We start from the raw sequence: 102,603 nt of genomic DNA on the forward strand, positions 1-102,603 counted from the left end.
CCAGTTTTCTGTACCTATTTTATTCTCATTCAAATATTAAATGCATAAAATAATAAACTATCTTTTGGAATATCTTTTTTAATAATGAAAACAGTCATTAGTGCAGAAACCGGTTGTTAAATTATTTTAATTCCACCACTGGGAACATGCCCCCAAATCCACTCCTCTAGAAGGCTAGAAAATGAGAGAATCCCCTCTTTGGACTAGGAACTACATTACCCAGAATGCTCATTTCCAGGTGGGTATTACTGTAGAAACTACTTTACCCAGTATGCTAATTTCCAGGGAAGTACTACTGTAGGAACTACATTGCCCAGAATGCTCATTTCCGTGTGGGCAGTACTGGAGGGCGGGGCTTCTGTGGCCTTAACGGCGGCATTTCCTCTTCTCAGTGGAGTCTCACTGGGTTAGGAACTACCATTGATGGTACGATTGGACGCAAAAGGCAAAAAAGTGGAGTTCCCGCGGCAGCTGTAAGGCTCCCTGACGATACCCGGGTGACCCACGCCGGGGCGGGACAGCGACCGCGGTGCCGGGGCCGCATCTTCGCTCGCCGCTCCCACCCCGCCCCGCCCGCGGAGTGCGATGGCGGCGGCCACGCTAAGGCGCCCGGCTGAGGTGAGCGCGTACCCCTGGCCCTCACAGCCTCACCCTCCCCCAACCCGGGGCCCCGGTGCGGGGGCCGGTCACGTCCTGCAGCCCAAGCCCGGGCGTTCCGGACCGTGAGACGCTCGTGGGTGGTATACGGGGTGACGGGGCTGGGAGAAGTGACAGGCTGAGGGGCCGCGAACCCGGGAGACACCCGGAAGACTGCGATTCCTCTTCTGTCTGCATGAACCAGTCTGAGGTGCAGCCACGTCTTCACTGAGAGGCTGAGGATTGTACCTCATTCTGAGAGTCCTTGGAGCCATGGAAGGTTGTGAACAGAGAGGGTCACCACCTGCGTTATGAGGGAGTTTTTTGTGTGTGTGTGTGTTTTTGTATTTTTCTGAAGTTGGAAACAGGGAGGCAGTCAGACAGACTCCCGCATGCGCCCGACCAGGATCCACCGGGCACGCCCACCGGGGGGCGATGCTCTACCCATCCAGGGCGTCGCTATGTTGCGACCAGAGCCATTCTAGGCCTGAGGCAGAGGTCACAGAGCCATCCTCAGAGCCTGGGCCAACTTTGCTCCAGTGGAGCCTTGGCTGCGGGAGGGGAAGTGAGAGACAGAGAGGAAGGAGAGGGGGAGGGGTGGAGAAGCAGATGGTCGCTTCTCCTGTGTGCCCTGGCCGGAATGGAACCTGGGACTCCTGCACGCCAGGATGACGCTCTACCACTGAGCAAACCGGCCAGGGCTTTGCGTTATGAGTTTATTAACTGTTTACATCCTGCTGAGAGAGAGAAAACAGAGTGGAATGGGGGGATGAGGACAGCGAGGCCCAGGGAGTGGCATCCTTGTGTAAGGTCACAGAGCCAGTCAGAGGCAGCACTGAGATCTGAGTCACAGAGGAGGTCACCAGACTTCAGGGATGGGTGGGGATAAAAAGAACCTGCTTACCTGAAGTGAAAGTGTGAAGTTGGAAAAAGTCACTCTTTTCTTGCTAAACTATTTAGTTAGTTATAATTAATTTATAGCTGGGTTTATTAGGTAGGTCACGATGTAAAATGAAAGTAATTGGGAGTCAATTGAATAGGCAGAGACACTCATACTAAGCCAAATAACAGATTTTAATTTACTCAAAGTTAAGATATGTGGCCCGCTAAGTATAGGTTCTCACTTCCCTGGGGTCCCAAACAAACTTGATTGGAAAGGCAGAGCGCTTTGTGGCAGTTTCCAAATGATTGTGCCAAATGATTGGTCCATGTGGTGTCTGTGTTGGAGTCTCAGGCAACCGACTTGATCTTCACCCTCGCTACTTATATCTGGTTTGGCCACGGCTCACGTCATTGAGTTACATTATCACACTTCAAACATAAATCACATATGGGCTTGATAAGGTTGACAGATACAATTATCAGAAAAGGCAGAAACTAGAGTTGTGGCCATGGAGGTACAAAGAAATGTTTAATTATTGTTATTTCCTCCTGTTTTTTTACTTATTTATATAGAAAAATATACTCTTTTTCTATAGTGAGAGAGGAAGCAAGAGAGATGACAAGGTTCAACTCATTATTGTAGCACTTATTTGTTCATTGATCACTTCTTATAGGTATGCCTTGGCTGGAAGGCACCAATAGAGCCAGTGACCCCTTGCTCAAGCCAGCAAACTGGGGCTCAAGCCAATGCTCTTGGGCTTTAACCCAGTGACCATGGAATTGTGTCAATAATACCATGCTCAAGCCAGGATCCTGCGCTCAAGTTAGCCTGTGCTCAAGCCAGATGAAGCTGGTGCTCAAGCTGTCCACACCCAGGACCTAGCATCTCTGGTTGATGACAGTCTATCCATTGTGCCACCACCAGTCAGGCTATTGGTTCATTTTTTTTTTTAATTTTTTTATTTTTATTTTATTTATTTTTTTATTTTTATTTTTTTCTTTACAGGGACAGAGAGAGAGAGTCAGAGAGAGGGATAGGTAGGGACAGACAGGAACGGAGAGAGATGAGAAGCATCAATCATCAGTTTTTTGTTGCAACACCTTAGTTGTTCATTGATTGCTTCCTCATATGTGCCTTGACCGCGGGCCTTCAGCAGACCAAGTAACCCCTTGCTTGAGCCAGCGACCTTGGGTCTAAGCTGGTGAGCATTTTTTTTTTTTTTTTTTTGTATTTTTATGAAGCTGGAAACGGGGAGAGACAGTCAGACAGACTCCTGCATGCACCCGACCGGGATCCATCCGGCATGCCCACCAGGGGCGACGCTCTGCCCACCAGGGGGCGATGCTCTGCCCCTCCAGGGTGTCGCTGTGTTGCGACCAGAGCCACTCTAGCACCTGGGGCAGAGGCCAAGGAGCCATCCCCAGCACCCGGGCCATCTCTGCTCCAATGGAGCCTTGGCTGCGGGAGGAGAAGAGAGAGACAGAGAGGAAGGAGGGGGTGGGGGTGGAGAAGCAAATGGACACTTCTCCTATGTGCCCTGGCCGGGAATCGAACCCGGGTCCCCCACACGCCAGGCCGACGCTCTACCGCTGAGCCAACCGGCCAGGGCCAGCATTTTTTATTTTGCTGAAGCCAGATAAACCCGCGCTCAAGCTGGCAACCTCGGGGTCTCGAACCTGGGTCTTTCCGCATCCCAGTCCAATGCTCTATCCACTGTGCCACCACCTGGTCAGGCTATTGGTTCATTTTTAAAGAAGGACCTGGTAGAGTTTCAGATTTGCAGCTCTGGGTGAAAAAAAGGAGAAGTTTAGGAGAACCCAAGGGTTCTTGATTTTAGCAGCCAGAACTTTTGAGGATGCATCACCTGGACTGGGGAAGTTAATTTAATTTTCTTTGTGAATATTACAAGATTTTTTTATTTTTATTTTTTGGTTAGCAGTTAAAAAAATTTTAAAGAACAGTGAATAGATGACTGCCTCCCCGTTTCCAACTTCAGAAAGAAAATAAAAAAGAACAGTGAGTGGAGACATCAAGTTGGTAGCTGAACACATAGGCCTGATTATTTGGGGAGTGTTCCATGATAAAGACACAGAAAAGTGGTAGCTCTTTGGTGCACTAGGGTAGTGTTGTGGGTGACTGGGGGGCTACAGCAGAGTGAGTGACCCCTTGCTCAAGCCAGCGACCTTGGACTTCAAGCCAGGGACCTTTGGGCTCAAGGCGGTGACCATAGGGTTTCCCACCTGGGTGCACTTTGTCCCAGGTGGACACTCAATCCACTGCGCTACTGCCAGGTCAGGCACATGGGTAAGATTTCTATGTAGTATGATTGTGGCTTCTCAGAGAGACTGTTCTGGATTCACTTGTATTAATTCTGGCAGGTTGGTGTGACCTTTGAGGATGTTGCCCTGTACTTCTCCAGAGAAGAATGGTGCCTCCTTGATGAGGCTCAGAGATGCCTGTACCTGGAAGTGATGCTGGAGAACTTTGCACTTATATCCTCACTGGGTAAGACCCTGACTCCTGGCGCACTCTTTGAGCATGCCTGCGCCCCTTTTACTCAAGCTTGTACTCTGCTTCTTGTATTTTAAGCTCTAAGAGACCAAATGAGACTTACATCCAGGAGTGAATGGAAAAGAGCAGCTGGACTTGGGGTCACCTTGATTCTTTTTCCAGGGACCTTCACTTTTGCCTCACTGTCTCAAGCTTTAATAAACTTACTCTCAAAAAAAAAAACAAGCCTGACAAGTGTTGGCACAGTGGATAGAGAGTCAGACTGGGATGCAGAGGACCCATGTTCCAAACTTCGAGGTCACCAGCTTGAGCTTAGGTGAATTGCTTGTGTGTGGGGTCACTGGATTGACTCCAAGGTTGCTGGCTTGAGTAAAAGGTCACTGGCTCAGCTGGAGCCCCCCCCCCCCCCCCCATCAAGACTCATCTGAAAAGGCAATCAATAAACAAGCAAAGTCTGCAACTATGAGTCGATGCTTCTTATCTCTCTTTTTTCCTGTCTATTTCTGTCTCTCTGTCTTGGTGTGTCTCCCTACTTAAAATTTTTTTTATTTTTCTATATGTAGCTTGGTAAGCTTTTAGTTTTTTTTTTGTTTTTGTTTTTTTTTTTTTTTTTTTTTTTTTTACAGAGACAGAGAGTCAGAGAGAGGGATAGACAGGGACAGACAGACAGGAACGGAGAGATGAGAAGCATCAATCATTAGTTTTTCGTTGCACATTGCAACACCTTAATTGTTCATTGATTGTCTTCTCATACATGCCTTGACCACTGGCCCTCAGCAGACCGAGTAACCCCTTGCTTGAGCCAGTGACCCTGGGCTCAAGCTGGTGAGCTTTTTGCTCAAACCAGATGAGCCCTCGCTCAAGCTGACGACCTTGGGGTCTCGAACCTGGGTCTTCCGCATCCCAGTCTGATGCTCTATCCACTGCGCCACCGCCCAGTCAGGCTGTAGCTTGGTAAGCTTTTAAAAATACTTATTTTGAAGTCCTTTTTTTTGTGACAAAGAGAGAAGGACAGACAGGGACAGACAGACAAAAAGGAAGAGAGATGCAAAGCATCAGTTCTTCATTGTAGCTCATTTGTCTCCATAGTTGTTCATTGATTGCTTTTTCATATACTATGCCTTGACCAGGGAGCTGCAGCAGAGAACGTGACCCCTTGCTGAAGCCAGAGACCTTGGGCTCAAGCCTGCAACCGTGCACTTAAGCTGGTGAGCCCACACTCAGGCCAGTGAGCTCGCAATCAAGCCAGCAACATCAGGGTTTCAAACTTGGGTGCTCTGTGTCACAGGCCAATGCTCTATCCACTTCACTGCGTGTTCAGGCACCCTGCCTCTATTCCTTGTGTTTTATCTTATACTTGTATATTTGTGTTGTTATTGAGATCTTTAACCTTTGCTGACCATTGAGTTCAAGGAGTTTATAAGAGTCTAACTCACTTGTCTTGAAAATAATCCTATAGAATAGTGCCTAGCTGTGACAGATAGACATTTGTGGTGAGGTTACTCTCTTCTTACAAAGTCAACATGCATTTCACCAGAGTTTTTTGTTTTTGTTGTTCAGTTTGCTGCTGTGGAACAAAAGATGTGGAGGAAGTTACTGAAGAGAACATTTCTCTAATAGTGTCACAGGCAAAGAATCCTAATATAGATTTGTCTTCCCAGAAGAGTCACCCATGTGAAAGTTGTGGAGCAGTCATGAGAGACATTTTCCTCTTGGTTGATCAGGGAACACAGAACTGCCACAAATTGTTGGGGTTTGGGGTATGTTTAAAACAGTTTTATTTCAGTTCTGAGTATGTCCAGAACGAGGTTCAGGACATGGAAAAGAAGCCTTTCATAAAAGGTGTGCACAGCATCTCACTTCTGAAGGGCTGCAATTTTGATGTGTCCCTGAAACCTTTTACTTGTTGGGAGGTTGGGCAGAACTTCCTTACCAGCTCCGGACATCTTCAACAGCCAGATACTCACACCAGGGACAGGTCAAATGAAATGTCTACATCTTGGGTGACTTCTCAAAGAAAAAACTACTACAACAGTAAAGAGTGTGAGAAAGCCACTGGGTACAACGCAACACTTTTTCAGGACCATGGTGTCCATCATATAAGAGAAGATTTTTTGTATCATAAATATAAAAAATATTTTACAACAATCTCTGGCCTTCATTATCATCAGAACCTTCACACTGGACAGAGGCTTTATGAGTGTAGTGAATGTGCAAAATCCTTTATCAGGAAATCTAATCTTCATCGTCATCAGCAAGTTCACACAGGAGAAAGGCCTTATGGATGCAGTGAATGTGGGAAATCCTTTTTTAGGAACTGTGACCTTCGTATTCATCAGACATTTCACACTGGAGAAAGGCCTTATGAGTGCAGTGAATGTGGGAAATCCTTTCTCAGGAAATTTGACCTTCGTATTCATCAGAGAGTTCACACAGGAGAAAGGCCTTTTGAGTGCAGAGAATGTGGGAAAACTTTTACCTCTAATGCTGCCCTTCATACTCATGGTAGAGTTCACTCTGGAAGAAGGCCTTATAAGTGCAATGAATGTGGGAAATCCTTTTTCAGGAACTATGACCTTCATAGTCATCAGAGAGTTCACACAGAAGAAAGGCCATATGGGTGCAGTGAATGTGGGAAGTTTTTTAAGGGGAAACAAGACCTTCGTTGTCATCAGAGAGTTCACAGTGGAGAAAGGCCTCACAAGTGCAGTGAGTGTGGGAAATCTTTTATCAGGCCCTCTCACCTTTCTTCTCATCAGCGCATTCACAAAGAAAAAGGGCCTCATCTGTGCAGTGAATGTGGGAAATCTTTTATGTCTCACACTGGTCTTCTTCATCATCGTAGAATTCACATTGTAGAAAGGCCTTATGGATGCAGTGAATGTGGGAAAACTTTTATCTCTATCACTGGTCTTTATTGTCATAAGAAAACTCACAATGGAGTGAGGCCGCATGGGTGCAGTACATGTGGGAAATCTTATTTCTACAAGTCTGATCTGTCTAAGCACATGAGAGTTCATATTGGAGGACATTCTTAGATGGGTAGGAAATTATAGGGTTGTTTGTTTTTTTTAGTAACTGAGGTCCCATTTTTATGAATGAAATGTCATACATTTTAACATTAATGGTAGGGAGATTCTTCAGTTTTAGTTATGTGGGAAACATGTATGTCTTGTTTATGTTAATTTTCTAACCTTCCTAGGGTTCTTGCCAGATTTATGTCCTTGCAGATTCCAGTGTCGAGCTCTTTCACATATACTACCACCTAAGAGATCGCCACACTTTACATCAGTCACCATCTTACTGTCTATGAGGAAGCTGACCGTCCTTCGATTTGCTGGAGGAAATTGGAAGCAGTCTAAGCCCTGTGAGATCTGCATTTGCATCACTCTAGTTGGGGTGTGGATCTACACAGTGTTGACCGCAAGGCACATCATGCGAGTTCAGATGGCAGCTTGCAGAAGGACTGCTTTGCAGGGACCTATTTTCCCTAGATAACTTGTGATGAATATTTCCAGAATCAGTGTCACCTTTGCAAGAACTGCCAGGTCCATGTCTCTTTGGTTTTTGAAATAATGAAGGCATTTTTGTTCAAGTTTTCTTTAATCTTGGATTAAATGCAGTAAGAAGCCAATAACTTTTACAGTGGTCTCCAGCTTTCTTTGCCTCTGAAAGAATAATCTGGTGCTGAAATTGACTCAAGTTTTTGCTGAATTTTCGTTGCTGCCCACATCCTCCTAGGAAAGAGTGCAGGGCTGGCTGGTCCTCACGTGAAGTCTGGATGGTATGAGGTTTAGGTGACTCATTACTTTGAAGAAGGAGCAAGTGAGACAACCTCAAGAGCTTCTGGGGGTAGCATGAGTTACTACGTTATCACCTGGTATGTCACTACTTTTGAAGGGAATCACTTTTGAAAGTCCTGCAATGTACCATGTGTGTTAATGTCTGGAATTCCATGGGTGATGGTCAGTGGCTGTTAGAACATTGGGGAAAACACAGTTGTTAGAGAATCAGTGATGTAATGCAGATTGGAGGAGACTTTAGCTAGCAAGGTGAAAATTTCCTGTTTTGTTTTTTTTTACATTTTTTTCTTTTTATTCATTTTAGAGAGGGGGAGGAGAGAGAGAGAGTAGGGGGGAGGAGCAGGAAGCATCAACTCCCATATGTACCTTGACCAGGCAAGCCCAGGGTTTTGAACCGGCAACCTCAGCATTCTAGGTCGAAGCTTTATCCACTGCGCCACCACAGGTCAGGCTAAAAATTTCCTGTTTTAAACATTAATCCAGACTGTTTCTGTGAAGAAGACTGCAAGTTCAGTTTGTACACAAATCTAAGGATCTCCAGGCATGAGCAGCCCACGGCCATGCTAGTCAAGATGTGGACGATACAGGGGAAAGTTCAGTGTGTTCTGTGGCTCGCTAAATTCGAATCCGTGACCAAGTGCAACATGAGTATCAGCGCGTTTATAACAAAGCGCCACCACATAGGAATAACATTACTCAGTGGGATAAGCAGTTGAAGGAAACCGGCAGTTTGGTGGAGAAACCCTGTTCTGGTAGGCCATCAGTCAGTAACGAGTCTGTAGAAGCTATACGGGATAGCTACCTAAGGAGCCCTAAAATATCTGTGCATGAGCCCACATCGAACTGCACTGAATAGGTATGAAACTAGGAGAGTTTCCTTTTATTTGGTGCAGATTTCACATTTCTATCGTCTTGTTGCTTTCCTGTGAACGGTCAAAAGTGCACCATGGCTTTACAGACACACTGTAGTCATTCTTCTGTTTCCATTTATGTTGTATAAATATTTAAGGCTTGATGTTATATTAGTTACTCATCTTATTTTGGCTGATAAATATTTTGTCTTTGATTATATCACCACTCGTTTATCCATTCATTTGTTCATGATATTTGTTTGTTTCTTTGGTTGTTTCTTATTTTGGACTATTGAAAATAAAGCTGGTACAAAAATTTGTAATTCCTTCTGTCAATGTGTATTTCATTTACCTTTTTCTGTACATCAGTGTATAGTCTCGGTAGTCGGCTAGGTCAATATTTAAAGTAAAGCAATTAGCAAATTATCTAAACTGATTGTACCTTTTTGCGTATTTTTAACAGTATGGAAGGATTCAATTCTTGCACATCTAGAATATATTTGGTTTAGTCACTTCTTTATTTAAACGTTTTACAATAAACTTGTAGATAAGTTGGTTAGAGCATCATCCCGAAGTACAGAGGTTTTTGGTTTGATCACCAGTCAGGGCACATACAGGAACAGGTTGATGTTCCTGTCTGTCTCTCACACTAAATTTACTTTAAAATAAACTTGTGAGGCCCTGGCCGGTTGGCTCAGCGGTAGAGCATCGGCCTGGCGTGCGGGGGACACGGGTTCTATTCCTGGCCAGGGCACATAGGAGAAGCGCCCATTTGCTTCTCCACCCCCCCCCTCCTTCCTCTCTGTCTCTCTCTTCCCCTCTCGCAGCCAAGGCTCCATTGGAGCAAAGATGGCCCAGGCGCTGGGGATGGCTCCTTGGCCTCTGCCCCAGGTGCTAGAGTGGCTCTGGTCTCGGCAGAGCGTCGCCCCAGAGGGGCAGAGCATCGCCCCCTGGTGGGCAGAGCCTCGCCCCTGGTGCGTGTGCCGGGTGGATCCCGGTCGGGCGCATGCGGGAGTCTGTCTGTCTCTCCCCGTTTCCAGCTTCAGAAAAATACAAAAAAAAAAAAAATACAAAAAATAAAATAAACTTCTGAGTTGTTTTCGTCCATGAAAACTTGAGGAAAATATAATGAGCTGAAAAATATATAGGTAGCTATAAGCAGAAAAATTTAGAAAAGTGGTCGGAAAGCCATGGCAACATGTTTCATTGCTCAACATTTACTAATTACCTTCTTCAGAGGATCACCTAGGTTTATGTTATACATCAGTGAATAAAGAAATGTGTTCAGCCTAGACTGTGGTGGTGCAGTGGCTAGACACTGACCTGAAACACTGAGTTTGCAGGTTCAAAACCCTGGCCTTCCCTTGTCAAGGCCTATACAACAAGCAAGCAATGAACCACTAAAGAGAAGCAACTATGAACTGATAACTTCTTGCTACCCCATTTCTCCTCTCTCTGTAAAATTAATAAAATCTTTTAAAATATAAGGAACCACAAATATATATAACCATAAATATATATAGCAACCATAAATGTATATTTACATATAGCATAAATCTATATATATAGCAAAGATAATATATATATATAAATCACACACTCATGTATGTGTGTATATATGATCATATATACCATAAAAATATATATCTATGGACCAAAACCCATAAATATATATTATATATATATATCAAAGAAATGTGTTTGCTAGCAGGCTCATTCAAAGTCAGATGAGCCCAAGCCCAAGCTGGCAACCTCGGTGTTTTGAACCTGGATTCTCAGCATCCTAATATGATGCTCTATTCACTGTGCCACTGCTTGGTCAGGCCACTCAGATCAATTTATGAGTCAGTCTGGAGTTCTTCATAAGATCTACAATTTTTTTTTAATTGTGCCGATTTCATTTTGCTGTGATGAAGATGGTTGACGACACTGGCTCTCCTTCCAGCCATTAAGAAGTTAAAGCCAGCCCTGGCCGGTTGGCTCAGTGGTAGAGCATCGGCCTGGCATGCAGGAGTCCCGGGTTCAATTCCCCGCCAGGGCACATAGGAGAAGTACCCATCTGCTTCTCCACCCCTCCCCCCTCTCCTTCCTCTCTGTCTCTCTCTTCCCCTCCCGCAGCCGAGGCTCCATTGGAGCAAAAGATGGCCCAGGCGCTGGGGATGGCTTCTTGGCCTCTGCCCCAGGCGCTAGAGTGGCTCTGGTCGCGACAGAGCGACGCCCCAGATGGGCAGAGCATCGCCCCCTGGTGGGCGTGCCGGGTGGATCCCGGTCGGGCGCATGCGGGAGTCTATCTGACTGCCTCCCGTTTCCAGCTTCAGAAAAATACAAAAAAAAAAAAAAAGTTAAAGCCAGCCTGACCAGGTGGTGGCACAGTGGATAGAGCATCGGACTGGGATGTGGAAGACCCAGGTTTGAGACCCCGACGTCGCCAGCTTGAGTGTGGGGTCATCTGGTTTGAGCAAAAATTCACCAGCTTGGACCCAAGGTTGCTGGCTCAAGCAAGGGGTTACTTGGTCTGCTGAAGGCCTGTGGTCAAGGCACATATGAGAAAGAAATCAATGAATAACTAAGGTGTCGCAATGCGCAATGAAAATCTAATGATCGATGCTTCTTAGCTCTCCATTCCTGTCTGTCTGTCCCTGTCTATCCCTCACTCTGACTCTCTCTGTCTCTGTAAAAAAAAAAAAAAGAAGTTAAAGCCAAAACTCAGTGGCTGAGTAATATGGTTCTCTTTGAAGATCTGGGAAACTACCAATTGATATATATATGAATTTACCAGAACTTCCACTGCCCTTTTGTTATTCCACCTGGCTGCCTGACCTCACCCTCACTTACTGGATAATCGCACCTAGGAGAAGAGTTCCAGGAAGCCAAAACCGTAAAGGGGAACATACCGGAACTTCTGACTCAGTACCCCCTCAGGCTCTCCCAAACCCTATAAAATTTGCCCCTAGTCTGTAACCGGTGCCCTTCTCCCCAGAGAAGTGCCCAGCAGGGTTCCTTTCTTCCTTTCAATAAAGCCTGTTACTTTGGTCTTTTCGGACTCCCATAGATTACAACACCAATGAACTGGAAAACCAGTTACTCCTATCATTCAGGTATTCTTATTGTCCATGTTTATATCACCATGTTTATTTAATGATCCAAAAATGTAATATTTTTTTGTATTCCCTATACAGCGTGAATACAGAAAAATAAAAAAGGCACCAGGTTATATTCTTGGACAGTATCTGAAAACTGCCTCCTTTCTCCCTTGCTGTTTCTACCTCACCCCTGTCAGAAAAATTTGGATTGGTGTCGAATCTCTAGAGCTCTTTTTATTTCTTTTTTTTTTTAAGAGATTGGAGTAACCTGTGGTGGTGCAGTGGATAAAGTGTTGACCTGGAATGCTGAGGTTGCCAGTTCAAATCCCTGAGTTTGCCTGGTGAAGGCACATATGCGAGTGTATGCTTCCTGCTTCTCTCTACTTTACCTCCCCTCTCTGTCTCTCTTTCTCTCTCTCTCTCCTCAGTAAAATAAATAAATAAAAATTAAAAAGAAAAAGATTGGAGAGAGAGAAAGGCGGAGCAGGGAAAGGAGGGAGTAGTATCAACTCCTAGTTGCCTCTCAGTCGGTGCCTTGACCAAGCAAGACCAGAGTTTTGAGCCTGACCTGTGGTGGCGCAGAGGAATAAAGCGTCCAACTGGAACACTGAGGTTGCCGGTTCGAAACCCTGGGCTTGCCTGGTCAAGGCACATGTGGGAGTTGATGCTTCCTGACCCTCCCTCTTCCCTTCTCTCTCTCTCTCTCTCTCTCTCTCTCTCTCTCTCTCTCTCTCCTGAAAATTGAATACTTAAAAAAAAAAAAAAAATAAAACTGTTCTTAAGACCAGAGTTTTGAACCGGTGACCTTAGCATTCCAGGTGAACTTTGAAAGCTCTTCTAAGTGTTACTGATTTTGCATTTCAGCACAGGGATCAGACCTGAGCAAGCCCTGTGAGCTGTCTGGGACTTTAGAACTTTTTTTTTTTTTTTTGTACTTTTCTGAAGCTGGAAACGGGGAGAGACAGTCAGACAGACTCCCGCATGCGCCCGACCGGGATCCACCCGGCACGCCCACCAGGGGGCGACGCTCTGCCCACCAGGGGGAGATGCTCTGCCCCTCCCGGGCGTCACTCTGTCGCGACCAGAGCCACTCTAGCGCCTGGGGCAGAGGCCAAGGAGCCATCCCCAGCACCCGGGCCATCTTTGCTCCAATGAAGCCTTGGCTGTGGGAGGGGAAGAGAGAGACAGAGAGGAAGGAGAGGGGGAGGGGTGGAGAAGCAGATGGGCGCCTCTCCTGTGTGCCCTGGCTGGGAATCGAACCCGGACTTCTGCACGCCAGGCCGACGCTCTACCACCGAGCCAACCGGCCAGGGCCTGTTTTTTTTTTTTTTTTTAGCAAGAGATAGAGTCAGTGAGACAGAGAGAGGGAGAGATAGGGATAGACAGACAGAAAGGGAGAGAGATGAGAAGCACCTGTCTCCATTGCATCACCTTAGTTGTTCATTGATTGCTTTCTTGAATGTCTCTTGACCAGGAGGGTCCAGCAGATCAAGTGACCCCTTGCTCAATCCAGTGACGTTTGGCTTAAAGCCAGTAACCTGCAGTCATGTCTATGATCCCACACTCAAAGTGGCAACCCCCATACTCAAGCTGGGGAGACCACACTGAAGCCAGTGACCTCAGCGTTTTGAACCTGAGTCTTCAGCATCCCTGGCTGAACCTCTATCCATTGTGATACTGCCTGGTAAAGATATGCCGTCATTTCTTGATTGTTACAGGTACCCTAACCAAGGATCAGATCTGCAACTTTGGCCCAGGCCGTTTGGCTAAGTGGTAGAGTGTTGGCCTGACATGTCAATGTCCTGGGTTTGATTCCTGGCCAGGGCATACAGAAAAAGTGCCCATCTGCTTCTCCACTCCTTCTTTTCTTGCTTCTCTCTCTCTCTCTCTCTCTCTCTCTCTCTCCTAACCTCCTGCAGCTGTGGCTCAATTGGAGCAAGTTGGCCCCAGGCACTGAGGATGGCTCCATGGCTGCTGCCTCAGGTGCTAAAAAATGGCTCCGGTCTCAACAGAGCAAGGGCCCCAGATGGGCAGAGCATTGCCCCCTGGAGGGCTTGCCCGGTGGATCCTGGTTGGGGCACATGCGAGAGTCTGTCTCTGCGTCCCCTCCTCTCACTAAAAAAAGAAAAATGACTACAACTTTGATGTATCCGGATGACATTAATAACTCAGCTTCCCAGCCAAGGCTGATTTATAGTGTTAAAAACAAAATTCTTCAGCGGTAGAGCGTCGGCCTGGTGTGCAAGAGTTCCAGGTTCGATTCCCGGCCAGGGCACACAGGAGAAGCACCCATCTGCTTCTCTACCCCTCCCCCTCTCCTTCCTCTCTGTCTCTCTCTTCCCCTCCTGCAGCTGAGGCTCCATTGGAGCAAAGATGGCCCGGGCGCTGGGGATGGCTCCTTGGCCTCTGCCTCAGGCACTAGAATGGCTCTGGATGCAACAGAGTGACGCCCCAGAGGGGCAGAACATTGCTCCCTGGTGGGCATGCCGGGTGGATCCCGGTCGGGCGCATGCGGGAGTCTGTCTGACTGCCTCCCCGTTTCCAGCTTCGGAAAAATGAAAAAAATATATAAATAAATAAATTTAAAAAAATTCAGCCTGACCAGGTGGTGGCGTATTGGATAGAGCGCCGGATTGGGATGCGGAGAACTCAGGTTCGAGACCCCAAGGTCGCCAGCTTGAGCACGGGCTCATCTGGTTTGAGCAAGGCTCACCAGCTTGAGTCCAAGGTCACTGGCTCGAGCAAGGGGTCACTTGGTCTGCAGTACCCCCCTGGTCAAGGCACATATGAGAAATCAATCAATGAACTAAGGAGCCACAATGAAGAATTGATGTTTCTCATCTCTCTCCCTTCCTGTCTGTCCTTCTCTCTGACTCTCTCTGTCTCTGCCACACACACACACACACACACACACACACACACACACACACAAATAAATAAATATTCAACTGAATAAATTTAAAGATTTAACTGGCTTTAAGTAATTCATGAATTGGGCAGCATTGCATCTAGATACTTGCAGGGTGCTGAGAGTTGTAAAAAAATGTAAAATTCTTTTTAAATTTTGGAAAGGGGTGGGATTATTTTAGGCAAAGTCACCTTCCCTTAAGTTGGAGGTCTTATCTGAAGGGTCCTATAGGAAGCACAGTGTGGCCAGGAGACTATTAGCTAAAGAAAAGACAAGATATTTTTGAGCCAGGACACCTTGTTTTCAGTAGAAAAGGCCTAGAAGGGTTCTCATGATTCAGATTGCCTCTTCTTAGGGAATGAAGAGTTTTCATGAGACATATCACTTTACTGGTATTTGACCAGAAATGGTCACACAGATTGATTATATTTCTGGCCTGGCCTGTGGTGGTCCAGTGGATAAAAGCATCAAGCTGGAAGGCTGAGGTCACCGGTTCAAATCCCTGAGCCTGCCTGAGCAAGGCACATGAGAGAAGCAACTACATGTTGATACTTCCCACTCCTACCCCTTTCCTGCCTTTCTCTCTCTACTCTAAAATCAATAAATACAATCTTTAAAAAACTAGATTATGTTTCTGGGAGAAGTCAAAACTGCAATTATATTAGGTGTTAAACTAGGTTTGGTATCATGCACTTTCAGTACGATTGATCCTATTTTGGGGCCTGTGGTTTTCTGATCAACAATAGCCTGTTCTGGCCTGACCTGTGGTAATGCAGTGGATAAATCATGACCTGGAATGCTGAGGTCACCGGTTCAAAACCCTGGGCTTGCCTGGTCAAGGCACTATGAGAGTTGATGCTTCCTGCTCCTCCCCCTTGTTCTATCTCTTTCTTCTTTCTCTCTCCTCTCTATTTCTCTAATAAAAATGAATTTTAAAAACTCTTTAAAAATTATTAAAAAAACAATAACCTGTTTTGAACCACAGGTAACCCCCCTGGGTTTGCAACTGGCCTCTGAAGTGGGGGTTGCAGTCTTGTGGGACTCAGCCCTCACTCTATCTTCAGGTAGTTTAAGAATTGAGTTTTTTGCTTGACCTGTGATGGGGCAGTGGATAAAGCATCAACCTGGAACGTTGAGGTCGCTGGTTCAAAACCCTGGGCTTGCCTGGTCAAGGCACATACGAGAGTTAATGCTTCTAGCTCCTTCTCCTACCCTTCTCTCGACCTCTATCCCCCACTCTCTAAAATGAATAAATAAAATTAAAAAAATAAAAGCATTGAGTTTTTGCTGCAACTAGCAAGGCCCTTCCCTAGAGGTAGGAGCATCACTTCTTTTTTTTTTTTTTAATGGTATCATAGTCCAAAGACCTTTTCTTTTTTATTTATTTATTCATTTTGAGAGAGAGAGAGAAAGAGAGAGAGAAAGAAAGAAAGGGGAAGAGCTGGAAGCATCAACTCCCATATGTGTCCCGACCAGGCAAACCCAGGGTTTCCAATTGGTGACCTTAGCAAGCCAGGTTGAGGCTTTTATCTACTGTGCCACCACAGGTCAGACAGAAGCATCACTTCTTTACAGCAGTGGTCCCCAACCGTTTTTGGGCCACAGACCAGTTTAATGTCAGAAAATATTTTCATGGACCGGCCTTTAGGGTGGGACAGATAAATGCACAAAATAAAATTATGCGACCGGCGTAAAAACTGTGGTATTTTTAATTTTTTTTTGTGTGTGTACTTTTCTGAAGCTGGAAACGCGGAGGCAGTCAGACAGACTCCCGCATGCGCCCCACTGGGATCCACCCTGCACGCCCACCAGGGGCGATGCTCTGCCCATCCGGGGCGTCGCTCTGTCGCGACCAGAGCCACTCTAGCGCCTGGGGCAGAGGCTAAGGAGCCATCCCCAGCGCCCGGGCCAACTTTGCTCCAATGGAGCCTCCGCTGCGATAGGGGAAGAGAGAGACAGAGAGGAAGGAGAGGGGGAGGGGTGGAGAAGCAGATGGGCGCCTTCCTGTGTGCCCTGGCCAGGAATCGAACCCGGGACTTCCGCACGCCAGGCAGACGCTCTACCACTGAGCCAACCGGCCAGGGCCAAAACTGTGGTATTTTTATTTTTTTTATTTTTTTATTTTATTTTTTTTACTGTGGTATTTTTAAATATAATTGTCGAACTTACGAGACAAGCGTCAAGTGTGAGTCTTAGACGGATGTAACAGAGGGAATCTGGTCATTTTTAAAAATAAAATATCGTTCGGACTTAAATATAAATATAACGGAAATAACCTAAGTTATTTATTCTTTCTCTGCGGACTGGTACCGCTCCGCTGCCCGGGGGTTGGGGACCACTGCTTTACGGGATCACTCCAGCGCCAAGCATTCTAAGTGGCTGGGGAAGAACTCCCCCCTCTCAGGCCTGCGGAGTGCTGGGAACTCCATTACGCAGAAGACAATGCGGAGTCAAGCCAATGACAGAACAGAATGAGAGGTTTCCGGAAGATTTCATTCTTTCCGAAGGGGGAGTGCAGGACTGCAGGACTTCCGTTGTCCTCCTCCTGGCGGCGGCCATTCTTGCTGCTTGTGCGAGTCCATTCTGGCCTTGGGAACGCTGTGTTGTTATTTTCAGGTGACCAAAGAAGGCTGGCAGGAGCGGCGAGCCCAGCCGCACCGACTGGATTGGGAGGCTCAGCGACGCCGATCGGAGGGCCCCGCGCCAGGGCCGAGTCAGGCACCGCCGTGCCGGCAGCTCCCGCCCTCAGACTCCAATGGCGGCGGCTGCTCTGAGGCGTCCGGCTGAGGTGAGCGCGTCCCCCGGGCCCTCACCGCCTCACCCCTCCGAACCCGGAGCCCCGGGGGGTACAGGGGGGTGCGGGGGTCGGTCACATCCTGCAGCCCAAGGGGGACACAGCGAGCACAACATGGATTGGAAAGCGGTTCCGGGCATCGGGAATTCAGTGGTGTTTCTGGGAGGCACGTAGGGAGCGTGGAGGCGGCCTTCAGAGCAGCGGCTCCCCAAAGGCGCAAATTGCCGGGGTACCAGCGCCCGGCGAGTAAAGGGTCCAGGTCCGAGTGAGAACGATGCAGAAGAAGAAAAAAAACTCAGAAGTCACGGGACCAGGAGGCCTCTGCAAGCTAAGGGCAAGCCAGCGCTACAGCAGAAACCCCGGTTTGCTCTATTACCGTATTTCCCCCCGAAAAATAAGACCGTTTCTTATATTAATTTTTGCTCAAGACGGGCTAGGTCTGATTTTGCGGGGGGGGGGGAGGGCTTATTTTTCCATGAACAAGAATTCACATTGATGGTTGAACCAAAAGAATAAAAAATCAACATGTATTCATATCATCACAAACATCAGCATAACCAGCCAAGCTCTGAATTCCTTCAAGAATTTCTTGTGACTCTATTTCCATGTACAACCATCTACCTGTGTTTCCCCGAAAATAATACAGGGTCTTACATTAATTTTTGCTCCTAAAAACGCGCCAGGTCTTATTTTCAGAGGGAGGCCTTATATTTCTAAGCTTGAAAAAAATTGGTACTAGGTCTTATTTTCAAGGGATGTCTTATTTTCGGGGAAACGGTATATAATACAGAGCTGTATGCAAAGTAAGGAAGTCTCCCATACAAAGTCACACATCTGAGGCATAAACAGGAATGTCCCCCACCATGCATAACTGAAATCAGCCAACATCAGAACAAACAAAGGGTGAGAGGAAGGGCCTCTAATTTGCTCTAGCAACTTAAAATAATCAGAGGTTTTGGAGATGGGACAAGTCAAAACATTCAGCTTCACGGGCAACATGAGGTGTAGGGAAGAGCTTAGCTTTTAGCAACTTAAGCAAGTGAGGTGGGGTGATGAGCAGCAAGGACCCTGTCAGCTCACTGCCAGTCCCCCACACTCTGTCCCTCACAAATCCAAACTGCAGCCTCCCACGTGTAACTGCAATTGCAAGTGGGACTAAAGTGTTAAGAGAGGTACAATATACTGCATGATGAGCATATTAACGGGACTAGAAAGCCCGGCGGTCATACGAAATGACCGCTGTTCTAGATATTATAAATTGTAATTAAAATGATTTGTGTAAAGATGTCTGCTAATTCAAACTGAATTACCCAGGGCAGGCGGCGAGGACGCTTTGCTTACTGCCCCACGGGGTTTCCCCCTTCTACTTGCTTAATTGCTTAAAGTAGAGTGCAATGAAGGAAACCGCTGGTGGTACATTTCTTAAGAGCCACCGCTAGCTCAATAAATAAAGGTGATTTAAATAATAAAATGTTAATTCACATGTCAAAGATCTCTTTGTATACAACATTTCTTGTGTAGATCTTTCCATCATTTTTAAGCTCGCCTTGCAGAGGATCATCAATTATTTTTAATTTTACGTCCGTTCTTTCATGAACTCTTGAACAGGCAACATAAAGTTGACCGTGTCCAAATGTAGGCTCAGGTAAAAAAATGCCAACACGCTTAAGCGTTTGGCCCTGAAACTTATTGATGGTCATAGCAAAGGCAAGTTTTACAGGAAATTGACTACGTCTCAATTGAAACGGCAACCCTGTTTGAGATGGAGCCAAATCAATTCTTGGAATGACATGTATTTCACCTTTAGAGGAGCCAAAGACTTAGCTATTATGACATTATTTTTCAATTGGAGAACCTCTAGTCTTGTACCATTGCAAAAACCCCTTCTGGTGTTAAGATTTCTTAACAGCATAATAATTGCTCCCATCTTTAACCTCAATTTGTGAGGTGGCATGCCAGAAGGCGAGACTATTTGAATGCCGTGGCAACTTCACCCCATTGGCTAGTACAGTTACGCAAGCAACCAATAAGCTATTGGTGACAAACAGACACTTAAGCCGCATATAGTAAAGAAGTGTGAGTTACAGCCCCAGGGCCCTTGTGTTGGGGACACAGGGAGTCCACCTTTCGCTGTGTCCTGTCACAATCTAGAGACGCAAGGGAATTCATGACAGGATAGATGGAACCCTGCAGGCCCGGACCAGAATTCTGTTACCTCCCTGTGCCTTCCTGCCTGTTGTTGCTGAGGGCTGAATATAATGACTAAAGGGACCCTGAGGATAGGATGGGCATCAGTGACATCCAGCTATGGAATGCCCAAGGCGAGGAGCATTGGAGGAGAATGAGTGGAGGGGGGTAGATGTGTGGGAGATGGATTGTGGTTTTTCAGAGGCAGGATGTTCATGGCTTTCTCCATCTCATCATCACAGGTCAGTGTGACCTTTGACGACATTGCCATTTACTTCTCCTGGGAGGAATGGAGGCTTCTTGATGAGGCTCAAAGACGTCTGTACCTCCATGTGATGCTGGAGAACTTTGCACTCATATCCTCTCTGGGTAAGACTCACATCCTCAGTGGTGATTTGGACTAGACTCCTGTGTTTCCCTGAAAAGAAGACGTGTCTTGTATTAATTTTGCTCCTGAAGACGCACTAGGTATTATTTTCAGGAGATGTCTTATTTTCCATGAACAAGAAATTCACATTTATTGTTGAACAAATAATCAACATTTATTAATACACTGTAGTCGTATCATCACAGACATCAGCATAACCGGCCAAACTCAAAATTCCATCAAGAATTTCTTGTGAGTCTATTTCCATGTACAACCATCTACCTTGTTTTCCTGAAAATAAGACAGTGTCTTATATTAATTTTCGCTCCTAAAGACGCACAGGTCTTATTTTCAGGGGAGGCCTTGTATTTCTAAGCTTGAAAAAAATTGCACTAGGTCTTATTTTCGGGGAAGTGGTATTTTCTCAACCCTGACCACTCTCTCTCAGTCCTCAGGTGAAGACCGCAGGGCACTGCTTACTTCAGTTTTCTGGGTAGTTGCTGTGTTGCTAGGGCTGCTTTGTTTGCACTGCCCTCTTCGGTCCCCTGCAGGCCCAATACTGAACCCTTTTAGGGAAGGATTCAAGGTCAGTAGTATTGCGTTGCGCTTAATGGATGCACCATGCTTGCCCTCATTGTCTGGGTTAATGTGTCCAGATCCATATCACGTCTGTATCCCAAGATTGGACCCCTTTTAGCTTTATTTCCTCCAGCCTACTTGTGTTGGAGTTGCACATGTTGTCATGGTCCTTATTTATCTGAACCATGGGTTTTTCTTTAACACAATTCTGCTCAGTTTATAGTGTTTAGATCTGTTTTCCTTTTTTTTTTCTCTTGTGGAGATAAGAACTTGTATAAAAGTGTGCAGTATGGTGATATATATATATGTATATATGTATATAGTGAAATAATTGCCACAGTGAAGTTAATTAAATATCTATCACCAAATAAAGTTACCATGTATTTTTTATGCTAAGAATGCTTAAGAACTAGTACTCTCAGTAAATTTCAAGCATATATCATTTATCAACTATAGTCACCATGCCTTTTATTTACATCCTCAAACCCCAGTCATCTTTTTTTTTTTTTTTAAGATTTCATTTTTATTCATTTTAGAGAGGGGAGAGAGAGAAGGGCAGGAGGAGCAGGAAGCATCAAATTATACCTTGACCAGGCAAGTCCAGGGTCTTGAACTGGCAACCTCAGCATTCCAGGTCAATGCTTTACCCACTGCGCAACCACAGGTCAGGCAGACCTCACTCATCTTATAAAGGAACATTTGTACGTTTTGATCAACATGGTTTTATTTTCCCTCATGCCCCAGATTTCTGTAATTTTGCCCTTTTTTTTTATTGCGACCATAGTGTACAAGGGTTCTGTTTTATCCACATCGACAACACTTACCTCTGCTGTTTTGATGGTAGCCATTCTTACCAAGTGAGAGGTGATGTCATTGTAGTTTTTTTTCTCCCCATTGATTTGAGAGAGAGAAGCATCAACTCATTGTTCCATTTAGTTGTGCACTCATTGGTTGCTTTTCCTATGTGCCAAGAGTGGGAATTAAACCCATGACCTGGGTGCACTGGGATGACACTTTAACCACAGAGACACTCAGCAAGTGCCTCATTGTAGTTTTTTAAATATGTGTTTCTAAAGTAGCATATAATCAAATTTTTAACAGTTGCAACTTTTTGAATTAGAAATTCAGAATGGCCTGACCAAGGCAGTGGTGCTGTGGTGCAGAGGTCCCCAAACTTCTTACACAGGGGGCTAGTTCACTGTCCCTCAGACCGTTGGAGGGCCGCCACATACAGTGCTTCTCTCACTCTGACCACCGGTGAAAGAGGTGCCCCTTCCGGAAGTGTGGCGGGGGGCGGATAAATGGCCTCAGGGGGCCGCAGTTTGGGGATGCCTGGGATAGAGCGCTGGACTAGGATGCTGAGGACCCAGGTTCAAAATGTCGAGGTTGCCTGACCAGGTGGTGGCGCAGTGGATAGAGCGTCGGACTGGGATGCGGAAGGACCCAGGTTCGAGACCCCAAGGTCACCAGCTTGAGCGCGGGCTCATCTGGCTTGAGCAAAGAGCTCACCAGCTTGGACCCAAGGTCGCTGGCTCCAGCAGGGGGTTACTCAGTCTGCTGAAGGCCCGCGGTCAAGGCACATGTGAGAAAGCAATCAATGAACAACTAAGAAGTCGCAACGCGCAACGAGAAACTGATGATTGATGCTTCTCTTCTCTCTCCGTTCCTGTCTGTCTGTCCCTGTCTATCTCTGCCTCTGTAAAAAATAAATAAAGAAAGAAAGAAAGAAAGCAACTACTCTAAGTTGATGCTTCCTGTTTAAAAAAAAAAATGTCGAGGTTGCAGGCTTGAGCATGGGCTCAATCCAGCTTGAGTGCAGGGTTGCCAGCTTGAGCAAGGGGTCACTCACTCAGCTGTAGCCCCCCCATTCAAGGCACATATGAGAAAGCAATCAGCCTGACCACGTGGTGGCGCAGTGGATAGAGCTTCGGATTGGGATGCTGAGGACCCAGGTTTGAGACCACGAGGTCGCCAGCTTGAGCATGGGCTCATCTAGTTTGAGCAAAAGCTCACCAGCTTGGACCCAAGGTCACTGGCTTCAGCAAGGGGTTACTCAGTCTGCTGAAGCCCCACGGTCAAGGCACAAATGAGAAAGCAATCAATGAACAACTAAGGTGTTACAATGCGCAACGAAAAACTAATGATTGATGCTTCTCATCTCTCCGTTCCTGTTTGTCTGTCCCTGTCTATCCCTCTCTCTGACTCTCTCTCTGTTTCTGTAAAAAAAAAAAAAAGAAAGAAAAGAAAGCAATCAATGAACAACTAATATGCTGCAATGAAAAATTGATGCTTCTCATTTCTCTCCCTATCTCTCTCTCTCACGCTCGCGCACGGACGTACTAAAAGAAAAAAAGAAATTCAGAATATTTTGTAATGTAATTGTTCACATTGAGTTTATTTATGTTTTACATTTTTAATTGGGTTTATTAGGTGACACTGGTTTACAAAATTGTACAGGTTTCAGGTACACAATTACATAACGCATCATCTGTACACTGTGTTGTGTGTTCACCGCCACGTCATCAGCCTCCATCACCAGTTGTCCCCTGTACCTGCTTTACCTTGTGCCACCCCTTCTCCCCACCAGCAATCACCTCCGTTTTCAATGTACATGAGTTTTTTCTGCCCTGCCACCTCCCCTTCTCTTTTTTTTGCTCAGTCCCTCCACACTCCTCACGCAATCCCACCCCAGCTATCAGCCTCCTCTCTCTGAGTCTGTCTTTATTTTGATTGTTAGCTCATTTGTTTTTTGGGTTTTTTTGTTAACAGAGACAGAGAGGGACAGATAGGAAGGGAGAGATATGAGAAGCATCAGTTCTTCGTTGAGGCACCGTAGTTGTTCATACGTGCCTTGACCGGGGGGCTACAGCAGAGCGAGTGACCCCTTGCTCAAACCAGATGAGTCCGCACTCAAGCTGGAGACCTTAGGGTTTCAAACCTAGGTCCTCCACATCCCAGTCCGACGTTCTATCCAGTGCACCACGCTTGGTCATGCAATTTATATTTTTGATTGATTGATTGATTGATTGATATTTGAGAGACAGAGGGATGGGGAGAAACATTGATGTTCTACTAGGTTGTGCATTCATTGGCTGCTTTTTTCTATGTGCCCTAACTCAGACTGAACTTGCAAACTTGGTCTGTTGGGACAACACTCCAACCGAATGAGCTGCCCACCCAGGGCCTATGGTTTAAGATATTTACCCTTTATGAGTTAGCCCTTACAAGCATTTTCTCACTTTTCACTTTGTTGATTATTTTCTTTTCTGTGCAGAAACTTTTTAGTTTGATGTAGCCCAGGTTATTTATTTTATTTATTTTTTGTTCTTCCTTTTTTAATTGATTTTAGAGAGAGGAGAGGGAGAGAGAAAGAGAAAGAAGTGGAATGAGAAGCTTCAACTCATAGTTGCTTTTTGTATGTACCTTGACCAGGTGAGCCTGGGGTTTTGAACCAACAACCTCAGCATTCCAGGTTGACGCTTTATCCGTTGTACCACCACAGGCCAGGCAGAAATGTCTTTTTCTTTAAACTTTTGGAAGACTTTAAAAAGGATTGACAATCATTTTTTTTATTTATTTATTTATTTTTGACAGAGTCAGAGAGGGATAGATAGGGGCAGACAGAAAGGGAGAGAGATAAATGAGAAGCATCAATTCTTTGTTGCGGCACCTTAGTTGTTCATTGATTGCTTTCTCATATGTGCCTTGACCAGGGGGCTACAGCAGACCGAGTGACTTCTTGTTCAAGCCAGCGACCTTGGGCTTAAGCTGGTGAGCCTTGCTCAAACCAGATGAGCCTGCGCTCAAGCTGGTAACCTCAAGGATATGAACCTGGGTCCTCCGTGTCCCAGTCCGTCGCTCTATCCACTGCTCCACTGCCTGGTCAGGTGGATTGACAGTCATTTTAAAAATGTTAATAGAACTCACTAGTGAATCTATCTGGTCATGATCCTTTTCTTAGGAGATTTTATTTTTATACTTGTTTAATTTTCTTTCTTGTCGTTGGTCTATTCAGATTTTCTGTTTCTTCATGATTGAGTATTGATTGGTTGTAGGTTTCTATGAATTTATTTTTTTTTTATTTATTTTTTAAGTTCTCTTTTTTTAACATTTTATTTAATGACTTTAGAGAGAAGAGAGAGAGAGAGAGAGAGAGAAGGGGGAGGAGCAGAAAGCATCAACTCCCATATGTGCCTTGATCAGGCAAGTCCAGGGTTTTGAAACAGTGACCTCAGAGTTTCAGGTTGATGCTTTATCCACTGCGCCACCACAGATCAGGCTCTACGAATTTATTTGTGTCTTCTGAGGTAGCTGATTTCTTGACCTGTCTGATTTGATGGTAGTCTTCTGAGATCCTTTATGTTTGTGTTTTTCAATTGTAATTTCTCTTTTATTTCTGAGTTGATTTATTTGAGTCTTCCCTCTATTCTAAATTAACTCAGCTAAAGCTTTGTCAATTTTTTTTTGTCTTTGAAAATCAGCTCTTAGGCCCTGGCCAGCTGGGTCAGTGGTAGAGCATTGGCCTGGCTTGTTGATGTCCCCGATTTGATGCCTGGTCAGGGCACACAGAAGAAGTGACCATCTGCTTCTCCATTACTCCTTTTTCTCTCTCTCCCCGCTCGTTCTCTCCCCTCTCTCAACAATGGCTCAATTGGTTGTAGGGCATTGGCCCTGGGTACTGAGGATGGCTTCATGGAACCTCTGCCTCAGGTGCTAAAAGTAGCTCGGTAGTGAGCATGGCCCCCAATGCGCAGAGCATTGGTACCAGACGGGGGTTACCATGTGAATCCCAGTCAGGGCACATGTAGGAGTCTGTCTCTCTATCTTCCCTCCTCTTGCTTGGAAAAGAACAAAAGTACACCCAGCTCTTGGACTTGATCTTACTGTTTTTCTACTTTCTATTTTACTTATTCTTTTTTTTTTTTTTTTTTTAATTTTATTTTATTTATTTATTTATTTATTTTTTACAGAGAGAGTGAGTCAGAGAGAGAGAGAGACAGGGACAGACAGACAGGAACGGAGAGAGATGAGAAGCATCAATCATTAGTTTTTCATTGCGCGTTGCAACACCTTAGTTGTTCATTGATTGCTTTCTCATATGTGCCTTGACCGTGGGGCTTCAGCAGACCAAGTAACCCCTTGCTCGAGCCAGCAACCTTGGGTTCAAGCTGGTGGGCTTTTGCTCAAACCAGATGAGTCTGTGCTCAAGCTGGTGAGCTCAGGGTCTCGAACCTGGGTCATCCGCATCCCAGTCCGACGCTCTATCCACTGCGCCACCGCCTGGTCAGGCTTTTTTTTTTTTTTTTTTTTTTTTTTAGACAGGTGCTGATGCATCCCTGCAGTCAGGTTGTTCTTGGCCTTGAGTGAGAGTAAGAACTGCAAGTCTGAGCATGGTGGGAGTGAGCAGAAGGTAGGGAAGGGACATGGTAGAGTCATTTAGCTCCCGCCTGTGATGTTAACTTTTGATGTACACCAGCCGGAGGGGAAGAGGCCTTTCAACTATAGCAAGAACTTGGCCGGAGGTAAAAGTGCAGGATTGATAATATACTTTTTCTTTCTTTTTTAAATTATTCCATTGCTTCTGAGAGAGAGAAATGAAGGGAAAGAGGAGGTAAGAAATAGAGATCAGCCCTGGCCGGTTGGCTCAGTGGTAGAGCATCGGCCTGGTGTGCGGAAGTCCCGGGTTCGATTCCTGGCCAGGGCACACAGGAGAAGTGCCCATCTGCTTCTCCACCCCTCCCCCTCTCCTTCCTCTCTGTTTCTTCCCCTCCCGCAGCCAAAGCTCCATTGGAGCAAAGATGGCCCAGGCGCTGGGGATGGCTCCATGGCCTCTGCCTCAGGCGCTAGGGTGGCTCTGGTCGCAACAGAGCGACGCCCCCTGGTGGGCGTGCCAGATGGATCCCGGTCAGGCACATGCGGGGAGTCTGTCTGACTGCCTCCACGTTTCCAGCTTCAGAAAAATACAAAAAACAAACAAACAAACAAACAAAAACCAAAAAAAAGAAATAGAGATCAAAAGAAACATCAACTTGTTGTTGTCACTTAATTGTTCCCTTTAGTGGTGTAGTCACTGATTGCTTCTGGTGTGTGCCAGGAGTCCAACCCATGGGCCATGGGTGCTGGATTGACACTTTATACACTGAACCGCCTGGCTATGGCTAATTATATACTTTAGTTTTTTATAGAATACATGAGTTTGATAACTAAATTAGTAACATTGTTATAAAAGTAGCAAACTGGCCCTGGCTGGTTGTCTCAGTGGTAGAGTGTCGGCCTGGCGTGCAGGAATCCCGGGTTCGATTCCCGGCCAGGGCACACAGGAGAAGTGCCCATCTGCTTCTCCACCCCCCCTTCCTCTCTGTCTCTCTCTTCCCCTCCCTCAGCCAAGGCTCCATTGGAGCAAAAAGATGGCCCCGGGCGCTGGGGATGGCTCCTTGGCCTCTGCCCCAGGCGACAGAGTGACACCCCGGATGGGCAGAGCATCGCCCCCTGGTGGGCGTGCTGGGTGGATCCTGGTCAGGCGCATGTGGGAGTCTGTCTGACTGCCTCCCTGTTTCCAGCTTCAGAAAAATAAATAAATAAATAAATAAAAGTAGCAAACTGGCCCTGGCTGGCTGTCTCAGTGGTAGAGTGTCGGCGGGGCGTGTGGATGTTCTAGATTTGATTTCCCTCTCGGGACACAGGAGAAGCAACCATCTGCTTCTCTGCTGCACCCACTCCCCCCTTCTCTCTCTCTCTCTCTCTCTCTTTCTCTATTCACCTCCCACAGCCATGGCTAAATTGGTTCAAAGTGCATTGGTCATAGGCACTGAGGACGGCTCTATGGAGCCTGCACCTCAGGTACTAAAAGTAGCTTGGTTGCCAAGTAATGGTCTAAGATGGGCAGAGTGTTGTCCTCTGGGGGCTTGCCAGGTGAATCCCGGTGGGGGCACATGTAGGAGTCTGTCTCTCTGTCTCCCTTCTCACTTAAAAAACAAAAAAAAACCAAAAAACTAGATTGTTAGTAGCCCTTGCCAGGTAGCTCAGTTGATTAGAACATTGTTTCAAAGTGCAGGGGTTGCCAGGGGTGCCCCTGTCAGGGCATATACAAGAATCAACTAATGGCCTGACCTGTGGTGGCGCAGTGGATAAAGCGTCGACCTGGAAATGCTGAGGTCGCCGGTTCAAAACCCTGGGCTTGCCTGGTCAAGGCACATATGGGAGTTGATGCTTCCAGCTCCTCCCCCCTTCTCTCTCTCTGTCTTTCCTCTCTCTCTGTCTCTCCCTCTCCTCTCTAAAATGAATAAATTAAAATAAAATAAAATAAAAAAAGAAATTAGAACCATCTTTTAAAAAAAAAAAAAAAAAAGAATCAACTAATGAGGCCCTGCCTGGTTGGCTCAGTGGTAAAGCGTCAGCCCTGTAGAAGTCCTGGGTTCAATTCCTGGTTAGGGCACACAGGAGAATTGGCCATCTGCAGAGCATCGCCCCCTGGTGGGCTTGTGGAGTAGATCCCGGTTGGGTGCCTGTGGGAGTCTGTCTGCCTGCCTCCCTGCTTCTCACTTCAGAAAAATACAAAACAAAAATCAACCAATGAATGCATAAATAAGTGGAAGAACAATTCAGTGTTTCTTTCTCTCCCCACCCCCTCCCTCTCTTTCTCTAAAATCAGTAAGTTAAAAAACAACAAAACTGGATTGTTAGTATATTGTGGGTTTTTTTAACTTTTTTTTTTTTTTTTTTTACAGAGACAGAGAGAGAGTCAGAGAGAGGGATAGATAGGGACAGACAGACAGGAACGGAGAGAGATGAGAAGCATCAATCATCAGTTTTTCGTTGCGACACCTTAGTTGTTCATTGATTGCTTTCTCATATGTGCCTTGATCATGGGCCTTCAGCAGACTGAGTAACCCCTTGCTCAAACCAGCGACCTTGGGTCCAAGCTGGTGAGCTTTTTGCTCAAAACAGATGAGCTCGCGCTCAAGCTGGGGACCTGGGCATCTCAAACCTGGGTCCTCTGCATTCCAGTCCGATGCTCTATCCACTTTGCCACCACCTGGTCAGGCTAGTATATTGTTATATAGCTCCATTTTATGGCCAGGCCCAGTCAGACTAATATCAATAATACAGTGCATTTGTTGCCAGTTACACACTTTCATTTCAGCTTGGACAACTCACTGTACCATTTCCTGTAGGGTAGGGCAAGTGATGACATATTCCCTCATCTTTTGTTAATCTGAGGAAGTGTCCTTCTTTTATTTATGAAGGACAGCTTTGCTAGTAAAGTATTTTGGCTTTCTTTGGGGGGGGGGGTTCTCTTTTTTCTTTTCTTTTTTTTTTTTTTTTTTTTTTTTGTATTTTTCCAAAGTTAGAAGCTAGAAGCAGGAAGGCAGTCAGACAGACTCCCACATGAGCCTGACTGTGATCCACCCGGCATGCCCACCAGGGGCGATGCTCTGCCCCATCTGGGGTATTATTCCATTGCAACCGAAGCCATTCTAGTGCCTGAGGCGGAGGCCATGGAGTCATCCCCAGCGCCCGGGCCAACTTTGCTCCAATGAAGCCTTGGCTGCGGGAGGCGAAGAGACAGAGAGAGACAGAGAGGAAGAGGGAGAGGGGGAAGAGTAGAGAAGCAGATGGGGACTTCTCCTCTGTGCCTGGCCGGGAGTTGAACCCGGGACTTCTACACACCGGGCTGACGCTCTACCACTGAGCCAGCCAGCCAGCCAGAGGTGGCTTGCAGTTTTCTTTCAGCATTTATTTTATTTTATTTTGTTTTGTTTTTATTTATTTTATTTTTTCAGAGAGAGGGACTGATAGGAACAGACAGACCAGAAGGGAGAGAGATGAGAAACATCAATTCTTCATTGCGGTTCCTTCGTTATCCATTGATTGATTTCTCATATGTGCCTTGACCAGGGGCTACAGCAGACCGAGTGACCCCTTGCTTGAGCCAGCGACCTTGGGCTCAAGCTGGTGAGCCTTGTTCAAAGTTGATGAGCCTGTGTTCAAGCTGGCGACTTCGGGGTCTCGAACCTGGGTCCTCTGCATCCCAGTCCAACGCTCTACCACTGCGCCACTGCCTGGTCAGGCTCTTTCAGCATTTAGAACATGCCATCACACACTTCCCTGGTGTGTAATGTTGCAGCTAAGAAAACCACTCATGCCCATATCACCCTGTATGAATTTCTTTTATTGTTTTTAACATTTCTAGAAATCATCTTTATTTCTTACTGACTTTATTATTTTGATGTTTATCTTGGTTTTAGAGAGAGTGAGGGAGAGACTAGAGTGAGAGAGAGAGACAGGAACATCGATTTTTTCCTGTACGTGCCCTGATGGGAGTGGGGAGGAGAACTTGAGAGAGCTTTCTGTACCTTCCTCTCTCTCCTCTTTCTCAACTTCTCATAATGGAAATATTATTGTTTCATGATAACTCATAATTCATGTAGGCTTTCCTTACTCTCCTCGGTTTTTTTGTCTTTTTTTTTTTTTTGTATTTTTCTAAAGTTGGAAACCGGGAGGCAGTCAGACAGACTCCCACATGCGCCCAACCGGGATCCACCCTGCATGCCCACCAGGGAGCGATGCTCTGCCCATCTGGGGCATTGCTCTGTTGCAACCAGAGCCATTCTAGCGCCTGAGGCAGAGGCCATAGAGCCACCCCCAGCGCCCGGGCCACCTTTGCTCCAATGGAGCCCTGGATGCGGGAGGGGAAGAGAGAGACAGAGAGGAAGGAGAGGGGGAGGGGTGGAGAAGCAGGTGGACGCTTCTCCTGTGTGCCCTGACCGGAAATCAAACCCAGGACTCCTGCACGCCAGGCTGACGTTCTACCAATGAGCCAACAGCCAGGGCCCAGTTTTTTTGTCTTTTTTTCCTTCTTTGCATGATTTTAAGACTACTTTTATTTTTAGACTAGTTCTTTTGATTGATCAAGTTAACTGTTAATGCTTTCTATTGCATTATTTTATTTCAGCACAGTATTTTCTATTTAATTTCTTTAAGATTTGATTCATTTTTAGAGAGTGGAGATAGAGGAAGGGAGAGAAGGAGAGAGGGAGAGAGAGAGAGAGAGAAGGGGGAAAGAGCAGGAAGCATCAACTCCCATTTATTGCCTTGACCAGGCAAGCCCAGGGTTTCGAACCAGCAGTCTCAGCGTTCCAGGGCAATGCTTTATGCACTGCGCCACCACAGGTCAGGCTCTGTTTATATATTATTTTACTGTTTCTCTGCTGAAAATGTTATTTTGGCCTGACTAGGTGGGGGCACAGTGGATAGCGTGTTGGCCTGTGACATGGAGGACCCAGTTTCAAAATCCCAAAATCTCCGGCTTGAGTGCGGGCTCACCAGCTTGAGCATGGTTCATAGACATGACCCAAAGATTGCTGGATTGAGCCCAAGGTCACTCAGTTGAGTAAAGGGTCACTGGCCCAGCTGGAGCCCCCCAGTAAAGGCACATATGAGAAAGCCATTAATAAACAAGTAAAGCCTGACCTGTGGTGGTGCAGTGGATAAAGCGTCAACCTGGAAACGCTGAGGTCGCTGGTTCAAAACCCTGGGCTTGCCTGGTCAAGGCACATATGGGAGTTGATGCTTCCTGCTCCTCCCCCCTTCTCCCTCTCTCTCTCTCTCTCTCTCTCTGTCCCCTCTCTATAATGAATAAATAAAATCTTAAAAAAATAAAATAAAATAAACAAGTAAAGTGCTGCACCTACTTTATGCTTCTCATCTCTCTCCCTTCCTGTCTCTCCCTGTCGCTTAAAAAAATGTTATTTTGTATGTATATTTTACTTTATACAATGGTCTGGGTTTTTTTTTTTTGTTTGTTTTTTACAATGGTCTGGGGTTTTTTTTTTTCTTTTTTTTTTTTTAATATTTTTCTGAAGCTAGAAACGGGGAGAGACAGTCAGACAGACTCCCACATGCGCCCGACCGGGATCCACCCGGCACGCCCACCAGGGGGCGACGCTCTGCCCCTCCGGGGCGTCGCTCTGCCGTGACCAGAGCCACTCTAGCGCCTGGGGCAGAGGCCAAGGAGCCATCCCCAGCGCCCGGGCCATCTTTGCTCCAATGGAGCCTTGGCTGCGGGAGGGGAAGAGAGAGACGGAGAGGAAGGAGAGGGGGAGGGGTGGAGAAGCAGATGGACGTTTCTCCTGTGTGCCCTGGCCGGGAATCGAACCCGGGACTTCTGCACGCCAGGCCGATGCTCTACCACCGAGCCAACCGGCCAGGGCACAATGGTCTGTTTTTTATGTAGCTTGCTGAGCTTTTTTAATTTTTTTTATTTTGAAGTCTTTCTTTGTGACAGACAGAGAGAGGGACAGATAGGGACAGACAGACAGGAAGGGAGAGAGATGAGAAGCATCAATTCTTAGCTGCAGCTCCTTATTTGTTAATTGATTGCTTTCTCATCTGTGCCTTGACTGGGGGGCTACAGCAGACCGAGTGACCCCTTGTTCAGATCAGATGAGCCCACACTCAAGCTGGTGACCTCAGGGTTTCAAACCTGGGTGCTCTGCATCCCAGTCCAACGCTCTATCCACTGCGCCACCGCCTGGTCAGGCCAGATCTTAGTTTTTTGAAGTGCTTGACAAATTATTGTGTTCCTTTGGTCTAGGGGATGTCATGTTTCCTTATTTATTTATTCATTGTAGTCATCTTTATGTACATTTCACAGAGCAGAACGTCTTCCACACTTTATAGAAAGGTTTTGATGAGGAATGTCTTCACCTGTGTGTGGGTGTCACCGTGCTGTCTTGGTGGGGTGTTGCTGCAGTTCTGACTACAAGAAGGCCCAGTAACTTAGTGCCTGCAGCTCTCTGTAACCTGAGGGCAAGGGTAGTGAAACAGCAGGGGTCTTCAACAGCTAAGGCTTTGGGTGTTCACAGTAGGAGAGAAGGTTGTTGGGAACCTTTTGATTTTGTTCTCTCATGGGAATTGTTTTGTCTGTGTTTTCTTCTGATGCCAAGTGCGGGGCACCCCGGTAGTGATGGTGGCATTAGTGTCTGATTTTCAGGCACCCATGCAGCAAGTGTGAATCTGGATTGTAGGATGAGAAGAGACTCAGAGCAATGGCAGTTGTAGGGTTTTAGATACTGAATAGCCCCCAGTGCCACTGGCTTTGCTGTGTGAGTTGCAGTCACACACTGATCGGTGATAAAGCCTCTCTGGCCAGAGCACAGATACACACGCATCGTATTTCTGGAGTCTGAGGAGCCCTTCAGAAGGGCTGTCGTCACTTTGGGGCCTGTGACATGGGCATTTATGACAGCCACGGAGTCCGGTTATCCAGTAGGGGCATTCAGGGAACAGTTGTGAATCAGGGTGTATGGGTGTGGCTTCCCTGCTCCTGGAATGGAGCAAGAGCTCCTTGTTGGGTGGGGGGCAACTAACCTGCTATTGTCTGACAGGTCTCTGGTGGGAGTGGCTGCTGGTTTCCTGAGTGTGAGAGCTGCTAGTACCCTCTGTGGAACAGGCAGTTGGGGTCTGTGCCTATAGACATTTGGCCTCTTAATGCGGTGCAAACTGTGAAGGTACTCAGCTGTAGTGGGAGCTGTTGAGGACCTCTGTGGCCAAAGCCTTCTGGGGTCCTCTGCAGAACAGGACATTGGGAATGTTAGACCACCTTTGGCTGGTACACCAGGCTCCTGCCCTTTTCCTTTCCTCCCTTCCCCGAGTGTCTTCACTAAGCTGATGTCCTCGACCTTGTGGTTATTCCCCATTTTATGCTCCCCTGTGTTGTGGTTGTATCTTAACTGTACTCTGGAGTCCTCCAAAGGTCAATGTTTTTTTGTTTTGTTTTGTTTTGTTTAGTGAGAGGACAGGGAGGCAGAGACAGACTCCTCCTGCATGGGCCTCTACCAGGATCCACTCAGCAAGTCCACTAGGGGGCAATGCTCTGCCCATTTGAGGCCCTTGCTATGTTGCAACCAGAGCCATTTTTTTTTTGTTTGTTTGTTTGTTTTATTTATTCATTTTAGAGAAGAGAGGGAGAGACAGAGAGAGAGAGAGAGGAGAGACAGAGAGAGAGAAGGGGGGAGGAGCAGGAAGCATCAACTCCCATATGTGCCTTGACCAGGCAAGCCCAGGGTTTCGAACCAGCGACCTCAGCATTTCCAGGTCGACGCTTTATCCTACTGCTCCACCACAGGTCAGGCCAGAGCCATTTTTTAGTGCCTGAGGCGGCAGCCTTGGAGCCATCCTCAGTGCCTGGGGCCAGCTCGCTCCAATCAAGCCATGACTGCAGGAGGAGAGGAGAAGAGAGAGAGAAGCAAGAGGAGGTGGGTTGGAGAAGTAGATGGGCTCTTCCCCTGTGTGCCTTGACTGGGAATCAAACCCAGGATATCCACACACCAGGCTGATGCTCTACTACTGAGCCAACTGACCAGTGCCAACGTCAATGTTTTTTTTATAGATAGTTGTCTTACTATTTTGTTGTTGGTGATGAAGGCTGATTTCCTTCACCATCATGCTGACATTACTCGCTTAGATCTTTTTCCAGGGTCTGTTGTATGCTGAGTTGCTCTAAGAGAGACCTGGACATGCACTTGTTCTGTTTTTTTCTTGTGTCATCCTTATTCTATGTAGTTGCTCATCCAGGACTTTTGAGTAAGAGCCCTTTTTGTATGTATCACAAGGTAGATATCTCTCCAGCCATGGCGAAGTGAGCTCACGGGGGTCTGGTCTTAGTGAATGACAGCTATGGAAATTGGGCCATCAAGGCCTTATTTAGGTCATAGAGGAACCATCTTTGTTCAACCAGAATTTTTGTGTCATTACCAGTAGCCACACCCATTTCTATTCTTTATTTCCCAGCCTTTGCAGTTTGTTGACTTGTTTATTCTACTACTCATCATTTCTACTGTGGTTTCTAGCCTAGGGATATTTTCATGTCCCTTGACTCCACATCTCATTCATTTTCTCACTTCTTCCTGAAATACTGTTTACGGTTGGCCCTTATAAGTTCTGCTGTGAGATGTTCACTAATCCTTATGTTGACCTTTTACCGGAACCGATTTTTTTTTTGTTTGTTTTAGTGAGAGAGACAGGAAGGAAGGGAGAGAGATGAGAACAATCAAGTCTTCATTGCAGCACCTTTGTTGTTCATTGATTGCTTTCTCAATGAGCCTTGACTGGGGGCTACAGCAGAGCAAGTGACCCCTTGTTCAACCCAGTGACCTTGAGCTCAAGCTGGTGACCATGAGGAGGAACTAATATCTTATAATTAGATATCAGTGGGCTTGCATGCATGTTTCTATCCAGCCTCACAACAACAACAGGAAAGGCTGTAGAGGAAGCTGTTGACAGAGGAAATGAATTGTGTGTCCTGCTTCTTCTCTTCCTTGTATCATGCCCTGACCATGTATCCTTCCCCCTTCCACCATTTTATGACCTAAGAAGCCTAGTAATACACAAATCAATCAGTCCTTCAACTGAATTTTCTTATCTTTTCTTTTTCTTTTTTTTTTTTTTTTTGAGAGAAGAGAGAGCAGGTGAGAAGTATCAACTCATAGTTTCTTTCACTTTATTTATCTATGTATTTATAAGTGAGAGGAGGGGAGATGGTGAGACAGACTCTTGCATGAACCTTGACTGGGATCCACCCAGCAACTCCCACCTGGGTATGATGCTTAGATCAACTGAGCTATTTTTTGCGCCTGAGGCTGACATGCTCAGACCAACCAAACTATCCTCAATTCCTGGGGCTGTCGCTCAAACCCATCTAGCCACTGACTATGGGAGGGAAGAGGAATAGAAGGGGGAAAGAAAGACGGAGAGAAGCAGATGGTTGCTTCGCTTGTATGCTTTGACCAAAAATTGAACCCGGGACATCCATATGCCAGGTGGATACTCCATCCACTGAGCCAACCTGCCAGGGCCTGCTTTCCCTTTAGTTGTGCATTGATGCTTCTCATATGTGCCTTGACCAGGGCCATGCCAGTGTCGTCTTCTTTAAGCCAGTGACCCAACACTGGTGAACCTATCCTCAGAGCAGGGAACCTCAGGGTTTCGAACCAGTGACCACAGCATTCTGGGTCTACACTTTATGCATTGCACCACCACCAGTCAGGCCTGAATTTTCTTGTTTTGAAAAGCATTTTAGCCCTGGCCACTTAGCTCAGCAGTAGAGCGTTGGCCCAGTGTGTGGAAGTCCCGGGTTCAATTCCCAGCCAGGGCACACAGCGCCCATCTACTTCTCCACCCTTCCCCCTCTCTTTTTTCTCTGTCTCTCTCTTCCCCTCCCACAGCCAAGGCTCCACTGGAGCAAAGTTGGCCCTGGCCCTGAGGATGGCTCCATGGCCTCTGCCTCAGGCACTAGAATGGCTCCGGTTGCAGTGGAGCAACAGCCCCAGATGGGCAGAGCATCACCCCTTGGTGGGCATGCGGGTAGATCCCAGTCGGGCGCACATAGAAATCTGTCTGACTACCTCCCTGCTTCTAACTTCAGGGGGAGAAAAAAAGAAAAAAAAAATACATTTTATGTATTTAGGCATACATCTGACTTGTGTATATTTATGATGGGCTTAGCCCCTTTCTATAGTCAACCTGTAATTTATTGACATTTGTTTGCTTTCAGGTTGCTGCTGTAGAGCAGACAATGTGGCACAACTCACTGAACAGAACATTTTTGTAAGAGTGTCACAGGCAAGAAATTCCAAGGCAGCTTCCTATTCACGGAAGAGCCACCCTTGTGAAAATTGCGAGCCAGTCTTGAGAAACATTTTCCACTTAGTTGAGCAACAGGGCACAAAACACAGCCAGAAACTGCTGAAGTGTGGAGCGTGTGCAAAGCGATTTTATTTCAGCACAAATTCTCACAAGCAACAGGTGCAGCACATTGGAGAGAAACCCTTCACAAGTCGTGTGGACAGGGCCTCATGTGTGAAGAGCTGTCGAATCCAAATGTCTCGGAAGACCTTTACCTTTGGGGAGGTTAAGAAGGACTTTGTGGCCAGCCTGGGACATCAGCAGCAACAGGACACTCCTAAAGTGAAGGAACCAAACAAAGACACCCAGTGGGAAGTAACTTTACAAAGCAGAAAGGGTCATGACCCTTTGAGGGAATGCGAGAAAGCCTTGAGTCCTCAACACCTACCGGCTCAGGATCAGGATGTACAGACTGGCAGACAGCGTTTAGTGTGCAGTGAATGTGGGAAAACGTTCAGGTACAAATCTTCATTTGTGACGCACTGCCGAGCCCACACCGGAAAAATGGTTCGTGTGTGTGGTGAAAATGGAATATCCTTTAGTAGAAAATCAGCTGCTGTTCAGCATCGAAAAATTCATACAGGAGCAAAGCCGTTCAAGTGCAGCAAATGTGGGAAATCCTTAAACCACAAATCTGTCCTCATTCATCCCCGGGGGTGGCACAAAGGAGAAAACAGTTATGTGTGCGGTGACTGTGCACCATCTTTTAGTCCCAGCTCAGTATTCATTCGATATCAGAGGGTTCAAACTGGAGAAAAGCCTTATAAGTGTAATGACTGTGCAAAATCTTTTACCTCTGTCGCTGCCCTCAGTTATCATCAGAGCTCTCACACAGGGGAAAGGCCTTATGGATGCAGTGATTGTGGGAAATCTTTTATCTCTAAGTCCGACCTTCGTTACCATCAGAGAGTTCATTCTGGAGAAAGGCCTTATGAGTGCAGTGAGTGTGGGAAGTCTTTCATCACTCGGACTGCCCTTCGCTATCACCAGAGAGTTCACAGTGGAGAAAGACCCTATGAATGTACTGAATGCGGGAAGTCCTTTACTCGAAGAAATAACCTTCTTATACACCTGAGAGTTCACTCAGGTTACAGGCCTTATGAGTGCAATGAATGTGGGAAATCTTTTACCTTTAGCTCCAGCCTCCGTTATCATCATAGAGTTCACACTGGAGAAAGGCCTTATGATTGCAGTGAGTGTGGGAAATCTTTTAACAATAGGTGGACACTTGTCCGACACCAGAGAATTCACACAGGAGAAAAGCCTTATGTGTGTAGTAAATGTGGTAAATCTTTTACGTGCAGCTCCACTCTGCAGTATCATGAGCGAGGCCACCTTGGAGAAAGGCCTTATGAGTGCAGTGAATGTGGTAGATCTTTTACTACTAGTTCTGCCCTCCGTTATCATCAGAGTGTTCACACAGGAGAAAGGCCCTATGAATGCAATGAATGTGGGAAGTCTTTTATTTCTAGATCTGACTTCCAGTATCATCAGAAAACTCATTCAGGAGAAAGGCCTTATGAGTGTAGGGAATGTGGGAAATCCTTTATTCGAAGAAATAACCTCATTTTACACCAGAGAGTTCACACAGGTGAGCGGCCGTATGAGTGTAGTGAATGTGGAAAATCTTTTAACAATAAGTCAACACTCATTCAACACCGGAGAGTTCACACAGGAGAAAAACCTTATGTGTGCAGTGAATGTGGAAAATCCTTTACCTCTAGCTCCACGCTCTGTTATCATCTGAGAACTCATGCAGGAAAAAGGCCTTATGAGTGCAGTGAATGTGGCAAATCTTTTACGTCTAGTTCCACCCTCAATTACCATCAGAGAGTTCATACAGGAGAAAGGCCTTATAAGTGCGGTGAATGTGGGAAATCATTTGCCTTTAGCTCCAGCCTTCGTTATCATCACAGAGTACACACTGGAGAAAGGCCTTATGAGTGCAGAGAATGTGGGAAAACCTTTAAGGATAGATCACAGTTCACTAAACACCAGAGAGGTCACACTGGAGAGAGGCCTTACGAGTGTAGTGAATGTGGGAAATCATTTAGCCACAAATCTTCCCTCTCAATACACCAGAGAATTCATAATAGAGAAAGGTCTTATAAATGTAGTGAGTGTGGTAAATCTTTTACCTCTACCTCTGGCCTTGGATATCATCGGAGACTTCATAGGGGAGAAAGGCCTTATCAGTGTATTGACTGTGGGAAATCTTTTACCAGTAGCTCCATACTGGTTCGGCACCAGAGAGTTCACACTGGAGAAAGGCCTTATGAGTGCAGTGACTGTGGGAAAACTTTTGCCAGTAGCGACACTCTCTCTTATCATCGGAGAGTTCATACAGGGAAAAAGCCTTACAAGTGCAGTCAGTGTGGAAAATCTTTTGCCTCTGGTTCCACCCTTCGTTACCATCACAGAGTTCACACAGGAGAGAGGCCTTATGAGTGCAGTGACTGTGGGAAGTCTTTTATCTGTAGTTCCAAACTTCGTTATCATCAGCGAGTTCACACTGGTGAAAGGCCTTATGAGTGCAATGAATGTGGAAAGTCATTTAGGGATAGTTCCCAATTCAGTCAACACCGGAGGGGTCACACTGGCGAAAGGCCTTATGAGTGTGGTGAATGTGGGAAATTTTTTATGCGAAAATCTACCCTCTCTCAACATCAGAGAGTTCACACTAAAGAAAATCCTTAGATGTGCAGGGAATGTGCAATTTTCTGTTCAGTGTAACAACACTGGAGGAAATTCTGAGGAGCCATCTATCTGATTTTAAACTCATATATCTGAATATGCACAGTGGGGAGAGCCCCCATAAGATTTCATCACTGTGGGAAGCGTGTATAAGTATGTTGCACTTTTGATTTGTCCAGGGTTCCTTCTAGGTATGGTGCTGCTAGTTTCTGTGGCTAAAGTCCTTTCACTAGTCCCACCTGGCAGGTCCACAGATTTTGCAACAGTCAGTACCCTAATGTGCTCAGGAAAGCTGACCTCTGGTCTCATTTACACTCCTTACAAAAATTAGAGGATATTTTAAAATGAATATGAAGCGATAAAATATCCCCTTATTGTTGTGAGCAGTAGACATTGTAGTTAACTAAGAATAACCCGAGTCCTTAGAGGAGGATCAGCTTTCCCTTGATGACTTATTTGAATATGAACCTTTCTAGTGTTGGCCCAGAGAATATCAGGATTTCGTTTACCTTGCAAAGAAATGACTACCTGTTCCAGGGATGTGTGGCTCTCACATGAGACTTGTGATGAGTTTTTCCAGTTCATGAACTTGAGAAGTGCCCACTGCACATTGCTCTTGGCTTGTACAATAATCGAGGCCTTACTCTTTTAATTCCCCTTTCATCTTGGTTCTTTTCACTGTATGGAGTAGTTTATAAACTGATTTAGACTCTACAAGCTAGAAGAGGTGAACAACTGTTTAGGGGGTCTCAAACTTTCTCTACTTGTTGAAATACTGTATGATGGCAGGAGGTAACTTGCCAGATTTGATCAACTTGCATTACTCTCCATAGCCTTTCTGGTCCTTATTTGAATGCTACATGGTTTAGGAGTCTGACCCTGAGGAGGAGGTAGGTGTGAGGACCTCAGGTACTTAACGACAGTAGCATGTTTTTGGTGTTTTTTTTTTAACCCAAAGCAAAATATTACAAATTATACCAGCACTGTCAAGGGGCTATCGTTCTTAGGTCTATAAAAATTCCTGTGCCCTATGGTCACTAGTTGAAAGACTGGATCCAGGGAGAACCAAACCATAGATGGTTCAGAAACACTGGCCTAATAGGGATTGGAGGAGACTGCAGGCAACTAGGTGAATGTGCTTCTAAACATGCATCCAGAAACACTTCTGTGGCAGTGACTGCATGATCAGTGTACACAGATCTCAGGACCTGCAGGCATGTTTATCTTGTGTAGCTGACATCATTGTCAAAATAAAAATAATTGAAAGGTTTTGTGTGTTCCCATAGCCTGTCAATGATGTCCCTCTCTAAGCTGTTATTACAGCAGAACAGGAAAGGGAGGGGGAGCTGTAGTCCAGGGATTTGGCTCGACCCAGGAAGCATTCCTGTTTACTCAGAGGGGAAATGTTTGTTACTCAGCATACTTGCTGCCTTTGAGGTAATACACCAAAAAGCATGAGGAGAGAGAGACCATGGATTCAGTGTAGGGTGGTCAAACCTATTTTTTCTAAAAATGTTGGGATTTAAAGGTTTTTAAAACTTCACTATCCGTTTACATGTACTATCTGCATATATTTCAAGTGTACAATTTAATAAAGTTTCACATAGGTATGAACCTATGAAACCATCATCATATTCCTCATAATAACCACATCTGTCCTTTGCCAGTTTCCGCTGAAGCTGGACCAACCTCACTAGTACAGAAGAGCTTGTAGACCAATATAGCTTATTTTCTGAGAAGTGTGGGGAATCTTTAAGTTTTTATTTTGAACAATTTTTAAAGCTTTAGTAAGGTATAAGTTTCTCAATGTGTAAGAACCTGTGAACAAATAAACGTGAGCATTGTCCCACTATTCCAAGGTTGCAGGTTCAATCTTCAATCAGGACACACAAAAATCAACAAATGAATGCTTAAGTAAATGGGACAATAGTCAATGTCTCTGTAAAAATCAATTAGCCTGACCAGGCGCTGGCACAGTGGATAGTGTCAGACTGGGACGGGGAGGATCCAAATTCAAAACCCCGGGGTCGCTGGCTTCAGTGCAGGCTCATCTGGTTTGAGCAAGGCTCAACAGCTTGGGCCCAAGGTTGCTGGCTTGAGCAAGGGATCACTGCTGTAGCTCCCTGGGTCAAAGCACATGAAAAAGCAATGAACAACCGAGGTGCCCCAATGGTGATGCTTTGTGTCTCTCCATCCTTATCTGTCCCTATCTGTTCCTCTCTCTGTCTCTAACACACACACAACAATGAGCAAAGCCCTTCTCTGGCAGTAGAAACTACCTCGCAGGAATACTCCCATAGTGAACGTTCTACGAGGCCAGGATAAAGAACTTCTCTACGTGGCTACAAGGCTGGGAGCTACATTACCCAGAAAAACGTGCGGAAGGTTCAGCCAATGATAGATAAAGAGAAAAGCATTTTCGTGGGATTTCATGGTCTAGGGGCGGGACTTCCGCCGTTTGCAGTCTGAATTCTGGACGGAGGAGTCACGGTCTGTGGCACTCAGTTGCAGTTCTGAGGCTCGGCCACGCTGCCCGGGTGACAAGCGCCGTAGTCAGGACAGCGACTACTGTGCTTTGGGTTCCCTCTGTCACCCTCCCGCCCCGCCCGCAGAGTCCGATGGCCGCGGCCGCGCTGAGGCGCCCCGCTGAGGTGAGCGCATCCACGGGGCCCTCACCGCCTCACCCCTTCGACACAGAGCCCGGGAGTGGGGGCCGGTCACGTCCTGCAGCCCAGGCCCCGGCATCCCGGACCGTTAGGCAGTTGGAGTGGAGAAAAGAGGGTTGTGACCTCGGTTCTGGAGTTTGGCGAGGGAAGAAATAAGAGCCGTAGAACTCGAGAGCGAGCGAAAGTGTATTATTCAGCGAGCCAAGTGCAAATCGAAGAAAATCATTTAGCAAGCAGCCCAAACGGCGGGCCAGGGTGTTGGCATGCGCTCTTTTTTTGTGTGTGTGTGATGTGAGGCTAACTACTTTTTTTTTTTTTAAGTAAGAGGAAATGAGATAGCCGATGCTTGATGCTCAGACCAACCGAGCTATCCTCAGCGCCTGGGGCTGAGCTGGTTGCAGGATGGGAAGATGGAGAGAAATGGGAGAGGATGGGGAGAGAGAAGCAGATGGTTTCTTCTCTTCTGTGCCCTCACGGGAATCGAACCTGGGAGGTACATATGCCAGGCCCAGCTTTAGCCACTGAGCCATCTACTCTATCCACAGGACCTAACTACTACCTCTTCAGGCACTACTACCTTTTTTTTCTTTTTTTGTGGCAGAGACAGAGTCAAGAGAGAGGGACAGACAGGGACAGGCAGGCAGGAAGGGAGAGAGATGAGAAACATTAATTCTTTGTTGTGGCTCCTTAGTTGTTCATTGCTTTCTCATATGTGCCTTGACAGGGGGGTGGGGGTTAGCAGACTGAGTGATGCCTTGCTTGAGCCAGTGACCCTGGGCTCAAGCTGGTGAGCCTTGCTCAAACGAGATGAGCCTGCACTCAAGCTAGCGACCTTGGGGTCTCGAACCTGGGTCCTCCACATCCCAGTCCGTTGCTCTATCCACTGCACCACCGCCTGGTCAGGCACACTACTACCTTTTTAGAGCTATCTTATCAGCACCTGCCCTTGTATGGGAGTTGTATTAAGTTTTTCGTGAGCCCCTTGTTCCTTCTCTAAAGGAACTTCTATACTCTCTAACTGGCTTCATGCTATGGAAGGAAAGGTCAGAGGATTCGAACCTCATATCTAGTGACATGATGGGGAGGTACGTTCACCTTGGGGGCAAAAACCTACCTGTGAAACCAGTCTTTTTAGCGTTGCCTGTTGCTAGGTAACTGGAGACTTTCCACCCTGGTGACATTTCATACTAGCCTATTGTTCCTGCTCTTTTTATACCTGGAAAACTGCATACTCTATCAAGGGAACAGCAAGTGCATTGCAGCAATAGAATATCAAGAGTATCTTTAACAGCTGTAAAGCATTGGCCCCGGCGTGTGGAAGTCCCAGGTTCAATTCCCAGCCAGGGCACACAGGAGAAGCGCCCATCTGCTTCTCCACCCTTCCCCTTCTCCTTCTTCTCTGTCTCTCTCTTTCCCTTTCACTGCCAAGCCTCCATTGGAGCAAAGTTGGCCCAGGCGCTGAGGACAGCTGCATGGCCTCTGCCTCAGGCGCTAGAATGGCTCAGTTTGCAGGAAAGCAATGCCCCAATGGGCGGAGCATTGCCCCCTGGTGGGCATGCCCGGTGGATCCCTGTCTGGCACATGCAGGAGTCTGTCTGTCTGCCTACCCCCTTCTCTCTTCGGAAAAAATACAAAAAGAAAAAGTATCTTGGCCCTGGCTGGTTGGCACAGTGGTAGAACGTCGGCCTGGCGTGCAGGAGTCCCAGGTTCGATTCCCAGCCAGGGCACATAGGAGAAGCGCCCATCTGCTTCTCCACCCCCTCCCCCTCTCCTTCCTCTCTGTCTCTCTCTTCCCCTCCCGCAGCCGAGGCTCCATTGGAGCAAAAGATGGCCCGGGCACTGGGGATGGCTCCTTGGCCTCTGCCTCAGGCGCTAGAGTGGCTCTGGTCGTGACAGAGTGACACCCCAGATGGGCAGAGCATCGCCCCCGGTGGGCGTGCCGGGTGAATCCCGGTCAGGCGCATGCGGGAGTCTGTCTGACTGCCTCCCCGTTTCCAGCTTCAGAAAAATACAAAAAAAAAAAAAAAAAAAAAGTATCTTTAAGTCGCCTGTGGTTCTAGGTGATGAATATTAAAGATCAGAGGGTAGCAAAGAGGTTATTTTATTATTATTATTTTTACAGAGACAGTCAGAGAGAGGGATAGACAGGGACAGACAGACAGGAACAGAGAGATGAGAAGCATCAATCATTAGTTTTTCATTGCCCGTTGCAACACCTTAGTTGTTCATTGATTGCTTTCTCATATGTTCCTTGACTGCGGGCCTTCAGCAGACCGAGTAGCCCCTTGCTGGAGCCAGCAACCTTGGGCTCAAGCTGGTGAACCTTTGCTCAAACCAGATGAGCCCGTGCTCAAGCTAGCAACCTCAGGGTCTCGAACCTGGGTCTTCCGCATCCCAGTCCGACGCTCTATCCACTGTGCCACTGCCTGGTCAGGCAAGCAAAGAGGTTATTAAAGTGCATTCGGAGCTTTCCCTGTCTGTGGGATCCATCATAGGGAATAATGTTGTTCTGGATCCTCCTTGAATTTGTTAAGCACTGTCAGGATGCTATGTGTCAAAGACATAGGTTATTCAAAAGAGATCTCTGTAATGTGGCACAGAGAGGTTAACAGGTCTCTGGGAATGTAACTCTGGGACTGAGGATTTTAGAGAGATAGCGTGAACAGTACGGTGTGGATATATATGGATGTAGTGAGGACTGATGGCCCCAAGCCCTGGCGTGGGGACCAGATAAACAGGAGCCCATCTTTGGCTGAGCCTAACAGTTATAGTCTGAGACACTTCAAGGGAATTGCTTTACAGGAGGGATGGGGTCCTACAGGCCTGGCCCACAGCTTGGAAGGTATCTATGCGTCCCCATGGCCTGTTGCTGAGGGGCTGTGAGGTCCCCTGTTGCATCAGGAGACCCTGTGAGGAGTGAGCAGACATCACTCCTAGGCCTGGTATCTCCTCTGAGCTGGGGAGCTCTGGAGGAAGCTGAGCTATGGGAAGATGTGTGAGGTGATGGACTGTGGGGTTCTCAGAAAGAGAATTTATGATTTCCTCTGTCACCATCTTGACAGGATAATGTGAATTTTGAGGATGTTGCCCTGTACTTCTCCCGGGAGGATTAAAGTCTCCTTGATGAAGCTCAGAGACACATGTACCACGATGTGATGCTGGACAACTTTTGTACTTATATCCTCTGTGGGTAAGATTCTCACAGTCTCACCAGTGACTTGGATTAGGCTCAGTCCTGCCTCATTCTTTTTTCTTGAGAAGGTGATCTGTCCTCACATGTGGTCCGTAGGCACTGCTTTCTTTTTTTTTTTTTTTTCTTTTTTGTATTTTTCCAAAGTTAGAAGCAGGGAGGCAGTCAGACAGACTCCCGCATGTGCCCAACTGGGTCCACCCAGCAAACCCACCAAGGGGCGATGTCTGCCCATCTGGGGCGTTGCTCCATTGCGGCTGGAGCCATTCTAGCGCCTGAGGTGGAGGCCATGGAGCCATCCTCAGTGCCCAGGCCAACTTTACTCCAATGGAGCCTTGGCTGCAGAAGGGGAAGAGAGAGAGACAGAGAGGAAGGAGAGGGGGAAGGGTGGAGAAGAAGGTGGGCGCTTCTCTTGTGTGCCCTGGCCAGGAATCAAACGTGGGACCTCCACACACCGGGCCAATGCTCTACCACTGAGCCAACCGGCCAGGGCTTAGGCACTGCTTTTTTTCTCTGGCTTTCTGTTTTTCTAGGGCTGGGGGGGGGGGGGGTTTGCTCTGCCTTCTTCTCTGCTGCAGGCCCAATAACTGCTGCACTGAACTCTTGTGGTTTAGGATTGCAGTGAGCCTAATGCATTTCCCCATGCTTTCCCCCTTCCTGCCAGGTCAGTGTTTCCAGGTCCATAGTACTTCATTTAGTCCCTTCCCTTAGCTGACATTTCCCAGGCATTGTCATTGTCACTACTTTCCTGAACTGTGGGCTATTTCTCAAGACTCTTTTGCATGATTTGTAGAATTTAGTTTAGATTTTTTCTCTTTTTTTTGTTTTTGTTTTAATACTGCTGGTCTAGAATATGGTATATATTTCCAGTGTACAATGTAATAATCCGATGTATGTATATATTGTGAAATAATTGCTATAATCTAGTTAATTAACACTTCCATCACTTGATATAATTAATTTTTTTTCCTTTTGGTAATAGTACATAAGATATACTCTCCCAATAACTTCTTTTATTTTTTTAAGACTTTATTTATTGGTTTTACAGAGAGCAGGGAGCAAGAAGTATCGACCCATAGTTGCTTCACTTTAGTTGTTCATTGCTTGCTTGTCATATGTGCTTTGACTGGGCAAGACCAGGGCCTCGAACCAGTGATCTCAGTGTCCCAGGTTGACGCTCTATCCACTGTGCCACCACAGGTGAGGCTCCCAATAACTTTTAAATGTAACATACAGCATTATTAACTATAGTTACCATATTTTACGTTAGATCCTCAGAACTTAATTATCTATTTTTTCTTTAATATTTCTTTTAAATTTATTGATTCTAGAGAGAGGAGAGAGAGAAGGAAGGGGGGCGGCAGTAGGAGAGGAAACATCAACTCAGAGTAGTTGTTTCTCATATGTGCCTTGACCAGGCAAGCCTGGGGTTTCAAACAGACGACCTCAGCATTCCAGATCGATGCTTTATTCACTTTTTCATCATTGCCACTGTGCTGACTAATCCATTCTACTATTTTGTCATTTTTACCCTGACTTCTATTTCATAGAGAACCTCCACGTCTCTAGACTTCATATCTCACACATTTCTCTCATCTCTTCCTCTATTGCTCTGCAACATTGGTCCACATGTGACATGTGATAAGCATGTATCTTTAAATGGGCCTCAAACAGTAACTAATCTGTTAAAATTGGTTTAGTTGTGTGTTTTTTTTTCAATTTTTTTTGTTTTTTTTAATAATTTTTTTATTTTATCTTATTATTTATTTATTTTCTGTATTTTTCTGAAGCCAGAAACGTGGAGAGACAGTCAGACAGACTCCCGCATGCGCCTGACCGGGATCCACCCAGCACGCCCACCAGGGGGCGACGCTCTGCCCACCAGGGGGCGATGCTCTGCCCCTCCGGGGCGTCGCTCTGTTGCGACCAGAGCCACTCTAGCGCCTGGGGCAGAGGCCAAGGAGCCATCCCCAGCGCCCGGGCCATCTTTGCTCCAATGGAGCCTTGGCTGTGGGAGGGGAAGAAAGAGACAGAGAGGAAGGAGAGGGGGAGGGGTGGAGAAGCAGATGGGCGCTTCTCCTGTGTGCCCTGGCTGGGACTCGAACCCGAGACTTCTGCATGCCAGGCCGACACTCTACCACTGAGCCAACCGGCCAGGGCAAGCCCAGGGTTTTGAACTGGCGACCTTAGTATTACCAGGTCGGTGCCTTATCCACTGCACTACCACAGGTCAGACCTACAATTGGTTTTTTCTGAGTTTGGACATGTGCTTTTCCACAGTCTAATGTCACCAGCAGAAAAGATCCTATAGAAATCTTGTTGAAGAACAAGTCTTAGAATATGCTTAGCTTTTTTGTGTTATATCTGACTCTTGTGTCCTTTCCTGGTGATGACTTCACCATTCTTTTGCCTTAGCAGGGGTCTCAAACTCACGGCCTGCGGGCCGCATGCGGCCCGCCCACCAATTTTGTGCAGCCTGCAGAGTAATCAAACTTCGTGGATTAGTCTGCGGGCCAGTCTGCAGCCGCACAAAATTGGTGGGCGGGCCGCATGCGGCCCGCGGGCCGTGAGTTTGAGACCCCTGCCTTAGAGGTATAGTCATGCCCAATAGCCACTTCTACAACCAGATTTTTACTTCTCTCATTGAAAAGCTTCCTACAGACTCCTTCCTAGATATGACAGAGGCACATTTGTGATAGTGTTGCTCCTTTCCTATAGTCAACATGTACTTTACCAGCATTTATATACATTCAGGTTGATGATGTGGAGCAGAGGATGTAGAAGCACCCAGTGAACAGAGTGTTTCTGTAGGAGTGTCATAGACCATTACCTCCAAGGCAGCTCTGCCTTACCAGAAGACCCACTTCTGTGAGAATTGTGGTCCCTTCTTGAGGGACATATTCCAGTTGACTAAGCGCCAAGGAATGCCACACAGCCGACAGTGTTCAGGTGTGGGGTGTGTATGAAACAATGTGCTTTTAGTACACACCTCCCACATGACCAGAAGTAGCACCATGTCAAGAAACCCGTCAGAAGCAGTGTGGACAGGGCCTTGTTCGGGATGAGCTCTGGATTCCATATTTCAGAGAAGTTTCTTACCCGTGCTGAAGTTGAGAAGGACTTCCTGGCCAACTCAGAGCATCTGCAGCAGCCGAACACGTACACCAAGGAGGAGTCCAACCAAATCACCTGTGCTGGACAACTGTACAAAAGAGAAAACTTCATTTCACCCAGGGAAAGTATAACAAAGCCTTCAGCCCCAGACACACACACATTCGGAACTAGGATGTCCACACCGGCAGGAAGTGTTTTGTGTGCTGTGAGTGTGAGAAAGCATTCAGATACCAGTCTTCATTTGCTGTTCACCAGAGAGTACACTCTGGGGAAAGGCTTAATGTGCATGGTGAATGTGGCAATTCTCTTTGGCGAAGCTCAACCCTCAATTGGCATTGAAGAATTCATTCTGGGCCAAGGCAGTATAGGTGTGGCAAATGTGGGAAATCCTTTAACCAAAAATTTGTCCTCATTTATCCCTGGAGAAGTCACATTGGGAAAAAAGGTGACATGTGCCATGAGTGTGTGCAATCTTTTAGCCAAACAGCCATCCTTATTTGACACTGTAGTTCGCACTGGAAAAAGGCATGGTGAGTGCATGCAATGTGGGAAGTAAGTTTTACCTCTTTGTACATTGGAGAGCTCACACTGGGAAAAGGCCTTATGAATGCAGTGAGTGTGGGAAATCTTTTACCAGTAGTTCAATACTCATTCTACACCAGAGAGTACATACAGGAAAAAGGCCTTTTGAGTGCAGTGAATGTTGGAAATCCTTTAACCATCAATCTTACCTCACTCAACACGAGACTTCATAGTAGAAAAAAGTCTTATGAATGTAGTGAATGTGGGAAATGTTTTCTCTTGCCCTGGCTTGCGTTATCATCTGAGAGTGCACACTGGCAAAAGACCTTATAAGTGCAGTGAATGTGGAAAATCTTATAGCCAAAGGTCCAACCTTGTTCAACATCAGAGAGTTCACACAGAAGAAAGGCCTTTCCAGTGCAGTGAATGTGGGAAATCTTTTCAGCTGCTTCCAACCTCAGTAATCATCAGAGTTCACTTAGGAGAAAGACCTTATGACTGCAGTGAATGTGGAAAATCCTTTATTCAAAGACATCACCTTACACACCAGAGAGTTCACACAGATGAGAGGCCTTATCAGTGCAATGAATATGGGAAAACTTTTCCAGCTGTTTTTTTTTTTTTTTTTACAGGGACAGAGAGAGTCAGAGAGAGGGATAGGTAGGGACAGACAGACAGGAACGGAAAGAGATGAGAAGCATCCATCATCAGTTTTTTTTTGCAAAACCTTAATTGTTAATTGATTGCTCTCTCATATGTGCCTTGACAGCAGGCCCTTAGCAGACTGAGTAACCCCTTGCTTGAGCCACGACCTTGGACCTCACGACCTTGGGTCCAAGCTGGTGAGCTTTTTCTTTTTCTGCTCAAGTCAGATGAGCCTGCGCTCAAGTTGGCAACCTTGGGGTCTCGAACCTGGGTCCTCTGCATCCCAGTCCAACGCTCTATCCACTGCGCCACCGCCTGGTCAGGCTCGGCTGGGTTTTTTTTTTTTGTATTTTTCTGAGGTTGGAAATGGGGAGGCAGTCAGACAGACTCCTCCATGCACCCGACCGGGATCCACCCGGCATGCCCACCAGGGGACGATGCTCCACCCATCTGGGCCGTTGCTCTGTTGCATCCAGAGCCATTCTAGCGCCTGACGCAGAGGCCACAGAGCCACCCTCAGCGCCTGGGCCATCTTTGCTCCAATAGAGCCTTGGCTGCAGGAGGGGAAGAGAGAGACAGAGAAGAAGGAGAGGGGGAGGGGTGGAGAAGCAGATGGGCGCTTCTCCTGTGTGCCCTGGCAAGGAATCGAACCTGGAACTCCTGCACACCAGGCCAACGCTCTACCACTGAGCCAACCGGCCAGGACCTCAGCTGGTTTTAATTTCAAAAATTGTCAGAGCCCAACGAGGCGGTGGTGCAATGGATAGAGCATCAGACTGGGATGCGGAGGACCCAGATTTGAGACCCCGAGGTCTCCAGCTTGAGTGCAGGTTCATCTGGTTTGAGCCCCCCACCCCCAATCAAGGCAAGTATGAGAAGCAATCAATTAACAACTAAGGTGCTGCAACGAAGAATTGATGCTTCTCATCTCTCTCCCTTTCTGTCTGTCTGTCCCTATCTGTCCCTCTCTCTGACTCTAATAAAAAAAAAAAAAGAAGAGTCAAACACTGGGGGAATGCATTCGGGGGGACACTAGAATCTATGTAAACACAATAAATTAAAATCAATTAAAAAATAATAAGAAGCCTGACCTGTGGTGGCGCAGTGGATAAAGCGTAAACCTGGAAACACTGAGGCTGCTGGTTCAAAACCCTGGCTTGCCTAGTCAAGGCACATATGGGAGTTGATGCTTCCTGCTCCTCCCCTTTCTCTCTCTCTATCTCCCCCCATCCTCTCTAAAATGAATAAATAAATAAATTAATTAAAAAAAATAAAAATAATAAGAAGAAGACTCACATTTTGGATACAAAACCTTGAGTGACCATGTTAGTTACATGCTCACCTTAATTTTGCTTTATTCAGACATCATGGCTAAAACTTTTCTGAGATTTTTTTTTGTGTGTGTATTTTTCTGAAGTTGGAAATGGGGAGGCAGTCAGACTGACTGACTCCCGCATGCCCCGACCAGGATCCACTAGGCATGCCCACCAGGGGGCGATGCTCTGCCCATCTAGGGCGTTGCTCTGTTGCAACCAGAGCCATTCTAGTGCCTGAGGCAGAGGCCACAGAGCCATCCTCAGCGCCCGGGCCAACTTTGCTCCCATGGAGCCTTGGCTGTGGGAGGGGAAGAGAGAGACAGAGAGGAAGGAGAGAGGTAGGGATGGAGAAGCAGATGGGCGCTTCTGTGTGCCCTGGCTGGGAATCGAACCCGGGACTCCTGCACGCCAGGCTGCGCTCTACCACTGAGCCAACCAGCCAGGGCCTTTTTCTGAGATCTTAACTGTCTTCAACATCCACTGATGTTTCACCAGAACTATTTCCAAATTACTACATAGTTATTGCTAATAGCTTTCTGTCATTTTTTTTTTTTTTTTTTTTTCATTTTCTGAAGCTGGAAACAGGGAGAGACAGTCAGACAGGCTCCCGCATGCACCCAACCGGGATCCACCCGGCACGCCCACCATGGGGCGACGCTCTGCCCACCAGGGGGCGATGTTCTGCCCATCCTGGGCGTCGCCATGTTGCGACCAGAGCCACTCTAGCGCCTGAGGCAGAGGCCACAGAGCCATCCCCAGCACCCGGGCCATCTTTGCTCCAATGGAGCCTTGGCTGCGGGAGGGGAAGAGAGAGACAGAGAGGAAAGCGCGGCGGAGGGGTGGAGAAGCAAATGGGCGCTTCTCCTGTGTGCCCTGACCGGGAATCGAACCCGGGTCCTCCGCACGCTAGGCCGACGCTCTACCGCTGAGCCAACCGGCCAGGGCTGTCATTTTTTATTTTAAACCATTTTGTTCCCCCCGATATAAGTTAAATCATCATGGAGGTGAGTCCCTACAATAACAAGAAAAGTGATAATTGCTTTCCAGTGAGGAGTTGAAATAGTCAATTTAATATACCCCCAGCATGTAAAATGCAAATTACAGAAAGCTATTAACAATGACTGTAGTGATTCAAAGGTACCCTGTTTCCCACAAAATAAGACAGTGTTTTATATTAATTTTTGCTCTAAAGATGCGCTAGATCTTATTTTCAGGGGAGGCCCTATAATTTCTAAGCTTGAAAAAAATTGCACTAGGTCTTATTTTTGGGGAAACAGGGTAGTAGCAGCAATAGTTCTAGTGACACATCAGCAGATGATAAAAACTATGGAATGTGCCTGACCTGTGGTGGCACAGTGGATAAAAGCATCAACCTGGAATGCTGAGGTTGCCAGTTCAAAACCCTGGGCTTGCCAGGTCAAGGCACATGTGGGAGTTGAGGCTTCCTGCTCCTCCCCCCTTCTCTCTCTCTCCTCTAAAATGAATAAATAATTAAAAATAAATTAAAAACAAAAAAACTATGGAATGATATATACGTTTAAAAAAAATCTTTTTGGCCTTTCTGGGAGACTGCAAGCCAACAAAGTCCTAGCAGTTTAAAGCTTAAGCTAAAGGCTAAGCTCTTCCCCACAACTCCATATTAGCTGTGAAGCTGTGTTTCTATTAGTCCCTTCCCCCCACCTTGCTTGATTAAGTTGTTAAAGGCAATTTACATGCCCTTCCTCTCACTCCTTGTTTGTTCTGCTGTTGATTTCAGCTATGCTTGGTGGGAGGATTCCTATTTAAGCCTTAAGAGAATTCCTGGCCTGACCAGGAGGTGGCGCAGTGGATAGAGCGTCAGACTGGGATGCTGAGGACCCAGGTTCAAGACCCCGAGGTCGCCAGCTTGAGTGCGGGCTCATCTGGTTTGAGGAAAAGCCCACCAGCTTGAACCCAAGGTCGCTGGCTCCAGCAAGGGGTTACTCGGTCTGCTGAAGGCCCGCGGTCAAGGCACATATGAGAAAGCAATCAATGAACAACTAAGGTGTTGCAACGCACAATGAAAAACTAATGATTGATGCTTCTCATCTCTCTCCATTCCTGTCTGTCCCTATCTGTCCCTCTCTCTGACTCACTCTCTGTCTCTGTAAAAAAATAAAAAATAAAAATTAAAAAAGAATTCCTGTTTATGCCTCAAATATGTGACTTTGTATGAGATATCAGAGACTTCCTTTATGGCCTAGGGCTCTACAATATATATAATAAAGCAGACCTCAGGGGTTTTGCTTTGCTCTTGCAAGCCATGGGCTGTGCAAAGAGACCTCCTGATCCCATCCTTTTTCTCTTGAGTTTATTTCTTCATCCCCCACCGTTCTCATTCAGGACCTGGACAATTACTAGCCGCCCTGGTCCTGGTCGGCTGCAGGCCTTACCGGTGGTGGCACAGGGGATAGCATCGACCCTAAGGTCTCAGGTTCAAAACCTGAAAGTTGTTGCTATCTTGAGAGTGGGAACATGGAAATGATCGCACCGTTCTCTGGCTTGAGCCCAAAGGTTGCTGACTTGAGTAAGAGGGCGCTGGCTCTGCTTGAGCACCCCCACCCCCGTCAAGGCACGTATGAGAAGCAATCAATGAACAACTAAAGTGAGGCAACTATAAGTTGATGCATCGCATCTCTCTCCCTTCCTGTTTATCTCCCTCCCTCTCTTAAATAATAATAATAATAATAATAATAATAATAACATTGATGGATGTGCGCATTTGGATCTATAGCCTCTCGGGGAACGTCTGAAATAATGTTGAGCCCCTGGGACCCAGCTGAACTTCACAGTTTGAGGTTTCTCCAAACACTGGGGTGAACAAGCGCAGGCAACGCACCGCTCTCGCCAGAACTGGAGTTTCTGCCGCTTCACACAGTGACCAAGACGGTGCTAAGACTTTAGATCCAGAAACTGCATCTTCCAGCTGCATTCAGAATCTAAAATTTTCTGCAGGAGGTCAGAGCCAGAACGCCAGCGCCAGTTGGTGGGAACTACATTACCCGGTATGTTCTGCGCAGAGCGGCAGCCTGGGTGGGCCAATGAATTCTCAGGAGGGAGGTGTTACCGTGCGTGGCACCGAGCGGAGCTCCGGGGAGGGACTTCCGGCGTCGGGAGGGACTTCCTGTATCCTCCTCCCGGCGGTCATTTTGGCTGCTGGGGTGTGTTCTTCTTCTGGGCGGCGGTTCCCGGCGCGGGGTCGTGGCCTGGGGACGGCGACCAACAAGTCAGCGGGGTCGTCCCCACCTCAGAAAGGCGCGTCGTCGTAGTCTTGGCTGTGGTCCCGCCCAAGATGGTCGGGACCGGGATGCGAACCGCCGGCCCGCCCCGCTCTCAGAATCCAATGGCGGCGGACCGCTGAGGCGCCGGGCAGAGGTGAGTGAATGCGCGCGTCCTCTTTCTGGTCTTGGTCGTGCATGCTTGATGTCCTATTAGAGCCCGAGCTTTGCGTCTATCAGGTGTCCCCAGTTAGACTTCCCCATGCAGTGGGACATTCCTGCTTATCAATCAGCAGGGCTGGCAGCCCCTTTGAGACTTCCTTTTGAGGCGGCTATGAGGACGCTATTTATTGGTACTGAGACCAATCGCCACCGGCAGAAAGACACAAGACGGACACACAAGTTAGTTGTGAGAATCACACAGGCAGTTTATTATTCACAAATCCTTTTGGCGTGCCTGGGTACAGCTTAACGGGCCCCGTGGACGTACTCCTCTCGGCTGTCTTTGGTCAGAGCGGCGTGGAGACAGGTCCACATTCATGTTGGAGTCTGGGTGACTGACTACCTCAGCAGAAGTCTCCTTAGCTTTAGTACCTTTTCTGGCCAACGCCTTCTAACAAGTGTCAATCTACAGGGTTATCACCTCAAACCACTTTCTTGGGAGGTGGTGGAGCCGTTTTTATGTTAATCTACTGAAATGTTACATTAAGCCACTTTTAAGATGTTCCTAGGGAAGCCTCCTGTTTACGTTAATCCACAGAGTTATGACATCAAGCCACTTATTTAGAGATAACTTCACACACACACTAACTGAGCCCTGCACGAAAGTAGAGTCTTCTGTTTATCCGGTCTGTACACACTAGATTAATTCCTATCCAGACGGGATAACTTTAATTTCCTTAGTTGCTTTTGATATTATATCCTAATTATTTCTATGTATTGTCCATATTTTTCTATATTTCTATGTATTTAATTACTATAACACTATATTACTGCAACAGTTTACTTGTACGGTTGGGGTGTAATTAGGTGTGGGGGTGGGTTACAGGAGGAGGAGAACAGTGTTTGAGGTGGAACCACGCCTGTAATAACAGGCTGTGTATTTTCCGTTCTCAGGACTATAGGAGCCATAGGGGATTTTAAACAAAGGAGGGACATGAATTATATTACAGTTTTACAAGTTTCCCAAAGGTTGTGCAATGCTAGAACAGATTGAAGGAGGGGAAGACATTGAAGCACTAGGTGTTTGAAGCTTCCTTAAATTTTTTATTCATTTTAGAGGGGAGAGAGAGAAAGAAAGGGCCGAGGAGCAGGAAGTATCAACTCCCCTATGTGTCTTGACCAGAGTAGTGCATGAATTTATTATTTTTTTTACAGTGACAGAGTCAGGGAGAGGGATAGATAGGGACAGACAGACAGGAACAGAGAGAGATGAGAAGCATCAATCTCTATTTTTTGTTGTGACACCTTAGTTGTTCATTGATTGCTTTCTCATATGTGCCTTGACCGTGGGGCTGCAGCAGACTGAGTAACCCCTTGCTCGAGCCGGGAACCTTGGTTCCAAGCTGGTGAGCTTTGCTCAAACCAGATGAACCTTCGCTCAAGCTGGCGACCTCGGGGTCTCGAACCTGGGTCCGACGTTCTATCTACTGCGCCACCGCCAGGTCAGGCTGAATCTTTTTTTTTTAACAGCACAGAGCTAGTCAGATGAAACACTGAGGCACAGAGATTAGACATCCAGCCCTAGTTTAGTGGACCTGGCTCAAGGGCCAGGCATGAAACCATTGAGACCTGACATGTTTGTATTTTTTTGTGTGTGTGTGTGGCATCTTACTGGAAAGAAGTGTCGCAAGATTATCTTAGTATGGGGACGTAAAATTGCTTGGAGGTAAAACTGAGCTAAGAGCATTCTGGAAACCATAGGTCTCCTTATTTCCAGATGGGAATCAAGAGCAGGAGGACAGGATTCAGGACTGGAATGGCCGTTTGAGAAGTTGGGTATCTATTCTGGAGGTAATGGGACATTTGGATCAGAGGAGGCAGATGACCTTACCCCCAGGGCTTGGGCTCCATCGGTGCACAGTAAAGAATCTATTGTGAGCCCTGGCCAGATAACTTGGTTGGTGTTAGAACATCCTCTGGATAGTAGGGGTTGCCTGTTCGATCCCTGGTCAGGGCACATACAGACACAGATTGATGTTTTTGTCTCTCTCTCCCCCCCTTTCTCTCTAAGATCAATCAATAAATTTTAAAAATTGTTAAATAAAAACTACTATGTGGTTGAGGGAAGAGGGAAAACCAAAGTTGAGACAACTGCAGTAATTCAGTTGCAGGTTCGTGGAACCAGAATTCCAGGAATATTAGGAGAAATGGCTAGATTCTGGATGTGTTTTTATTAAGAACACGAGATTTCCTGAGCAAGGAAAGTGCCCTGATCTCCTTGTGTTGCTATAACAAAATATCATAAACTAGGTAACTTATATAAACAGGAATGTCACAGTTCTGGGTGCTAAAAGAAGGGAGGGACTTTTGAAATTAGAAACTTTGTTTTTCTAATGACAGAAAAATGAAAAGTCATGGCAGAGACTAGCAGAACATATTTGCAAGATACATCCAACAAAGAACACGTATCAAATATACAGGATGAGGCAAAAGTAGGTATATAGTTCATATGGGAAATAATGCAACAGTTAATAAAAAGTAAACTTGTATTTCACATACAACTGTAAGCCGACTTTTGCCCCACCTTGTATATAAATATTTACAACTGAAAATGAAAACCCATAGTGACTTATCACTATGTACTTATTGGAGTCATTAAAATGAAAAATTCTGACCATGCCAAGTGTTGTTAAGCATGTGGAGCAACTGGAGCTCTTACTCACTGATGGTAGGAATGGAAAAGGTGTAAACATTTTGAAAAGCAATCTGGCAAGTGTTTTTGTTTGTTTGTTTATTTTAATTATTATTAAGTGAGAGAGGGGGAGGCAGAGACAGAGACAGACTCCCTCATGTGCCCCTAGTGGGATCTACCAGGCAAGGCAGTACCGGGCAATGCTCTGCCCATCTGGGCAGCTGCTCCTTTTCCATTGTTTGCACCTGAGCTATTTTAGCACCTGAGGCCAAGGCCATGGAGCCATCCTTAGCGCCCGGAGCCAACTTTGTTTTGTTTTTTATAGTGAGACAGACCTACAGACAGACAGACAGACAGGAGGGGAGAAAGATGAGAAGCATCAACTCATAGTTGTGGCACCTTTAGTTCATTGATTGCTTTCTCATACATGCCTTGATGGGCTCCAGCCAAGTGACCCCTTGCTCAAGTCAGTGACTTTGCACTCAGACCAGATGAGCCTGCGCTCAAGCTGGCGACCTTAGGGTTTCGAACCTGGGTCCTTAGCATCCTAGTTCGATGCCCTATCCACTGTGCCACCAACCTGGTCAGGTTGGTTTGGTTCTTTAAAGAATTCTTTTTTTTTTTTTTTTTTAATTTATTTATTCATTTTAGAGGAGAGAGAGAAGGGGGAGGAGCAGGAAGCATCAACTCCCGTACGTGCCTTGACCAGGCAAGCCCAGGGTTTCGAACCGGCGACCTCAGCATTCCAGGTCGACACTTTATCCGCTGCGCCACTGCAGGTTAGGCTGGTTTGGTTCCTTTATTTATTTATTTATTTATTTATTTATTTATTTATTTATTTATTTATTTGCAGAGACGGAGAGTGAGTCAGAGAGGGGATAGACAGGGACAGACAGACAGTAACAGAGAGAGATGAGAAGCATCAATCATTAGTTTTTCATTGTGCGTTGCAACACCTTAGTTGTTCATTGATTGCTTTCTCACATGTGCCTTGACCGCGGGCCTTCAGCAGGCTGAGAAACCCCTTGCTGGAGCAGCCAGCGACCTTGGGTCCAAGCTGGTGAGCCACGCTCAAACCAGATGAGCCCGCACTCAAGCTGGCGACCTCAGGGTCTCGAACCTGGGTCCTTCCGCATCCCAGTCCAACGCTCTATCCACTGCGCCACCACCAGGTCAGGCTGGTTTGGTTCTTGATGAAGACTTTTTTCCAGGCTTACAAATGGCCTGCTTGTGTCTTCATGTGGCGGAAAGACAGGAAGGGCAAGTTATTTGGTATATCATATGAGGGCACTAATGTTATCATGAAGGTCCCCTTCTGATGACCTCATCTAATCTAATTACCTCTCTAAACTGCACCTCTTAATACCATTACATTGTGGGGGAGGCACACATCAGAGTTTTTTTTTTCTTACACATCAATTTTTAACAGAAATTAAATACAGATATCTGCAGAAGCATATATGAATGGCTAAATAATTATGCTGAGTGGAAGCATTCAGACAAAGAGAACACAGCATGATTTTATTTATGTAAGATTTTAGGAGGTACATCTTAATCTGTCATAACAAGCAGATCAGTGGTTTCTTGAGAATGGTGATTTGGATGAGGAGAGAAGTAGAGGGAAAGGTTATGAGAAAACTTTGGGTGATAGCCTGACCTGTGGTGGCGTAAAGCGTCAACTTGGAAACGCTGAGGTTGCCGGTTCAAAACCCTGGGCTTGTCTGGTCAAGGCACATATGGGAATTGATGCTTTCTGCTCCTCCCCCCTTCTCTCTCTCTCTCTCCCCTCTCTATAATGAATAAATAAAATCTTAAAAAAAAAAAAAAAAAAAGGGAAAACTGGGTGATAATGAGTACAGTCACTCTCTTGACTGGTGATCGTTTTACAGGGACCTGCTAAAGTTCATCACATTATATGCTTTAAAATAAATATGTTCAGATATTATTATATATTTTGTTTTATTCCAAAAACGGACGGAACTTTCTGGTAGACCTTATACTTCAGCACTGTAGCGGTGAACACGCTCATGAAGGTTTTCTTGTGTGACAGAGAGAGGGACAGATAGGGACAGACAGTTTTAAAGTGCAGTGGTATTCTGCCTACCATATTGGCTTAGAAGCTACTAGAACTCCAATAATCTACAATGAATCTTCCCACCCCCAAATGTTTCCCTGCAGACCACCCTCTTACTAGGGAACCAATTCATTTCGGATTATTTAGTTAGGAGTATTTCACACTGGACCCTTCCCTGGTCTTGACAGTATGGCAGAGACACCGGCAACTCCATCTTCTTTTTGGGTGGCTTTTACTTTATCCTAAACTGCACACTGACACCACTGGGCAAAGTAGGAGAAGAAAAAAAAAACCCAACCCAGTTTCTCCTTTTCTTCAGGATTCTATACCAGTAGCTGCAATTTCTCCCTAATTGCTTTCACTCCAACCATTCTCCACAGATAAAGTCTTTATGTTACTGGAAAGGAAAGTATTTTTTATTTATATATATATTTATTCTAATCTGCAGAAAACAGCTTTGTAATTATGAAAGAATTTGTCATCTGGGTTGAGACATTTCCCGGTGTGATGATAGGGATTCTCTGTTCTTTCTTTGTCACTCCATTCCTCTGATTGAAATGCAATCAGCCTCTACACATGTTTAAATTTGGGACATGGCTGGTTGCCCAGTGGATCGAGTGTCAGCCCGGCATGCTGAAGTCACGGTTTTGATCCCTGATCAGGGCACATACAAGAAGCGACCTGTGAGTGAACAACTAAGTGTATCAATGAGTTGATACGCCTTTCCCCACCTCCTTTCTTCTCTCAAATCAATGGAAAAAATTTAAACACACTTACATTTGGACATTATCTTACTCAGGTTGGGGTTGGGACCCTTGGAAATTCCTCACTTTGTTTTTTTTAAAGTTAACAAAAGGAGGCATGCCTTGAAACTCAAGACATCGGGCCCTTGGTAACAACTTGCTTAACAAATTAGTTATTTTTCTAAACGGATCATCTAGCACTGGTAGGTTTGCTAGAAGTTACCGGTCTTCACATTTGATGCAGAACAGGCCTGGGACTGCCCTCTAGCATGACTTACCTCCTGTGTAGGTGCCGGGTTGTGAGGCTTGGTCCTAGTACCTCAGCTCCTGCTGTTTCCTCATTGGATCCTGAAACTCTTGGTGTATTTAGATAGAATTGAGAGGTTTAGGAATTATTGTCTGGTTTTTGTGTAATGTGAGTCTGCCTCATGGTCTGTGTTCATGGCTCTATTGTCTTTGTGTTCTACAGATACAAGCAATGAGTGCTGTACACTCTTGGCCCTACACTATGGTATTCCGGACCTTCCTATGAAACCAGAGCCGCAGGCACCATCTTGATCCAGGTAAGCACATTTGGCTCCTCTGTTCATTCATTTTCATTACGTCGCTGTGGAGGAGGAAGAAACTCGGCCTTACCATCCAGGTTCTTTTGGCTGATATAATAACCTAGTAGAAATAATACATAAATAGACCAAAACTCAGCTGCAGAAGCCATAGAAGCTAATGAACACAGTTGGTGTCATTGACTTGACTAAAATGAGCTGATGTCAAAGTTGGCGGAACCTGGCCCTGGCCGGTTGACTCAGTGGTAGAGTGGCGGCCTAGCATGTGGAAGTCCCGGGTTCAATTCCTGGTCAAGGCACACAGGAACAGCACCCATCTGCTTCTCCACCCCTTCCATCTTCTCCTTTCTTCCCTCTCTCCCTCCTTCTCTCCCTTTTTCTCCCTGTCTCCCTCTCCCTTTACCCACAGCCCTGGCTCGATTGGTTCGAGCAAGTTGGTCCCCGGGACTGAGGATGGCTCCATGGCCCCTGTCAGAGGCACTAAAAACACCTTGTTTGCCAAATAGCTGAGCAGTGCCCCAGATGGGCAGAGCATTACTCTATAGGGAGCTTTCGGGGTGGATCCTAGTTGGGGTGCATGCAGGAGTCTGTTTTCCTGCCTCCCCTGCTCTCACTTAATAATAAAAAAAAAAAAAGTTGGGGGGAATCTGAAATAATACTGGTACCTTCTGTCTACTTAATTGAGTCTGAAATGTCTCTAAACACTGAAGTTATCAGTTGCAGGCAATTCCCCAGAAAACTGAGCACGCCCATTTTAAGAAGATGGAACCCCCCACCCTGCAGCCAGGAAATCTCTGTCAGTGATGCTTTCTCTCTGTTCCAGGAGATTCCACCGTGCGCTGTCCAACTTGTTGGCCTCTAGAGCTCTAAGAACATTGCCCAGAGAACTCTGTGTGGAGCCAATGAAGGTCCAGGACTGCCAGCACCCTCCTTGTGGCTGCTCCTCATTCAGAGAGTCTGAATGTGAAAACCAGACAGAGAAGGCAAAGTCGGGGCCATTGTCTTTGCTGCACAGAACACAATGGCAGTGGCCGCACTGAAGGGCCTGGCTGAGGTGAGTGCACGTCCCCTCACCGAATCCTGAAGACCCTTGGTACATTGCACCTGTCGGGACCTGCCGCCCAGACCCCAGCTTCCAGGTCAGCGAGGTGCACGTGGGTGATACCCCACAAGGGCTGACCACGCAAAGACGTGGGGGTGCAACGGAGCCAGGAGGATTTGAGAACCTGGGGCTGGCCTTCTGCCTGCAGGGAACCAATGGTGTGAGGTGGAGTGACACCTGGAAATACTGGGCCGAGGGCCATGGGAGCCAGGGGAAGTTTCACTGAAGGAGAAACACAGTCTGAGTTGGGGATATAAACGCTTGCCAAGAGACCATTTCCAGGAAGAACAGATTAGAGAGAGGGTTGATGGCAGTGTGATAGCACGAGGAGGTTGATTAAGAGCACTAAGGTTTAGAAGTCTCGGGTTTGATTCCCGGTCAGGACACAGGAGAAGCACCCATCTGCTTCTCCACCCATACCTCTCTCTTTCCTCTCTATCTCTCTCTTCCCCTCCCGTAGCCAAGGCTTCATTGGAGCAAAGTTGGCCGGGCGCTGAGGATGGCTCCATGGCCTCCACCTCAGGCGCTAGAGTGGCTCCAGTTTCAGCAGAGCAATGCTCCAGTTGGGCAGAGTATCGCCTCCTGGTGGGCATGCCGGGTGGATCCCGGTCAGGTGCATGTGGGAGTCTGTCTCTCTGCCTCTCCGCTTCTCACTTTAGAATAATACAAAAGAAAAAGAAAAAAGCACACAGGATTGAATCCCAGAGTAAAGAAACCAGCCTCCTGGCTGAGCTCCACTATGATGACCTCTTGTGTCCTCCCCTCTGACCACTTGTTTCTCTCCCATCCAAGTACTAACCAGGCCCGACCCTGCTTAGCTTCCGGGATCAGATGAGATCGGGCGTGATCAGGGTGGTATGGTCGTAGACTCTGCCAACTTGTTTCTATAACTGTCAACACAATTTAGAGGAGTAAGCTTCCTGGTCCTCCTCATCTGCTGTTTTCTTAGCCCTTGTGTCTGAAACCCTGGAGAGGCAGCCAACCCAGATTGAATACGTGGAGGCATTCGCAGTCCTTGTAGTCAATATGAGGCTGTTAACGGGCACAGGTACCAGAATGTGCAAAACTCTGGGAACAGAGGCAGGAGTAACATGGCGATGGTCTTACCTATGTCAGCATGTTCCATCTAGTTGCAGAATACAGATCTGGGATGGTTGGGAAGAGAGCTATTAGAGTCCAGCCGAGACAAATGTCAGCTGTGGAGAGTGAAGAACAGATATAGGAAAGTGTCATGGATGACCTCCCTACAGTTCTTGTCTGAACGGCTCCCTTAGCTGGGATGCAGCAAGCTGTTGGTCCCGGAGAGTCATTTCAGTCAGGAGAATGACACAGTTCCAGGAACACTAAATGGAGGCAGCAGGACATAAAAGTTGACAAATTTGAGGTGAGCTTCACGTTAGACACCTAAGAGATAGTGGTTAGTTTGTAGACCGGATGGTGAATTCAGGTGGTGTGTTATTGACAGGCTGGGAAGAAGAGGGTTAGTGCTAAGTCTTGCTCTCGTTTTGGGCACCTGGTTGGAGGGAACGCCCGATGACCAAGGCTCCCAAGGGAAGAGCGAACAGGAGATGGGTGTAGAAGCCTAGGAGTAGTCGAGGCAAGATGGCCAACCTAAAGCCTGGGCCTGTTGCTTAGTCACCATTCTTGGCTCATCAGAAATTTAGGGGGATTTTTTTTATGGAGCCTGAGGTATTTAAGTAAAGCTATTAGATGAGTTTTTTTCTATAAGTTTATAGGGCCGAGTTGTGTCCCCCTAAACTTTAGAGGTTAAAGTATTTCATCTCCAATATCTCAGAACAAGGAAGGCCTGATATCTTCTCTCTGAGTTGGGGAGCTTGACTCTAGGGCCTTAACAGAGTTGTTTATAGTTTCATCTCTCCACCTTATGCCAGGGCCATGTGACCTTCGAGGACGTGGTTATGTACTTCTCCTGGGAGGAGTGGGGACTCCTGGATGAGGCCCAGCGATGCCTCTACCATGACGTGATGCTGGAGAATTTTGCCCTAGTGACCTCACTGGGTAAGCCCCTCACACCTGTACTAGTGCTCAGGCAACACTCCATGTCTTTAAATTACGGTTAACATTCCATATTACTGTCTTAGTTTCAGAGAATCATATACTTCACAAAATGTTACCCCTGCTATTCTCAATACCCAACTAAATGCCAACCAGATGCCAAAGATGGAGGCTTGTCTTTGCTCTCCTCCCAGAGCTCCACTGTTCTCACATTTGGACCTTATCTCTTAGGTCCTGGCCCAGGTAGACCGATCGCGAACCTAGAGCCCAAAATGTGCTGCCTGGGTTTACTTTGCTTGTCCCTCCCCTCACTGGGTAACTGTTTGCAGGCCTGGCACCTCCACTTAGGTTATTTTACCTACCTTTTACCTGGCATTTCTCCCCATCTACGGCCAGTATGTGCTGTCATTGGTCTGTCCCAAGGGCTGTTCCTCTGGCCCTGGCTGGTGGACTCAGTGGTAGAGCATTGGCCCAGTAGAGCGTCGGCCTGGCGTGTGGAAGTCCCAGGTTCGATTCCCAGTTGGGGCACAGAGGAGAAGCGCCCATCTGCTTCTTACCCTTCCCCTCTCCTTTCTTTCTATTTCTCTCTTCCCCTCCCACCAAGGCTCCATTGGAGCAAAGTTGGCCTGGGCACCGAGGACGGCTCTAGTTGCCATGGAGCAACGCCCCAGATGGGCAGAGCATCACCCCCTGGTGGGCATGCCGGGTGGATCCTGGTTAGGTTCATGCAGGAGTCTGTCTCTCTGCCTCCCTGCTTCTCACTTCAGAAAAATTAAAAAAAAAAAAAGATCCCTCTGAAGTTCTTTGTATCATTCAGTTTCATTTTGTCATGTGCAGAATTGCTCTGGGCCAATGGTCTTGCCTCCCCTGTGACCTTAGGGCTTCTGTTACCCAGGTCCCATAGGTGTTCACCTGGGGTTAAATAAGAAGAGTTCTGGGTTCCTCACAGGATGGACGTGAGGGTGAATGGTAGCTGAAGCAGGGCCTAGCAGGAGGGTGTGCTCAGATCACACCAGGAACCTATCCTGGGCCCACCAATGTCTGACCCACCTTACAACTGCCAGCGTTTCCCCAGTTCTCATTTCTACCCTGGTTATGGTCCATGGTTGCCCCATTTTTGCGTCCATCACATATAATGTTGCAAGGGTTGCATGTATCTTTAAAAACATTTTTAGGCCCTGGCCGGTTGGCTTAGTGGTAGAGCGTAGGCCTGGCGTGCGGGAGTCCTGGGTTTGATTCCCGGCCAGGGCACACAGGAGAGGCGCCCATCTGCTTCTCCACCCCTCCCTCTCTCCTTCCTCTCTGTCTATCTCTTCCCTTCCCGCAGCCAAGGCTCCATTGGAGCAGAGTTTGCCTGGGCGCTGAGGATGGCTCTGTGGCCTCTGCCTCAGGCGTTAGAATGGCTCTGATTGCGGCAGAGCGATGCCCCAAGATGAGCGGAGCGTCGCTTCCTGGTGGGCATACCGGGTGGATCCTGGTCGGGCGCATGCGAGAGTCTGTCTGACTGCCTCCCTGTTTCCAACTTCAGGGGGATAAAAAAAAGTTTTTAAAAATTCATTTTAAAGAGAGAGACACACATCAGTTTGTTGTTTTACTTGTTTATGCATTTATGGTTGAATTTATTTTATTTTTTTTAGTGAGAGAGAGGGAGGGACAGACAGGAAGGAAAAAAGATGAGAAGCATCAATTATTTGTTGTAGCATCTTAGTTATTCATTGATTGCTTTTTCATATGTGCCTTGACCTGTGGTCTCCAGGCGAGCCAGTGACCTTGAGGTTTCAAACCTGGGTCCTCTGCATCCCAAGCCGACATTCTATCCACCACACCTCTGCCTGGTCAGGCTCATTGGTTGATTCTTGTACATTCCCTGGCCAGGTATCAAATCCATAACCTTGGTGTGTGGGGATGACACTCTAACCAACTGAGCTCCCCAGGCAGGGCCAGGATTGCCTGCACCTTTAAAACAATTTCTGAATACTGAGTTTAACCTAGCCAGCTCACACCTGGGGAAGGCCACAGTTAGAGGACTCCTTTGTTTATTTATTTATTTATTCATTTTAGAGAGGAGAGGGAGAGACAGAGAGAGAGAGGAGAGACATAGAGAAGGAGGGAGGAGCAGGAAGCATCAACTCCCATATGTGCCTTGACCAGGCAAGCCCAGGGTTTTGAACCGGCGACCTCAGCATTTCTAGGTCGACTCTTTATCCACTGCGCCACCACAGGTCAGGCTAGAGGACTCCTTTGGAAGCTCCCTAATTCTTGGGCCTTTTAGAGTCCCCGTACTTAGTACAAAGCAGCCCTTTTTAGCAACATACTGAATTTGTACTGAGTTCGATTATTTGGTGTCCCTCACACACATCTGTGATGGGACTGCTCCCTCCCCCCAAGGTCAGCAAGCACTCACCTGCCTTTGTGCTTTCAGGTTGCTGGTATGGAATGGAGGAGGAAGCAGCCCTCTCTGTACACACTGTTTCTGTAGCACCAATGGCACTGGACCAGACCCCAGATGCAGATCCAGCCATTCGGGAGACTCACCCCTGTGGGAAGTGTGAACTGGCTGGGAGAGAAGCCTTGTACCTGACAGAGGACCCAGGATTACATCCTGGCCAGGAATCACACACCTGTGAGGCCTGTGGAAAACAAACTTGGTTCATTCCAAACCCACACAACGAAGAGAAGCCCCTCCAGAGGGACATGGACACAGCCTTGTTTGGGACAAGCTGCAAATTCTATACGTCAGGGAAGCCCTTTACCTTCACTTGTGAGGCAGTCAGGAAAGACTTCCTGGCCATGTTGAGTCTTCTCCAGCATCAGGCCACTCTCAGAGGGGCCAAGTCACCCAGCAATTTCATGTGTGGGAATGGGGAGACCTTTCACAGTGGGAGGAGTTGTGACCCATGCAGTGACTACCTGAAACCGCTCAGTGATGAAGACAGACTTTTTCAGCTTCAGCAGCTCCATTCTCCAAGTCACTACGACTGTGATGATTGTGAGAAACCCTTGAACCAAAGCTCCTCCATTAGTAATTGCCAGAGACCTGACAGCGGAGCGAAGCCTTATCAGTGCAACGAATGCGGAAGATCCTTCAGCCAAAGTTACCACCTCATTCAGCACCACAGGAGTCACACTGGAGCCCGGCCTTACAAATGCAATGAGTGTGGAAAAGCCTTCACGTACAAATTGAGACTTGTTCAGCACCTGCAGATTCACAATAGAGTGAAACCATATGAGTGTGGGGAGTGCAGGAAATCCTTCAGCTACAGCTCCACGCTCATTAAACATCAGAGAGTGCACACAGGAGTTAGGCCTTATAAGTGCAGTGAGTGTGGGAACTCCTTCAGCCAGAGCTCCAACCTTGTCCAGCATCAGAAAATCCACAATGGGGCAAGGCCGTACAAATGCAGTGAGTGTGGGAAATCTTTCAGTTACAAGTGCAAACTCGTGCAGCATCTGCGGATCCACACTGGTGAAAGGCCGTACGAGTGTGGGGACTGTGGAAGATCTTTCAGCCACAGCTCCACTCTCAATCAGCACCGGAGGATCCACACTGGAGCCCGGCCTTACAAGTGCGATGAGTGTGAAAAATCCTTCAGTCAAAAGTCCAACCTCATTCAGCACCAGAGAGTTCACACAGGAGAAAGGCCTTATGAGTGTGGGGAATGTGGGAAATCCTTTAGCCAGAGCTCTCACATCATTCAACACAGAAAACTTCATACCAGATAACCTCACGAACGTGCAGTGGCTCTGGGCAAACTTTTCAGTCCCTGCTCTGCTCTCAATTTACTGTGACAGCTTAACCCAGAGAGACTGGATCTGAAGGTATTCACATCAACTGGCCCCAGAAAGTCCACCACAGGAAAGAAGCTGGAGACCAACCTCAGGATACATGCTGCTTTTTTGTTAGGCAGCCCTCTGCTTGAACTTTCATACATCTCAATGTTTCCAGTGGGGCAGTTCCTTCTTGGGAATTCTGGTTACATTGGAAGCTTTTAGCAGTCCTGTTGCATATCCTGCCCTGCTGGTTTGGTTCCCTTCCCTGAATTCATGCCCCTGCCACAAGCCCTCTTAACTCTACCAACCATTGTGGAGGGAACTCGTTAGGACACAATCTGGACCCAGTTCTGTTGGCCAAAATCAGGCTAGGTAACGGTAGCTCGAAAAAGCTTATCTTCCAGTTCTGGTCTAATCTGCGTTGCTGCAAAAGGCCGCCAAAGAGAGACTTCCAGCACTTTGTAGTCTTCATTTTTACTCTGGGTGTTCAGCCCAGAGGAGGAGTAGAGGGGTAAGACTTGTCATGAAGGCCCTGGCCAGCTAGCTTAGTGGTAGAGCATCAGCCTGGCATGTGGCAGTCCCAGGTTCAATTCCCGGCCAGGGCACACAGAAGCGCCCGTCTGCTTCTGCACCCTTCCCCCTCTCCTTCCTCTCTGTCTCTCTCTTCCCCTCCTGCAGCCAAGGCTCCATTAGAACAAAGTTGGCCTGGGCACTGAGGATGGCTCCATGGCCTCTGCCTCAGGTGCTTGATTGGCTCCGATTGAAGCAGAACAATGCCCCAGATGGGCAGAGCATCACCCCCTGGTGGGCATGCCTGGTGGATCCCGATCAGGCGCATGCGGGAGTCTGTCTCTGCCTCCCTGCTTCTCACTTCAGAAAAATACAAAAAAAAAGACTTGTCATGAAAACCTTGCGGTGCTTCTGAGAGTATAAATTGGTTCCCCTTTTCCAGCAATGTCACATCAGATGCCCGGTGCTACTGGGAAGCTGTTTCCCAGGTATTACAAAGGAATCGTGCCTTTCATGTCTCGAGTTAGGTTGTCTGGTGTCCATGTTTTAATACTGCAGGGGTTGGGCTGAAACCTATGTCCTCCGTGCATATTGTTCCAGTGACTAAAGGGTGTGTGGGGATGAGTGTCCTATATAGTTAAGGCCATTGTCAGCAAATACAGCTTTGGTTATTATGTTAGTGTATGCACTGTTTCACTGAACATATGTCAAAGTGGGAAGAAAAAAAGGAATGAGACCAGGGATGTGGCAGGGCTGTGCCTCCCAAAGCAAAAGTCGACATTTCTAAATTTCTGATTATGGGTCCAGACTTCCATCTGAATGATTTTTATATCGACGTGCTGTGGAACTGCACCTATTTGAATTGTTTAGTTTTGGCATGTGCCCATGGAATGATCAAAAATTGTAATGGAAAACTACGAACTCTTATTCTCACCTTGTGCCCTTTTTAAAATTCCCCCTCTCCCTCACAGCAGCTAGGGGCTGTTGTTTCTTTCACAGATTTTGTATTATAGAATTTTATATGATTCGAGTCATGAAGTGTCCTCAAAGGTTTAAAAATTTCATTCATGTTCATAATTATTTTTGAGGTTCATGCATATCACACTTATGTGACATACTTTATTGAATACAGTTCTGCTCTATGAATGTACACAGTTTGTTTACATTTAAATCTCTCAGTGGAAGACATTTGACTTGTTTCCAACTTTGGCTATTGTAAATGTGTCTCCTCCAAGAAATCAACTATTCCAGCCACTCACCAGTTGTCACCCTGAATTCTCTCTTCAAAACAACCCCTCCCAACAACCCACAACCCTCCCTTAACATTCTTCTCCTTCCCAAATTACAGCTCTTTGCTGTTCCTGAATAAATACACTTTGTGATAAAAATGCCTTTTTTTTAAAAATTGATTTTTAGGGAGGAAGGGGGGAGAGAGAAAGCTCAATTTGTTCTTCCATTTATTTATGCATTCACTGGCTGATTCTGGGTTTTGTTTGTTTTTTAAGTGAAAAGAGGGGAGTTAGACTCCGCATGCGCCTCAACCAGGGTCCACCCAACAGTCCCATCTGGGGCTGATGCTGGCATCAACCTGACCTATCTTCAGCACCTGAAGCTGACAATTGAACCAATCAAGCCCCACTGGCTGCGGGAGAGGAAAGGAGAGAGAAGCAGATGGCCACTTCTCTTGTGTGCCTTGACTGGGAATCAATCCTGTGATGTCCATACACCAGGCTGATGCTTTATCGTATGTGCTCCGACCAGCAGTAGAACCCGCAATCTTGGAATATCAATAGGCTACTTCAACCAGTTGAGTTAGCTACCCGGTCAGGGCTGACTTTTTTTAAAAAGATTTTATTTATTCATCTTAGAGGTGAGAGAGAGAGGGAAAGAGCAGGAAGCATCAACTCCCATCTGTGCCTTGGCCAGGCAAGACCAGAGTTTCGAAACAGCCGCAGAGTTCCAGATTGACTGTCTCCTGTGCCACCACAGGTCCTGCCAGGGCTGACTTTTTTTTTTTTTTTTACAGAGAGAAAGGGATGGACAGGGACGGACAGACAGGAACAGAGAGAGATGAGAAGCATCAATCATTAGTTTTTTATTGTGCGTTGCAACACCTTAATTGTTCATTGATTGCTTTCTCATATGTGCCTTGACTGCGGGCCTTCAGCAGACCAAGTAACCCCTTGCTGGAGCCAGCGACCTTGGGTTCAAGCTGGTGGGCTTTTGCTCAAACCAGATGAGCCCGCGCTTAAGCTGGCGACCTTGGGGTCTCGAACCTGGGTCCTCTGCATCCCAGTCCGACACTATCCACTGCGCCACCGCCTGGTCAAGCCCAGAGCTGACTTTTTTTTTTTTTTTTACTTTTTTTTTTTTTTGTGGCAGAGACAGAGAGAGAGAGAGTTAGAGAGAGGGACAGACAGGAAGGGAGAGAGATGAGAAACATCAATTCTTCATTGCTGCTCCTTAGTTGTTCATTGATTGATTTCTCATATGTGCCTTGACCATGGAGCTACAGCAGACCGAGTGACCCCTTGCTCCAGCTAGTGACCTTGGGCTCAAGCTGGTGAGCCTTGTCAAAGCAGATGAGCCTGCGCTCAAGCTGGCGACCTCGGGGTCTCGAACCGGGATCCTCCACGTCCCAGTCTGACGTTCTATCCACTGCGCCACCGCCTGGTCAAGCCCAGAGCTGACTCTTAATGTCAGCATTACATATTACATACTACATACTCAGACAACGGAGGCCTGTTAGACCAGAGGGAGTATTGGAATTGTAATGTGGCCCAGTTAATACTTTCCAATAGTGACTCGTTTTATAGATGACAAATATAGCATCTCCAAAGAGTGTAGGATAACTGACCAGAGATCACACATTGTTCACAAAAATTTAAAATTCACTTCTCCCCCCCCTCCCCCCAGCAAATGACACGGAACTGGAATTTCTGCATTTGGTGGCAACCAGACTTAGAATCTAGTCCTTCAGGGACTTAGAAGTGGGCTCATTCCAGTGATGGCCACAGAAGTTTTGTGGTTTTTTCATCACTCCATCCCTCTGATCCAGACTCAGCTGCGTTCCAGGTCAACCTGTGCTTACCATGGTTTGCTCCATGATGACCAGTGAAATTTGAGAGAGCAGACATTGCAGTGGGTTGCACCAGGAAGGGCTGTGGTCAGATTCTCCAGCAGTCTCCGAAGTCCGCAGTGGGGGGGGAAGGCTGAGTGGGTTGGTTTTGATCTCAGAAATGGAAGCATTTCCCCCACCAGTGGGGGACTTCAGCATCCATTGAGCTGTAGAAGCACTAGAATTTTACCGAAGTCCAAGAGGCTCATAGCTGACTTTGATAACCACTGGCAGTCTCACTCTTCCAGTAGCTTGTACTCAGACATGTACCTCCATCTTGGAGTTTTCAGCTAGTGGTCATAGGCACCCCTTCACTGCCAACAGGAGCCCCCAGTTTGATGAGGAAGGAAACTGTTCAGTGCCCATAGAAACGGCACTGCTATGAGGTAAGCGGGTAAGGTGGCTCCTCTGGCTGGACAGCTCTGCTTCCTCCACCTGCTCTGGTCCATTCTGCTAGTTTTGTTTCAGCTCCAGCTAAGGAAGCAGCTTTCCTTTCTGTCTCCCTGTCCTTCCTTGTCTGTCCCATCCTCTCTCTCTTACTCTCTTGCTCACTGTCTCCTTCACTTAAAAAAGTCTAATGAGGTCTCGGCGTGGCTGGAGATTAAACCCCAAATTGTTGTCCAAAGTCTTAAGTACTTACTGTCCTGTCACCTCGCCACCCTCCACCCTCGTTCCTACCCCAAGAGTCAAGCGTATGGCGGGGCAGGGGGAGAGTAGGAGGTAGCTGAGAGTGCCACCAGGTGAAGTCCTCCCCACCAGGTCTAGGCACACGCGGCCACCAGGGAGCAGTTGAGGAACCCATGTGCCCTTGGCAGCTTGGTTCTTTGCCTCTGCTCAGGTCAGACAGTTGCTGGACAGGCACTGGAAGGAGCTCTGGGAACCAGCATGCAGTTTTCATGGCCTTGGAGGGGCGCTCTGTAGCCCCAAATTAGACTACATGGTGTATACAGACAGTGGAATGCTGTTGTGGATGTACAAGCTGCCACATACTAAACCTGACAATCTCCAGGGAGGCTTTGCTGGCCTCCAAACTCAGAGAACATAACCACGCAAGATGGTCTGAAGATAAGAATCTAACTAAAAGTGGATCTTGGCAGGTAGTCACACCCTAGGTCTGTAGCTTCCTTGATAAAGGTTTATCTTTGCCTTAAGTGAGTCTGAAATGTCAGTAACCTTTTCATGATCCCTCAGGGCACAACTGACAGTACCAGAGCACAAAACCACCGAAACCCTCATTGGTATGCTGTTCCCTGCATACCATCTCTGTGTGCCGTAAATGTTAACTATTCTGTAACCACCAATGTAAAAAGAAGTGTATGTTTAATTTTTATCCAATTCAGAGATTTCCCTGCTTTGCTTATTTATACTGCCTCCCCAGTCTACCACCAATTAATCTCCTATAACCCCCTACATCTCCTCCTTTGATTCTAGTGTATAAGCTACCAAAGGAGGCATTTTCTGGAGCATTTTCTCAACCCCATGAGATTTTTTGTTCCAGGCAATTGTCAGGTTGGTTCAAATAAACTCATCAAAATTCTCTACAATTTTGGCCTGACTGGGCGGTGGCACAGTGGATAGAGCATCAAACTGGGATGCAGAGGATCCTATTCGAGACCCCGAGGTCGCCAGCTTGAGCGGGGGCTCATCTGGTTTGAGCAAAGCTCACCAGCTTGGATCCAAGGTTGCTGGCTGAGCAAGGGGTTACTCGGTCTACTGTAGCCCCACGGTCAAGGCACATATGAGAAAGCAATCAATGAACAACTAAAGTGTCGCAACGAAAAACTAATGATTGATGCTTCTCATCTCTCTTTGTTCCTGCCTGCCTGTCTGTCCATCTCTCTGACTCTCTGTCTCTGTAAAAGAAAGAGAAGAATAAAAAAAAAGAAAAATGAACTCAAAGTGGATTAAATTCCTACATATAAATTAAAAAAAAATTCTCTACAATTTTGGACTTTTCTTACATTGACACATTGCAGCCCCTAAAAAAAAAAAAAGGCAGCAGCTTTAGGTGTACAACTGGTCAAAATAAGGAACTGTCAGGAACAAGCAGATTCAAGTTATGCAAAATATATATATTTTAAAATATTTTTAATTTTTTTAAAGCATTTTAATTTATTTTGAGACAGAGACAGAGAGAGAGACAGACAGGAGAGAGAGAGAGATGAGAAGCATCAATTCTTCGTTGCAGCATCTTAGTTGTTGGCATCTTAGTTGTTCGTTGATTTCTCATATGTGCCTTGACTGGGGGGCTACCGCAGAGCGGGTGACCCCTTGCTCGAGCCAGTGACCTTGAGCTCAAGCTGGTGAGCTTTGCTCAAACCAGATGAGCCTGCACTTAACCTGGCGATGGGGTCTCGAACCTGGGTCCTCCACATCTCAGTCCAACGCTCTATCCACTGCGCCACTGCCCGGCTAGGCACAAAATATATTCTTCTCTTCTTTTTTTTAAAGATTTTATTCAATTTTCAGAGAGGAGAGAGAGAAAGGGAAAGAGGGAGAGAGAGAGAGAGAGAAGGAGGGAGGAGCAGGAAGCATCAACTCCCATATGTGCCTTGACCAGGTAAGCCCAGGGTTTCGAACCAGCGACCTCAGTGTTCCAGGTTGATGCTTTATCCACTGTGCCACCATGGGTCAGGCCACAAAATATATTCTTAAATTAGCAAAGCAAGCTACACATCTGTCTGTATACAAATTATGACTTGAAAATTAAAAAAAAAAATTTCAACTGCAGTTAACATACAGTATTATATAGTTTCAGTTGTACTAGACTAGACATTTATATAACTTGATGTACTAAACAAAAACAAAAAAAACTTGTATAGGAATATACAGGAATGCACAGACACAGAGTGGTAACTCCTTGTGCAGAGAGAATTCTAAAAGGATACCAGGCTGCCAACATTGTTTTTCTCTAGCAGATTTGTCAAACTTTTGGCCTGACCTGTGGTGGTGCAGTGGATAAAGCATCAACCTGGTATGCTGAGGTTGCTGGTTCAAAACCCTGGGCTTGCCTGGTCAAGGCACCTATGGGAGTTGATGCTTCCTGCTCCCCCTCCTTTCTCTTTCCCCTCTCTAATAATAATAATAATAATAATAATAATAAATAAAAATTAAAATAATTTTCAGACTTTCCACTTTGTATTTTATAAATGTCCATAAAGTAATGCTCCTTCATAAACAACAGCTAATTTTATATTTTACACCTTAAAAACTTTAAATGTAGCCTGACCAGGCAGTGGCGCAGTGGATAGAAGGACACGAAGGACCCAGGTTTGAAATCTCAAGGTTGCTGGCTTGAGCACGGGCCCATCCAGCTTGAACACAGTGTTGCTGGCTTGAATGCGGGATCATAGACTTGACCCCACATTCGCTGACTTGAGCCCAAAGGTCTCTGGCTTGAGCAAGGGGTCGCTCACTCTGCTGTAGCCGCACCCCCCACCTGCGTCAAGGCACAAATCAGAAAGCAATCAATGAACAAGTAAGGTGCTGCAAATGAGGGATGAAAAACCAGAAGAATGCAGAAGAGGGGGGTCTGCAATGTCTGGAGTCTTTTCCTTCAGCCTGTGACCTCAGTGTTTAGAACTGAGGGAACAAGACCAGACAGAAAAGTGAAAAATAACAAACCACAGCTGTGGTCTTTGCTTGTTATCAGTTCCTTGAAATGAACTTGCAGTTCCAGAGAGAAGAATAGTGTGATTGATAGTCAAGGAGTTGGGGTTAGGCAGCTCCACGAGCTATTAAAATCCTACTTTCGGCCCTGGCCAGTTGGCTCAGCGGTAGAGTGTCGGCCTGGCGTGCGGAAGTCCCGGGTTCGATTCCCGGCCAGGGCACACAGGAGAGGCACCCATCTGCTTCTCCACCCCTCCCCATCTCCTTCCTCTCTGTCTCTCTCTTCCCCTCCCGCAGCCGAGGCTCCATTGGAGCAAAGAGATGGCCTGGGCGCTGGGGATGGCTCCTTGGCCTCTGCCCCAGGTGCTAGAGTGGCTCTGGTCTCGACAGAGCGACGCCCCCTGGTGGGCATGCCGGGTGGATCCCGGTCGGGGCGCATGCGGGAGTCTGTCTGACTGCCTCCCAGTTTCCAGCTTCAGAAAAATACAGCCCTGGCCAGTTGGCTCAGCGGTAGAGCATCGGCCTAGCGTGCGGAGGACCCGGGTTTGATTCCCGGCCAGGGCACACAGGAGAAGCGCCCATTTGCTTCTCCACCCCTCCGCCGCGCTTTCCTCTCTGTCCCTCTCTTCCCCTCCCGCAGCCAAGGCTCCATTGGAGAAAAGATGGCCCGGGCGCTGGGGATGGCTCTGTGGCCTCTGCCTCAGGCGCTAGAGTGGCTCTGGTCCCAACATGGCGACGCCCAGGATGGGCAGAGCATCGCCCCCTGGTGGGCAGAGCGTCGCCCCTGGTGGGCGTGCTGGATGGATCCCAGTCGGGCACATGCGGGAGTCTGTCTGACAGTCTCTCCCTGTTTCCATATTCAGAAAAATGGAAAAAAAAAGAGAAAAATACAAAAAAAAAATCCTACTTTCTTTGTCAGGTTGCCTGGGTGTCTTTATCCTTCTTGATTCCTGCTACACAAGGAAGAATTGGTGCTTCTCATCTCCCTTCCTGTCTGTCTGTCCCTCTCTCTCTGTCTCTGTCACACACACACACACAAAAAAGTTCAGTGTATATTAGGAAAAACTGCATATATAAAAGTTTTGTAGATAAAACAATTTTGTGTTTTATGAATAAAAGTTTCTCATCGTGTTGAGCACAATCACTGAGATTGGAGAGAGTAAGGAAAAGTGTTTTCTGTGGGAACCAGAGGTCTAGATCCCCCCTTGTTCCTCTGCTTTAGGGCCGCCCATTACCTCTCCTCTATCTTTTCTATCTTGGGCCGAATGATGTCTTCTTTTATGTTACACAGAAACCTAATGAGGCTTGCAAAAATTACCTTAACGCTTGGAACCCAGGACCTGTCCGAGGTTGGAAACCCGGAGGTTCGCCAGCTTGAGCGGGAGCTCATCCACTTGAGTGCAGGATCATGGACGTAATTGCATAGTGGCTGGCTTGAAGACCAGCGTCGCTGGTTTGAGCAATGAGTAGTCCCACCCCCCCAAAAAAGCAACCCAGCCTGACCTGTGGTGGTGCTGTGGATAAAGCGTCAACCTGAAAACACTGAGGTTGCCGGTTCAAAACCCTGGCTTGCCTGGTCAAGGCACATATGGGAGTCGATGCTTCCTGCTCCTCCCCCTTCTCTCTCTCTCTCTCTCTCTCTCTATCTCCCCCCTCCTCTCTAAAATAAATAAATAAAAATTAAAAAAAATAAAAAAAAACAACCCAGAAATCGCCCTTCTGCCCTTTTGAGAGAAGGAACGAACCCCGCTCTCCCACCCAACAAGTATAGTGAGCTCCCTTCCCTAGCGGCTTTACCACACTTCTGAACCTTTTCTTTCTTTTTAAATTTTTTTATTTTTACTTATTTTTAGATTTTTAAAAATTCATTTTAGAGATTAGAGACCGGGAGAGAGAAGGGCGGGAGGAGCAGAAAACATCAACTCCCATATGTGCCTTGACCAGGCAAGCCCAGGGTTCCGAACCGGCGATCTCAGAGTTCCAGCTTCAGGCTTTCCTTAACCTTTTTTTAGGGAGAGTCTGGCTTGGGGCATACATTGCTGCGCAGCCGTGGGAACTACATTACCCAGAAAACCATGCATTGAGCGGCGAAGCGACAATCCAATGAGAGTCCAGAAAGGGGCGTTTCCGAGAGGGAGAATCCCATTGGGGCAGGACTTCCGGCCGGTTCTTGGGAGTCATTTTAGTGGCTCTCGGGTTGCTGCGGAAGCTTGTGCTCCTGCTCCGACAGGTCGGTTCTGAGGTGACGGAGAAACAAAAGCGCCGGAGGAGGCTTTGTGGCCACGGCGTAGGGCCTGCTTTAAGGCCGGGGACGCCGCTGCCCGTGAGGCCGGCCTCTGACGTTGGTGCCGGAGTTCCCGCCCCGGTCGCTCGGCTCTCGCCGTTGTCCTCGGCCCCGAGGCTGCGATGGCGGCGGCCGCGCTGAGGCGCCCGGCTGAGGTAGGCGCGTCCCCCGGGCCTTCACCGCCTCACCCCTCCGAACCCGGAGCCCCGGTGTGGGGACCGGTCACGTCCTGCAACCCAGGCCCCGGCGTCCCGGACCGTGAGGCGCTCGTGGGTGACACCCGGTGTGACGGGGTGACAGAGGGTGACAGCCCGCGCCCTGTTTTGTGTCTAAAGGCGACGGAGAACGGGACGAAGTGGTGCCTGAGGAGGTTTCCTTTTCTTCTCAGGACGCTGGGGGCAATGGAGGGTTTGTGAACACAAGAGAGACCTAGTCTGAGGTTGTACCAGGAAAGCTACCCGACGGAGGATAGACGCTCAGATAACTTGTTTAGAGAAAAAGAGAATTAAAAAGCCGGCGGGAGCCTGGCCGGCTGGCTCAGTGATACAGCGTTGGCCCAGCCTGTGGAAGTCTTGGGTTCGATTCCCGGCCGGGGCACACAGGAGAAGCGCCCATCTGCTTCTCCACCCTTCTCCCCCGCCTTTTTCTCCATGTCTCTTCTCCTGCAGCCAAGGCTTCATTGGCTCCAGGGAGTTGGCCCCGGCTTTGAGGACAGCTCCATGGCTTCCACCTCAGGCGCTAGAATGACTCGGATTCCAAACGAGCAACGCCCCAGATGGGCACAGCATCACCCCCTGCTGGGCATGCCGGGATGGGGGAGTGAGGGGGTGGTGGATCCTGGATGGGTGCATAGGGGCATCAGTCTCTGGCTCTCTGCTTCTAACTTCGGAAAAATACAAAAAAAGAAGGAGAAAAAAAAAGCCAGCGGAGCAGGCGGTGCTAGTGGTTGTAAGGACAAATGCTCCCCATAGTTAGATTTTTACATCTTACATACCCTTTACAGAACACAGATTTATATGCAAAGGACTCCTGATCCCTGTGTCTGGAGGTACCCACGTCAATCACCTGACTTCAGAGTGGGAGGAGGTTTAGATGAGGTCAGAGAATAAGAGTTGGAAATGGCCCATTAAGGTCTTAAAAACTTTTAAGATTAGGAAAGAGGTGTTATCAAGTAATCCAGCGAGTTCCACAGAGGTACCAAGGTGGGTTATAGAGGAAATTTTAAGAGCAGCTTTATTATTAAGCCGGCGACATGCACGGGCATCATCTCAAATCATGCAGTAATGAGTACAGTTCTGTGCCTGCTTTTATAGACAAAAAACACATACTGGTTGGGGGGGAAAGAACAGGGAGCATGGTACAAAAGTCATTAATCTTACAGTAGTGATAAGTGTTTTACATACCTGGCAGAGACATTCCCAAACATTCTAGGATTTACAACCTCTCCCTGTCACCACAATAATGGGAAATGTTTAGTTTGGGATAAAGAGAGAAGTTAAATGAAGTTACTTTTGCTAAGAGTGTTGGGGCTAGCTTATTAGGAAGTCAAGCTAGTCCCCGCTTTGTTTAGTTTACAAGTTTTGCAGGTACAAAGAATTTCAAAATGATGATTATTAGAAAGCATAGAAAATGTTACAGAATACAGGTTTTCATGCAAGGAGCAGGGCTCGTGATCCCCTTGTCTAGAGGTATACCTCACTCATAACTCCAGGATGAGAGGGTGGGTCAGGATTAGTGTAGGAATATTTAATTAAGGTATGTAAACATTGTTTCCTAAAGGCTTTTAATAAAGGAGAAAAAGAAGGGGTTTTCAGATAGATTCTATCTTTGCTCTGTCTAGCAAGTGGCGTCAGTCCTTCCAGAGAACTATAAGAAATAGTTAAACTATGACTAGCTGACTTTTGCCCCTGCAAGCTCTTCTTGCATTCTTGTTTTTTCTTCCTCAGAAAGGAGGAGTAAGGGGGCCTGACTCTTTCTTTTAAAATACTAATGTTAACAATTTTGCAGTTCCTTGATATTTTATCACAGAGGAAGGGGTTTTTCAGATAGTCCCCTGCAGGTCTCCCTCCTGAATTCCTCCTAGCTTCTTCCTCCTCAGTGGAGGAGGGGTAGGAGGGAACTGACTTCTCCTTCCTTTCTTTCTTTAAAACTTTCTAGTAAGGTCTGACCGGCCGGTGGCGCAGTGGATAGAGCGTCGGACTGGGATGCGGAGGACCCAGGTTCGAGACCCTGAGGTTGCCAGCTTGAGCGCAGGCTCATCTGGCTTGAGCAAAAAGCTCACCGGCTTGGACCCAAGGTCGCTGGCTCGAGCAAGGTGTTACTCAGTCTGCTGAAGGCCCGCAGTCAAGGCACATGTGAGAAAGCAATCAATGAACAACTAAGGTGTCACAACAAAAAACTGATGATTGGTGCTTCTCATCTCTGTTCCTGTCTATCTGTCCCTATCTGTCCCTCTCTCTGACTCTGTCTCTGTCCTGTAAAAAAAAAAACCCAAAACTTTCTAGTAAGAAAACCTCTCCATTAGCAAAATAATAGCCTTTCCCAAGCTGGAAGGTAACTTGCAATTTCACTGACCACTTTTAACTGGTGCTGCCCAGCCTCCATTGTAAACCACAAGCGAGCAAGCATAAAAATCATATTTCTGGCCTGACCAGGTGGTGGCGCAGTGGATAGAGCGTCGGACTGAGATGCGGAGGACCCAGGTTCAAGACCCCGAGGTCACCAGCTTGAGCGTGGGCTTATCTGGTTTGAGCAAAGCTTACCAGCTTGGACGCAAGGTCACTGGCTCAAGCAACGGGTTACTGGGTCTGCTGAAGGCCTGCGGTCAAGGCACATATGAGAAAGCGATCAATGAACAACTAGGTGTCTCAACGCACAACGAAAAACTAATGATTGGGCCCTGGCCGGTTGGCTCAGCAGTGGAGTGTCGGCCTGGCGTGCGGGGGACCCGGGTTTGATTCCCGGCCAGGGCACATAGGAGAGGCGCCCATTTGCTTCTCCACCCCCCCCTCCTTCCTCTCTGTCTCTTCCCCTCCCGCAGCAAGGCTCCATTGGAACAAAGATGGCCAGGGCGCTGGGGATGGCTCCTTGGCCTCTGCCCCAGGCGCTAGAGTGGCTCTGGTCTCGGCAGAGCAACGCCCCCTGGTGGGCAGAGCGTTGCCCCTGGTGGGCGTGCCGGGTGGATCCCGGTCGGGCGCATGCAGGCCTCTGTCTGACTGTATCTCCCCTCTTTTCCAGCTTCAGAAAAATACAAAAAAAAAAGAAAAACATGATTGATGCTTCTCATCTTCGTTCCTGTCTGTCTGTCCCTGTCTATCCCTCTCTCTGACTCTCTCTCTGTCTCTGAAAAAAAAAAAATTAAAAAAAAAATCATTTCACCAACTTACTTGATCAACATTCTACCCGTTTTGCTCGCTTTGCTATCTATATACCACAGGCATTCCAGTGCAGGAATGAGGTGCGTTATACAAACAAATTACAGTAACAGTACAATTCATACAATTTCAACAATTACAAAGTTGCCCTTTATAAAATCTCTCTGAGTGCTTTGCCTGAAAGCCATGGAGCCATCCTCAGTTTCCGGGCCAACTTTGCTCCAATGGAGCCTTGGCTGCAGGAGGGGAAGAGAGAGAGAGAAAGATAAAGGAGAGGGGGAACGATGGAGAAGCAGATGGGTGCTTCTCCTGTGTGCCCTGACCGGGAATAGAACCAGGGGTTTCCACACACTGGGCTGACATTCTACCGCTGAGCCAACCGACCAGGGCCTAACAGTAGTTTCTATTGGGGACATGAGGGCATTTATTTTGGGCCTGTTAAGGGTATGAGATATTTCAGAGAGCAGTTCATAATTGGTCATTTGTGAAACTTATGGTCACAGGGTAGAGGAACACTGGGACTGGCCTGGAGTGAGGGCAACGTGGAGAGACATCAAGTACAGCACCAGTGGAGGAGGGCTGTGGATATCTGAGATCTGATGTGGTTTCTCAGTAGGTGAGGTTGAAGAAAGGAACAGTCAGGGAGGGTGGTCTTCATAATAAGATGCAAGGCTGCCTCTATCAATGTGGGACCATAAGTGTCTGTTTAGTACTTGATCTCGTTTGAATTTGCTAGACCTCTGGACCAGAGTTGCTAAGTAACAAGTAGAATAGCCAAGGAGATGACTATGGTGCAATGTAGGAGGAGACTTGGACAGAGGTTGTAAAGGAAGGGTGAGTCCGTGTCTGGTGGTGTTGAAGAAACGATATTAGGAACCACAGGGGAATTGCTGAAAAAGAGGGGTGGTTGTAGTTTTACATACAGGTGCAGAATTTAGATGTCATTTATTTTACACACTGCCTATTGTTGAGGGCTGTTACAGTGATCAGTAAGACCAGTGTCAAATCACTCATACCCTCTCTGTATCCAACTTCTCTCCCTAGCCTAAGTTGCTGACACCTGCGCATTGACAAGAGATACTGTTGGGTACATGCCATTGTGGCTTCCATGCATCTCTTGTTCCTCTGTACCTCTTCTGCAGTATTCTGTTTTTTGTTGTTGTTTTTGTTTGTTTGGGTTTTTTTTGCATTTTTCTGAAGCTGGAAACGGGGAGGCAGTCAGACAGACTCCCGCATGCGCCTGACCAGGATCTACCCAGCATGCCCACCAGGGGGCGATGCTCTGCCCTTCTGGGGTGTCGCTCTGTTGCATCCAGAGCCATCCTAGCGCCTGAGGCAGAGGCCACAGAGCCATCCTCAGCGCCCGGGCCATCTTTGCTCCAATGGAGCCTCGGCTGCAGGAGGGGAATAGAGAGACAGAGAGAAAGGAGAGGGGGAGGGGTGGAGAAGCAGATGGGCACTTCTCCTGTGTGCCCTGGCCGGGAATCGAACCTGGGACTCCTGCACGCCAGGCCGACGCTCTACCACTGAGCCAACCGGCCAGGGTTGTTTTTTGTTTTGACAGAGACAGAGAGGGACAGATAGGGACAGACAGGAAGGGAAATGAGAAGTATCAATTTTTCATTCTTTGTTGTAGCACCATAGTTCATTGATTGCTTTCTCATTTGTGCCTTGATGGGGGGCAGGGCTCCAGCCCAGCCAGTGACAGTGTGCTGAAGCCAGTGACCTTGGGCTCAGGTTAGCGACCAAGGCATCATGTCTAGGATCCCACATTGAAGACAGCAACCCCACGTTCAAGCTGGATAAGTCCATGCTCAAGCTGGAGATCTCAGGAGTTCAAACCTGGTAACCTCAGCGTCCCAGGCCCACGCTTTATTTACTGTACCACCGCCCAGTCAGGCACAAGAGATTTCTTATTACCATGTACAGAGATATATGCAGTTCCTTTTAGCTATCTTACAAGTATCAAAAAAGGGAGGGGCGATTTACCAAGTGTATTAGTCAATTAGGAGGGCAAGAACAATTTCTGTGGAGAGGAAATAACTGTTAGGTTTAAGTTAGCTCCCTTAAACTCAAAGCCCCTTTGAAACTGAGATTTCCCTCACCCAACCTCCCCCTCCTCTTAAGCAACTCCCCCCACCTTGGGAAGGTTCTGAGAAATGTCCTTGAGACAAGGCCATCGTGAGGACATGAGTGTTGGGAAAGGGAGACAGTGACCAAGGCCACAAACCCCAATATGCTAATCTGGGCATGCCCAGGTACAGGCAACCCCATGCCAGCAAATGCTTGCAGCAACCCCTATATCTACTGCCCCCTCCTGCAGCTCAGTGCTGACAGCCTTTGCTGGTCTCAGTCCGCTTGCACCCAAGTGCCTGTAAAATAAATTTTCCTTTGAGAACACACTAGCCTTGTGTTTTTGGTTCATCCTGTTTGGTTTCTGCCTTTCAGTACCTACCAAACTAGATAAAGTATTACTGAGGACTGAGGCCCAGATGGTACGAGAGGCCTTAGATGAGCCTTTGGGGCCCAGCACTGTGGCCTGCAGGATTGCTTCTAGATCTGCTGTAGTAAGGGGTGGTCTCCCAGATCCTCATCCTTGTCCACTCCCACCTGCGTAGACTGGGACTCTCTACCTGCTACTCTTTCTGCCCTGCCATCTGAGATCCCTGGAAAGCGATCACCCATGGCCAGGGCTGTATGAGTCCTGACCTGGGATTTTATGGATTGGTTCCCATATCTGGCAACCAGTGGCACAAATTTTATTATATTCACAGCCCATCAGGGAATGCTGGGGACAAGGTTGAGCTGGGAATGCTGAGGTAACCTTAGATCTTTATTCTACCTGGTGGAAAGAGCAGGACTTAAACCTGACGTGGTAGTCTGAAGAGCAGGGCCTCTAGTCTGATGGGGGTGGGAGCTGGAGGATATTTGGAGCAGAGATGGGGCGTGATCAGAATCAGACCGAACAGGCTGTTTTGCTGCAGAAGAGAGCGGATCGTTGGGTTGCAGGGAGACCAGGGAAGAGGCTACTGCAGTAGTTCAGGTGAGTGTTGGTGGTGGCTGAACCAGGGTGGCTGTGGAGGTTGAAGACGTGTTGGAGTCTGTGTGTGAATGTTAAGTAGGTCCAAGCAGACTGTGATGTAGAAGGTGGGAGAGAGAAGTGGAAGAGTTAGGAGTGTCTCTGAGATGTTTGGCCTTAGTAGCTAGAAGCAGGGAAGTTAGTGTTTATTGTAAAATGAATTTTCAGTGGGAATATTAGGAGTCAGGTTTGGGTTCTGTTGAACTGAGGTGCTCGAGACCCTTCTGTGGACCCTTGAGTGGAACGCACAAGTCTGGTGCTCAGGTGAAGGATTCAGATTGGAGACGCCCACCACACCGATGGTGTGCAGACCAGGATGAAGCTGTCGATCAGATTTGGCAGCAGGCATCTTCCATGCTGCTGGCCACACCGTTAGATAACGAGGGGCATGCGGGGCCAAGGACATGGCCACTCACTGGACACCTGGATAGAAGTGGTCAGCTTCACAGGATACAGAATAGTGGCCGTGGGGGGAGGGGTTGCAGGAGTGAGGGGTATTTAGCTGGTGGCCAGGGTTTCCATGGGGAGTGGATATGAGTTGGGTGTGGAGGCAAGGCAGAGAGTGAGGTTGGTCGCCATAGGCTCTGACCCTTGGTGGGACCTGGGGTTAGCTCAGATCAAAAGAACTCCTTGAGAGAATCATAGGCACGCTGTGAGAGACAGGTGGCCCTGGGCTTCCGATAAGCGTCCAAGAAAGCTGAGACTGCAGGGGACACCTTTCCAACAGCAATGCAGAAGAGAGCTGACTGAAGTGTCTGAAATCTATGTGTGGTTCAAAGTGGCTGAGGATAAAGTGAGGAGAAGGGGTCAGGTAGGGAGGCCTTCAACACTGGGGGTTCCCCCTTGGCCGTCAGGGCCACTGAGGGCCTGGACAGGATGAGGCTGATGACATTTGCCTTGTACTCTCTGGAGGCTGTGTGCACAGATGGCGTGTGGTCAAGCCGGGAGGTGCATGTGGTGTGGTGTGTATGTGGGAGGTGGCAGGGAGAGGTTGGGGATGTGAGGGGTCCACAGGGACATGCACGTTGGGAGGGAGTAGAACTTGATGGCCCCAGGCCGTGTCCTGGGGACTGATGGGAGAACAGTGACCCAAGTTTGGTTGTGTTGGGGAAGCACATTTGTTTTTTTGTTTTGTTTTCTTTTTTGACAGAGAGTCACAGAAAGGGATAGATAGGGATAGACAGGAAGGGAGAGAGATGAGAAGTATCAATTTTTCGTTGTGGTACTTTAGTTGGTCATTGATTGCTTTCTCATATGTGCCTTGACCGTGGGGCTCCAGCAGACTGAGTAACCCCTTGCTCAAGCCAGCAGCCTTGGGTCCAAGCTGGTGAGCTTTTGCTCAAACCAGATGAACCTGCGCTCAAGCTGGCGACCTCGGAGTCTTGAACCTGGGTCCTTTGCATCCCAGTCTGACACTCTATCCACTGCACCACCGCCTGGTCAGTCGCAAAAGCACATTTGGAGGCTCACAGGTAAACTGTCTGCAGGAGGAGGGTGAGGACCTGCCGGCCAGCCCTAGAGCTTACATGATGTCCATCTGCCTGGCTGCCTGTTGTTACTGAGGGCTGAGCAGGGATGAATGGGACCGTGAGGAGAAGTTGGGTGTCGCTGGCACCGCAGCCTGGCATCTTCTCTGATGTCGGGAGCCCTGGAGGAGAGTGGGTGGTAGGGGAGATGCTTCGACTCCTGGGAGAGACATCTGCCCATGAACTCTACTGTCCTCGTCCTGGCAGGGCTGTGTGACCTTCGAAGATGTGGCCGTCTACTTTTCCTGGGAGGAGTGGGGGCTCCTCGATGAGGCCCAGAGACGTCTGTACCGCAACGTGATGCTGGAGAACGTGGCGCTCATGGCATCTCTGGGTAAGGTCTGCACAGCCCAGTCCGGCATCCTGGTTGGGGCTTGCTGTTCCCTGTTTCCCCAGTGGCAGGTCTGTCCTTCCCAAAGCTGCACAGTGGACCCTGCTTCCTTTCCCATCCTGGAGTGAGTGTTGTATGAGCCCCCGGCCCGTGCCTGGGTGGTGTGCACTAACCCCCTCTGCCCCCAAGCTGCCCAAAGCCTTGTGGGTAACGGTTGGAGGATGAGGAGTCTTGCATTCAGCGTAACGGATCATAACTCTTGGCCCCTTCCTCTTCTGGTGACACTATGAAGGTCTGTGGCAGTTCTGTCCCCAGGTTCTGTCCTCCTCCTCTGGTTGCTACGGGAGCCGTTACCTGGGGCAGGAAATTGAGGCACCACCCTGAGTGTGTTGTTCATGCAAGACCCTCCTCTGAGGTTATCTTTTTTTTTTTTTAAGATTTTATTTATTCATTTTAGAGAGAGGAGACAGAGAGAGAGAAGGGAGGGAGGAGCAGAAAGCATCAACTCCCATATGTGCCTTGAGCAGGGAAGCCTGGGGTTTCAAACCAGTGACCTCAGTGTTACAGGTCGACGCTTTTACCCACTGCGCCACCATAGGTCAGGCTGAGGTTATCTTTGTAATACTCAGTTTTCCCCCCTTTGGTCTGTCACGGGTTGGGTGGCTTTGACCCTCCTGTCTTGTCTCTCCCTTAGGACTTGCATCTTCCAGGACGCATGGAATTACCCAGCCGGAGCAGTGGGGAGCACCGTGTCTCCCTGCCCAGGGAGTCACAGATGCAGCCACACCAAGAGGTACTCGGAGGGGAAGCAGGACAGCTGTGAGCTGTTTGTCGCCGAGGCAAGAGGCTGTGCCGGGTTTCCATCTTTTCTTTCTCAGTGGCCCATTTATCATGCCGGTTCTGACGTCTGACCCAGGGCTGCCCCCCTTCTCTGTCTCTCACCGGGTGCTCTCCACAGCCCCCTCTGCAGAGCTCGCCAACAGTCGCCTTGTTTTGTGTTCTTTTATGAGACGGTCAGTCAGGTGCTGCTACGAGAGGATACACAGGTCCAGAGAGGCTGTCCCTGCCTGCCAAGGGGGTCAGGGTCATTTGGAAGGGAGCGCCCGCTGAGGGGGCCCATCCAAGCAGGGGGGAAGCAGAGAGTGAACAGGACTGAGGGCCCGCGCCCCTACTGGTGCTCGGGTAGAATAGATGAGAAAAGATGCGGGGATGTCACTGGAACATGTGACTATCCCTGCGTCAGTCATGGGAGAGTCAGAAAGGGCACTTGTGGCAGAGGGCAGCCTTATCCCTTCGGTCCCCTGGTCACCAGGGTGGGGTGCTGACAGTCGGCCTATTTGTGGGAATGTTGAGACAGCAGGAAGAAGGGAAGTGTTAAAACTGTCAGGTCAGCTGACTCTGCAGTATCTCAACATCATTAATAGCACTAATAGGGATGGAGAACGATGGCCACTGGGGTGGTGAAGACTTAGAGGTGACTGGAACAGCTTGGTCTAGCCACCAAAGGCAAGCTTTTGACAGAGGTGACAACCAAGAGAAGTCCTCCTAGCCTGACCAGGCAGTGGCGCAGTGGATAGAGTGTCAGACTGGGATGTGGAGGACCCAGGTTCGAGACCCTGAGGTCGCCAGCTTGAGCGCGGGCTCATCTGATTTGAGCAAAGCTCACCAGTTTGGACCCGAGGTCGCTGGCTCGAGCAAGGGGTCACTTGGTCTGCTGAAGGCCCACGGTCAAGGCACATATGAGAAAGCAATCAATGAACAACTAAGGTGTCGCAATGAAAAACTAATGATTGATGCTTCTCATCTCTCTCCATTCCTGTCTGTCTGTCTCTATCTATCCCTCTCTGTGAGTCTCTGTCTCTGTAAAAAAAAAGAGAGAGAGAAGTCCTCCTAAGCCTATGATGACTGTGACCCTAGGCAGCACACGCCACTGTACTTGGAGGGAAAAAGCAAGGAGGTATAAGGGAATCTGGTGTTTTTATTTATTTATTTATTTAGAGAGGTATTGAGGGAGAGACAGGGAGGAAAAAGGATGAGAAGCATCAACTCATAGCTGCGGTGCCTTAGTTGTTCATTGATTGCTTTCTCGTATGTGCCTTGACCAGGGGGCTCCAGCTGAGCCAGTGACCCCTTGCTCCAGCTAGCAACCTTGGGCTCAAGCTAGTGACCTTTGGGCTCAAGCCAGCAACCATAGAAATGACCCCATGTTCAAGCTGGCGACCTTGCGATTTTGAACCTGGGGCTTCGGTGTCCCCAGGCCGACTCTCTAGCCACTGCACCACCACTTGGTCAGGCAACGTTATTCTTTTTACTTCATGGCCTAAACCTAGTGGTTTGGCCTGTAGTTGTCTGGAGTGATTATTGTACATACGGCAGGAGGTGCCCTATATGGCACAGGTACCCCCACTCCTGCCTGGTCATGAGCCCATCTGTTATTCTTGATGATTTGGGCTTCGAGACTCGTGGGCTTGTTGCAGAGGGACAGGGTCTCATGCATCCTTTGTACACCTGAGAGGGCCATTGAGAGGTGCTGGTTGGCAGTATGTGATCTTGGTGAAGGCTGCTGTACGGTGCCAGTGCTGGTGTCTCCCGTAGCTGCGACAAGTGCTGTTAAGATGGGAATAGATATTGCCTGATTTTTCCGGCGCCCTTGGGTTGATGGAAACAGATACCCAGTGGATAAAGAACTGTGGTGACCTCCTGTGTAACCATTGCAAACTGGGGTACAATTTTATTGGGAATCCACAGGTAAAAGTATATAGGGGCCCTAGCAGTTGGCTCAGTAGTAGAGCAGCGGCCTGGAGTGTGCATGTTCCAGGTTTGATTCCCAGTCAGGGCACACAAGAGAGAAGACCATCTGCTTCTCCACACCTCCCCTTCCACCTTCTCTCTCTCTCTCTCTCTTTCCCTCCTGCAACCATCACTCAATTAGTTCAAGTGTGTCAGTCCTGTGTGCTGAGGATGGCTTCATGGAGCCTCTCCCTATGGTGCTAAAAATAGCTCGGCTGCAGGCATGGCCCCAGATGGGCAGAACATCGACCCCAGATAGGGGTTGCTGGGTGGATACCAATTAGGATGCATGTGAGAGTCTGTCTCTATCTCTCCCTGCCCTCTCACTTGGAAAAGAAGGGGGAAAAGGTATATGGGGTGTTGTGCCTGTGAGTTTGGACCACAATAGAATCCCAAAGTTCCATTGTTCAAAGCATAATGCGTTCATGAGCTTGTAAGCATGAGGGTGAATGAAGGTGGTCCACATGTGGGAGACTGGCCAAGTGCAGCTGGTTTATTATAACATGCAGCTGTCCTCAGGCGAGAACAGTGTGAACAAGGGTGATGGTGTAAGTGACGTGGACCCTGACTGGGTCCTGGCAGTACCGATTGTTGGCAGTGGCTGGGCTGTTGAACTCATGGAGCAGCTCAGAAAATGTATGTTGGGTCCCTTCAAAGGGAAAAGTGAACTGAGGCTGTGACTGGTAAACAGGCACTGAATAAAATATACTGGCCAGGGACACCACGTCACAATAGTCACTGGGCACCTTTTAGAGGTCATTGTTTAATTTAGCTTATATTAGATATTGGAACCCTGATGGGGGGCTTGGAGGACAATAATTGATAGTTCAGTGCTACTGTTGGTAGAAGCCTTTAAGACTAGCCAAATTGGACTATTGAAGGAGAAATGGTGATAATTGCCCGCTTTTTAATTTATTTTTAAATTTTATTTTATTTTTAAATTATTTTTATTTATTCATTTTAGAGAAGAGAGAGAGAGAGAAGGGGGGAGGAGCAGGAAGCATCAACTCCCATATGTGCCTTGACCAGGGAAGCCCAGGGTTTTGAACCAGCGACCTCAGCGTTCCAGGTCGATGCTTGATCCACTGTGCCACCACAGGTCAGGCCTTTAATTTTTATTTTTTTAGTGAGAAGAGGGGAGGCAGAGAGACAGACTCCCGCATGCACCCCACCCGGGATCCACCCAGCATGCCCACTAGGGGGTGATGGTCTGCACATCTGGGGCGTTCCTCTGCTGCAACCAGAGCCATTTTTTAATGTCTGAGCCAGAGGCCATGGAGTCATACTTAGCACCCGGCGCCAACTCGTTCCAATTAGGCCTTGGCTATAGGAGGGAAGAAGAAGAGAGAGAAGAAAGAGAGAGAGAGAGAAGCAAGAGGGGGTGGGATGGAGAAGCAGATGGGCACTTCTGTGTGCCCTGATTGCGATTCAAACCCTGGACATCCACACACTGTGCCAATGCTGTACCACTGTTGCCCCCCCCCTTTTTTTCTTTCTTTTTTATTTTTATTTATTATTATTATTATTTTTAAAAAGCTTACTTTTTAAAAAATTTTTATTTATTTATTTATTTTGTCGTTATTTTTTCCTATTTTTAATTTTTTTTATTTTTATTGAATACAGAGAGAGGAAGGGAGTAAGGGGGAGACAGAAGCATTAATCTGTTTCTGTATGTGTCCCAGCCAAGGACTGAACCAGTCACCTCTGCATTGCAAGACAATGCTCCAGCCAAGTGAGCCATCCAGCCAGGACTATTTATTTATTTTTACAGAGGCAGAGATAGACAGGGACAGACAGACAGGAATGGAGAGAGATGAGAAGCATCAATCATTAGTTTTGCGTTGTGACTTCTTAGTTGTTCATTGATTGCTTTCTCATATGTGCCTTGACCACGGGCCTTCAGCAGACCGAGTAACCCCTTGCTGGAGCCAGCGACCTTGGGTCCAAGCTGGTGAGCTTTGCTCAAACCAGATGAGCCAGCGCTCAAGCTGGCAACCTCGGGGTCTCGAACTGGGTCCTTCCACATCCCAGTCCGACGCTCTATCTACTGCACCACCACCTGGTCAGGCTCTTTTTTATTTTTAAAATCAGAGAGAGGGATAGATAGGGACAGACAGACAGGAACGGAGAGAGATGAGATGCATCAAACATCAGTTTTTCGTTGTGACACCTTAGTTGTTCATTGATTGCTTTCTCATATGTGCCTTGACGGGGGTGGGGGTGGGGCTACAGCAGACCGAGTGACCCCTTGCTCAAGCCAGCGACCTTGGGCTCAAGCTGGTGAGCTTTTGCTCAAACCAGATGAGCCCACGCTCAAGCTGGCGACCTTGGGGTCTCAAACCTGGGTCCTCTGCATCCCAGTCCAATGCTCTATCCACTGTGCCACCGCCTGGTCAGGCCTAATTGCCCCTTTTTTAAAGTGGATCTTGAACAACTAGCAGAAGGCCAGCAGTCCCTGTTTCAGGCGATGTTGTAGTATTTACTGCCTTCACCAGTGGGGCCTGCGCTCTGTGGTTCTGACTAGCAGGGCCTCTTTGGCTTGTCCCAGCATTACGGGATGCAGGCAGTGCCATCTCTGTCTGTAATAGGAGAATCCAAGTGGTAGCAGTCCCCACGATGGGCAGCTGTTTATTTTTTTATTTAAAAAATTTTTTTTTTAATTTTTTCTTTTATTAATTTTTAGAGAGGAGAGAGAGTGAGTGAGTGAGAGAGAGAGAGAGAGAGAGAGAGAGAGAAGGGGGGAGGGAGGAGCAGGAAGCATCAACTCCCATATGTGCCTTGACCAGGCAAGCCCAGGGTTTTGAACCGGCGACCTCAGCGTTCCAGGTCGACGCTTTATCCACTGCGCCACCTCAGGTCAGGCAATGGGCAGCTGTTTAATAAAGATTGTTGCAGTATCTTTGTAGTTGAAAAGGGGGATACTTCCTTGAAATTTGAATGGGTTGCCGGAATGATAGTCACTTTGGCTCCCATATCCAGTAAAGCTAGGAAATGTTTATTTTTAGAGTTCCAGTCAACCACCAGAATTGTGTGTGGGTGATTGGCCCCCACTGGTGGAACAGTCTGGGGACAGGCTGAGTACCCACTGGACTGCCTGGGCAGTTGCCTGTTTCAGAACTGGAAGCATCCTAGGGTGGACTCGAGGAAGTAGTTCCCTGAGCTGCTGGACCTATGGGTAATGAGTGAGGGTCTTTATTTTTTTTTTTTTTTTTTTACAGAGACAGAGAGAGAGTCAGAGAGAGGGATAGACAGGGACAGACAGACATGAACGGAGAGAGATGAGAAGTATCAATCATTAGTTTTTCGTTGCGCGTTGCAACACCTTAGTTGTTCATTGATTGCTTTCTCATATGTGCCTTGACCGCGGGCCTTCAGCAGACTGAGTAACCCCTTCCTGGAGCCAGGGACCTTGGGTTCAAGCTGGTGGGCTTTTGCTCAAACCAGATGAGCCCGCTCTCAAGCTGGTGACCACGGGGTCTCGAACCTGGGTCCTCTGCATCCCAGTCCGACACTCTATCCACTGCGCCACCGCCTGGTCAGGCAAGTGAGGGTCTTTTTTTTTTTTTTTGTATTTTTCTGAAGCTGGAAACGGGGAGAGACAGTCAGACAGACTCCCGCATGCGCCCGACCGGGATCCACCCGGCACGCCCACCAGTGGCGACGCTCTGCCCACCAGGGGGCGTCGCTCTGCCCACCAGGGGCGACGCTCTGCCCACCAGGGGGCGTCACTCTGCCCACCAGGGGCGACGCTCTGCCCACCAGGGGGCGTTGCTCTGCCGCGACCAGAGCCACTCTAGCGCCTGGAGCAGAGGCCAAGGAGCCATCCCCAGCGCCCGGGCCATCTTTGCTCCAATGGAGCCTTGGCTGCGGGAGGGGAAGAGAGAGACAGAGAGGAAGGAGGGGGGAGGTGGAGAAGCAAATGGGCGCTTCTCCTATGTGCCCTGGCCGGGAATCAAACCCGGGTCCCCCGCACGCCAGGCCGGCGCTCTACCGCTGAGCCAACCGGCCAGGGCCGCGAGTGAGGGTCTTTTAATAATATCTTCTTTAGTCATAATTTGGGAAAATCTTGCCTAGTGATACATTCATGAGACATGCCCACCTGGAGGCAGCAGGGGCGACAGAACATTGGGAAAGAAGGAGCAGGCAGAACAGCTGAGTGGCCAGTACTTCTGTGCCAGGAGACCCCGGGTGTGATGAGTCAAAGTTTTGTGAGTCAGGAGGGCGGAACTGTCATGGCCTGTCAGCAGTTCCAACCATGGTCTCCAGTTTGGTGTGGACATGCCAATAAGATGAAGAAATGCCACCCAACTCCTGGCCTCTGTGACAACGGGGGCCTCGTCTGGATTAGAAACACATTCAGGGTTTTCCTACCTGAATGTTCATAGAACTGGTAGGTCGGCTGAATCACTACAATTTTGTGGGAGCATGCAATCTTCCTTAATAGTTTTTCATTGGGCATCTCCAAGCCCTGAAAATCCAAGTCTGTAATGGCAGGGCTTTTAAATCCCTGAGGGTGGTAGAGGTTTCAGGTTCCTCAGCTGAGGCCTTTATAATCTTATCAGACGTTCTGTTTTTTGTCATACCTGCTCTGGTGTTTGGGATGTCCTCTGTGCTTGGGTGCCTTCAGTCCTGAAGTACCATTTGAGAATGAGGGTGTGGGGGTCAAAGAATCTTTGTTTTTTGAGAGAGAGGAAGAGAGAGAGAGAAACATGGATTTGTTGTTCCACTTACTTATACATTTATTGGTTGATTCTTGTATGTGCCCTGACGGGGGATTGAACCTGCAAACCTTCATGTATTAGGATGAGGCTGTAACCAACTGGGCTACCTGGCCAGGGCCAAAGGATCTTTAAGTAAATCATGTATCTTGGGCTGTTTAGTAATGCCAGCCGCTGCCTCATTTCTGGGGCTCTCTGTGACCTGGAGCTGCAAGCCCATATTAAATGTTCTCAGTAACCAATCAGCTCCCCCTTTCCCCAGCTGTTTGAATGAAATCTTTATTATTGATAGTGTGGATTTCTAGTCTTGTAAAATTACGAATTTTAGTTTCTAACTCCTTACGACCTCAGGGTACCATTAAAGGGTATTCTAGGGAAACGAGATCTACAACTTAGGGTGCAAAGCCTTGGTAGTGCCTGGGTGAGCGAGCACGGAGCAGCCCAGCAGCACATGGGGCCATCAGCGTGACGCTGGTAGATGGTAGAGCCCAGCTGGGACAGCCAGTTAACAAGCCAAGCAGTTGAGGGGCATCTCCTAAGTTCTCCTGTGCTTGTAACTAGAGTCCTGTTTGTGATACCAATTGTTTTGTATCCTTTAATGAGATGGTCAGATGTGGCCACAAGAGGAGATGGGAGGCCCTGGCCGGTTGGCTCAGCAGTAGAGCATTGGCCCGGCTTGTGGAGTTCCTGGATTTGATTCCCAGCCAGGGCACACAGGAGAAGCGCTCATCTGCTTCTCTACCCTTCCCCCTCTCCTTCCTCTCTGTCTCTCTCTTCCCCTCCCGCAGCCAAGGCTCCATTGGAGCAAAAGTTGCCCCGGGCGCTGAGGACAGCTCCATGGCCTCTGCCTCAAGTACTAGAATGGCTCCGGTTGCAACAGAGCAACACCTCAGATGGGCAGAGCATCACCCCCTGGTGGGCATGCCAGGTGGATCCTGGTTGGGTGCATGCGGGAGTCTGTCTTTCTGCCTTCCCACTTCTCACTTCAGAAAATAAAAAAAAAAATGGAAAGATAGAGGAGATGTGTGGAAATAAACAAAGTTTATTATACTCACAGGACCCAGAAAGACAGTTACTGCTTGCTGGGAGTTGGTGTTACCTGGGAGGGAGTGCTGCAAAGATATGGAGGGAACCTGTGGGTAAGTGCCTTTATTGGCAGTCAGGTGGAGTTCACATGAAGAGGTGCGAGGGGACTTCACTGGTGTATTTGCAAGTCAGGAGGGCATCCTTATAGTCCTTAAACACCAGCTATTCAGTTGCTTCAGTTTTCTTGGGTCTGAAGAACCCTTCTGCACTGTGTTCCTGTGTAACCAGAAACTAAGGCCCTGCTGAAAGCCATTGGCAGGGGAGTGTGTAGGCGCTGTACCCATTTGTGTCCCTGTTTTGCATGAGGCTCTGCACCCCCACACTGACCTGGGTGCATATCAGGGTCCAGCGCTGTACAGCGGCCCTGCATCACACTGATCTTTGGCCCCGCATCCTGGCAGCCGTCTCAGGGACTCACAGATGGGTGTTTCAGGTGCATGTTTGTGTTTGTGACGGTGCTGCCCCTGCCCCCCAGTCTACACCCACATCACCAGCATTTCCGTACTTTCAGGTTGTTGGCGTGGAGTGGAGGTTGAGCAGAGTGTTCATGTAGAACGAGTGCTCAGAGCAAACCTTCCCCAACATCAGAAGCTGCCCTGTGGAGAGAAACCCTTGAGAAGAGAAGATTGGGGGCCGCGTGAGAAGGACTTCCTGACCGACTCCAGTCTTAACCATCAGGTGACTCCCAGTACAGGGGAGCCACATGGGAACTCAGAGAGTCACCCTGAAAAAAAGCATTACAAGTGCTGTGAATGTGGGAAATTATTTAGCCATAAATCCAACCTTTTTATACACCAAATAGTTCACTCTGGTGAAAGGCCTTACAGGTGTAGTGAATGTGGAAAATCCTTTAGCCGCAATGCTGAACTCATTCAACACCAGAGAGTTCATACTGGTGAAAAGCCTTTTACCTGCAGTGAGTGTGGGAAATCCTTCAGGCGTAACTCCACCCTTGTTGAGCACCACAGAATCCACACTGGAGTAAGGCCTTATGAGTGCAATGAATGTGGGAAATTCTTTAGATTCAACTCAAGCCTCAGGAAACATCAGAGAATTCACACTGGAGAAAGACCTTATAAGTGCACTGACTGTGGGAAATTCTATAGCCACAAGTCAAGTCTTATTAATCACTGGAGAGTTCATACTGGAGAAAGTCCTTATGAGTGCAGGGAATGTGGGAAATTATTTAGCCATGAATCCAAACTTTTTATACACCAAATAGTTCACTCTGGTGAAAGGCCTTACGGGTGTAGTGAATGTGGAAAATCCTGTAGCAGCAATGCTGAGCTCATTCGACACCAGAGAGTTCATACTGGAGAAAAGCCTTTTACCTGCAGTGAGTGTGGGAAATCCTTCAGGCATAACTCCACCCTTGTTGAGCACCACAGTATTCACACTGGAGTAAGGCCCTACAAGTGCAATGAATGTGGGAAATTCTTTAGCTTCACCTCAAGCCTCAGGAAACATCAGAGAGTGCACACTGCAGAAAGACCTTATAAGTGCACTGAATGTGGGAAATTCTATAACTACAAGTCAAGCCTTATTATTCACTGGAGAGTTCACACTGGAGCAAGGCCTTATGAGTGCAGAGAATGTGGGAAATTTTTTAGCCAAAGCTCCAGCCTCGTGCAACACCGCAAAGTGCACACTGGAGAAAAGCCTTTTAAATGCAATGAATGTGGAAGATTCTTTAGTCAGAATTCCAACCTCGTTAAACACCAGAGGGTTCACACTGGAGTGAGACCTTATGAGTGCAGGGAATGTGGGAAATGTTTCCGCCACAGCCCCAGCCTGGCTAGACATCGGAGGATTCACACTGGAGAAATGCCTTATGAGTGCAGTGATTGTGGGAAATCGTTTACTCAGCGTTTCAACCTCACTCAACACCAGAAAGTTCACAGAGGAGTGAAGTCTTGAAGGCAACTAATAGGAGAAAGCCATTACCCAAAATTCTGCTCTGATTGAGCAAAGGATACTTCACAGCCCAGATAGGCCTTATGGATACAGTCACCAGGAAGAGATGCTTCAGCCAAAGGCTTCATTAACCTTGTTCAACACTGGAAAGTTCGGACTGGACAAAGGCCGAAAGGTTGTAGGGAATGTGCTGTCTCTGGTCAACTGAAACCTAACACGAGAGCAGCTCTGAGAGGAGGCTTTGTCAAGGAGCCAGGAATTGAACATCTCTCATCTAAGTAGGCACACTGAGGGCAGGGTGATACATTGCTGACACTCTGCCTCTCCTGAGAAGACAGCCCTCTGCATGGCGGGAGTTCAGGAGGAGAGAGAGAGAGAGCCCTGTGTTCTTGGCTGTATTGGTCTGGAGTGGCGTTTTCATCTGAGTTTGAAAGGGGGAGAGAGGGAGTGGTCTTGGTTCGGATGTGACTGGCTCTTATTGTTCCTGCGGAATATTAAATTTCCTGCAAGAAATGCTTCTTCATTTGCTGTGCACCCTTAGGACCACTTCCACAGTCTTAATGGGAAGCAAGGCCACAAAACTCCTGACACATACACTGGAAGTTGACCCACATATTTAACATTTTAAAAACTTGCCAAATTGTGTTCTACATGGTCATGCCATTTCACTTTTCCTCCTGGAGTATGTTAGATTCCAAGTTTCTTCATGTTCTGTTGACCTTTGTATGTTAGACATGGGCCATTCATTTTAGCCATTCTGTAGGTGTATAATAAATATTTCACTGTTTTAATTTGCATTTTCTTAGTGACTCAGAGTTGAGCACTTTCCCCTGGGTTTATTTGCCATCCATATATCTTCTGTTCATATCTTTTGCCTACTATTAAAAGAATTGTGTTTTTTTTAATTTATTTATTCATTTTAGAGAGGAGATAGAGAGTGAGAGAGAGAGAGAGAGAGAGGGGGGAGGAGCAGGAAGCTTCAACTCCCATATGTGCCTTAGACCAGGCAAGTGCAGGGTATTGAACCGGTGACCTCAGCATTCCAGGTTGATGCTTTATCCACTGCACCACCACAGGTCAGGCCTAAAAGAATTGTTTTGCAGTTTCTTAATATCATATATTCTGGCTTCAAGTTTCTTGTTTGATATATGCTTCACAAATATTCTCAGTCTATGGGTTGACTTTCATTTTTTTAATTTTAATTTTATTTATTTTTTTCTGAAATGAGAAGCAGGGAGGCAAAGAGACAGACTTCCGCATGCGCCCAACTGGGATCCACCTGGCATGCCCACCAGGGGCGATTCTCTGCCCATCTGGGCTGTTGCTTCCTTGCAAACGGAGCCATTCTAGCACCTGAGGTGGAGGCCTTGGAGCCATCCTCAGCGCCTGGGCCAACTTTGCTCCAATGGGGCCTTGGCTGCAAGAGGGGATGAGAGAGACAGAGAGAAAGGAGAGAGGGAAGGGTGGAGAAGCAAATGAGCGCTTCTCCTGTGTGCCCTGACCAGGAATCACACCTGGGACATCCACACGCCAGTCGACACTCTACCACTGAGCCAGTGGCCAAGGCCTTTTTTTCTTAATATTTCTTTGAGCAGAATTTCTTTAAAAAAATATTGATTGATTTGAGAGAAAGAGGAGGGGGAGAGAGAGACAAAGAGAAACATTGATCTGTTTCTGCATATGCTCTGACTGGGGATTGAACTGGTAACCGTTGTGCATTAGGACGATGCTATAACCAACTGAGCTACCCGGCCAGGGCAGAATTTCTTAATTTTCATAAAGTCCAGTTTATCTATTTGTTCTTTTATTAATTGTGCATTTGGCATTGTGTTCTTTTTCTTACAGTTCTGTATCTTTGTAAATAAAAGCCTTATTTGAGTATGCTGTTGGAGCCTTATAAATCCTTTTAAATATCCAATCTTGTGAAATCTTTATAGATTTAATGCAGAGAGGTTTATATGTGTGTATATCCTGTCTCTTCTGAGGTAGCCTCGAAAGCAGTGGCATTGCCAGTGGTCATAAGCATATTTATTATGCTCAATAACCCAGTTATTGGCTTATACATACATGTTTTCTCTCTTTCTCAAAAAAAAAAAAAAAACACAACAAAAACCCAGTGCCTGACCAGCTGTTGCGCAATGGATAGAGCATCGGACTGGGATGCCAAGGACCCAGGTTTGAGACCCCTAGGTTGCCAGCTTGAGCACGGGCTCAACTGGTTTGAGCAAAGCTCAACAGCTTGAGCCCAAGGTCACTGGCTCGAGCAAGGGGTCACTCAGTCTGCTGTAGCCCCCTCCACCCCCTCGGTCAAGACACATATGAGAAGGCAATCATTGAACAACTAAGGAGCTGCAATGAAGAATTGGTGCTTCTTGTCCCTCTCCCTTCCTGTCTGTCTGTCCCTATCTGTCCCTTTCTCTGACTTTCTGTCTCTGTCACACATAATAAATAAATAAATAAATAAATAAATAAATAAATAACCCAGAACCAAAACTCTTTAGAAAAGAGGCTATTTTCAGGTTGGGGCAGGAAAGGTACATGCATCTAGGAAATACTCTTGTATCAGACAGTAAAGAAATTTGCACAGAATAATGTATGAGCTTTCCATTGCTGTCTGAATGAATTACCACAAACCTGTGATTTAAAGAACATAAATTATATTAGAATTCTGTAAGTTGTCAGTCCAACCTGGGCAGGGTCTCACTGGGCTAACGTAAGGTATTGGCAGAGTCTAAGGAACTTCCTGTCCGTTTGAGTTATTGGATGTTTTTAGTTCCTTGTGGATTTAGGACTGATCTGCCTGTTTTCTCAGTGGCTGAGGGTCATCCCTGGAACATGATAGAACTTTTAAAGAATATTTAAATTTATTTTTTATTTATTTATTTTTACAGAGAGTCAGAGGGAGGAATAGACAGGGACAGACAGACAGGAATGGAGAGATGAGAAGCATCAATCATTAGTTTTTCGTTGCACTTTGTGACACCTTAGTAGTTCATTGCTTGCTTTCTCATATGTGCCTTGACCGCGGGCCTTCAGCAGACCGAGTAACCCCTTGCTTGAGCCAGTGATCTTGAGTCCAAGCTTGTGAGCTTTGCTCAAACCAGATGAGCTCACGCTCAAGTTGGCAACCTCGGGGTCTCGAACCTGGGTCCTCTGCATCTCAGTTCGACACTCTATCCACTGCGCCACCGCCTGGTCAGGCACTTTTACAGAATATTTATAGAGATGAAGCAGTACCAACTGTATACACCCTCTTCCAAAACAAGGCTGAAACATGTCCCAGCTAACTAAATAAACCCAGCACAGGCCACCAAAAGCAATGATAATACTAAAACAAATTACAGACCAATACCTACGTGAACATAGCCGGAACAAAATCTTAACAAAGTTTTAGCAAATTAAATTCAGCCATGGACATATTATATAAACATTAATAAATAATATCCTAGTGTGGTTTATCAGGCATGCAAATTTATCAACCAAATCTATAATGTAATTTACATTGGCAGGAAAATAAATATAGATGTAGTGAAACCATTTCACAGAATTAAAAACCACTGTACGATACATTTTTCTTTGAGAGGATGTTTATTAAACCTGGGGCAAATGAAACCAGGAAGGGCCTAGGATACAAGAACCAGCAGGAGAGCCTCTGTGAGGCTGCTATGGCTCGCTGGGAAGTCAGAGAAAAGGGGCCTTGAAGACAGGCCTAGGGGTTAGCCCAGAATGAGCTGCCACTGCCCACTGCTCCCCTGGTTGCAAATCTCATGGGGACCCTAGTTTAGGAGATATATTCCTAAGAGGAAAGAAGGGGTGGGCGTGATCCTGGGGGGGATAGGGTGCCCATAGAGATTCCTCAGCAGCTTGGCGGTGCGGAGGTACAGAGTGGTGCAGCCTAAGCCCTGGCAGGAGGGCTTTTAGGGTGGTGGCGCAGCCGCAGGGCTGATGCTGTCACATCTGGACAGAGCGCAGAGCCAGCGCCAGGGGGGAACACAAGGGTAGGGGTCAGCCAAACTTAGCTTTGGGCATCTAAGAGCACAGAAATCTCCACGGACTGTCAGAGATCCAGTGGGGAAACACGTCAGGTTGGGAGAACCGCTTGAGTTTGCCCGCTTGGTGGTGGACGTGTGTATTTTGAGAACTTAACTGCAGCTCCTGAAAAGCAAGGTACTTGTGAACATTCCAGCAAAGCTGAAGCCTGTCATGGTGACAGTACAACATTCCTCCCAACGACAGGATGCATGTCCAGGAGGCCCCATTCTGCTGAGTTTCTTTGAGTGTCTTGGGTCAAAGCACACAGCGTACAACTCACAAGCCCGGTAACAAGATGGGACCCCATAGACAACCTTTTGTGTCACCATGAGACACAGGCAGCCCCAGGCCCCCATCATAACGGGAAAAGGAGTTCCTGGGACACAGCCACTGTTCCCCAAGTCCATGGATCTCACATGATCATAAGAGCACCCCAACAGTGGAAGATCAGTGCAGAAAATGAACCATCTCTGAGGCAGGGGGCCCAGAGATCCCGGCCCATAGAATTACGGCACTGGCTCAAGACCACCATCCAGATCTCTCAGCCTGCCGTGTCTGGGATTCATGTGGGCCTGGGATTCAGCTGGCAGTGCCTGGCCCAATCAAAACAGTGCTGCCTCAGTTTTATACTTCCTCCTTGTGACCTGGTACCTAGGTGGGTCCCTTCTGACTATGGCAGCCCCCAGGAACACGCATCAAACCTAGTCATTCAGATTCAATACCAGTGACATTTACACAATGAATAATCCATTGTTACCTGAAACTACACCATGTGAAGAGATTGTTAAGATCAGGTCATATATCCTGACCTGGCAGTGGCGCAGTGCATGGAGCATTGGACTGGGATGCGGAAGACCCAGGTTTGAAACCCCGAGATCACCAGCTTGAGCAAGGGTCGCTAGTTTGAGCGTGGGATCATAGACATGACCCCATGGTTGCTGGCTTGAAGCACAAGGTCACTGGCTTGAGCAAGGGGTCATTGGCTCAACTGGAGCCTCCTGGTCAAGGCACATAAGAAAAAGCAATCACCGAACAATGAAGGAGTTGCAACGAATAATTGATGCTTCTCATCTCTCTCCCTTTCTGTCTATCTGTCCCTCTCTGTCTCTGTCAAAGATAAATAAACAACTGGTGAATACATATATACATGGAACAATAAATTGATGTTTCTCTATGTTTCTTTATTTTTCTTTCTCTAGAATTATTTTTAGCTTTTATTGAATTTTAGAAAGATAAGAGAGAAAGAGAAAGGGAGTAGAAGCTGGAAGCATCAACTTGTAGTAGCTGCTTCCTGTATGTGCCTTGACAGGGCAAGCCCAGGGTTTCTAACTGGTGACATCGGCATTCCAGGTTGATGTTTTATCCACAGAGCCACTACAAGTCAGGCTCTTTCTCTAAAATTAATAAATTTTTAAAAGTTTCAGATATGTAAGTATGTAAACTTTTCCTAATGCATTTTTTTTTAAAGCGAGGGAGAGACGGTGAGAAAGGGACAGACAGGGATGGAGAGGCAGGAAGGGAGAGAGATGAGAAGCATCAATTCTTTGTTGTCACACCTTAGTAATTCACTGATTGCTTTCTTATATGTGCCTTGACCGGAGCGCTCTATCCAAGCTAGTGAGCCCTTGCTCAAGCAAGTGACCTTGGGCTCAAGCCAGCAACCTTGGGCTTCAAGCCAGCAACTTTTGAGCTCAAGCCAGCAACCCCGTGCTCAAGCTGGTGAGTCCACGTTCAAGCTGTCAACCTTGGGGTTTGGTCCTCACCATCCCAGGCTGATGCTCTACCCACTGTGCCACCACCTGGTCAGGCCACAATCCTTTTGATGTATCTATTATTATCCTGGATTATGGTGGGAGTGAGACTAGTTATAGATGTGGTTAGATTTGAGGGGAATTGGCCTTTTGTGTGTGTGTGTGTGTGTGTGTGTGTGTGTGTGTGTGTGTGGTGTTGACTGCCCATAAAAAACATGATGTTATCATAGGAAGGCTAGTCTCCCCAGACACCTAGAAGGAGAGACTGAGTCACTTAAGAATTTTCTTCTGCATTCAATGGGACAGTCCTATTCAAAGATTCTGAGTTTTGCTTTACAAATCAATAACCTAAGTTAGTCATAAGATATATTGTGGTACTGTTTTAAAGTCTTACTGTAATCCAACAAGACACTGACTTACTGTTTTGATTTTCAGCACTATAAGCACTGTAAACTAAGGAAATCAAAGCTTCTTTTAGGGCTACCATGAAACTTTCTGTTTTTCATACTGGGGCTTGAAATGACCATTTTCTCTTTGTAAGCAATAACATGAACTCGAAAGACTCCTTCCCCTACCACAGTCTGTAGTCACTCTCAATTCCTTAATACTCAGTGCAGCACTTCCTTGTTCTCAAGGTGTGCTACACTTGCCAATCCATTATTATCAGACTCAGATAACAGACTAATTATGCTACTGTTGTGTGCCATGAGTCACTAGCATTCATTTCCCATTGGCTAGATGTTTAGGAGTTCATTCAACCCCAAGGTATACCCAAACCATTCTCCAATTGTCATCCTTATGGGTTTACTTATTTGGACTACCGAGTGAACCAATTCATTATCAGAGTTCAATCAGAATAAAGAAATTTTATAGCCATTTGTAGAGAAAGCTTAATATTTAATAACTAAAACATTGGAATGTTTCGGAATTACTAGTTATAATAAAGAAAACTCTAAAATCAGTGGGATACCCTCTATCTTTATATGTATATAATAAAAATTATTAAGGACTGTAATACAGAGTAGTAAAAAAAATTGTGATTATCTGACTGAAGACCTGGCTGACAGCTCAGTTAGATAGAGCATCGTTGTGATGCACAGAGGTTGCCCAGTTTGATCCCCAGTCGGGGCACAGACAGGAATAAATTGTTGTTTCTGTCTCTCTCCCTTCCTCTCTCTCTCTGAAATCAATCAATTAAAAAAAAATTAAGAGCCTGATCTGTGGTGGCGCAGTGGATAAAGCGTTGATCTGGATTGCTGAGGTTGCCGGTTCAAAACCCTGGGCCTGCCTGGTCAAGGCACGTATGGGAGTTAATGCTTCCTGCTCCTTCTCCTGTTCTCTCTATCTCTTTCCTCTCTCTCTCTCTCTCTTTCTCTCTCCAATAAAAATGGATAAATAAAATCTTAAAAAAAAAAAGAAGTCACAATACCAAGATTGGATTCAGCCTAAATCAGACCTCAGTGTCTCCTGATATAAATGAGCTGAGCTCTAAGTCCTTTCCCCATCCACTGATGTTTCCTCAGAGCTACTTCTACCACTGTCTTTGAATAAGTACATAATCACTATTAATAGCTCTTTGTAAATTGTGTTTTACCACTTGTTTTCTGACATATCAATTGCCCACGCCCATGAGTCCCAGCCATCACCAAAGAAATGATCATTCCTTTCCTCCAAAACCAGAGGAGT

General features: G+C 47.3%; 3 protein-coding genes, 1 long non-coding RNA gene and 1 pseudogene across 8 annotated transcripts; all 5 read left to right on the forward strand.

Annotated features, from left to right (window-relative positions):
* Positions 1 to 383: 383 nt before the first annotated feature.
* On the forward strand, positions 384 to 68,105 carry LOC136399481 (zinc finger protein 211-like). 4 transcript variants are annotated; one of them, XM_066374681.1, is made up of 6 exons: positions 53,713 to 53,829; positions 55,612 to 55,685; positions 59,813 to 59,906; positions 60,730 to 60,960; positions 62,901 to 63,027; positions 65,447 to 68,105. In XM_066374681.1, exons 4-6 carry the CDS (start codon positions 60,928 to 60,930, stop codon positions 66,745 to 66,747), a joined length of 1,461 nt encoding a protein of 486 aa, XP_066230778.1. In that variant the 5' UTR covers positions 53,713 to 53,829; positions 55,612 to 55,685; positions 59,813 to 59,906; positions 60,730 to 60,927; the 3' UTR covers positions 66,748 to 68,105. The 4 variants fall into 4 exon arrangements, with proteins under 4 accessions (XP_066230780.1, XP_066230779.1, XP_066230777.1 ...); XM_066374682.1 differs by lacking the exons at positions 53,713 to 53,829; positions 55,612 to 55,685 and adding an exon at positions 53,371 to 53,459; XM_066374680.1 differs by lacking the exon at positions 55,612 to 55,685 and having other exon boundaries at positions 53,598 to 53,829.
* Positions 17,197 to 40,252, forward strand: LOC136399437 (zinc finger protein 814-like). Its single transcript, XM_066374579.1, has 3 exons — positions 17,197 to 17,463; positions 19,899 to 20,025; positions 36,159 to 40,252. Exons 1-3 carry the CDS (start codon positions 17,431 to 17,433, stop codon positions 38,984 to 38,986), a joined length of 2,988 nt encoding a protein of 995 aa, XP_066230676.1. The 5' UTR covers positions 17,197 to 17,430; the 3' UTR covers positions 38,987 to 40,252.
* Positions 44,716 to 52,413, forward strand: LOC136399513 (uncharacterized). Its single transcript, XR_010750165.1, has 3 exons — positions 44,716 to 44,839; positions 45,888 to 46,039; positions 52,193 to 52,413. It is a non-coding gene; the product is annotated as an uncharacterized lncRNA (long non-coding RNA).
* LOC136397209 (zinc finger protein 256-like) lies at positions 47,608 to 52,085 on the forward strand (annotated as a pseudogene).
* An 8,109-nt stretch (positions 68,106 to 76,214) lies between the features above and the next one.
* On the forward strand, positions 76,215 to 95,936 carry LOC136399465 (zinc finger protein 773-like). 2 transcript variants are annotated; one of them, XM_066374649.1, is made up of 4 exons: positions 76,215 to 76,262; positions 84,503 to 84,629; positions 85,321 to 85,419; positions 93,732 to 95,936. In XM_066374649.1, the coding sequence occupies exons 2-4, from the start codon at positions 84,596 to 84,598 to the stop codon at positions 95,135 to 95,137; spliced, it is 1,539 nt and encodes a 512-aa protein (XP_066230746.1). In that variant the 5' UTR covers positions 76,215 to 76,262; positions 84,503 to 84,595; the 3' UTR covers positions 95,138 to 95,936. The 2 variants fall into 2 exon arrangements, with proteins under 2 accessions (XP_066230746.1, XP_066230745.1); XM_066374648.1 differs by having other exon boundaries at positions 76,227 to 76,471.
* Positions 95,937 to 102,603: the final 6,667 nt, after the last annotated feature.

The sequence above is a fragment of the Saccopteryx leptura genome, chromosome 3, assembly GCF_036850995.1.
Source record: "Saccopteryx leptura isolate mSacLep1 chromosome 3, mSacLep1_pri_phased_curated, whole genome shotgun sequence".
Lineage (NCBI taxonomy): Eukaryota > Metazoa > Chordata > Mammalia > Chiroptera > Emballonuridae > Saccopteryx > Saccopteryx leptura.

Coding starts and splice junctions, on each gene's coding strand:
- LOC136399481 (XM_066374683.1), top strand. CDS start 586: ATGGCGGCGGCCACGCTAAGGCGCCCGGCTGAG. Junction 619..3,897: donor CGCTAAGGCGCCCGGCTGAG/GTGAGCGCGTAC, acceptor TAATTCTGGCAG/GTTGGTGTGACCTTTGAGGA. Junction 4,025..65,446: donor TGCACTTATATCCTCACTGG/GTAAGACCCTGA, acceptor TTGTGCTTTCAG/GTTGCTGGTATGGAATGGAG.
- LOC136399437 (XM_066374579.1), top strand. CDS start 17,431: ATGGCGGCGGCTGCTCTGAGGCGTCCGGCTGAG. Junction 17,464..19,898: donor CTCTGAGGCGTCCGGCTGAG/GTGAGCGCGTCC, acceptor TCATCATCACAG/GTCAGTGTGACCTTTGACGA. Junction 20,026..36,158: donor TGCACTCATATCCTCTCTGG/GTAAGACTCACA, acceptor GTTTGCTTTCAG/GTTGCTGCTGTAGAGCAGAC.
- LOC136399465 (XM_066374648.1), top strand. CDS start 76,439: ATGGCGGCGGCCGCGCTGAGGCGCCCGGCTGAG. Junction 76,472..84,502: donor CGCTGAGGCGCCCGGCTGAG/GTAGGCGCGTCC, acceptor TCGTCCTGGCAG/GGCTGTGTGACCTTCGAAGA. Junction 85,420..93,731: donor AGATGCAGCCACACCAAGAG/GTACTCGGAGGG, acceptor CCGTACTTTCAG/GTTGTTGGCGTGGAGTGGAG.